This window comes from Ambystoma mexicanum, chromosome 10, assembly GCF_040938575.1.
Source record: "Ambystoma mexicanum isolate Mex_15411 chromosome 10, UKY_AmexF1_1, whole genome shotgun sequence".
Classification (NCBI taxonomy): Eukaryota; Metazoa; Chordata; class Amphibia; order Caudata; family Ambystomatidae; genus Ambystoma; species Ambystoma mexicanum.
The window spans coordinates 1,065,032,545-1,065,176,723 of NC_090932.1; positions in this window are offsets into that span (position 1 = coordinate 1,065,032,545).

Sequence of the window (144,179 nt, forward strand, 5' to 3'; positions counted from 1 at the left end):
AGCACACAGCGGTGCTAGTTCTGAAATCCCAGTGTTGTGTCCTCCAGTCATCAAAGGTAAAGGATGGCTAGGTTCTCAGAGGTCAAGGAACTCAGGGGGCCTAGCTTAGTAATTTATCTATTCATGAAAAGCCACATGAAAACACCCCTATGTCTGAGTGGCGGTATTGAGGGAATTTAAATATTCAATTACCAAATGTGAATGGACTTGTTTCCAGGTGCCCCACGTGATGCTATTTAATTATGTATTTACCACATGTGAATGGATATGTTCCCAGGTGCCCCCCCTGATGCTATTTAATTATTTATTTACCAAATGTGAATGGACATGTTCCCAGGTGCCCCACTTGATGCTATTTAATTAGTATTCATTATTTATTTTCCAAATGTGAATGGACTTGTTTCCAGGGTGCCCCAAGTGAAGCTATGATATTATTTAATTACCGCATGTGAACTTATTTAACACAGGAGTGTTAGGCAAAATCATATGCAGTACCCTTTGGGAACACCACACACAGTTAAGACTACAAGTGTAAGTACAATTTTACTTTTGGTACAAGCCTGTACTACACCGTAAAGTGGTAGCGATGGCTGAGCAGCCAGACTTATCTTAAGAGTAAAGTGAGCAGTACAAGAGGTTACACACAGGACAACAATCAATATGGTTAAAAAAAACACTGATTCAAGGTTCCTGAGTAAAAGAATATACATTTATTTACACCATCAGTTACAAAACAGTTCACTATTATAAAGCAGCAGAAAATCACAATCTTAATATACTACAACCCCCAATCAATTCTGGACAAGTTACACTCAAAAGGAAGTGTGAGCAAAATGGCACTCCAGCAATTTAAAATGGAGAAAAGACAAGGTTATTCAAATTCAAGAACACCAAGAAGTTATAGGCAGGGCAATCTAGAAAAGGCTACTACAACTAGGATTCAAGTTAATAGGCCTGGGCCAATGTTAATGGTTCAGAGTCTTTGCAGAGGATCACACAGTTCAGAGTAGTTTGCGGTTACTAAGTTGGTCGTAGGAAAAGTTATTCAAAGGAGAAGAGAAGGACAAGCCTTTGGAGAGGTGAAAGATTTCAAACACTTTCACCACAGTCGGACGGAACGAACGACCGGATTTGCACAGTAACTTAAATGGAGTAGAATGCTGCAGCTGAGGCAGTTGTTCCTGGCAGTTCCTGCAGGCTCACGGTTCCCGAAGCGTGGTGACGAGGAGGACATCTGGAGGGTCCTGCACTGCCAAGGGAAGAAACCAGCAGCGGAGAAAAACGTTGAATAAAAGGTGCGCTCCTTAAAACCCAAACAGGTTCCACTCCTCCTGGCTATCCGGTTCACTGCAGCGATGCACAGCAGATTCGACCAGGAGAGGGACGCCGGCATTTGGTGTTTGGCGAGCTGGTTGGTCCCACCAAGCTCAAGGGAAGAAGATTCCTTTACAGATCTTCTCTGTCATCGAAGTTTCAGGCGATTCGGACCTGCAGCAGGGCTTCACCGGGATTTCCAGTAGTTCCAGCAGTCTTCCTTCAGCTTCTCTTCGGTTCTCTCGAGATAGTGGCAGCTCTGCCTTCCAGTCCCAGACACTGGCTTTTAATGCACCAAATCCCCCATTCACACAGTCTGTCTGTCAATCACACAGCAGGGTGGCTGTCCTGGCAAGACAGCCACCTAGCCAATCAAACTAAAGTGTGACTTGTGTCTCCAAGGAGACCCTGTGTAGGGGGCCTCAAACCCCCCCTCACATCCTGTCCACCCAGACACTCAGGTGCCTAAGGAGGGCTTCTGTGCAGAAGCCCGTCAAAGGACGGTGAACAAAGGAACCAAACCTGGTTTGGCGCGCAGAGTAAAACACAAGAAAGTCCTTTACAAAAAGAAATGGCGAATAGACCCGACCGGAACTAAATAAAAATAAAAGGGGTCCAGCGGGTTAGAGTTTGAGGCTATCACCACAGCCTCTAAAGGTACCGAGGCTATTTTCATAGCTCACGGTAGAATAAAAATGGTAGATACCACTGCCACCAGCCAAATCTTAGAGAAAGGGGAACATACAAATGTGCCATGAGAGTTAGACAAAAAGGGATAACTATTAACCCTTCCAGTACTCTATTGGAAGATAGGTTGTACTGGATCTGTAAATTTAAAAAGACTAGTAAAGTCAATGTCAACTTTACATGTTCTGGGAGACAGTAGTCAGTCCCAGAAAATGGAGTTTAAAGTGGGAAGTCTAAAAAGACAACCCTGTGTCACTGCACTAAAGGTGCTGTGTGACACCCAGTAAAAGGATTATGCCTATGGAGTGGGTGACACTCCATAGCCCATAAGCATTAAAATGTACAACACACTGAACATGAAAAGTTCAATGCCCAAAAATATAGCAAAAGAGCTGTATGGCTCTAAAGTAGAGGGAATTTAGCACTTGTGTGAGAAATCTCCCTAACAGGGAGGTAAAGAAAGGACTACCTGGACTTATTCACTTATTGTATATACATATCGAGAGCACCTCAGGTAGGGGCGTACATGTTTTATATGACTTATATTTGTATACTGAGTGTCTGGATTTACATATTCTGTTTCACAAAGAAGGCTATCAAGCTTGCCAAATAAAATGTGGCTGTGACTGTTGTTTCACTATGTGCACTCTTATTGCTGTTAGCCACCAGTGCTGACCAGCTTATAGGAGGCGGCCAAATCTCACCCCTGGCAGCCCTCCCATTTTTGAGGTCTGCCATAAGCCCTCTGTGAGGGACCGTCCATCATCCCCTGGGTTTCCTCATTCGCACATGTGTGCAGTTAGGTGTAAGTATCCCATGCTCAGGACTCCTACAGGTTGCTACTCACCCCTTCTTTCAGAATCATAGGGAGAAACAGCTTAGGCAAATATTCTTCCGTTCCTATTCTGCTTGATCTTTCTGCTCCGTTTGATACTGTTGATCATTCCCTTCTACTAGTTTTTTTGTCTTCTCTTTTTTTACCTGGCTCAGTTCTCTCCTGGTTCAGGTCATATCTCTTTCAAAGAACTTCCTCAGTTTCCTGGGAAGGGCCTTCCTCTGCCACACTTCCACGTACCTATGGTGTCCCTCAAGGTTCTGTTCTCGGTCCTTTTCTATTTTCTTTTTACACCTCTCCTTTAGCTGGTATTATCTCTTCCTCAGGTCTTTCCCATCACTTGTGTGCTGAGGATACCCAGTTGTTTCTGTCCTTCTCATCTTTTTCTTATGATATTCACAGCAAACGTTCTACTTATCTCTTGGCTATTCAATCTTGGATGTCGGCTCACATTTTGGTTCTCAACACTACTAACACTGAAGTAATGATCTTTCCTGCTAGCTCAATACCTCTTCCACTCCCTCCCTCCTTTATCTCCTTTCCTCCTTCTCAACAGTCTATTTCCTCTACTGCTCGTTATCTTGGACTTTACTTTGACTCTGATCTCTATCTTCATGAGCTTGCTGTTTTTACCTATACAATATCCAGAAGGCTCGCTCATTCTTGACATTTCAATCCACCAAACTCCTGATTTCTTCATAATTTGTTTCTCATCGCTTCTACTGCTCCTCAGTGCTTTTTGCTCTCCCTCTTACTCGGCTAGCTCATCTTTTATCTATCATTGACGCTTATATTGGCCTACTCTATCTTATACCCCCTGTGACTCTATTTCTTCTTCTCTTTCGTCTCTCGGCTGGCTTTCATTCCAGTATTTCATCAAATTGAATTTTTTGTGTCTGGTCTTTAAATCTCTCTATTGCCAGGTTTCTGATTACCTTTCTTTGCTGTTTTGATTCTTTACCCCTTCTTGCTCGCTTTGTTCTTGTTCCAACATTTTTCTTGCTGTCCTTCATCCTCCTTGTGCTCAATCGCATTTTCGTTCATTCTCTCTGCTGGCTCCCTTGCACTGAAATGTTCTTCCTCTTTCTTAAATTCCATATTTGTATTGTAAAATCAGCAAGTGAGAGCACATGCACATATACAAACATTATAATCAAAACAAATTGACAATAGAATCATATAAGCTTGATTGACAAACTATTAATCTCAGAAGACATTTTGTGACCTTGCATGCAATTCTTCATCTATCTCTTCATTCTATTGTTGTTTTCTATGACTCTTTGAGATCTTATTTTCTTCAATCCGGTTAATTTGACATTATGTTTTGATAATTTTTATTTATTGTACTGTTTTTGAGCACATGCACAGTGCGTTGGATAAAAGTGCTAAATAAAACCAAAATACAAATACAAATACAAAAATACAATACAAAAATATTGAAGGCCGAGTGAGAGAGGAAAGGGTGTGTTCCCCTGCCACCAGGTCCTATAGAACGCTCCACTACCTGTACGTTCCAGGACTATAGAAGACTTGGGTATCAAGCAACGGTTCAGTCAGTACACAGACAAATAATGAATCTCTGGTTACTTGGCCATGTCCCACAACTATCCTTCAAGGACAATTCTTTCATCATTAGTTTGTCTCGATATAGGCATGATCCTAGGGGAGATTACAAGGGGATAGGCAGGAAAGGGGATAGGCAGGGATTAATTATGACGCGTGGATGCATGCCTTTGAGGTTTTCCCTTGTCTCTGAGTAATAATAGCAAACAGCACTGGTATATTATCTTTTGATACCTCTAATGTGTGTAACATTTAGTATACAGTATATGCATACAGTATATAATGGGTATACAGAGTTACTCAGGTAGTTAGCAGTATAACCACAGATACCTTGATGCCTGACTTACCCTGACTTACCATTGCATCACGTAGGTGACAAACTAATAATGCGTCCTTATGAATGACACTATACATGAAAATTGACTGCATGTAGGCCTGAAGATCGTGTCATACTAGGCCCTTTTATGTATTGACATCTTCTAAATACGACATATTTTATCATTTTGTGTGTACCATTTATGCACAAGCTGAGAGCAGAGGGCAGATGACTTGACCTACACTAGAAGACATCTTATGATTCTTATCTGCCTGGAGGAAACTGCAGGCCTTTGAGACATTTTTCTCTGAGCTAAATGTACTGAGCATGTCAAATAGCACACAGAGAGATGAGAAACAGTTTCTTTCTGTTAAAACTTCTGCTGTGTGTTGTGTCTGTTTATGCTCATGTCGAAGAGATACGCATGTTAATTTATTTTCCTAGGATGTTAGGATCATAGCAGTAATAAGATGGAAAACTTAGTTACAATTGGGAAGTATCCGTATAACAAACACATTGGGCCTCATTACGAGGAGGGCGGTAAGCGGTTAACGGTGCCGGTAAAGGTGCCAGAGCTGTTAACCCCGTACCGCCCTATTACGAGGTCGCTCGCGGGACCCGCTCTAGACGTCTGGTTTTACCAGACGTCCTTTGTGGGTCCCGTGAGGGGACAAGCATGCTAACAACAGGCCCGTCATTAATGGGCCAGTTGTTAGCATGCTCCCCCATTCCCATTGAGTCCTATGCGGGCTTGAATGGGAAGGTGGATGGTCCGGGTTCCCTGAATGGGGAAATACTGGGCCCTCCAAAGTCGGAATGGCCCGGTATTTCCCCATTCAGGGACCACAGACCCGGACCCGAGTTTTGAGGCAGCCATGCCCTTTTTAATGGTATGGCTGCCTCCAAACTCGTAATGAGGCCCATTATGTTTTTTCAGAGAATCGCTTGCTTTGCAAACAAGTATTTTTCAGGTTCCCTGTGTTGTGTGCATGTATAATAAAGGTGCATCTATGTGGAGTGTCCATATACAATGGGCCTCATTACGAGGAAGGTGGTAGGGGGTTAACAGGGCCGGTAGAGCTACCTGCCTCATTAACCCTCTACCGCCTCCTTATGAGGTCCGCTCGCGGGACCCGCTAAGGATGCCTGGTATTACCAGACGTCCTTAGTGGGTCCCGCGAGCGGTCCAGCATGCTAACAATGGGCCTGTCATTAACGGGCCCGTTGTTAGCATGCTCCCCATTCCCATTGAGCCCTATGGGGGCACAAATGGGAATGGGGATGGACCAGGTCTGGGTTCCCTGAATGAAGAAATACCAGGCCCTCCAAGGTCGAAATGGCCCGGTATTTCCCCATTCAAGGAACCCGGACCCGGTACCCAGAATGGGGGTAGCCATGCTGCAAAAAGCAGCATGGCTACCTCCTTCCTCGTAATGAGGCCCAATGTGTAGAATAATGGTTTTCATAAATAAAATAAACTTTTCAAAGGCAAACATCTTTGCTACACAAATGTTTGGTTACACTCTTGCTGTGGTAAATTATCTTTACTCTTACAATTTACGGGGTAATTCATAGATTTCAGCGCAGAGGCAGCGCACGCGAGCAGCGCAGAGAGGGAGCGTGCGCCAGCCGTGTGCGCTAAACAGCATTCTGGCGCACCGCGTATTCATGGAATTGCCAAGCCATTTTGAGAACTGGCGCAGAGAACATCCCGCAGCACCAGTTACGCCCCCAACAACGCCCCTTACGCAAGGAAAAACCATTGAAATCCCCAATGCAGCGCCAAGGGCCTCGCTAACCCTGGACCAGCTAACAGGGCCGCTACACTGCAATCGTGCGAGCGGGGAACGAGTATTCCTAGGGGGCGCTGGAAGTTTCACACGCGATAGGCCTTGTGCGAGCGGGGTTTGTGTATTTCTGGGGTGCACGGGAAGTTTCACGCGGGATTTCACTGTCTGAGCGGGGTACGTGTATTCTGAGGGGTGCACGGGTACTTACACATGCGATTTCGCTGTCTGTGCGGGGTACGTGTATTCTGAGGGGTGCGCGGGTACTTTCACATGCAATTTCGCTTGCAGAGCGGGGTACATGTATCCAGTGGGGTGCGTGGGGAGTCTCACACGCGATAGGCCTTGGGCGAGCGGAGTACGTGTATTTCTGGGGTGCGCGGGGAGTATCACACGTGATTTCGCTTGCAGAGCGGGGTACGTGTATCCAGTGGGGTGCGTGGGGAGTTTCACACGCGATAGGCCTTGGGCGAGCGGGGTACGTGTATTCCTGGGGTGCCTGGGGAGTTTCACACGCGATTTCGTTTGAAGAGCGGGGTACGTGTATCCAGTGGGGTGCGCGGGGAGTCTCACACGCAATAGGCCTTGGGCGAGTGGGGTATGTGCATTTCTGGGGAGCACGGGGAGTTTCTCACGTGAATCGCTTGCAGAGCGGTGTATGTGTATTCTGAGGGGTGCGCAGGTACTTTCACAAGTGATTTCGCTTGCAGAGCGGGGTACGTGTATCCAGTGGGGTGTGCAGGGAGTCTCATATGCGATAGGCCTTGTGCTAGAGGGATTCATGTATTTCTGGGGTGCGCGGGAAGTTTCACACGCAATTTCGCTTGCAGAGCGGGGTACGTGAATTGAGTGGGGTGCGCGGGGTGTTTCACACGTGAATTGGCAGTGTGGATCCTCCCAGGTGTGCCCTCTACCCCCTCCCCAGCCCCTGCAGGCAGCCCACACAACAGGGGACTACCCTGCACCCCTGGTCATGTCCCGCAGGCAGCCCATCCACCATGGGCATGCCCCCCAGCCAGCCCGCATGTCACCTTGCACTAGTGATCACCAACTCATGTCCCCCTGTACCCGCACCCACCCACATTGACGGGCGCCTGCCAGCAGGCCCCCACTCATGTCCTCCTGCACCCACCCAGCATTGATGGGCACCTGCCAGCAGGCCCCGACTCATGTCCCCCCCAACAGGTCATAAAGATGCACAATCATGGGCCTCATGTCCACCAAAATCCCACAGCACGCCACCCCAGTCTTTAGAGGCAATCAAGTCCTCAATCCACCCCACACTGAAATGCCTATTTCATGACACAAACCGAAAGTCAACTATGCACATCAATACATGTCCCTCACACACACACACTGGGTGCCAGTGATTGTGTACATCCACTTTTTCACATGCAGTAACCCAATGAGCGAATACCACACATGGAAGTAAGAAATCAAAATGTATTATGAACAAAATGAATGAAATGAAATGAAAGCATGAAAAATATTTCAAACATGAAATGAAATGTATGTCCGAAACAGAATAAAAAAACATATGAAGAACCAATCCAAAGTGATTCAAAAGAAAATGTGTTCAAACTCTCGGTTCACCAAATCAAATCCAAAGGAAATGTAAATTGTAAAATCCATTGATCCATGGTGAGTAAAAAAATGAAATTCTCTCATAAATCCACTGTTCAACTATGTACACCAATTTCATCCAGGGTCCATGAGCCCAACGAAAGAAATGAAACCTATCAAAAAAACTACCTAAGAAAATAACTATATACAAAAGTGTGGGGCATAGTCCAATCACCCCAAAATAAAGGAAAATGAAAATGAAACCTAACACTACAAACTATATACAATGGGGGCAGGCTAGTCCAACGGCTCACTTTCCGATTTCCCGGGCCAGGGCATCATCGAACTCCTGATCTATGTCCTGGAGGCGGGCCTCTTCCATGTCCCTGAGGTTTTCTCAGGGACGATGCCATATTCAACTCCAACTCCCTGCGAATTACCTCGAGGCACTCGGCCCGCCTCAGCGCCCTGCGCATGGAGTTCTCCACCCTGACCATTGTGAGCCGTGCCTCTTCCACCTGCCCCCGCTCCGCATCTATGGCCTGGCCCAACCGCTGCCACATGGAAGACACTTGCAATCCAGGATCCTCCTGCCCTCCAGCCTGTGCCTGCCCCTCTGATGTTGTTGGCCCCGAGACATCATCGCTCCCACCTTGAGCCTGCTGCTGCCGTGTATGTGTCCTGCCCGTTGTTGCCTGCATGTCATCCACCGGCTGGGGTCCAGTTGTTGGTGTGGCCACCCCTGCTGGACCTCCGACTCCCGACTGTGGAAGGGATGTGTCCTCCACCAGCCTGGCGGCTGGGTCAGGGTCAGCTCCACAGGGTGCCCGGGTGACACTTGGGCAGGAAGATGGCACGGAGGATGACCGGCGCATAAGGAGTTCAGTTGCGAAGGGGGTCGGCAGAAGCTCCAGCACACGGAGGAACCCAGCACTAGTGACCCCGCCCAGTAGGTTGATGCGATCTTCGAGACATGCGAAATGACGTGCGCTGTCCTCGCGAGAAGCCCGCACGTCATTCCGAATGTCACGAACACGCAACACCATCCCACCCAGGGCAGGCTCAAGCCAGTCCCGGATTGCCACGTCTGCAGGGAGAGGAAGGTCAGTTGTTGTGCGGCTATCCCCACCCTGAAAACGGGTCTGGACGAAGGCATCCCTGCTGGTGCCGGATGATGCAGTCACAGGATCAGGAACAGGATTACACACAGGCACCTCAGCAGTGGCCAGTGGGGTGCGTGGGGAGTCTCACACGCGATAGGCCTTGGGCGAGCGGAGTACGTGTATTTCTGGGGTGCGCGGGGAGTATGACACGTGATTTCGCTTGCAGAGCGGGGTACGTGTATCCAGTGGGGTGCGTGGGGAGTTTCACACGCGATAGGCCTTGGGCGAGCGGGGTATGTGTATTCCTGGGGTGCCCGGGGAGTTTCACACGCGATTTCGCTTGAAGAGCGGGGTACGTGTATCCAGTGGGGTGCGTGGGGAGTCTCACACGCAATAGGCCTTGGGCGAGTGGGGTACATGCATTTCTGGGGAGCGCGGGGAGTTTCTCACGTGAATCCGCTTGCAGAGCGGTGTATGTGTATTCTGAAGGGTGCGCAGGTACTTTCACAAGTGATTTCGCTTGCAGAGCGGGGTACGTGTATCCAGTGGGGTGTGCAGGGAGTCTCATATGCGATAGGCCTTGTGCGAGCGGGATTCATGTATTTCTGGGGTGCGCAGGAAGTTTCACACGCGATTTCGCTTGCAGAGCGGGATATGTGAATTGAGTGGGGTGCGCGGGGTGTTTCACATGTGAATTGGCAGTGTGGATCCTCCCAGGTGTGCCCTCTACCCCCTCCCCAGCCCCTGCAGGCAGCCCACACAACAGGGGACTACCCTGCACCCATGGTCATGTCCCGCAGGCAGCCCATCCACCATGGGCATGCCCCCCAGCCAGCCCGCATGTCACCTTGCACTAGTGATCACCAACTCATGTCCCCCTGTACCCGCACCCACCCACATTGACGGGCGCCTGCCAGCAGGCCCCCACTCATGTCCTCTTGCGCCCACACCCACCCAGCATTGATGGGCACCTGCCAGCAGGCCCCGACTCATGTCCCCCCCCAACACGTCATAAAGATGCACAATCATGGGCCTCATGTCCACTAAAATCCCACAGCACGCCACCCCAGTCTTGAGAGGCAATCAAGTCCTTAATCCACCCCACACTGAAATGCCTATTTCATGACACAAACCGAAAGTCAACTATGCACATCAATACATGTCCCTCACACACACACACTGGGTGCCAGTGATTGTGTACATCCACTTTTTCACATGCAGTAACCCAATGAGCGAATACCACACATGGAAGTAAGAAATCAAAATGTATTATGAACAAAATGAATGAAATGAAATGAAAGCATGAAAAATATTTCAAACATGAAATGAAATGTATGTCCGAAACAGAATAAAAAAACATATGAAGAACCAATCCAAAGTGATCCAAAAGAAAATGTGTTCAAACTCTCGGTTTACCAAATCAAATCCAAAGGAAACGTAAATTGTAAAATCCATTGATCCATGGTGAGTAAAAAAATCAAATTCTCTCATAAATCCACTGTTCAACTATGTACACCAATTTCATCCAGGGTCCATGAGCCCAACGAAAGAAATGAAACCTATCAAAAAAACTACCTAAGAAAATAACTATATACAAAAGTGTGGGGCATAGTCCAATCACCCCAAAATAAAGGAAAATGAAAATGAAACCTAACACTACAAACTATATACAATGGGGGCAGGCTAGTCCAACGGCTCACTTTCCGATTTCCCGGGCCAGGGCATCATCGAACTCCTGATCTATGTCCTGGAGGCGGGCCTCTTCCATGTCCCTGAGGTTTTCTCAGGGACGATGCCATGTTCAACTCCAACTCCCTGCGAATTACCTCGAGGCACTCGGCCCGCCTCAGTGCCCTGCGCATGGAGTTCTCCGCCCTGACCATTGTGAGCCGTGCCTCTTCCACCTGCCCCCGCTCCGCATCTATGGCCTGGCCCAACCGCTGCCACACGGAAGACACTTGCAATCCAGGGTCCTCCTGCCCTCCAGCCATTGCCTGCCCCTCTGATGTTGTTGGCCCCGAGACATCATTGCTTCCACCTTGAGCCTGCTGCTGCCGTGTATGTGTCCTGCCCGTTGTTGCCTGCATGTCATCCACCGGCTGGGGTCCAGTTGTTGGTGTGGCCACCCCTGCTGGACCTCCGACTCCCGACTGTGGAAGGGATGTGTCCTTCACCAGCCTGGCGGCTGGGTCAGGGTCAGCTCCACAGGGTGCCCGGGTGACACTTGGGCAGGAAGATGGCACGGAGGATGACCGGCGCATAAGGAGTTCAGTTGCGAAGGGGGTCGGCAGAAGCTCCAGCACACGGAGGAACCCAGCACTAGTGACCCCGCCCAGTAGGTTGATGCGATCTTCGAGACATGCGAAATGACGTGCGCTGTCCTCGCGAGAAGCCCGCACGTCATTCCGAATGTCACGAACACGCAACACCATCCCACCCAGGGCAGGCTCAAGCCAGTCCCGGATTGCCACGTCTGCAGGGAGAGGAAGGTCAGTTGTTGTGTGGCTATCCCCACCCTGAAAACGGGTCTGGACGAAGGCATCCCTGCTGGTGCCGGATGATGCAGTCACAGGATCAGGAACAGGATTACACACAGGCACCTCAGCAGTGGCCTAGGCTGCCTCCTGTCTCTGCCCCTGGACTGCACCACTGGCACCAGTGGAATCCCCCCTCCAGGCTCCGTGTGTGTGACTTCCACAGCCTCCTCCTCAACCAAATCCCCCACCAACCTGGATGACTTTGTGCCAACTTCCTCCGTAGGCCCCTGTGGGGTCTCAGCTGCCCCTTCTGCTGCCAAAGAGTCCACCTCCGACCTCCGCCTCTTGGACCTACCCCCAGCAGCTGCGGCCGCGGAGGTGGCACCGGACTCCTCACTCCCAGACGAGATGGCAACCTGGGAGGGGAGCCTTGGCTCTCTGGCTGGCGGTGGGATCCCTGCCTGTGTGCTCCACAGCACCATCTCCGCCCTCTTCATCAGTTGACACTGCAGACAGGGAGAGACATAACACAGGCATCAGGGCACTGTACAATGGTCTGATACACACGTGACAGTTGCATATGAGTGGCAGTCTCAAACTTCACACATGGCATCACACTCCCCAACACACATATCATTTCTAGCGACACACACGTGCAAATGAACAGGAATGTTGCAGCAGCCAACGCCATCCATACACACACAACACCATGACCATCCGAAGGTTAGCCTGACGTCACATGCAACACGGGGATTGGCAAACACATGCACACACGCCACCAGACGTACATGCATCTGTACATCTACACCACCTGTTGCAGTGAAATCCTCGGCATCCATGTCACTTCTGCCAATCAGCCTCCTACATGTCAGTGTCACATGCATCCATGGTGTATCACAGTGGCACGCATGTCAAATACCCTCACACACACATGTACACCATGCACGTACATGAAGGTGTAACCCGCATCCATGTGTCACACCCCAACCATGCCATGGTACATACACAGATAAGTAAACATATGTGCACCCCAACATGCATTTGGCCATAATGCTTTTGTACACATACACCGTTGATGTGCCTCACACATGACTGGACTCTCATGCGGCAGGCTCATGTCCCTGTACATACACATCCATACATGGGCCTTCCAAGACATATATGCAACCTGCACACACCTGCCACACCTCAACATGCACAGCATCCAATCAGTAGGCATGCACACTGACCGCTCGACTCCGGACGGGTCTGCCTCCCAAGGACCTGGAGGTGGAGCGCTGGGTGTATGCATTCCAGGACCCTCATCTGCATGTTGTTAAGGCGGACCTGGCGCCCCTTTGCATGCTTTGCCTTCAGGAGATGCCAGGCCTTGCTGAGGGTCCTGGACCTGAAGTCCTCCCAGCGCTTCCGGACATGTTGCAAGTCGCGGTCTGACACCTCCTCCACATTGATGGCAGCCACAATGTTCGTCCAGATCCTCTTCCGTCCTTCATTGTCGGCGCGTGAACTTCCAAACAGGGCATCATCATGCCCCAGGACTTGCTCCACCGGGATACCAACTTCTGCAGCACTGAAGCTGGTAGCCCTCTGACTCTCTGGCTGGGGGTTGCCAGTGGTGCCAGATGGTGTTGTGTCTGACATGGCAACCCCCGAGGCAGGTGTGGGTGGGCAACTGGGTCCTGGGGCTGGGCTGTGGAGCAAGATGGTACTCCAGTCGGAAGTCTTCTGTTCCAGCAGAGGTGGTCACAGAAACTGGACCCCTGGAGATGGCTGACGTGCAGGCACCAAATAGCAGGGCACATTGGCTAGCAGGCAGGCAGCAGCAGATGGTAGGTGGGAGTGTGCTCAGGGCTCTGGGGGCAGTAATTCAGCCTACTGGGCAGGAGCGTGGTCTTCTGTGTGTTGTTGCGTGGCCAGCTTGATACGGAGTGATTTGGCACGTGAAGAAACAGCACGTTAGCGTGTAATTCGAGGAAAGGCTCTTAGCATGTAGGTGCCTAAGTGATGTTGCACGTGTGGGCTGGCTTAAAAGGTACGCGTAGGACGCTATTTTCTTGTACGTGCTTTTTGTGGAGAGCGAGCGGGTGATTCTTGTACTTCTTGTCGGTTCACACGCGATTACTTCACAACGGTTCCAGTTTGTACTCCCTGTTTCCTCAGTCTTTTTCATGTTCTTTTTCCAGGCAGACGGTAAGTCGCGCACGTATTTACCAACTGTGCTTGCCCCCGTGTGTCGCGTACCCCTTCAGAGGTCATTGTAGGCTGTGTGTAACACGCATACACTTATTTTTGTGTTTCTGGGTGCCACAGCGTAGTGCGAGTTCATTTTTCCACGCACGTGGTCTACTAGGGGTTGCGTGCACATTTACTTTTATTTTTGGGGTGCCTGTGTGTTGCGTGACCTGTCATCTTCCCCCAAGGGTCACAGACAGCCTTGCTAGAGCACTAGGGTATGAATTCCATCTAGTACCCTACCCCTTTCACCCCAATTGCCCAGGACAATTGTTTACTGCAACTCCCCTACTCACAACAACATCAGTGCCATGGTTGGGAGGCGACCAAGCAGTAAGCGAGGGAAAGGTGGCTGACCTCCAAAAGGTGGGCGCGGTAGGGGACGTGGCCAGGATGTGCAGGGTGCCCCAAGAGGCCAGTGTGTGGAGGGCCAATCAGGGCCACCTATGCCCCCCCAATGGTTGTGGGAAATTTAGCTGACACCATCCCAGCTCAGCCCTTCTTAAACCCGCCCATATTGTCAACTGAACCGGCACAGAATGACTCCCAGGCTGACTTCCAGGTCACCGAGTCTAAGCCAGGTGTGGTGGTGAAAGTTGCTGTCACCAGGCCACGTGGATCTGGGGCAGCAATGTCATCTGCTGCCCCAAGTAGCCAGGGTGAGGAGGCTGCAAGGGCAGCTGCAGCTCAATCCACCCCAGCTCCGAGTCTCATAGCCGGGACAGTGTCGGTCCAAGTCCATCAAACCGACGTTGGTCCTGCCAACATCACCCTGCAGCCAATGCCTGCACCGAGACCTTTGGTCATTGTGCCTTCGCAAACTTACAGTACCCAGTCCACCTGCGCTTCTGCCCCTACCAACCAGAGCGGTGTAAGCCACTCAGGATCCGCACCACCTTCCAAGAAGAAGAAGGGTGCCCTTGCATTACAGGCTGGGACCCCAGACACGGCTACACACTCGGGCACGTCAAGGAAGCCTAGCTTCAATGACGCCAAACTATATGCACGTGTGGCCTATGTGTTGGCACATAGCCGTGAAATGGTGGTGACTGCAGGGTGCAAGACTACACCTGCTCAATATAGGGCCCACTGGCAGACCATTGCGGACCACATTGGATTTGTGAGGCGCACAGCTGATGATTGCTACAAGCGGTGGAATGACCTAAAACACAGAGCAAAGAACAAGCTGGCTTCCAATCATGCCGCTACTCTGGTGACTGGCGGTGGGTCTCCACCAGAGGACGAACAACTCACTGAACATGAGTCTGTCACTGGAACCTTCGTCACAGAGGAACAGATCCGAGGCGTGGGAGACCTACCAGATTTTGAAGCATTGTCCGGTGAGTGCCCATGCATGTGTGTGTAATCCATGTATATGTTGCTTGGGTGATGTGTTCTGATTGAGTGCCAGGTGAGGGTGTGTAGTCATGACTGGTATGGGTCACCCATGTTGTTCCTCCAAACCATTCTCCAGCCTTGGTTTTGGGTATGACAGTATCCCTTCTGACCACAGTAGCCAATTTGCACCAGATTACTGCAGTTGCCCATCAACTGTCATCTTGCAACAACATTGTTAAAAATGTTTTCCTGTTCATTCAGCCTGATTGTTTGAATCCTTGCAATTTGTACGACACATTTTTCTACCCTACTGCCACATATGTGGCATGCTTCTGTCATAGATTACACCCCACAATGGCCCACATTTATTACCTTGTTATGGGAATGATTTAACCATTCAGGCTGATTGAGTAATGGCCTGCACACAATCATTTTTGGGCCCTGTTTGAATGTAGAACATGACTGTTGTCTTCTGTCATGTTGAAGTGACCAATCATTGATGTATCCATCTGCCTACCATCACTGTGTAATTGAACACTAGATGTGTTGCAGCGTGTGGCACATGCGTATTTTGTCACACTATTTTGAATGTTGCATCGCACCATCTCCATCTCACATGGATGGGTGACAGTACTCATTCACTACCATATGGCTGTAGTTGTCAAATGTACCATGGCAATGCTACGTGACATCTGTGTGATGGCATTTGTCATGTATGTGTATTGGACATGCCACTCACAGGCTAATGTGTGCTGCCAGTGCGATCCAGCATGCTGCACATGTGTTGCTTTTCCATCTTGGAGTCCTCAGTGTGTGCTTTTTTGCCTCCCATTCCAACTCATTGACAGTGCATGTATTCCAGAGTTATACTCATGTGGGACATGTGCAATTTATGTACTGGATCTCTGTCTCGTCAGGCCTATGTGTGTCCTATGGTGCTCATGCCTGTTTCCATTTGTTGTCCTTCATGTTTTTGCAGGTGATAAGGCACTTGATGCTGTTGAGGAGGAGGGGATGGTGCACACCCAGGAGGGATCTCAGCCACAACCGGGCACCAGGGGAGGACGTGGGGTGGTGGTGAGTGAAACCCCAATCCTCCTGCAGACCATACTGTCCACGGGTGTCTCTGGGTACACCTCCGGAGACCTCTATGAATCAGGTGCTGAATCGGACAGTGAGACATATGTGCCATTGCAGGTGAGTGTTTCTGGTAGGGATGCTGTTCTGTCCAACCCACCTGCACCGGGGGTAGACCCCTCTATGGGGATGTCAGTGTTGGAAAGTCCGCCTGTGGCGGTTACAGATGCAGGGTCACACTCCACAATATTTGTTGGTGTTCATGGGCCAGCAGATCAAAGGAGGAATGCAGCCCTGCAGCCACAGGCAGTGCCAGCACAGCAAGGTGCAGATCGCCTTGCCCCAAAAAGGTGTGGTGCCTGTCAACGCGGTGTCTGTGCGCCACCAGGCAATACTGTGTGGGAGAACTCCATCTACAGTATTGCAGCACAACAGGGAGCATCGTGTGAAATGATGGCTCAGGCAAATGGAAAGGGTGGCCACTTCCATTCTCCCCCCTGAAAGGCAGGTGGAGCTCCAGCAGCAGGCAACAGACTCCATTTGCCACTCACACAGGGAGGACATGTTGGCATCCAACAGGGATCGACGGGCTGGACTGGAGGCTCTGCGTGAAGCCATATCTGTAGAGTCACAGGCCCACAGGGAATCCCTGAGGTTAGAACACGGGTTCCTCAGAGATACTCTGGGTGAACTTGAGGCTTCCCGGAATTTTAGGTCAGAACAGCAGCTGGAGCAGCTCACACATTCACTCTCAGCTGAGCTCCAGGCAACCCGTGCGGAGATCCGGGCATCACGCAAGGCCATGCAGGCAGAAATGCAGGCAACCCATGAGGTGCTGCATGGGGATCTCCGTACCATCATCCTGCAGAACCAAACCTTCCAGACCTGCATGCTTGCTGCCATGGAGGACCATACCAGGGCTTTGCGTGGGCTGCATCCCATATCACGGCCACCTCCTAATGTAGCAGCAGAGGGTGAAGAGGGCGACGGCAGTTCTTCCACTGTAGCGTAGCCGTGCAGGCCATGAGCCCATGGAGGTATTTTTTTGTTCCAACATCCACGCATGTGGGTGTTGGGATGCACCCTGTACCTCGAGCCTCCTGTGTGCCCCCACCCCCGGTCCACACATGGCCATTTTTTTATTTTTTTTATTTTTTTTACAGTTTGTTGCTTTGTGTGGCTCCCGTGGACATCCACTGTGTATTCCAGCTGGGCACATGCAGGCTTGTCCTGTCTTTGGGTTAGATGCTTGGTTTCCTGACACTCACACCCCTCCTGCTTCCCCTTTCCATGGGCTTGCAAAGCGTGTGATCAAGTGACAGTAACTTACACAGTGACATTGGGCTCCCATGAGTTGTGTGGGCAGTATGTAGTCAAAACTGTGTGTACATCCCTAGTGGGGATTGTTGTTGAATTCTACAATGCATGGTGTATTGATATGTGCTTGTGCATCCATGTCTTTCTCCTTATATACATGTAGGTTCTTCATGTCTTCAGAAGGCCGTCTCCTTTGCAGATGCAGTTCATGTTGTATGCAGTACACTGACACATTTGCCTGACAGCGACACTCTGCAGTTGGAAAGGGTCCATGTGCTGCCTTGGTCAGGTTGTGAGACTTGCACTACTTTAATTTTTTCCTGTCTTATATTGCCACGATTTCTTCCTGTACTGATGTTTTGTGTTGCTGGTAAGTATTTGTTCATGTGTGGTGTTTCTTATTGATTGCTCAGAGCATATTGTCTGTGGACTGTTTACATTAGGAACATTGCACTTTGTGACACTTGTGTCATGTGTTGTGCATTCATTTGGTTGCTTTCACATTGCATGCCATGCCATGGTGTGTTGGGTAGCTGAGATGGGGAGGGGTTGCGTGACATGGCACTATTTTGATGTGGTATTTTGCAAGGGGGTAATCTTTCCTGCTGCATGAATGTGTGTCTTTTTGTGACACAGCATTGGGTGTCTTTGAGTAGGTAGGGATGCACACAATGTAACACTTCTAGGTGAACAATCTCAGGCTGGTATGGTTGTTACAGTTGACTGTCCCTTTTGCCATCATCATTGATTGTCAGCTGGTATGTGCCAGGGCTGTGTGCACTCTGCAGGGGTGTGATTTTAGGTGAAGTAATTTGCCACAAGCTGGGTACGGGCTGCCTCACCACATGCCCTTTCACCTCCCATGAACAGCGGCCGTTCATGTGGTTGGGGATGTGGGGGCACCACCATGTCCAACGGCACATGCTGGCGTGTTGCAACGTTGTGCAGGACACATGCTGCCACAATGATCCTGCACACTACTGGGGGTGCGTATAGCAGCTGCCCATCAGAGCGGTCAAGGGAGCAAAAGCGTGACTTGAGCACTCCGAATGAGCGCTCCAATATGCCCCGGGTTGCAATATGGGCTGTGTTGTATCTTACCTCGGGTGGTGTATTGGGGTTCCGAATTGGCGTCATCATGTAGGTCCTCAGAGGGTAGGCATTGTCCCTTGGGGAGGTGATAATGGTTCTCATTAGTGGGGTTTTCCCATTTCTCAGTTTCTGATATGCATGCATGTGCAGATGCATTTATACTCACCAATTAGCCATGTGTCTCCGTGCCGCCCAGCTTCCAGGTCCCGGTTTAGGGGTGACATTCTGAAAATGAAACTATCATGACTTGACCCTGGATAGTTGGCATATACTGAAGTGATTATTCCCTTGGCATTACATACAACCTGCACGTTGATTGAATGCCAGTGCTTGCGGTTTCGATATATGTGTGCTCAGTGGCCCTGGGAGGATGTAGAGCCACATGGGTGCAATCAATGGCACCTAGCACTTTGGGGAAGTGGCCTGCCTTTCTGCAGGTGTTCTGGGCATGTATATGTGCCTGCGCACTGAGGGGCGTGTAGTCATGATGGCCAACACCTGGAGTAGGCAGCGTGACTGCGTGGCCTGTGACACACCCCCCACTATGGCACTTGTCCGCTGAAATGACCCAGTAGCCAAGAAGTGCAGTACATTGAGCTCCTTTTCCAAGGGGCTCAGTGCTTGGGAGCACAGGGTGGGTGATGTGAGGTCATCCTCCCACTCCCTAACCAGTTCTAGGATTATGTGTGGTGGAAACCTGTACCTCCCATACACCTGGTCATCAGGCATCCCAAAAAGGCTGGTCCTGGGTAAAAAAATGCGGGGCCTGGCTATCCTCCTCCTCCTGCGGTGTCCCACGTCCACTGCTGTGAGGAACGGTATATTCATCGTAGCGTCTGAGCTTGTTTGTTGTTTGCGTGCACTTTTATGCTGCGCGGGGCCACTTACGCCTGCTTCCTGCTGGCGTACGTGTTTCCGGATTAGCGCGTCTTTTTTGGCGCACGCCTTTCCCCCTTTCGATTACATGAATACATGTTGTTGGCACGCGTGTGGCCGTTGCAAGCATTTACCTCCTGTACTTCCCCGTAACGCTCATATTTTCGCATGTTGTTCCCCATTCCGCGTGTTACACTCCGTGTTCTGCCCACTTTTGTTGTGTGCGCTGCACTATGTGCACTTTCGCTTTTTAATGACGTGTGCGTCAACCACGATTTTAGCGCACATCCCGGGATTTACACGTGCACTGAATTCCATGAATCGTCTTTGGCACGCGTGCGCTGCGATTTTCACGTTTGCGGTGCGATTTTCCCACTTGCGCTCCCCTTTTCGGCACACATTTATTCCATGAATCAGCCCGTTAATGTACAGCCTAATTATTAAAACTCCCACCTCACAACCTTATCTGGTGCACGGATGGGTATGCAATATCTAGTTTAAACATCCATTAAACCTCAAGGTGAGTCAACATGGTAAATGGTACTATAAATGGTCAAAGACAGCAGGGCTCTTGATCAATGGTGGGTGACTGTCATTACGCCATTATTGCTTTCAAATTTTCAATGCTACACTTAAAACATTCACAACCTGACTCTCCTGCCAGTGCAAGCACTGTGACAAAACAATCAAATGGTTGCATTTGTAAATGAAATAAAAACTCAGCAAAGCATTTCCCAGCAGTGGTAATCTAGATATTTTTTTTTTTTAATTTGATTTAATTGTGTTACAATTCTTACAAAGTAAATCCAACCAGAAAGATAGTTTGTTTGTTCTTTCTAAGTTGAGAGAGGATGACTCTCATCGAAAAGACCAGTTTTACAAGTTCAGCATCCTCAAAAACAAGGACAGTCTGATGACACATCTCTTGTTGCCGCTGGCCAGCAGAGCCCACAAGTTTTTTAGGTTTAGAGTGCGGTAGTTGTTCAGTGACTCGGCCAGAAAGTGGTGTCTAGTCACGATTAGGACAGTACATTCAAGGACCAAATGTTTGGTGGTTTCTACATTGTCGGGTATTCCACATTAGCGACAATTATTTGAGGTGGATTGGTTACGGATTGCCAAAATTTAGTTTGTTTTTAGTTGGTTCAATCTGAACCTTAAAAAGGTTCTGCTTAGCCGCTTGTCTGGGAATTTGAGAAGGTAGCCACGCACCTCGTCAAGTTTCATCGGGGTGCTAGGTAAGTTTGCTGTCAGTGAGTAGCAGTTTGTGACTTCCAGAGTATTTATCCAATCGGCTTCGAAAAGTTTCTTTGATACCTGATTGGGATTTTGTATCAATGTTTCCGTGGTAGTTTCAAGTTCTTGAAGGATGGAAAGATTGTATTGTTCCCATCTGGTAAGCATTGTGTTGTTATCGCACTCAATTTCCCTCCGAATAAGGTCCAGAACTTTATTTTTCGGAGTGTTGATGACTTTGCGGTACAACATGAGAGTAGATGTCATTTTTAAAGCCAGAAGGGTAGACAGAGTTATCTTCTTATCAAGGCTATCGGTGTGGAAGTAGCCAGGTTCAAAACGCCTTGCCAAAAGAACCTTTCATATTTTGCCCAGATTGAATTCGGGATCAAAGGCATTGCATCAGTGCCATAATTCAAGACAGGAACAACCTTTGATTTATAGAATCTTATAATGGGGATGATGGAAAATCTTCTGTGTTTCCTGTCCACTGCTTTAGCTTGTGCCGTGAGGTTTTTCAGTTTTGACCAAAGGGACTCTTGCATGACCTGTTCCTCCTTGACGTTGCTGATCATGATGCCCAGGTACTTAAAGGCACTGACTATTTCAAGATTCCTCCCTTCACAGTGGCAGAAAAATGTTTGCTTTCTTGTGGCCGCTGTTCCCAGTATTAAGATGTTGGTTTTATCATTATTCAATCTTAAATTGTTTTCTGCCAAGTAGCATATAAGATTATCTAGTTGGCGTTGGAGGCCTATGGGGGTTAAGTCCATCAGCATAATATTATCTGCGTACAGATCTTGGAGCCCCCTAACGAAGGTGGAAAGCATCTGACCAGTTCCGATGATTTCCCGCAATCTGCGATGTAAGCGTTATACAGGGCGGGTGCAAGAGGGCATCCCTGCTTTACTCCTCTTGAAGTCTGTATTTCCTTGGACAGTCTACCTTCGGCACTAAGGCGCACCCGTATTGAGGTGCCCTGGTGTAAGGCTTTTATGGGTTCCAAAATTAGTTGCGGACAGTCTGAGCTTTCCAATTTTCCCCATTAGCGTTGCCTATTGACCTGGTCAAAAGCTTGAACCAGGTCAATGAAAGCCATGTAGATTGATAGGCCACCCTGCACCACTTTGGCTTTTAGGGTACTTAGGAGGAGGATGTTAGTTGTTATTCCTGAGTTTTTGATGAAAACATTCTGGAAAGGGTCTGCGAGATCGAAGTCTTGGATCCATTTTTGAAAGGCGTCCAGGACCAGGGATGCAAACACCTTGCCCATAACGTCCAAGAGGGCGATCGGTCGGTAATGACTGGGATCATCTGTTGAACCCCTCTTGAATATAGGTACCATGATGCCTTTTTCCTGGAGGGAGGTATATCCTGGAGATGATTACAGTTGGCGAATATCTTACTCATTATAGTTGCCCACAGTTCTGGATGTTTCTTGAGCTCTGCGTTACAAATGCCGTCTGGCCCATGAGCCCTCGATTTGTTCAATTTCTTTATTTTGAGTAAGATCTTTCGTCATCGGCAGGGATGTTCCAACATTCGGGATCGTATTCTGATGTTCTAACAGCAAGGGCTGACAAAAAGTTGTCTGATGTCGGCGCGAACAAGTTCGAAAAGTGGGAAATCCACTTAGCCTCTCCTACGTTCTTCTGTATGTCCCCGGTCATTGTATTTAAGGTATCCTTGATCAGGTTCCAAAATTCTTTTGGTTTTTTTCCACAAATGCCTGACAGCATATGCTCTGCGTCACTCTGGTACAGCTTGTGTCGGTAGTGTCTAAGCCAGCTCTTATAGGCGTGGAAGGCCGATACCCATAGAGCAAACCTTTGTGAAGTAGGTGATTGATGGTAAGTTTTCTTTAAGCGTTGATGGAGCTTTCTTTTTTCCACGAGGTCGCTGTTGTATGAGTGGATATGACCGAATGGAGGTTTGGGAAACTTTGAGGCTGGAATCAGGAACCTGGTCAGCAATGGAGTGTAATCCAGATCACCTCTGATTTTTTTTCCGAGGATCGCAGCGTTATGTTGAGAACGGGAGTACTGAAGATTGATTTCGCACAGGCCTTTGTCTGATAACTTAACCCCATTCCCGGTTGTCGACATCTCCAAAGGGATCGGATGCATGAGAGATTGCTTTCTGAACTTCAGGCCTTCTGTAATGAGAAGGTTGTGGTCGCTGAACGTCGTCCGCTCAACGCTGAAAGTGTGAATCACAGAAAGGAAGTCCTTGGAGTTAAATACGTGGTTGATCGTACCTTGTTGGTCTCTTCTTTCCCACGTAGGGATTGCTAGGTTTGGTTTGAGTCAAAGCCAGTGGAAGTTATGCAGATCCCTGGTTCTCATAAAATGTTCAAGGAGTTTCCCTCTTCTCCTCGACTGGATATTTTGGTCTTGCTGTTTGTATTCACGATCAATGCCTTTGCATGGTCTGTTGTAATCACCATTTATGATTGTGTTGTAGCACTGGATTTTTCCTTCGACTTTGTCCAACAAATCAGTTTCGAATTCCTTGTTAGATGTTATGTCTGGATTCCAATATATGTTGAGTAGAAAAAAGTTTCCCTCTTTAGGGGATGGAAGGTCGTCCAGCATGATCGTGCAATTTAGAATCATCGCCTGGGCCCAACTGGGTGAGACCAGGACTTTGATCATGTCAATTCCTGATCCTGATCTAAGCGTGGTTATGAGCCCGGCTGATGGTCGTTCTGTGGCCCCTATTTTTGCTGTGGAAAAAATTATTTCATATCCGTCCAGTTAGGGTTTACTGGTCAACCATGTCTCCTGCAAACACAGGATGTCGAAATGGCCCAAATTAACATCCGTTGCTTTGGTTAGATGGTCAAAGCCTCGCATGTTCCAACATCCTAGTTTTAGCCGATTGCTTAGGCTTGTTTTAGGTCCGTTTTCCTTTTTCCACACTCCTGATAGGTTAATTCCCTCTTCAATTGGTGGTTGCTGATCTTTACGTATGGGGTGTGTATGGGTCTTATGCCATGTCCAGGGCCTTCCGTTTACCCCCTCCGGTCTTTCGAAGGTTTTCCGGGGTGCAGATTTTTGCAATTGGTGTGGATTTTGGTGGAGCCAAGCTGTGGATCGATCAGACGTGACCAATCTACGGGATCGATCAGTTAGAGCAGCGGAATCCAGTTCTGTGGGTTCTCTGGGTCTCTCGTTAGATCGATCGTTGTGGGACGGGCGCAGATGGTCAATCTTACTAGTATAATGGATGCGAGAGGTACCAGGCTTTGTCGATGCGGTTGTTGGATTTCCCGGAACCACATCTGCTTGTGCTAGTGGTTCAACTTGGTCATTTGAACGGTTGATTTCTGTTAGTTTGTAGCCCAGGAACGACAGAGTTTCTGTTTCTTTCAGCAGTTGAAATTTAATAATTTTTGAATTGAGGTGAATGTATGAATAGTCACTTCTTCCTGATGTGCTGGGTTCCACCATCCATAGATCGTTGTTCTGGATGTATCTCAGGCTTGGAATTTGAGCCAAGACTTTCAAAGTATTGGTTCTGTTCAATGTTTCTCTTCCGACCTTAGAGCCAATTGTTTTCACCCTTATGACACAATCACTTATGATTTAGGTATTTAAAATGTTTATGTAGCACTTCATGAAGGATTCCTCCAACTTCTAAGCCCTGTGATTATTATTAGCTTAGTTGAAAGTCTGTTTACTGACTTCTGAAGGATGCAAGTCTAACTCAGGCCAACCAACATTTGTCCATAGGATTAGGTATATATTTTAGCATTGAGCACTTGCCTCTCTGCACAACATTGGCATACCCTTAAGTAGTAGTATTTCCAGTAAATGGGGACTTTCATTAATCATCAACAGACAATTTTGCTATCAAACCTACTAAAAAAACATATAATACCAGTCCTGTTTGCTTTACTGTGTAATTGGAAATGTTTGTTTGTGTCTTAAACATTAATATATATACAGGAGAGAACAAATGTGCAGTCCAGTGTAGAGGAAAACTGAACAGAGTATTGAGTGACTCACCCTGAAATATTAACATCCCCTTCTGCAGCATGCTTAAGGAAGTGTCTCTGCTTTAGAGTGGCTGGGAAATGGTACACAAATTATGTATTGTTCTATGGTTCAATTCCTTCTATATACAGTTAATAAATTCCTTCTTTGCAGAGCTTTTCGGATTCTATACGCAGTTAGCCTTTATTTTTGAACTAGTTGCTGTCAGTGCTATATTAGTTCTATCTTTGATGAGCTTGCACTACAGGGGCAATTAACTGTTCCTATTCTATGTGGGTGGTTCTTGCACTGTGTTATGCTATTCCTATTCTGTGTGAGGGGAGCCCGGATCACTTAGCCCCTGACAGGCAAGTTCTTTGTGATGGGAACTCAGACAGATGAGGTCTGTGCTGTTCCCGTTCTATGCAAAAGTAGCTTGCATTTCTGAGGCCTTTCCGTTACCTGTTCAGTGTGGGGATGCATTCACTGCTCAATCTCATGCAGTTCCTGCTCTATCCAGGTGGAACATCTACTGCTGTGACCAACCTGTGTGTACCTGTGGAAATCGTGTACTATTGAGGCCTACCAAATTCCAGTTCCATGTGAGGAAACAATGATCAACTGAGGTTGATGGCATACCATTTCTATATTGAAAGTGGAGTGGCCACTGCTGAAGCCTGTGTTGCATCTGTTCTATGTGAGGCAAGCTTCTACTGCAGAGTCCCATTCCTTATTTCTTTTTTCTGTGTGGGAATCTTCAACCGTTGATTTACCTTGCATGGATCCACTCCACCTGTTCTACATGATGACAACTTGTATTTTTGCCGTGATTCACCTTTTTTATGGAAGGGAATCCTGAACGGCTCCTTGTCAAGTGTACCTGCTCTGTGGGAGGGAAGCGTTAAGCACCTTATGCTGCTGTTATACCTATTCTTTGGAATCTCAGAGTGTTAGTGTTCATCTATTTCATTTGTGAGATAGCGTTTGTTCTACTGCACACTGTGCTTTACCTGTTCATTGTGAGAGAAGCATGTTTGTCTGTCATGATATGGACTGCTGCCACATGATCATTATGTCCATACAGTTTTCACTTTTTCAATGTGTTGGCTTTATGACACATACGTTTCACTATCTTGTTGAGGAGAAACCTCTTGAAATCACATTTACTCTCGAATTTTAAAAATAGGGAGGAACATACTCCTGCCTCAAAATCGTATCTGTAGCGTTGTCTGCATGTGGAAGATTGTTTCTATGCATGTACTGTAAACAAAAGGTTTGGAAACGTTCTAATCTTTCTCGCTATGCCATAATGCCACGTGCCAAGGTGTGCACCTGAGTTTTATTTTATAGCGACAGAGTAAAAGTGGTTTCAGCAAGAAAAGTGTTCTCTACCAAATAGATACACTTTATACAAATTCTCATTGGTTACAAAGTCCTGTGAGTCAGTGTACCTTAGAGGACTTCTGTCCCAGCGAATAAATAATTGTATCAATGACATGCTGATAGTGTATAACTGTATACGTCTGATGTGCACAATGCAAAGAGAAACCAATAGGAGGGATTGTGATAGACATATTTAATATAGCAGGTTGCTTTCAGCCTCTTCGTGTAAGCTTCTTTTAAGAGTCCAGCATCCCTTGGAGGATGGCCTACTATTTGGCAGAGGTTTATTGACACCTGTGACCCTATTAGAAAATGTTATATCAATCAGGCAATTCTGCTTATGCTTACTGTCTTTTTAAGAGCAATACAGAGACTCATATTGTTTACTCCTTTATTCATAATGTACACTTTTATGAATTAAGCTATAGGATTCGTTGTGTTTCTCACATATGTATTTAATAGGGTGTATATCATCATAGACATACTTCAATAACTATATGTAATTCTTCAATATCAGATCTATATTATATCTTGATTTTTTCTATGTGACATTTCAATGGTGGGTGTGTCACAAATCTTCCTCCACTCTGAACCTTTTCTTTCATCTTAAATTTCAATTTATGTGGCTTACTGAAACTTGTTTCTCGCCTTTCAATATTTCTGGCCTTATTGCAAGTTCATTGGTGCAGGAAAATTGAGTGGTAATTTGGTTAATGCCACAGAACTACCACCATGTGTACGTCTCCAGGGAAGTATAGGTTTCACCTGAAAGTGGAGGATTTTCATCCTGCATCATGAGGGTGGAAAATACGCTACTTTAAAACCAAATATCATCAAAATGACCTCTACTGAATACTGCTGGTGGTAATTCTGCGATGATCCCCATTGTGTCCTAAGGAAATGGGGATTAACACCAGCCTTCCACCACTTATAATCCCATGGTAAACCCACGAGACCAAGTCGCAGCAATGGTAAACGAGTTTAGTTGTAATTCAGTGGATTTACGGGTGGCAACGCAATCCTTTTTCATGTTGGGAATTATGAGGTATGTTTTGTTATCTTGTTTGGTGTAAAGTTGGGGATGTTTGATTAGCACTATGCGGAAAGATGTGCTAGTCCAGGAAAAAGAGAAGATTAGACAGGGGCTAGTCCAAAGTTTTAGAACTGTGATTTAGAATATACATTAGACTGAGGCACAAGAGTGGGGTAGGTTGGGTTCACAAAGCTGGATAAAAAGGATTGAGGAAGACAAAGTGTGAGAATCTCAGAGAGCATGTATGGATAGTTGACTTCATGAAATAGTACACTTTTATATAGTAGTCCAGAAGTCAGCAACCTAGGCTCGCCAGATGATTGTATAACAACTCCCATGATCACTCACAATTGACTGTGTTGGAGGGAAGGGAAGGTTTCTTGTTTGAGGTGTGTAATTAGCAGAAGATAGATGTTCACAGATAGAGTTTGGGTCCCCTCATATTCTGTTACTAACTATGAAGTGTTTGGGAAACCCTTCGATGGAAATATCTTTGATGAATATATATATATATCTCTCCTTATCATTCTAATGTCCTATGAACACCAATTGCACCCTTTTTTAACTACAGAGGGAGGAGGGCATCTTGTTGTTAGTGATTTTAACTGTGTAATGTCAGGAGAATCAGATGATGTTGATCACCTGTATTATGGTTCCTTGATTGGGGGTCCTTTTATGTCCTGTACCCAGGACACAACAAACAGGATAGGCAGGGCAATGGAGGTAGATGTCAGGGCAATAAATGGAATATCCGCATAGGATTCACCAGCTTCAGTTACCTTTTTGTGCGCATAGGGGATCCTCAAGAATTGACAATGGTTTTTGCCCATCCAACTGTGGAGCCTTTTTAGTGATTTCTGGGTAGGGACTAAGGTGGAAAGCGATAAAGACCCCTTCCACATTATACTTTACTCAAACCCTGAAACAGACCAGCAAGAAATATATATTAACAGGATTGCTCCTTTCAGGGCAAGATTGTTGTGATGCAGTGCTAGAAGTCCTGAAGGGTGACATACCTTCCTATCCAAACCCCCATACAGATCCCAAGTACGAGAGGATGAGGGCGGAAGGGTAGGGATGGCCTGGGAGGACCTCCTCAGGCTGCAAGAGAAAACACAAAAGACTATAAGTACCGTGCAATGGTAATATACCAATTCACCCACATGTTTGTGTCGGTCATGCCTGCGAATGGTGAACATATTGCATGAAGGTGGAAATAAACAGAGTCCGTAGACCTGGTGACCCATGCCCAGTGAATGGAAAAGAAAAGAAAACACGGTGAGGAAACAGTCCCGGGGGGCATGAGGATGGCAAGCACTGAAGGAGGAGGACTGAAACCAAACGAAATTCAATGAGGTGAGGTCCAGGATGAATGCAGTGCCAAATTCATATACAATCCAAGGGAGTGTCCAGGTGTAGTTATTATAAAAGATGCAAGAAAAGGAGTTAAACAAGCATACAATCCAAAAGTCAAATCCAAGGAAAATCTGTATTCAAACCAAATGGAGAGACACATTCAATGCAAAGGGAGGGTCCAAACATGCCAAAAGAGTTCAGGGAAAAAGAATAGAGGATATTAAGAACAATGCCAAAGTCCTAACAGAGCCGGGTAATCCAGCAAAGTAAGCAGCTGCTCACGGAATAGGAAAAACACTGCTTTGAGTAGCATTGCAAGGCCAAGAGACGCAATATTTGATGCAGCATCAGGAGAGCGTGGCATATGGCATGATGTCACGCCGCCAAGCACGATGGGAATTGTGCACAATAGTGTCTTGCAGGCGCTGAGGAAGACGCCAACCTTTTCATCTTGCATATCTCATTTTTATAGCTGTGTACTCTAGTAGATTGCAATATCTACAGGAAATCTTGGGTCAAGATGTAAATCCTGTAAGAATGCGAAATGCTGCCTCTGAGATGTTAAACATTATCAACAAATCGATTATCTTGTCCCATTAGTTATAGTGACGATATCGGACCTGGAGCCATAAATGGTTTGATAAGGATTTCTGGAAAAAGAAACTTTCCAGCATACTTAGTTTAAGTAGGGAAGCCAACATATTACCTGTTTGTATGTATGGGAAAGGAAGCAATACAGGGACCTTATACAAAAGAAGAGGACCCAGCATGTGATAAAAGCTTGGTGAGATCTGAACCAAGCGATTTTGAATAAGGACACTAGGTCCTTTTGGTCTTTGATAACATGGGTTATAAAGGACCGTATTCAGAGACTAAACAGTAACATTCATAGCCAGTCCTGGAAGTCACATTATTCCATGCCTTTCAGCAGCTCGGAAAGAGAGGTGAATCAGATCCCATAACAGGAAAGTAAAACAAGGGAGGCGGTTATTATGAATCCTGTTTCATTTTTATGCCCCCGATCGTTCTCTTGTCGAGGTTTGGCAGTCCCCCGATTCTCAGGCCTTGGGGAATGCCCAGTACCACACAAATTTCCAACTGACCCTTTTAAAGTTGACAAAATGGTTTGTGTACCCAACCTGTGTGCTTGGTTTAATTTGATACTAAAAACAGGGGTCTTCCCTGAGTCTTGGAAAATAGCAGACCTCTTCCCAATATTAAAACAAGGGAATAGGGATGACCCTGCAAAGTATAGCAAATTAACAAGGGGGGTCCTGGGAGTCCCTCTGCCAGACATTAGTCCTGGTTACGAGAGACTTAGCCCCCTTGTTAATTTGCATATTTAAGTAACTTTGGGTCTCACCCTAAGTTACTAGGGGAATCCGGACGTGGACCCCTTGCTCACTATTCTTAGAGAGGCACAGATCCACCCTACTGATGAGGTCCAACCAGACCGAAACACGTGTCTGGGGTTTCTGTTGGTACTCTTGTTCAGAGGAGAATTGCCTAGCATTTCGGTGCTGGACTGCCCCATGGCAGGACAAAGACTGATATGTTTGGGATATTTCTTCTCTGTGAAAGATAGTGAGCTAAAGACTCTGGGTAAGTCTCTCGTAACCAGGACTAATGTCTGGCAGAGGGACTCCCAGGACCCCCCTTGTTAATCCTGCAAATTATAGACCAGTCTATTGTCTAGAATTCTGAAAGGGAGAATGATGCTAAGAGCGGGTTTCGTAGGGAAGAGGGGACCACTGAACACGGTTTTCATCTAATGTTCCTTATTATGAAATATGTATCACTATGAAAGGGGTCCCCACATGCAGGTTTTGTTGATCTTAAAGCCGATTGTGATACAGTTGGTATATTGATATTGTGTCTGGGTCACCTCGTAAAACTCACCAAAATATTACAAAATGATTCAAAAGGGAGGGCACGCCGGTGCAAGAAGTACCATAGTTTTATTAAGGGCCCTAGATGCATCTGGGACAGCAAATTCAAACATATCATGGAACAGAACTGCCTGAAAAGTCTCTGTCAAAGAAACGCCCCTAAATCTAGAAATTTAATACAATGCAAAGTGATAAGTATTCATGATCATGCAACATGAAAAAAACTTCCCATGCAAAGCCGATTGGACTTTGCACTTTGAATACTTATAGAAAAACATACATTGAAACCAATAATTGAGTCCACAAACCTTACCAAACTGCACTCAATTACACTTGTGACATCACAATCCAACCCCAAATTCCCATAGCACAAAGGTAAGTAATTGAAACATTTGAGACGACCAGCAGAACTTTAATAAACTGGCCTGGTCGCCTCATCCGGATTCTCATGAGAATTGCTTTCCACCATGACACCACTAGAGCCTTGAACCACAGACATACTGCTATACAATTGTTGCATATCACGGAACTGTAAACCTTTTCCCAGGGAAAACGTTCTTCAGGGCAATTCAAAAACACTGTGGTTCTTTTTGGCTCGATTAGAAAATCGTATTTCATAAATGATTTTTAATTATAAAATTATAATGTGTTCATTATTTGTTGGCGGAATCTGTGGGCTCTAATCTATCACCTCCAAAAATAACAACTACTTTGTACTTCTCTCAGCACTGTCCTGGGGTTACAAACTCTAAACTAAATCACCAGCCACAGTGTCCTTTGCCGCAGACAAAGGTTAACACACGTTTTCTGCAAAATCAAGCTTTTAAGGCCTATTTACTGCTTTTCGTTCTACCACTACATCGATTATACTTACCTTTGCCCCAGTATTTATGGGTTCATTCTGTTAAGCATGTAATTTTACAGATATCAGAAATAGCCCCCTCGTGATCAACAGTGCTACACTTGCAGCTGATGAGTGCATTGCTTCATACCGCGCTGAACTTGCATTTTTATTACAATATTATGGGACACTGTGAGGATTAAAAGTATGGACCCTGTGTTGATTTAGCTACTTAAGCCCTTGCACCATGATACAAGAGGCAGAGTCTGCTTTGGTCCCCAGTGTTGGGTAACTGATGACTTTGTGATTGCTAAAGGTGTGAGGCAAGGTTGTGTTCATGCCCCAACATTATTCAATCTTTTCATTAATTATGTTATTTCCTGTCTCCAGTGTAAGGGTGGGGACCAACCAAAGTGGGCACTGAATTAATACTTTTGCTTTTTGCAGATGATGCAGTAATTCTCTCTCAAACAGAGAATGTTCTGAGGCTACTAATGAAGGGTTTCAAAGCATTCTGACAACAAAAACAAAAAAACTATTGATAGGGCAAAAACTAAGAGAATGATCACAGGCAAGCAACAAATAATCCATTCTAAAATAGTCTTAGGTGGTGCCACCCTTGCAAACAAGTTCAATTGCTTCATTACTTAGGGATTATATTTGCTTGTAATCGATCATGGAAGCCTCAGGTGGAGAAAAGTACACTGCTTCTAAAACAGGTAGCGGGAGTGATACTCCATTTTTTTACTTTTCTTCTGTAGTCACTTTGTTGGTGCCCCGCTAGAAGCCTATATAGCCGAAGCCATAGCCAGAGCACTGATGGTGGTGATCCTTGCGACCATTCAAATTCGTTCACATTACAAAGAAAATAGAACATATTTTTGAAATCGTTAAGGATTCCATCTGAAACATCATCAATCCTCACCAAGAAAGAACTAGGTATAAGATCCATCTCTGAGGAGTTGGTGGTAAAACCTCTGATGTTTGCTAAGGATTTGAGTGAATCCTGCCCTGTCTATATATCAATTCCACCTTACAGAACTTCATGCATATCCAGGTTCAGAAAATTGTATGCGGTTTAGATCAATTAGGACACAATTAGCAGCTCTGAGCTTGACACATCTTTGGGACTAACCAACTAACAGTACAAAGTGAGCCCTGAGCTACCTGAAAGTAAAATACTGGGAGAGTGTGGACATTAACCTGTTAGAAAGAGCCATAACAATCCCTAGGATTGCTTGTTATGTACAAGTTAGTAATTGTAGAGGAAGGGAAAAGTATCTGGATAAAATTAAAAATCCCAATATGAGGACTTTTTATATAAGATTTTGCCTTGGTCGAGAAGGTGTGGAAGTGGAAGGAATCTAATTTGAGTGAATTATGATGTGTATGTGAAGCATTAAGGGAGACAACAGTATGTCGTTGTATTTTCCCTTGTTCCCATCCTTGCCTTGAAGCGCTTTGAAACACATTGTGTATAGGCGCTTTATAAATAAACTATCATATCATATGTTTCCTGTTGTTATGCCCACGTTTCTCAGCCCCTAGGAATAAATGGATGAAACCTATGCTAAAAAAGACTGTGACCAGGTGCGCTCGTGAAGCAATGGAGTGGTCCTCTAGCTCAGTTAATATGGGAGGTGTGTTCGCAGTGGCTCATTTCATTTGGCAAGCATGTATGATCAGGATATGAATCGGGTGCGAAGGCATCAACCCGCTCCATGTTGGTTGGCTATTCCTCAGATGGTCCTGGGGTCTTAAAATGTGTCCCTTTTTAATATGTGAATGTTTTTTTCGGATTTGAAACATTCTTTTATTCAGTTTTGAAATGTGTATTATTCTGTGTAAAACTATTATTGCTTGAAGAAATACATTTTTCGACTGATTGACTATGTTGGCTAGAGATGATGGGAGCCAGAGTTTGTAAACCCCTGTATTAAGCGATTCTGAGCTCTGATCTGTCACATCTAAGTGACCTTTTACACATAATGAAAGCTTTGTTTGTGGATGATTGCACGGTCTCGCCAAAGAACTCAAGACTGTATGGACAAGCCATGAATACACAATGCTGACTTTTAGATGAGTCTTCTTGGCCTCTTCCCACTTACGCAGACAGTGCTGCAATAACAGCACACCGCATATCTGCTCCACGCAGGCAATCACCATCATCGTTATCGGCATCACTGAAGTTTAGCGACAAGTGCTATTTAGTGCACTCAGATATTTTCCAGCCACAGCATTTGCTGTATAGCAATGTTCGCATGCTGATTTAATGAAGTACCGTAGTGACTTGTATTTTGTAATATTTTCAAAGCTGCAGACAATTTTATCTGCACATCTCGTAGATCACAGAGATCACACTTGTCCTCGGAGGCCACTGTAGCTGCTTCAGTGTCTCTTGCAGCTGGACTGAGATAAAAATATACAGTAGTAAAACCTGCGACATTTCGGCTGCATACACACAGGTGCAGTACAAGCATTATCCAGCCGAACTAACTCGCTAAGTAGCTGATCGTTTTATATTAAAGTTGCATTCACAGTCGTCTTTCGGTCCACACTTAACAAGGACACGAGCACCGGCGCCAAATTCTTTTCAGCTAGAATTAATTTATCCCGCTATTAAGTCGAAAGATTGAAAAAACATCTTGGCACTAAGTTGCCAACTTTGATCTTTCCAAATTGGCTTGAAACGCGTCTTTTCAAAGAGAAATTAAGTATGTTTTCAAAAACGTCTTTGATCATGCTTTAAAGAGAGCTTTTTTTTCTCTTCGTCTGTATCCAGCCGGAAGAACTATTTTGCCATCGCAATTTTGCTGAGTGTCTCAAACCGAAAAAGAAACAAGCATTGGCAAAGCCACCAGTTTGGGCTTTTGAGTAGGAATGGCATAAGCATTTTTAAGGCACTGCAACAATGGTACTCCATGGCTTCAAGATGGCAACAGCTGGTAAATTGTGTTCATACCTATGCCTATTATGACAGGACCTTTGAACTGGCTATGTGATGGCTAAGCAAGTGCCAAAACTGCTGCCTTGGCCAACACTTGTTTTTAATAATAATTTAATAATTTATTTAATGTGTTACAGTTTAGTTAATAAACTTTACACATACAAAGTAATAATTAGACAAAGATTAAATCTAAAATCAAACTAATATGAGATAAGATAATAACAATACCATAGAATAACAGTAATAACAGAGCGTGTCCAATCTTAATAGAAGTACAAAACATCGCAGTCTTTTGGAGGGGCATAGGTTGAGGTAGTTTTGCGGTTTCATGAATGAATAAAGCCTGAATTGCACACATTTGTGGCTTTTCAATGAACTAAGGTGGGCAAAGTTCTCCAGCCAGTCCCACATTTCAATACGCTTGTCAAGAGCCTTCTGGACCTGCGTGGAGTACCCCCTTTCTCGCCAAGACCATCCTATGTCTGCAAAATATTTTAACATTTTGACACCAGATTAGAGGGAATTTTGCTTCTTGCCTATTTCCTTGTTAACTGTACTCAGTAAAGGATTTGTTGTACCACTACGCATTTTCATGAATAACCCAGATCTCTTTTTCATGACAGTAGCTTTCAATGATGGTATTCCCAATTCCAAACGTATAATGTCCATTGGAATTCCTGGTGCTAGGCCTAGAACCCGCCACCAAAATGCCCCCTCTATGACCTGAAGCCAGCTGAGATCTAGATCAAAAAGAGCCTCTAGCCCATAGGTCATCATTGGTATGAACACTTGCAGATAGAGTTGGCGTGTGCCCCATAGCGTAAAGCCTCCTTGCTTGTTTGTAAAACTAGCAATTAACGATGTGACCTGCACTGCGCGCATGCTCCGGTAGTGTTTGCATGCCACATATTCCCCGCTAGGCTCAAAATCAATACCCAAATAGCGATATTGCGGCACATAGGGGATTATGATATTGCCCACCATAAGGTTAACGTGTGATGCTCTTTTATTGGTGAATCGCAAGACCTTAGTTTTGTCAAGATTTATAGTAAGGCCATTGCATTTAGCATAATCCCACAGTGCTGTAGCCGATCCATGCAGACCACTGATCGTATGATCAAAAATGACCAAGTCGTCTGCGTATGCCAGGTCAGAGCAAACCACTTCTCCGATTTTAGGAGGGCAATTAGAAGCGGCAGTTATAGCCACAGGTATATCATGGACATAGAGATTGTATATCAAAGGGACGGTCACACATCCCTGTTTCACCCCCCTGTTCTGCTGCACTTTATCAGTCAGGTGTCCCTCTTGATCTAATTTTAACCTGACCGAGGTGTTATGGTGCAGTAGTCTAAGGTAATACAGAATGCCAGCGGGGCAGCCTAGGACAGTAAGTTTAGACCAAAGACGTTCTCTAGGGATCGTATCGAAAGCTGCTTTAAAATCAATGTATAAAGCATATAGCGGTGGTTCACCTTTACTGCAGGCCCTAGATCTCAGCAAATTCATGACCATAAGATTGTCACTCGTCGAATAGCCGTTCCTGAATGCGCATTGGAAATTGGACAGAATATCGGCCCCATCAAGCCATGATTGAAGCTCCTTAAGTAATAGTGAGGCAAACAATTTACCTGTTGTATCCAACATGGAGAGGAGCCGATAGTTATTGGGATCTAACCAGTTACCCTTTTTGAACACAGGTATCAATACTGCTGTCTGCCATGAGCTCGGTATTGACCCCTGCGCCATTATCTTATCAAACAGTATAGCCAACACACTCGCCCAAAACTCGGGCTGATTTTTAATGACTATGTTGGCTAGACCGTTAGGTCCCGGTGCTCTGGAGGATTTAAGAGTCTTTATTTTATTGATTATGGCCAAGTATTATATATCAAAGGGCTTATTGGGTGCCAAGGTTATCTGAGGGCAAGACTCTTCTCTCTGTAATATAGTATTACGGCTTTGTAGGAAATTTACCCATTCCTCCGCTTTAATAGGGTTAACCAATTGGCCCTTTGCTGGCTCCCTGGCTTCCCCAAGGAGTGACCAGATGCTACGCGCATTTTTAGAGTGGATGGTCTGGACTAATTTCTGGTGAGCCAAAGTATTTTCGGCAAATCTTATATTTTGATGATAGCTCTATATTTGTTTTTAATTTTCCTTGCAGATACACTAATTCTTCAGAAAGGCATAGCTTTTTCTTACTAATACGCAGTTCCCTTCTCAGGTCCCTCTTGGCATCTCGAATCTTCTTGTTAAATGGGGGGAGCCCACCCTCAGGTCTAATCATACTCATAGTTGGAACCGTGGCATGTGTACGAGAAAATTCCTTTATCCAATTTTCTATTCATTCAATGGACATGAAGGTGAAGTCGGGTAAGTTGGCCCATTTGTCTACCTCAAGTGCTAATGAGGCCTGGTTTATGTTCTGGGCCGTCCACCTAATATTTGTACCTGCTTTATTTACATATGCTGTGCCCATATTGCTCTTATCAGGTACTCTCTGTTGGATGTTTAATACGCATCGAAGTGCAGAATGATCACTCCATTTGTTTGATGAAGCAATGATATCATCAATGTAAAGGAGCATTTTAGGGCACATGAATATGTAATCTAGCGTACTGCTATACGACCCATTGGACCAAGTGTGTTTCCCGGGGTAGTCACTGATAGTATGACCATTCCACATTTCCAGGTCCCATTCATCAAACAATTGGTGCCAACGTGGCCCCTAGGTGTCCGTTTTAGTGTGGATCAATAGACGTTTCTCTCTTAGCTTAGGATTTTGTGGGTGTTTCCCTCCCTCAGCAGGCATGCAACAATTAAAGTCGCCCAAAACAATTACCGATTGATTTCCAGGTAGGACTAGCCAAGAGGCTAATAATTCATGAAGGGCTTATTGGATTGGTTCACTAATCAAGGCATGAGGAGGATTGTATACATTTATTCATAAGAATTTCCCCCTATTATCCTTAGGTCCATATTCAACCTCAACTGCCATCATATTGTCGTCTATATTACATGGTATCCACCTCGAGGACCAAGAGCTACCCACTCCTATCAGAAGCCCTCCAAATGGTCTACCTTTTTCACCCCTTTTGGCAAAGGATTGATAGTTTGTATAGCCATCAAGTAGTAAGATGTCTATTGGCCATGTCTCTTCTAGGCATATTAAACTATGTTTCACAACAAAGTTTATGGATCCATCCGGAGCTAGCAGATGTGCAAATCCTCTACAGTTCCAAGACAGCAATGTCAAATTTCAATGTTTAGGTAGCACCTCAGGGAGAGTTTCCGCTAACCATTCTAAGACCAGCTGGACATCTGTGACTTCTACTTTCTTTCCCTTAGGGATCAGGGGGCACTCCACCGAAGTGACCAACCCACCTATTTCCTCATATTCAGCACAGGGGTCAACTTCATCCAAGTCTGCATCAACCTCAACATCCCCAGGCCACAGCTCTTCACGATATTTCCTAATCATCTGTGCGGTGGATAGAAATTTACAGTGTAGGGCTGAAACACAGGGATTAAGGCCTTTAAGTGGTTCCACAAATTGAAAATCATCAGATTTTAGGACACCTAGTTCCGGGACTGAGTGCAGATGGATTAAGAACTCTGATCGTGGTAGCCATCTGCGTTCGCCATTTTTATACAGATTCTTGATCAAGCAGATCCTATTTGCTGTAAGATCGCCCCCAGCCTTGGCTAATGTAGTAGGAGGGTTGCCAGCAGCGGCCAGGGCTAACTGAGGTTGAGGTAATAAGTCAGGACCCCGGATCTGTATTTCCTCCACCTCTCGGGCATCGTTCTCATGTCGTTCCCATTCGTCTGCCTGTTCCTCTAATTCATCCATGGTCGGTATTCTTCCTTCCTCTGCGCTCAGGTCCACCCTCAGTGGTTGTTCTAGCTCGGCCGGCACATCTTGGTTCTTATCTTGATCAGTGATAAGCCAATTGGAGAGGCAGCCTATTCCCGAGCAAATCTTTTTCTTAGCTCTGGCTGCCCTTTTTTTTAGCTTTTTTTGAGCGGCCACCAATATTCGGCGTCTCTCCCCCTGTAGTACCTTGTGTCATGTTTTTCTTGCTCTTTAACGCTTTCTTGGCCAATTTGCATTGCTTACGGGAATAGAAGACCACCTCGCTCTGATCCACAATTACAGAGGTTTCTTTATCAGATGTGTTTGTTTATCTCCTCAACCATAACAATGGCTTCAAATAGATTGATTTCCACCACTGCTTCCTTGTTTCCTTCATCTATTCGGGTAGTGGTCAATAAGTTTGTGTATGTAAGAATCCGCCCCGTCATTTGTAGCAATATTTTGAGAGCAAATTGAAAAGAAGCCATGGAAGATTGAATTTCTGCCAGTTCCTTAGCCCCAGGAACAGGGTGGAGAGATCTCCTTCCTCCAAGTCAGGCGCATCCTCTATTGAAACCATTGCCATGTTTGGAGAAGCTGACAGTCGGCTCATAGGTACCGAATGGCCCATAGCATTGGCTGATGGTGACATAGGATAATTATCTTGTGGCAAGCATTTGTCTTCTGGCAGCCTAGGGATCTGGGGGGTCATCCCTTGTTGGATACTCAGACACAGATCTAATAACGACTTGTTGTCAATATCATCAAAGTTAGTAGAACTCATTGGGTCACCACCCACATCTCCCGGTAGAACAGGATCCTCGATGATTGTAGAATTAATTTCTGGTATGGGAAGGGGGGCAGTTATTGCCCCCTGTCCCAATGGAATAGGCATTTTGGGCTTTTTCTTGATGTTTACTTTAGGACTTCCCATCTCTTCACTCCGCAAGGCTCCTGCTTCCAATTGTTTCTTTGTCTTGCGTAAGTTGTATTTATTTTGTGTCAATTTTTTCCCTGGTGCCATTTTAGATGCGTAGTTTACTCCGTATTGGAGTTAAAATTAGTTCACCAGATAACCTAGGCATTCCTATTAATGGAGAATGAATCACTCCTATACACTCCAATCTAAACCTTAGGGAGTGTTCTTGTGCTAGATGCTATAACTCTGGCCCAATAGTCAATCCTGACCCGGTCAGTCAGGGGTGCCAGTATGCCACCCACTGGGCGCAATTCGACACCGTCTGTTCAGGCTATAGTTCTTGCTTTGCTTTACTGGACCAGGCAAAGCACACCGTTGCCCATGCAAAAGCAGCAGGGGGTGATGAAAAGAAAAAAAGGGCGGATGGCGATAGTTATAGGCGAAATTCTAGGTACCCTCTCTCTTGCTGTGTCGCCAGATTCTACACACCACACAACCGCGCCTGGGTCTCCTGCAGCACCCTAGTTTTAGAAACAGAATACCCGGTGCTAGGTGTCCCAGCAAAAGAGACAATAAAAGAAACCCACTTACAGCGTGTGTCCCAGTACCACTGCTCCACTCCAATATATCATAGGCACAGCGCTCTCAGCACTGGCTCAGTGCTGGAAATCTCTGCACGCAGCCTGCTGCTCCCCTACTTGACAGCGCAGGCACAGTACCAGAAATTGCCTTGCTCTGCAGTACCCAGAGCAGGCACAAATCTAGCTGTGCCCACGCTCTGCTACTCAGAGGGCAGGAAAAAATGCTGGATATCCCCACGTTCCGCTATTCACTGCTAATGCACCCAGGAGGGTATGCCCGCCGCACTCACCGTCAAGAGGTCTTTAATCTAGCACCGAGTGAGCTGTAGTTCTGTGTTGTTCTGAAGGGGGGAGGGGGCTCAGCTGGTGGACCAACGAGGAACACTCCAGGCAGATTCCGCAGTCCCAGCACCTCGGTGGCCGGCAGCCACTCCCAGACTTGCCCCCTCGATCAAGCACCTCCACACACCAGCCTCAGCCCCCGAATTGAACTCGCAGAACCTCGTCGCTTCCGGCGTGTGGCGCTTGGCCCACACGAATAAAGGACCCAAAGAACCCAAAGGCCAACGAGACAAAGGAGAGTCAAGCCACACTGTCACCAAAAGCACCTCGTACCCGCTTCCAACTCGTAGACTTCTTGTTTTTAATAAGAAGTGCATACAAGGCACAGATTCAAGGACAGACATACTGCTTCTAAATCAAGTGACTGAAGGCACACTTGGTTAAGACATTGTTATTACTGCAGTTCATTTACCATTACAATGAATCCATTAGCTTTTTGGAAATCTACTTATAAATAACATTGGCATTCCCTTAAAAGCACACAGCAAACCAAGCAAACATGCAAACATCTCGCACAGGCTTGGGGTCTCTCCTCAATTTCCATGTCTCTTCAATCTGCGCTTCCCATGCCAATAGTTTTGGCTTATAAGCAACAAATACAGCACCAATAAAAACGGAACAAAGACTGGCGTAAAACGGTATGAGTATGTTGACTTTGAAGTGAAAGAGGTGAAAGCACCACCCATATTCAGAAAACACCTCAAACATACCTCTTGTGCACAATTGCATTTTGAACATCAATGCTGCCCCCTGACTTGAAATAATCTCCAGGCCACAGCACTTTGGGAGTTTGTTGTGTGAGAACTCTGGGTACCTGTGAATATTTACCTCATGCCCCTTCCATAACCTTTGCAGTACAACAACCCATCGACCACCAGCGACCTTATATCCTCCTCCCCTTCCTGCTGTTCTTTATGGCATCCCTTTTTCTTGCTGGGATTCAAACCTTGGCTCTGTAGATGGGCCTGAGAGCCTAACCTACCTGCTGACTGGACAGTGTTCATAAGCATAGCTTCATTGCAAATTGACAATTGACCGATCAGCCATCGTCCCTATTACAGTGAATCTACGTTCACATTTGTAATATGGTTTGTTAGACAATTAACTGATGATTCAGTTGGCATTTTCACCCATTCCAATCCTCTTTTCCATTAAATTGTCCATTTGTATTGACTGGAAGTGTGTCATAACCAATGGAACAGTGCATAGTCTGAATCATGCAAATCATTTCTTATATCAAGATAATGTACAATAGAAGCAATAACGCAAGTCTGCATCCCTGCCAGTTCCTGTTAGGGAGAATTCCCAATAATGTGCTAATTCCCCTTACCTTTTGAGACCCCCAGCAACTTTGCTGGATTTCTAGGATTTTCATTTTTACTTGGTAAGAGTGTGAGCCTTTTTTTCCCACTCTTTCATGTATTTTGATGTGTTTTACTTTTGTTTTCTTTAGATATGGAGTTTTAGACAACTCCATAGGCATGATCTTGTTCTTGTTTGTCACACAGCACCTTCAGTGCAGTGGCACAGGGATGTCTTTCAGACTTCCCAAGGATTAAATACTTTCTCTGGGATTGACTACCGTCTCCCAGTGCATGTAAAGTTAAATTGACTTTGCTAGTCTTTTTAAATTCAAGGACCCAGCACACAACATCATCCTATAGAGTGCTGGGGGTGTGGGGGGGTTGCCTAGCATCCCCTGTGTCTAAACACTCATGTAACTGTCAAATGTTACCCTTTCCTCTTGAAATGGCTGGTGACAGTGGTTTTAGAACAAACTACCATGCTTTTTCCCCACTGTGAACACCAGTAGCTAAAAATCGGGTCAGCCATATTTTTCAATATGGCGCCCAAGACCCCTCTGTAAAAACATACTCCGGTCATCTTTTTTTGCCATTTATTTTAGGAAAGGCCCTTCTGTTGTCTAACTCTGCACGCCAAACCAGGTTTGGTCCCTTTGTTCGATGCCCTTTGGTGGGCTTCAGTGCTGAAGCCCTCCTCTGGTGCCTGAGTGTCTGGGGTGGACAAAATGTAAGGGAGCTGCCCGAAACTCCCTGTGCTTAGTCTCCTAGGAGACCTGAATGCACTCTGGTGTGATTTTCTGGCTGACTGTCCGGCAAGGACAGCCACCCTGCTGTGTGAGTGACAGCTAGGCTGGAATGAATGGGAGAAAACTGTTTAAAAGCAGGTCTCTGGGACTTGGAAGGCAGAGTCGACCACTGGAATGAAAGAACCAAAGACGAGCTGAAGGAAGACGACTGCTGCAAGTCCTGGTCCGATGGTTTGCCCGTTGAAGCCCTGATGCAGGTCCGAATTGCCTGAAACTCCCTCGACAGAGAAGCCCTTCAAGGACGACTTCTCCCCTTGAGCTGGTGGGAACAACCAACTCGCAAGCCACCTGGACTCCGTCTCCATACTGGTCAAATTCTCATCAGAGTGCTGTTGAAAACTGGATAGCCAGTGAGAAGGATAACAGTTTGTGGACTTTAAGGCACTCACACCTTAAAAACAATTTTTAGCCAAGCTTGTGGCTCTGCAGGAACCTTCCTACGTCCTCCTTCTTGTCCCCATGACTGAAGCTCAGGAACAGCGAGATCTGCAGGAACTGCCAAGAACAACTTCAGCTACAGATTTTCTTCATCAAAAAGGTACTGTGCAAAAGCGGTGTGGAAATCCTTTCTGCTGCAGTGAAAGTTTGTGAAACATTCCCAACTTTGGAGTCTTGTTCGCTCCTGACCCGACATATAACTCTTTTTCTTTGAAACTACTTCTAAGAACATTGGCAAATACTTAACTGTTTACTACCAGAACTGTGCTCTCCTATCCAAGACACTGAACCATTGACTTTGGCCCAGGCCTATTGCATTGTATTGCCTCTTGTAGTGAACTGAAACTATTTTCCCTGCCTCTGAAAGTAATTGTGTTTAACCTTTGTATTTCTATCCCTTTTCAAAGTTACTGAAGTGCCATTTTGCTCCCACATCAGGGGAGCCTAACTTGTTCAGAAACGTATTGGTTGTGTACTGTAGGGTATTATAGTTTGATATTGAGCTGCTTCTTACTAGTGGAATGTTTTCTAACTAATGTGTAAATAAATGTATATTCTTTTACCAAGAAACCTTGGTTAAGTGTTTGTTTGAACTACTGTGATTGCAAGTGATTGCCCCAGGGCGGGTGTGTGCTATACAAATTCAAATAAGTAAAAAATAAAAAAAAAGTCCTTTGTGTAACATCTTGTACTGCTCATATCCCGCTTGAGATAAGTCTGGCTGCTCAGCCATTGCTACCACATAACTGTGTAGTACAGGCCTGTACCTAAGGTGAGATTGTGCGTGCACCTCGAGTCCTAATTGTGTGTTGTGTTCCCAAAGGGTACTGCATTTAATTCTGCCCAACAGTTCCTCCTTTGAAAATGGAGATGTGTGCAAAGGGTGATATATAATCTGCATCACAATAGAAATGTACTCAGCAGTGATCCTACCCAAGTATGAGATGTTCTCCATTTGTGGATGTGCAAGCCCATTGGCTGGACTTCATATACCAGAATACGTTGGGATGTGAGTGTTGTTCATCTTGCTGCGACAAACATGTTATTTGCATCTAGAAAACGTTATTGCAAGTACCTGTTGGTTTCTCCTGTTCTACAAACACCTGACAATATTAGTCCACACATTATCAGAACAAGTGGAATCATAAGGACAGACCAATGAGTTAAGGGCTGGCTGCAGAGATCTTTCTGTCATTTGCAGGTTTAACTCGTTCTTTAAAAATGATGAGGTTGATAAAATGACTACCAACTTTAACGGGATAATAATACTTATGGAATGCATGCATGGGATAAGGGGTGCAATAGAATAAGAAGGGGAATAGAGCAAGGGAGGGAGCAATTGATAGAGGGCGCCATTGATGAGCACGAGGAAATATGAGCAAGAACATTTGAGAGTGAGAGGGTAAGACATAAGCGAGAGTGTGAGAGGAAGGATGAGGGTATAGGAAGAAGTGGTAAGGTGGGGGAGTGAGGGAATAGTGGGCATATGGTGTGTGGCAAGGTGGGGGAATAAAGGGTGTATAGTGGGTGGGGTTAGAGCGATGGGGTTAGGGTCGATGGTTGGGGTAAAGAGAGAGGGGGTAGGGTTGGATAGAGAAAAAGAGGGTAGGATGGGTGATGTTAGAGAGATGGGGATAGGGTGGGCAGCACAAGAGGGTGGTAGGGTGGGAGGTTGGGTTTACAGAGAGAATGGGTGGGGTGGGAATGCTGGTTGGTGGAGGTAGATTAGGAGAGGGTAGGGTGGGCTGGTTGTGGTTCAAACAAACCAATACAGTGGTTCAAGCAAACAGTTACTCAAGGTTTCTTAGTAAATGAATGTACATTTATTTACACAGTCAGTTTGAAAACATTACACTAGCAAGAGCAGCTCAATATCACATACTAATAAACCACAAATACACAACCAGTAAATAACTGAACAAGTTCAGCTCCCCTGAAGTGGGAGCAAAATGGCACTTCAGATACTTAAAATAGGGGTAAAAAGACAAGGTTATACGAATCAACAGCAAAATGCATTCATAGGCCGGGCAAGGGGTTTCAGTAAACTACAACCAGCAATTCAGTTCATAGGCCTGGGCCAAAGTCAATGGTTCAGAGTCTTTGTATAGGATAGCACAGTTCTGGTAGTAAACGGTTAAGTCTTTTCCACGGGTTTTAGAAAAATTTGGCTATGTGAAAAGATTTCTGGACCGCGTTTGCATAGTACCTTTTTATTGAAGAAGAGCTATAGCTGAGGCAGTTGTTCCTGGCAGTTCGAGCAGACCTCGCTGTTCCTGGGCTTTAGTCATGGGGACAAGAAGAAGGACGTCAGGAGGTTCCTGCACTGCCCAGGCATGAGGCCACAAGCTTGGCAAAAACGTTGTTTTAAGGTGTGAGTGCCTTAAAGTCCATGAGCTGGTTTCCTTCCCTCTGGCTATCCAGTTTTCAACAGCAATCTGAAGAAAATTTGACCAGATGGGGACGGTAAACAGGTGGCTTGTGAGTTGGTTGTTCCCACCAAACTCAAGGGAAGAAGCTAACCTTGAAGTGCTTCTCTGTCGATGGAATTTCAGGCAATTCGGAACTGCAGCAGGGCTTCACCGGTCAACCCGGAGTTGCAGCAGTCCTCTTCCTCAGCTTGTCTTCGGTTCTTTCTTTCCAGTAGTCGACTCTGCTTTCCACGTCCCAGAGACCTGCTTTTAAACAGTTTTCCCCCATTCATTCCAGCCTGCTGTCACTCACACAGCACGGTGGCTGGCCATGCCGGACAGCCAGCCGGCCAATAACGCCAGAGTGCATTCAGTTCTCCTAAGAGACTAAGCACAGGGGGTTTTGGGCACCTCCCTCACATCCTGTCCATCCCAGACACTCAGGCGACAGAGGAGGGCTTCAGCACTGAGGCCCGCCAAAGGCCAACGAATAAAGGGACCAAACCTGGATTGGCACGCAAAGACAAACACAAGAAGGACCTTTCCTAAAATAAATGGTGAAAAAAAGATGACCGGAGTCTGTTTTTACAGATAGGTCTGGGGCACCATATTGAAAAACATGGTAGATCCGATTTTCAGCTACTGTTGTTAGCGGTCGGGAAAAATCACAGTAGTTTGATCTAAACCACTGCCACCAGCCATTTAAAGTAGGAAAGGGTAACATTTGAGTGTTACATGAGTGTTTAGACTCAGGGGAAGCTAGGCAACCCCTCCAGCACTCGATAGTAAGATAGTGTGTGCTGGGTCTGTACATTTAAAAAGACTAGTAAAGGCAGTTTAACTTTACATGCTCTGGGAGACAGTAGCTAGTCCCAGAGAAGGTATTTCAACCTTATGGAGTCCGAAAGACAACCTTGTGCCACTGCACTGAAGGTGCTGTGTGACACACAGAAAAAGATGATGCCTATGGAGTTGTTTTAAAACTCCATAACCAAAGAACACAAAAGTAAAACACACACAAAATACATGGAAGAGTGGGAAAAAAAGGCTCACTCTTCCCAGGTAAAAAAATCAAATCCTAGAAATCCAGCAAAGTTGCTGGGGGTCTCAAAAGGTAAGGGAAATTAGCACATTTTGAGAATTCTTCCTAACAGCCTAACAGAGTGGGTTAGTAGGGGTAGAGAAAGTGGCAGTAGGGTGGGTGTGGGTAGATAGAGAGCCGGTTGGGAGGGTGGTTAGCAGACTAGAGATTGGGGTAGGGTGGGTGATGAGGGATAAATAGTAGGGGTAGGGTGGGTGGAGGTTGAGAGAGTGGGGGTAAGGTGGGTGGGGGTAGAGAGAGTGGGGATAGAGAAGGTTGGAAGGGGACTAGGGAGTGGGGATAGAGTGTGTAGGTAGTGATATGGTGTAAATATAGGGTAGGGTTGTTGGGTATAGAGAGAGTGGGGGAAGTGTAAGTGGTTTCAACCCAGCACTCCACCTACGTTAATGCCTAGCATGAGATGCCCAGCTGGAGCCCTTATTTATATATTTTTATGTCAAGTTATTTTATTTCTGGATGATCTGCCCTTATATAACGCCCCTCTCTTTGAATCCACCCCGGTCTCACTGAACCAAGAAGTAGGTTTGTTTTGCAAAGTTAAAAGATTTATTTGAAGAATTGCACAATATATATATCACACTTTTATGAATATGAACAATATCTAAATATCACACTATCATGAATATGAACAATGATCAGCAATGGGTGATATCACAACAATCAACAATCTCTTTAATCAATAGGAGTATGGGTGAGAAGAATAAGGTAGCAGATAATAACTTTATGTGGGTTCAATGAATGCACTGAGATGAAATTAATGCAGCACAGAAAAAACTTGATATGAATTCAATCAAAGACAATCTAATCACTCTTTCCCCCTGTCACTCAAACCCCTCTAATATGCAGTATGAAGAGATGGAATGAGGTCACACAGGTTTCAGGAATAACAATCAACAATTGCAAGTTCAATCCCACTCCCCCAGTGAACTTAGAGAACAGGAATTATTTTAAAACAGGTCAAATGCTTTTGAATGTAATATGAAGTGATGGGAAAAATGCTAAATGATTTTAATTCGCTAAATTGATTCAGAACTAGTGAGAGTTGCTTTGGATTGGTTCAGGTAGACACTAGCAATGATTGTTGAATGATTAGCAGATGGAAAACAAAATTCATAAATTGAAAGCAAGAAATAGCTATTTTTACATGGAGTGAAATTGAACCAAATGCAAATCGCCGCAAACTTTTCAGCGTGTGAGAAATGTGATTACATGCGAAATGCGATTACAAGAAAACTGTCAAAATGACAGTTAAATTTCGTTCCTAGCATGTACGGTTCAAAAGTTACAGAGGTTTTAGTAAAGGTAGATTTATCTCAGAAAAGAGTCAAGATTTTACAAATGGGAGATTGCGTTTTTGAATTACAAACAGGTTGGACTTTACAGGTTGGACCCCTCTAATATACAGTATGAAGAGATGGAATGAGGTCACACAGGTTTCAGGAATAACAATCAACAATTGCAAGTTCAATCCCACTCCCCCAGTGAATTTAGAGAACATGAATTATTTTAAAACAGGTCAAATGCTTTTGAATGTAATATGAAATGATGGGAAAAATGCTAAATGACTTTAATTCACTAAATTGATTCAGAACTAGTGAGAGTTGCTTTGGATTAGTTCAGGTAGACACTAGCAATGATTGTTGAATGATTAGCAGATGGAAAACAAAATTCATAAATTGAAAGCAAGAAATAGCTATTTTTATATGGAGTGAAATTGAGCCAAATGCAAATCGCCGCAAAGTTTTTAGCGTGCGAGAAATGTGATTACATGCGAAATGCGATTACAAGAAAACTGTCAAAATGACAGTTAAATTTCGTTCCTAGCATGTACGGTTCAAAAGTTACAGAGGTTTTAGTAAAGGTAGATTTATCTCAGAAAAGAGTCAAGATTTTACAAATGGGAGATTGCGTTTTTGAATTACAAACAGGTTGGACTTTACACTAAGAGTCTATGAAGATGCAAGATACCCGAACGGTCAGCCACCAGAACAGGGCGCCTGCGCTATGACTTTTGCCCGTCGAGACACTTGTCTTTCATCAGCAAATATATTTAGCACAAAGATGATTATCACTACAATTATCGCAGAAGTATATGGATTAGAGAAGGATTCAGGATAGACAAATGAGATTCTATAATGCAGTCTGGATTTGTTGGAATGGGATTGATTGGATTACTGAATACTAAGAGATGACTATGAACAGTCCTATGCTAAATACTCACAACTATGGGTTGGAATAGGCCTGTTAAAGATCTGGTCAAAGGTTTGTCTGGAATTCGCTCGCCACCGGACAGGTCTCAGGCGCTTGGTTCTGCTCTCAGCAAGGCACTCTGGTCTGCACGGCCTCTTGGACTGGATCTGATGGGTTGGTTCTGGGTGCAGCTCTGCTCTACTGATCTGTATCTTGGTGTTCTAGCAAGGGTTCTTAGCCAGAAGCAGCCAAAACAGCAACAGCTAGGCTATTGAATTGGTTAGGCCCCGTGGAAGTTTAGGGGTTAAAAGTTGCAAGATTTCAAAGGCCAGCTGAGAAGGGTTCAGCTTTTTGGGTTGGGCCTTTGCTTCAGGGTTCTGGAGTCTGGATAGTTCTGGAGTCTGGATAGTTCTGGATTCTGGATAGTTCTGGATTCTTCCTGCAGGGTGCTTTGCCAGTGGATCAGTTGATGAGTGAATGTGTGTGTATCTGTCTTCAGCAGTCCCTATTTATGTATTTTCCAAGGGGGTGGGTAGGCTGATTTTACTATGCCCAACCCTCTAAGAATCTGATAGGTCAGCGAATTCCCTCTCCCCTGATTGGAGAAGGAAAAAGTGTGTCATGATGTGTCAGAGTGATACTGTGTTTATGGTCCGGAGAAAAACACTCCCCTTTGTTTTTACCCAGAAAATCAATTTTTCATAAAAAACATATTTCCAATATCCCCAATACATATTTAACATTACAGATTAACTAAGGTACTTTTCTGTCAAAGTCTCATCTTCCTACGAGTTTTGGTTCACAAATGACTTTTTTTCACGCTTTTGGTTGGTTACCCATTGTCGGATCTGTTTTTTTTTTTTACATACATGCACATAACATCCGGGCATATACTTGTGAATTTTCATATTCCTAACATTATCACAATTGCTACAATCTTAACATGTTCGTGGTTCAGTCTCTGAACATTGCACAGATTCCAGATTAGTTTTAAACTGTGAGCGACCTTTTCATTTTAATGACCTCTAAATTCCATATTTTTACCAGTTCAGCACAATTTCCTATAAGTCTTTTTCTCAAACATACAGTTTCTTCAGTTTCAAATCCACATTTTCAGTCTGGCCCGCCTCCAAGGCAGAGTCAGAGAGTAACAGGAGCTTGTTCCTGCCTGGGCTGGTTTCTGCTGACGCCCTAAATTAGCATTTTCTTTCAGTTCAAGAAACCCATTGTCTCTTTACCAGAGCAGCAGGCAAGTCTCCTCCTCTTCGCATTAGCATCCAAATGAGAGATCCTCTCCTTTTGGTGGGAAGGAAAAGGGTGGTGTGTTCTCAGTGGGGGAAATCCTCTTTGAAGTTTAGCTGAATCAGGTTACCTTACAGTAAATTGTGACATTGTTCTTGTGAAATTTAAAGTTACAAATTAAAAAATAAGCAAACATATCTTCAATTCCAGTCTTTTTCAACATGAAAATTAAGTAGTGGCAACCTATATTACATTTGATGGAAGTCTCTTCTTTCCCCACACTTAGATTTTGAGACACAAGTTTAACATGACAGGTTTAGAGATCGCCAGCTTCTGGCACTGGCAAGTAGCGGTATTGCACCCTTTTCAACATATTTTCCAAGCAAGCATCTTTAAATGTGGATTTTCTTCTGAAAAATGTATTTCTTCTGACATTGTATTTATGTGGATTCTTGAAGTAGAATGATGTTTAACACCCAACAAGGAGGTTGGATCTTTTGTGTGGTTTGTGAACCATGATTTTTGTCAATTTGACAGCCAAGAAAAATGGATTTTCAAACAGCTCTGTATTTCTTTTGCAATGCTGCATTACTTTTTCCAGTAGTTTCCTTTGACTTGGTGGGTAGCCAAATGATAGGTTTTGACATTGGTCTCCTGTGTTACCACTGACATAGGCAAAAGTGGATTAGTGGCCTATTCTTCAGATTTTCCTATGCACTTCTGGGTGATTTGTAGCACGCATCATGCTTTCTGGCGGCCATTCTGATGTTCCTGATGCAAGCAGCGCACAGTAATGTTGCAGGGCTGGACTAGTGGGTTAAAACATCCCACAGAAGGGTGGGTGGGTTAGGGTATAGAGAGAGTGGGGGAAGGGTGGGTGGGTTTGGGTAGATAGAGTGGTAGTAGAGCTGGTGGGTATGGGTAGAAAGAGTAGGGGGTAGGGTGAGTAGTTAGGCATTTAGAATTGGGGTAGGGAGTGCAGGTGGGGATAGAGAGAGTGGGGTGGGCTGGGGTGGGGGGTATCTAGAGAGTGGGGGTAGGGTGGGGGGGTTAGGGATAAAAAGTAGGCGTTGTAAGTGATTTCAATCTGGCACACCCAAGTCTCACCCAGCATGTAGTGCGCAAATTAAACCCTTATTTATTTGTATCTATAGGTTCAATATTCAGAATGATATACCTCACATATCACACCCTTCTCCTGAGACCCCCCCCCCCGGTCACACGGAACCAGGAATCAGGCTAGTTTGCAAAGGTACATATTTATTTATGTATTTAGAATTTAAATCAACATATTTTAATAGGTAACAACAATCACCAATGGGGTGACAAAACATTGAATAATATCTTTAATGCACTAGGAATAAAGTAATGAGCACAAAAACAAATGCATCAAAAAAAATAATACTTTTGGATTGGTTTAGAATAGATAGCACTATGGTTAAGGGTTCCCCCTGCAACACCCCAACACCCCTCAACCCCCCAATAGGCAATTTAAATAGATGTGAGGAGATAGCAAGTACTCAGGAATAACATGGATCAAACAGAATATCACTCCCACCTTCCCCCTTTAAACACAAGAGAAAAATGGAATTGACGTTTCAACTGTCAGGATGGCTTTGAAATTGGTTGAGCAAAAACACCAAATGTGGTTATAACGCTTAAATTATTATACATTTCTATGGGAGCCACTTTTAACAGATGCAAGCAAACAGAAGCAACGATTTAATCAAAAGAAAACAATTGGATTCTCAAATTTAAAGTGGAAAATAATTTAAAGCTAATTCACACGTGTAAATCTTTTCAAAATGTCAATTCGCGGCAAAATTTTACTTATGCGATTTTTGATATAACGGGTCAATCGCACTGTTTTGTACAACTGGGTTGTAAAGATAGCCAAGGGGTACACGTGGGAGTTGAAATTTTGCTTCTATCTTGAAATTTGAAGGAGTTATCGAGGTTTTAGTAAGAAGTGTTTGTCGAAAATAAAGACATGAAAAATGGACAAGACTTCAGTTTAGAATCGGAAAATATGGCTTAGGCTTTTACTCAAGGCTAGAGCATTTGGCTAAGCAACCAAATCGGGACACAGTAAGTTCTGAGACTGATTCATGACTTCAGTAACAGATCCCCATCACTTTCCCGGCGGCACCATTCCAAAGACTCAAAGTGGGACTTATGGATCAGAGTTACACAAATAAAGATGACTCTGAAAATGTCGCTTTAGCAACTAGACAGAAGAAAATAGCACTAAATATTTTGACACTGTTACAGTTTATGAAAGTAGGGATAGTTCAGAGAATAGAGTAGAACAAGATAAGCAAGGTATACAATAGTTCTCTAGCGTCCTATTAATACTCACTTCCACTGGGATTTAAGATTTTTGGACAGTCGCGGTTCTGGTCAATCAATTGTGTCTATCAAGGAATGACAGCACATCAGACTCAATACTGGATCAGCTAGCCCAGTCACCGGATTTGCACAGGATCTGCCCTTCTTGTTTCTGGATATTTCAATCAGAGGGATAGCAAGTTCATCAGGCAAGACTTATGGTAGCAAGCCGGATAGTTTCAGGATGCTAGTTCATGATGCTTTCCCACACCACGGCGCTCCACCGGGTTGTGAGAATAAGTTTCAGGATTGAGGCCTTGCTGAAAATGGTTCATCTACTGCTTGGCAAGATTCTTAGCATCTGGAAGGATGTTAAAGGCTGGATGTTGAATGCTGCAACAAAGTGCTTCGCTGGAATCAGAAAAGAGAATCTGTGAGTGAGTCCATATGTGTCGTCAGCTGTCTCTATTTATCCTTTCAAATGACATCACAAAAATGGGTGTATGGGCCGGCTTAAATAAGCTTGACCCTGTGAACTGGGATTGGATCATAACCTCATCTCCGCCTTGCATCTGAGTGATTGGATCAAGGGCGGATGATGTCACATTTATGATTTGGCTTTTACAGTTCTTAGAAACCTCCGCTAGCCACAAGTATCAAAATACCTATTTTTACATTGGTAACCTCCATGAAAGTCGCATACAAAGATTCCATATTTTATGAAGTATCTGTTCATCAAAATCCTGCAGCTGAGAGACTTTGTTTCACCTTTCTGCAATAATGTGCCCATTTCGCCATTAACACATTTTCCAAACTGCAAATTTCCACAAATGTGTGTGTTTCCCATAGGGATGTGTGTGTAAAGTTTCATAATTGTAGCGTTAATGCAGTTTACATAAAACCACATATATTGCCATGCCTGTCCAGAATATGTTACACCGTTCCACCGCCTCTTGAAACATAAAGCCAACAATTGGACCAACAAATCTGTCCTTTTTATATTTTTCACCACTTTGGATAACAAGTTATGAGTCTCTAAAAATTGTTCATTATATATTCTTAGCAGCAAATGGCCTGCCTGTTGTCTCTCCCTGGAGCTCAAGGAGCAGCTCCCTCCTTTGGGGAATTCCTTCAAGGAGCAGTTTACAACCCCTTCACATGTCTGTTTAATGGCCTGTGGATCTGCCATTGGTCATTTCCTGGCTGTAGACAAAAGACTGGCATAACCCACAATTATCATCTATCAGTGAGTTTCTGCTGAGAGGATTTCCCTCCCCTTGGGAGAAACCTGTTTTTCTACTCCTAGCAGGCCCAGCCAGGCTAATTTATTCTTAATTTCTTAAAATCCAGCAGAAACCAAACTAGTTGCATCAAAAGACATGGATAAGTTACTTTCTTAGCTTTTAACCTGTGGGATCAAAAACAACTGAGATCTGTATTGTTTATGTTTGCTAATCCGGCAGACTTTTAGTTTAGAACACTTTAAAGTTTCATCAGGAGAGCCCATCTGAAATGCCTGTCATTCACAGGTAGCCCAGTGTGCTGCACACAGATTTTGACAGGAGCTGTCATCCACAGGCAATCCAGTTTTTCTGAGAAAATGTTTTGCTCTTCACATTTTAGGACTTTGTACATTCACAATGCTTCTTTAGATTACCTGAATTTGAATGCCAAGCAAGATTTTGAATGTTGAGATGTGTTGTGTACAGGCATTTTGGAGTTTTTAGCAACAAGCTGTTCCCTCTGCACTCTGTTTGCTTGTCATGAAGCCCATTGGCACATTTTCTGCAGTGTGTGCTCTATTCCACCACACATGCACCATGGGTGACAGGTTGTGCATCCATCTTTTTGTGTGTTGAAGAACGCAGTTTTGGAGGTTTTTGGCACGCACAAGAATTTTGCAGCCATTGTTGCTGTTTCTTGCACCATAACTAGCAGAGTGATGCCGCATAGTATAGCAGAGTGGGTCAATACAGCCCACAAATCCCCGGGAGATGGGGATGTTCTTTTCTGTCGATATGGAGGGATTCAGTTGCTTCTCCCCTCAGTGATAGAGGTGGTAAGCTCTCCTCGCCGGTTCAGGTTAGGATGGGACGATACTCCGGATTCCTTGTTTATTTTTTCTGCCGGTCCCCGAGTGGTCCTCCTTGGTGATTCTTGGGATGATTCTTAGTTCAAATGCTAGAAAACAGAACATAGCATGGTTATGGAAATGTACCACTACTGTGTCGACACATCTTCGGGGGATGTCATCAGTGGGAAAGACACATGCATTCCTTAATAATTGGCAATATTCCCCATCTATTATTCAGTGATCCGTTACTCATTTTCTTAGGTGTAATTGATGAAGATTTAATAATTTTTCTACTTGTCCAGAATTTCTCCCTCTGGGTTTCCGTTAAGCCCTTCTATCTGCTGTAAAGTATGCCTGGGATGGCAACTCTTTAGCTGGTTTATGTGGACCCACTTGTCTTCCCCTTCTGTCAAGCTGCCCTTGCGGATTCTGTAGGTGACTGGTGAGATTCTGTCCACAATTTCAAAAGGCCCCAGCCAAGTTGGGAGGAATTTGTGCTCTTTGGCTTGGTTCCTTTGGAAATTGTACAAGTAGACCCGGTCTCCTACTTGATATTCCTTTTTAGTTGTCTTAAGGTCATAGTGGGTCTTCATAATCTCTGCAGATCTTTCTAGATTCCGCTGAGCATAGGCAAAAGCATGTTGAAGTTGTTTTTTCAGATTCTCAACATACTCATGAGTTGTGGAGGCATTTATCAAGGTCTGCTCTTGGGTTCTGTAGAGCAGATGCTGGGGTAGCACCATCCTTCGTCCAGTCATCAGCTCAAATGGAGACATTTTTGTGGCAGAAGAAGGGGAAGATCTGATGGCCATCAGGACAAGGGGTAATTGAATGTCCCAACTTGGCCCAGAATCTGCCACAAACTTTTTTAATATGCTCACAATAGTTTTATTGTACCTCTCAACTCCACCACTAGATGACTTTCGGTAGGCAATGTGTAGTTTCCTTTTTACCCCAAGTATCTCCCACATCCTTGTCATCACTTTGCTAGTGAAGTGGCTATCTCGTTCTGACTCAATCCTTTGGGGTAGCCCAAAATGCGAAAAGATGTGATTGATCATCAGGGAAGCTGCTGTTTCTGCCTTGCAATTTGGGGCCGGGAGACATTCCACCCATTTAGTAAACAAGCATGTTACAGTCAACATTTACTTGTTCCCCCTAGAGGAGCGAATCACGGGCCCGATAAAATTGGCATGCAAATCTGACCAAGGAAGTGTCATACCCCTCTTTTGGAGGGGAGCACGGTGTGTGAGTGATGTTGGCTGAAATTGTGCACACACAAGACACCCCTTCAAGTATTGTTCAAGGTCCTGCCCCATGTGTGGCCAGTATGCAACCTTTCGCAAGATTTCTAATGTAGTAAGAAATCCCCGATGACCAGCTGTGGCCGCATCATGGGCGTGACTTAGCATCAGGATTCGGAATGAGGTAGGGACCACCCACTGTTCATGGCCAGATATGGATCTCCTCACCAACAAGCCATCTTGGATTCGAAACATTTTTGAACATTTCATCAACACTCGGAAGTCCTCTTTCCCAGTGCAATTGGTATCCATCAGGGGAAAGTTCTCAGGGTCCTCAATGTGTTGATAAAATTTACCAATTATTGGATCCCCTTTTTGAGCCATAATCAAATCAGCATCTGGGGTCTCCTTACTCCATTGGGCAGTTGAGAGCATTTGTCTGAGACCTAGCTATAGCAGTGACCTGGATATCCCCCAACAGGGACTCTATCTTAAGTAGATCCCCTTGGATGGCTCCGGTTTCGGCCAGCCGATCAGCTAGGTAATTTCCAGATTTGTCTGGTCCCTCTAATTTAGAATGGCCCTTAACCTTTTTCAAGTGGATGGTCATCTCATTTGAGGTGACCAGATCATCAATATTCTGTATCAATTGCCCATGTTTAGTGGTTTATTGATAGCACATAGCATGCCTCTGGTTTTCCAATTAACCAGGTGCTCCACGAATCCATTCCGTACATAATCTGAATCAGTGATTATGACCAGTTCCTGGAGTTGGTGTTGGACAGCAGTGAGGATGGCTTGGTGCACAGCCATAAGCTCAGCCACTTGACTACTCCGGGGACCGATTTTGTACCCAGCAAAGGGTTCTGTGGCATCATTCACCCATGCATTCCCCACGCCGGCCACAAGTTCCTTTTCCCTGTTGTTGTCAACATGGTAGGAGCACCCATCCACATAGACAGTGGGCATTCCCTCACACTTGTCTTCTTCATAGACTTTGTTTGGGGAATTAAGGTATGCCTCCATGTTGTCCTTGATTTTAAGACTTTCGTCCTGGAGAAAGTTTTCTATGCCACAATCATGCAAGTCAGCCAGACCTTGCACGAGGGGACTCTTCTTGTTTTGGCCATATCTTACCACCACAGGAAAGCCTTGCAGTGACAGAATCCAGGAAGTAATTTGGTAATTACTCACATTTCTGGCCAGGATTCTGTCACTTTGAAGATATTGCAGAGGCTGGTGTGGAGTCTCCACTATGATGTGTTCCCCCTGGATAAACAATGCCCACAACGTTGCCAGGAGTGCCTTCTCACAATCGTTGAAGTTTTCTTCCACAGAGGATAAAGTCTTACTCTTATAGGAGATTACTTTATTGACCTTGTCATGCTTTTTGTATAATACTGCAGTCAAGCATGTATTTGAGAACCCTGTCTCCAAGAAGAACTCCTTGTTTTTTACAGGGTAAGCTAGGCAAGGTGCTTGTGAGAGGCTTCTTTTAAGTTTTATTACTGCCTTGGCATGTTCTGGAACCCATTCCCACTTGACCCCCCCATTCAACAGATGGATCAGGGATCTTGTGATCTCTGTGTAGTCCTCAATGAACTTTCTGCTATAATTAGTCAGTCCGAGGAGGCTCCTTATCTCACGCAGAGTTGTGGGGTCTTTTAGTTTATGGAGTGGTTCTACTTTCTTTCCTGTGGACAGAGACCCTCAGGAGTTATCTCATGCCCCAAAAAATTGACACAGGTCCTGCACCACCGTGCCTTTTGGAAATAGAGTTTTGCTCCGGCAGCCCTAAACTGTGTCAGAACATAATGGATCTCTGCTATGTGTTCCTCCACAGTTGAGCGTTTGATTAGAATGTCATCTACATAGGCCAGGATACCCCTTTCCCCCCAAGTCAGGCATGGCCTTATGCAGAAAGATATTAAATTAATTGCCGGAGTTAATGTATCAAAAGGGAGTCTGAGTCCAAATGTACTGCTGCCCCCCGAAGGTAAAGCCCAGCTTGTATTAGTCCTCCCTACTGACAGGTACAGTCCAGCACCCATTGGGCAGGTCAATGGCAGTGTATACATTTGACCACTGGATCTGGGCCAGCCATTTATCAATGTAGGGAAGAGACCATCAGGAAGTGTGGACCCGTTTGTTGAGCTCCCTTAGTTCAGCACAGAGTCTCCACTGGCCGTTTGGTTTCAAAATGCCCAGCACCGGATTATTCAAGGTGCTGTGGACTGGACAAATTATCCCATGGGACTCAAGGTTCTTAATTATTTCACTAAGGGACTCCATTGATGCGAGAGGCAAGCAATATTGCTTCACAAACACTGGAGTCATGCCAGGGTCCGTGGGAATTGTTGTTGTGTGGATGTAGGTGTGACCACAGTCATATGAGTCCACAGCAAAGAGATCTTGAAAATCTAAGAAAACTTGTTTCAATTTTTGCTTTTTCTCCAGAGTCTCACAGGTATCAGCTAGGTTGACTCTCTCTTCAACCATCTGCCTGAAGCCCGGAAAGACTTCTGGTTTTGCTATCTCAGCGGCATCCTCCAGCTGGGTGGAGAAGTCCCCGGTTAGAGTACTGACTTGGACTGATGTCTTCAGGTGGGGAAGGCAGTCCTGAAGGACCTGAAAGATCACCTCATCCCTCCTGAAGTCACAGGTCACCTAGTCCTTACCATAAGGGCAGGAAGAGCACACCAGGATATTCCCCCCATGCCGGGTGAAGATCCTGTCCGGTGTTGTGTCATTGTTGCTATTACTGTCACAACAGTCATTAGGGATTGGTCCTACCAGTTCATTACCTAAATCTATGGAAAAATGTTGGTCATCAACCGCCATTCCAATAATGGTGCCTGCGCCCAGAGTGATACTCCTAAGGCCGCTGTTATCCACCTCTATTGGAATGGTGCTGTGTTCTGTATTGACTAGTGGTGTTGGGTTTAACCCCAACCCTTTCTGTTGGAAATGGGCATTGAGGTGAACATATGCGTCAGGATTTTTCAGTTTTTATGCTCTTTTAATTTTTACTTTAAGTGAGAATTGTCGGGTCCATTCTGGGATGGTGACTTCCTCTCCAATCTGAATTTAAACTGCATATGGCAGCAGTTGAGTTGACCGAAATGCTTTCTCTGGGTCATCAAAGTCCAGAGTTTGAAGTTTATTAAGTCCAAACTAATGGCAAAGCGATTGAGAATGTCACTGTCTAAATAAAATGCAGCAGGGACATCTTGCACGACCCAACAATTATGGACTATGCTCTTGTTTCCTATGGAAATTCTGAGCATACACCTGATTGGCAGGAAGATGCTTGGAATTGGGTGTTTCCAGGTCCATTTGCCGTTTGTCTATCAATTTAAATGTGGGAATGGCTGGATCTTTTCCGAGTTTCCAGAACGAGAACAGAGTCCTTCCCCTCATTTAACTGAATAGGGATGAACAATTGTTCTTCAATTTTCTGAATGTCAGCCAAGCTTTGAGCTAGTTTCTCAAATTTTGGACTACAGAAGTGGGATTTTCTGATTGTGAATTTGTATAGAATCTCAGAGTGTTTCCTTCCAGTGTGGAATGCCACTTGAGACTGGAAGGAAGATTGATTTTCAGAAATAGAGAGGACTTCGCATCACCAGTTTGTTGTCCTACTGCAATGACTGTCACTTCAGGGATTTGGTGATTTTGGAAATGGAATTCAATTTGGTCAGGCTTTTGTTCAACCATGTGGCATGTGCCATTTAAACTAACATGGTTGACACTATGTTTTAATTGTATTGGTCGGTTAGTCTGGGTCCAGAGGACCTTGTTTACACAATCTATGAGGGGGGACAATCTACGCAGGATGTCATTCCCTAGTAAACATGGTGTGCCCTCTGGAGTCACAACTATGACCGGGTGCTTCACCTTGTGTCGCCCAATTTTAATGTCTAAATCTGCAGTCCCCTCGACAGGAATTTCATTCCCATCGAAGTTCTGAAGTTGTCCAGGAAGAGGGATAAGAGGGATTTGGTATTTCTCACCCCTTCCCGAATTCAGTTGATCAAAAGCCTATTTTGACAGAAGGGTGTTTTGGGATCCACTGTCCACCAGTGCAAAAAATGTACATTGCCCATTTATTTGGACCGGGGCATAACATCTTCCCTCCTTTTCCTCAAGGGGGCAAAGATAGGGCGTATTTTGGGCCAATTGGTGGGTTCATTTCTATGTTTTTGATTCTGACAGGGGTAATTTGGGCAGGATTTTGTTTGGGATCTTGGGAACCTGTAAGAAAAAGGTGACAGTTGGATATGGGGGGAGTTTTGGGCTCCCCTGGTTCTGATTCTGGGCTTCCCCCCACCTTTTTGGAGGCAGTCAACAGAATTGGTTTGGGGAAGGTGATTTTCTGGCTGGTCATTCTGGGGTTCAATGATGGGCGGTTTTAACTCGGTCCCCACATCTACCCAGTCTGGATTAGGATCTCTCGGGACCCATTTTTCTTTAGGAGGAGTGCCCCCATCCCTGAAGGAGAAGATCCTTTTCCCAGAATCCTCTGAGGACCCCTCTCCTTCAAACTGGAAGATTCTAACCTCCTCCACAAAATGGGTCTTTTTAGGCCCTTACTTTCTCCCACCCGCCCTCTGTGCCTTAGGTTGCAGATTTTCAGGGACAGGAGATTTTGGTTCCTGTTCCTGGGTTTCCAAGGGCTTTTCACAAGTGGGGAAAGAAGGTTCCTCTAAGGCTTCACACCCTCTTTCCCCCTGTGCCTCCTCCCTGGGAACCGGTGGGTTGTCTGGGTTCTCTCCCCATCATTGCTCAGGAGTACCAGACCCTTGATTTGAGGGGTTCTGGGCCTCCATGTTCATATGAGGGTTCTGCTGAGCCCTCAACATGCAACTCTGATCCTGTGCCAAGTTCTGGACCTGGCACTCCAGTTGGGACACCCGCTCTGGCTGGTATGGGGTTCTCTGGTGTACCCTAGGTTGATCACGGGAAGGATAACTATCCCTTCTCCCATAATACCCTTGGTTGGGATAGTTTTGGGAGCCCTCCACCCTTGGCCTCCACTTTCCTGTATTGGGCTGTCTGGGCTCAGGAAAGTGGGGAAAGAAAGAAGGGTTGTTTTGGGGGTTGATGTTTGACGGGTCCCGGGGAAAGAAACTCAACCCGGCATTTGGGGAATTATTGCCCTCCTAGGGAAAGTTAGGAAGGAAGTTTCCTGGGTTGGCAGCTGCCTGGTTGGATCCCCCCCTTGGAAAGGGGGAGTCCACACATATCCCAGGATGGGTCTGCTGCTCTTGTAACAGGGGCAGACATAGTAAGGGGAGTTAGGGGTCCCATTTGTGGGGTAACCTCCCTGACTACCTGTGTGGGATTGGCCCGAGGGCCTACTGGGTCTTTGATTAGGAGGATTTTGCACAGGAATATTTTTAGGCCGCCCCCCCATCTCCAGATCTAAAATGGGGGCAACCTTCACCTCCACCACCTTAGCAGCAGCAGGGGTGTTGGTTGGTTTTGGGCTTTTATTGACACTTTTATTTTCTACTGGTTTCTGCATTTCATAAATGCGAATTGCTTGTTCAATGACCTAGTCTAGTGATCTCTTCTCATGAAAGTCCCTCACCAGCTGGGTCATAATGTATTTAGGGAGTGCATGAAAGAAGGTATTGATGAACTCCCTACTGTCTGTGCGCACCCTCCTGGTGGTCTGCGCAAAGGCACGTTTCAGCTCTTGTACAAATTCTTGTGGGGCTTGGTCTTCCCCACATTGCAGATTGTAGGCCGCCTCTATGTATTGAGAAATGCTTTAAGATGGCCACCCTATAGGTGGACCATCTTGAGTGGTTCTGATCCTCCAGCCCCGCAAAGAAGCTGGAGTATTCAGGGGAAAATGTCCACTTGACATATTGAATGCAACTTTGGCTGTCCTTCAGGTGGAAAGTATCCATCATTTGCTCATACAACTCGAGGTGCTCCCAAACTGAATATTTGGCATTTTATCATAGGGTGTTATGACGCTCCAAATGGCCTTTATTTGCTTCAGGGGCTCTTTCAGCAGGACCCTATTAATTTTGTTGGCATTTTTAGTTTTGGTCACCCTTTTCACTCATCCTCTGACTCAGAGGCACTGTTACAGGAGGTGGCTGTCTGATCCTCTAGGCTCTCCCTGATTTTGCATGCTTGGGAATGGCTTGCAGAATGTGGGGACCTAGTCTCTTGAGACCTGTGTCGCTCATAAGAGTCTTCTGACTCTCCCCTGCTCCCCAGATTGACTGGGTATCCCCCCACACTGCCCCAGCTGGGAAGAGGTTTTTAAGATGCTCTTTGTGTGCCTAGTTTTATAGAATTTCCTACCAAATTTGACTGACTGATCACTTGGTGGGTGATATTTTTGAGGATCCAGTTCTCTGATTCTCCCCTCACTGGAATCTTCCTGATCAGAGAGGCTGGCTCTGATATTTGGGAATCAGTACATAGATGCCACCCATCCATTTTTGGGAGGTGCTGATCTGTCAGTCCCATATTTCCCATTGTGCTGAAGTCTACCATCCCTGTGTACCTTGGTTCATATGAGCCAGAGGACATGAGGGTGGCAGAGTCCATGGGACTGAAGGGATTAAAATCCCTGATGACAGGGGTCCTGAGGTTATGCTCAGGGGTTTCTCTTTCCCATCTTACCTCATCTCTTTCAGCCCCTATTCCCTGATGACATGCCAAAATCTGATCCTTTTGCTCCTTTATTAAGGCCTTACTGGTCTCCATGATTTGTTCTTGCACAGCTATCTGTTTGTGGAGCCTACCATTCTCTTCACAGAGAGCCTTTTTGACTCTCTGTGCTTCCTGACTAGATTGGAAATACTGGGCCAATTTTTTCTGCAGGAGACTCACCTCCTAAGTTTGGTAATTATTGGCCTTAGTGTTCTTTGCCAGAGCATTCCCCATCAGCCTGGTGTGCTCTAGCAGCTTTTCATAATCAGTTTTGATTTCACCAAACTCTTGAAGGGTCAGCTTTCTTTCCTCCAGCTTAATTTTTAATTGGCTGACTTTCTGGCCTAAGGTGTCCCTCTCCTGAGTTAGAGTGCCCCTCTGTGCAGCCAGGTCGTCCCTCTGTTTTATAAATGCACTAGCTTTTTGGCATTCTTCATCAAACTCCTGTTGAGAGTGGATGTCTTTAATAATTAATTTATTATTTTCCTCTTTTTTTGTCTATCTGGTCCTGTATGATGACCACCAGTTCTGTGCAAACTCTATTAAATGGTAATTGTTGTGCCAGCTTTTGTTGACTCTGTTGTAAAGACTCAAACCTTTCCTGACACTCTTTTGCAGTGTCTGTACTTGAGTATTTTGTTCTGCATTCTCTTGCTGTAAGAGAGCCAGATCTTCTTGGAGTTTGGTGATATACTGCCTAGCCTCTGTTTCTGATTCTCTGCTATCCTGTAGCCTTTGCTCTGCTCTTTGCTTTGCTCTGGATTTTCTGCAGTGCTTCCCCTTGCTTCTTTGTCAAATCTATATTGTCTGCATGCTTTTCCTGTATGACACCTATGTGGAGGTGCAGGTAGGCTGCTATTTTGGCAATTTTGCACTGCTCCTCTTTTATTTTTGGGGCATTGTATAGTTCCCTAAGGGCTTGAAGTAATGGACCCTTGTCCTGCTAGGTATCAAGGTCGATTGCAGTGATTTGTTGTTTTATTCCCTGCAGCCATACCTGTTCATCCTGTTCTGGCCATTCACCCCTGACAAACAATGTGTGCAGGAGGTGTTCCCTAGCAGTATTAATTTGCACTGGGGTTGCCATTCCGGAAATATTAATTTCCTTCTCATTTATCTCAGGGTTAATTTACTTTTGCAAACAGGCCCAATTCCTTTTAATGTTTCTTTTGAGGGGTGCTTGTACAGTGTAGCAGAGTATGCCAACCCAACAAGGTGTATGTACCCCGCCGGCTAGTATGCTGTGTTAGGCTGTTAAGAGTGGTATGTCAAATTCAGGATCCCAGCACCGAGCCCTTAAGCTGTAAGTGATTTCAATCTGGCACACACCCAAGTCTCACCCAGCATGTAGTGCGCAAATGAAACCCTTCTTTATTTTTATCTATAATTTCAATATCCTGAATGATATACCTCTCATATCACACCCTTCTCCCGAGACCCCTGCCCCCGGTCACACTGAACCAGGAATCAGGCTAGTTTGCAAAGGTAAATATTTATTTATGTATTTAGAATTTAAATCACATTATATTTTAATAGGAAACAACAATCACCAATGGGGTGATGAAACACTGAATAATATATTTAATGCCCTAGGAATCAAGTAATTAGCACAAAAACAAATGCAGCAAAGAAAATAATACTTTTGGATTGGTTTAGAACAGATAGCACTTTGGTTAAGGGTTCCCTCTGCAAAACCCCTCAACCCCCCAATAGGCAATTTAAATAGATGCGAGGAGAGAGCAGGTACTCAGGAATAACACAGATCAAACAGAATATCACTCCCACCTTCCCCCTTTAAACAAAAGAGAAAAACTGAATTGACTTTTCAATTGTCAGGATGGCTTTGAAATTGGCCAAGCAAAAACACCAAATGTGGTCAAAAATGTTTAAATTATTATAAATGTCTAGGGGAGCCGCTTTGAACAAATGCAAGCAAATAAAAGCAATGATTTAATGAAAAGAAAACATTGGAATCTCAAAGTCAACATGGAAAATAATTTAAAGCTAATTCACATTTGTAAAACTTTTCAAACTGTCAATGCGCAGCAAATTTTTCCTTATGTGATTTTTGATATAACGGGTCAATCACACCGCGGTTTTGGATTGTAGAGATAGCTAAGGATGTTAGGTACAAATGAGAGTTGAAATTTCACTTCTATCTTAAAAATTGAGGTTTCAGCTTTGGTCCGACATTGCAGAAGATGATCTTAGCTAATTATCAATCTCCCAAGGCACGGCTGAGAGTCAACGGCCTCCTATCGGATCTGATCCCTCTTACATGTGGAACAAGATAAGGATGCCCCCTATCTCTGTTACTTTTTTCCTTGGCCATGAGCCTTTGGCCCAACACATCCGCCGTAACCCCCAGATCAAAGGCCCCCTGGTAGGCCCAACGCAACATAAGATTGCTCTTTATGCCGATGATGTGTTGCTGACCATCACGGATGTTGAGGCCGCCATGAAGGCAGCCCTAGTCGAAATCCGAGGATTTGGGAGAGTATCGGGCTTCACCATCAACTTCGGGAAGTCGGTGGCTCTGGGAGTGGGACTAAACCCGGGCGAGAGGGAAGTCTTTGAGAGTAAATGCCCAGTACCGTAGAGTGTTAAATCTATTCCCTACCTGGGGGTCCAGATCCCGGCCCACCCAACAAAAGTATATCAGACAAACTTTCCCCTGCTCTTTGAAGAGATGGAAAAGGACCTCGTCCGCTGGCTATCACAAGAGATCTCCCTCCTATACACCTGCTCCTCCTTACCCACCTCAATCCCGCTCCCTCTCTTACAACGCTTGCAAAGGAAAATCATCAAATTTATTTGGAGGGGCATGAAACCGCGCTTTCCTCAGAGGACTATGATGGGCATCATGAAACTGGGGGGATTGGGGATTCCTGACCTTAGGAAATACCAAATTGTGGCACAGTTGGCGCATTTCCAGGCTCAGGGAATTGCCTCAGAATGCCCGAAAGGGGTGGAGATTGAACAGTTCCGTCTGGCTCTCCCCCTCCGCTTCCTCCCATGCATCCCCACTGCACTGTGCCGAACTTGGCCAAATATGTTGTCCTCCACCAAACACTCGCTGAGGGCCTGGGACTGGGCCCGCAGACACAAAGGCATCCAGGGGGACCGGAGCGCCTTTTCTCCAGTCTTTCTTAACCCAGCCTTCTCCCGGGCCTTTGCCCAACAAACTTTCGGAACTGGGTGGCGTGAGGCCTGGAATCGCTGGGGCAGCTCTCTGAGGGGGGTGCCCCACAAACTTTTGAACAATGCAAAAGAACCTTCCAGTTGGCGGAAATAGACAGGTACACGTATGTCCAGCTGCAACACTGTGCTCCCACCCCCAAACGCGAACTGCAGCGACTCGAGCCCCCTCCCCACTGAAGCTCACTGTGAATGACCTGCCATCCCGAGGGAAGATCTCAGCCCTCTATAAACTTCTGAAAGAATATCCCCTCCTCACCAAGCCCTCCTATATGTCCCAATGTGAAGCAGACCTGGCACATGCAATAGAGGACCACACTTGGATGGACATCTGGTTGAGAACACGCACAACCTCCCCCTGCATTTCCAACTGGGAATGTGCCCACAAAATGCTCCTACGTTGCTACTACCCCCGCTCCGCCTCCACCACTTCCAGCAGACCTTGGACCCCCGCTGTTGGCACCTTTGTGGCCTCACAGGATCTTACTTCTGCTTATGCAGGAACTGCCCTAAGGTAAGAGAATTTTGGTCCCAGTGCCTCACCACAATAAAATACATCACTCAAGTGACAATCCCTCTAACCCCCGAATATGTCCTCTTGGGGTCCCCGGTCCCAGGCGCCTACCCAAGAATAGGAAGGAAGGCTGCCCTGATTACCCAGTTTTTGCTGGCGGCCAAAATCACAGTGGCACGCACCTGGGAATCCGTGGAAGGTCCCATGATGACCCTGTGGTGGGTTAAACTTTGACACATCTTGATAGCCGAAAAGGTCATGCTGCCAAAGCGGGCTCCCTTCATCGATTCTGGAACATCTGTCCAGAATATGTTATAAAGTTCCACCTCTTAAAATGTAAAGCCAAAGATTGGACCAACAAATCTGTCCTTTTTATATTTTTCACCACTTTGGATAACAAGTTATGAGTCTCTAAAAATTGTTAATTATTTATTCTTACCAGCAAATGGCCTGACTGTTGTCTCTCCCTGGAGCTCAAGGAGCAACCCCCTCATTGGGGAATTCCTTCAAGGAGTAGTTTACGACCCATTCACGTGTCCAATTCCTGGCCTGGGGATCTGCCATTGTTCATTCCCTAGCTGTAGACGAAAGTCTGGCCTAACCCAAAATTATCATCTATCAGTGAGTTTCTGCTGAGAGGATTTCCCTCCCCTTGGGAGAAACATGTTTTTCCACTCCTCGCAGGCCCAGCAAGGCTGATATATTCTTAATTTCTTAAAATCTAGCAGAAACCAAACTAGTTGCATCAAATGACATGGATAAGTTACTTTCTTAGCTTTAAACCTGTGGGATAAAAAACAACTGAGATCTGTATTCTTGTGGGTGGGTGGGGTTAGAGAGAGTGAGAGTAGGGTAGGTGGTTTAGAAAGAGTGGGGTTAGACAGGTGGTGTTGGTTAAAAAGAGTGATGGTAGGGCTGGTGGTTATGGATAGAAATAGTAGGGGTAGTGTGGGTGGATATAGATGTAGAATTGGGGTAGGGAGTGCAGGTGGGGTGGAGAGAGTTGGGGTAGGATGGGTCGGGCGAGGTAGAGCGAGTGGGGTTAGGTTAGGTGTGTGTGGGTACAGAGCTGGAATAGAGAGTGGGAGTCGGGTGAGTGAGTTGGGTTAGGAAGGGTGGTTTGGAGTAGAGAGAGGGGAGTAGGGTGGGTGGGGTTAGAGAGAGTGGGTGCATGGTGGGTGAGGGAGAGAGTGGTCGAAGTGTGGGTGGGAGAAAGAGTTTGATTTGGCTGGGTTAGTGGGAGTAGAGAGAATGGGGGTAGTTAGGGGGGTGAGTTCATGTAGAGAGAGTGGGGATAGGGCGGTGTCAGGAGACAGAGTGAGGTTAAGGTGTGAGGTGGGCATAGAGAGTGTGGGGTTGGATGGGTGGATGAGCATAGAGAGACTGGAGTTTGGGTGGGTGGGCATACAGAGTTTAGGGGTTGGGTGGGTGGTTGTAAAGGGAGTAGGGGTAGAGAGGGTAGGGTTAGAAAGAATATGGATATGGTTGGTGGGTGGAAGTAGACAGAGTTGAGGTAGGGAGGGAGGGTGGTGTTAGAGAGAGTGGGCATAGAGTGGGTGGGTAGGGATAGAGATAGTGGGGATAGGGTTAGAAAAAGTAGGGGTAAGGTGGGTGGGTGGCAGTAGACAGAGTGGCGGTAGGGAGGTGGATGGTGGTAGAAAGTGTGGAGGTAGGGATGGGGTAAGAGTTGAGCTAGTGGATGTACGGTAGGTTGTGGGGTGAAAAGACATTCACAGAGTGCCAGAGATGGAGAGGCCATGCTAGGCTTTATTGTGAGAGGGAAGCTGGCTAATGTGGAGTTTCACTGAAATATAAAAGCCAGTACAAAACAGTGATTTTCAACATACAGCCTAGTAAAATGGAAAGAAGTGGGCCTAGACAACTCCATTAAAATGTCAGGTGTGCAAGTGAAGGGGAATGTACTGGGAGCTTAAAACTGATGGATATGCCCAATGAACGCGTAATAACCTGTGGTACTGCAGATGCTCACTTTGTGTAAACTGGGAAAAGGCACATTTTGACAAATTCAAAACTGCAGCAGTACATATGTGAAAATATACGTTGAAAGGATAGGCATGTGAAATATACCAAGGAGGATTGATGCCTGACATTTAAGAAATAAAGTCAAGTGACAGATTAATCAGGAAAATGGAAACTTTGGGCCTCATTACGAGTCTGGCCGCAACCATGCCGGAAATTCCGGCAGGTTACCGCCTGACTCGTATTACCGTTCCACCTCCATGATTGCCAGAATCACCGGGGCATTACAACCACAGTGACCCAGTAATTCCGAAGGCGGAATTCGGTTAATCCCCATTCCCATGGTGTCCCATAGGACTCCATGGGAATGGGGAAGCGGAAACACTGGCACCATGCTGTAATTATGCCGGTGTTTCCATGTCCGCCTGCAGAAAGGTGGTGTTAAATCCTCCAGATAAGACCTGGCGGGAGTGACACCTCCCGCCTGCAAGACTCTTAATCAGCCGGTCCGGAAAGAACGGTGGTGGCAGATTTACCACCACTGTTCTTTACGGACCGGCAGGGTCGTAATGAGGCCCTTTGTTTTCATCATATAAAATGACAGCCTGTACAGAAAAAGGCCTATTTCGTTATTGTAGCAGTGAACACTGGTTTTCTATGTTAACTATGGCCTACCTGCCTGCTAAGATTAATAATGAATCTACTTCTGTTCTAATATGGTAGAAAAGAAGGATTGCATTTTAAACCACATGCCCAGATATAATGCTAACATATTACATGTAAGCACATCTTGTCGGTGTAAATCTGCATTTTCTGAAATATGGATGCAGATGGTGTTTTGCCCACTGAATTGAATGGTCTGTGCCTTTGAAAATTTGAACTCAAAACCTTTGGCTGGCCCTCCCAGGAGAAGCAGGCCTCGTTTTCATTTAGAAATACAAAGAATATACAGAGTATTAGATCAGAATTGTAGGATTTTCAGATAATACAGCCAGCAGAAATTACCTTTAAGGTCAGGTCCCCCATTAACTGTGCATTAATGACCAACAGAAATTACCTTTACAAGGCTATCTCACCCTCAGGAAATGGCTTCAAAGCCACTAATGGATAATCAAACATTGTGTATGAAACAGATTGCTGATAAGCAGATGTTCGGGTCAGGTGACGATGGAGAAATGCAAACTAAGAATTGGTGGGGGCTGATGTGAAACTAAGGACACATGGGATGCCTTTCCATTGACTAACATTAAATACATTTTCTTGAATAAAATGTGCATCGTGTGTTCCACTTAGCTCATCCTGAGTTCATAAAAAAGGGGATCAGTAGCCCGTCGGGACCATGTAAAAACAGATGTTGTGTGATGGATTCAACTTCAGTTATGAAGAGAATTAGGATTCAGCCTTCCATAATTCTGATGGAATAGAAAGTTGGTGGGATGATAGGTTATGGAAGTAAGATTTGAATCATGAAGGGGCAGATTTGTGACCATTTCGGCTCAGGGGTAAATTGATAAAATTGGTAGCTCCTCCCAGGTAGATATGATTAGTATTTTCAAACTCGCCATAAAATATAGAACTCAGAAATATATATGTGCCAGCAATTATCAGAACAATTAGGGTAGCTGCCATGTTAGATTTTGAGGACAATGAAGAAGTAAAACCCACTTGTAATTTTGGGATGAATCTTCCTCCCTCGGCCTCCATCATTCACACCTCCATAACTCCTTGTCCTATTAGCAAACAGTGGGTGTATTGGAGGGAGGGAGAGAGCTGGTCAATCCAAAGCATGGGAATGTTTATAACAATGGAGTGTCCCAGCCCTATGAGATATCAGTTTTCTATCTGAGAGGGACTTACTGGCTGATCTTTCTTTGACTATTCGACTCTTAGGACTTTTCTTTGGACTTTGATTTTTCCCTTGACTTTCCCAATGTATTGCTGGGCCTTAAACATTGCATGGGAGATCGAGACTGCGAAATCTAGAAGCTAGCTGGGCCTGCCATTTGAGGAGCCAAAGGAAGTCTGGTTGCTGGGGATGACCCTTGACTAAAGCCTTTGACCAGATCTGTGCTGTCCTCAGAGGATCCCTGCCATTTCCCTGGATGCCCCATAATCAAGACCTCCCATGTAAGTAGATTAATCTGAATGCCAACAAAAGTGTGGGGGTCGGTCTTCCGGACTTTATCTCCATCTCGCATTTTGGGTAGGGGGGGTGGATTGGGGAGACCAATGGCACATTTTACTAAATCCAACTCAAATTAATTCCACTATAGAAAATCACCCTACCCATTTAAAGTGAATTATTTTGGGAACTGCCTGCCGTAATCCTTTCCTTTAAATTGTGGTGAGGGGGAAGCTGTATAGATCCCTAGTGCAGTGTATTGAAGTTAAATCCATTAATTCCCATATATAAAATCACAGGATGAGTGTTGTTAGAGTTTGAAGCTAAAAAAAGTTCATGCTCAGTGTGTTAGAGCCAATATGGACAATAACTTACTTGGGTGACTCTACCGTTCTTTACCCCGGTCTTCTGTACAGAAAGGGGGTGTCCATAATCCCAAAATCGGTAAACGTAAAACACTGCCATTGCAGTGAATGTAGAGTCCACAAAACACAATTTCCTTTTTATGTAATTGCATCCCAAAACGATTTTCCCAAAGCCCTTCATCTTATGCAAATAAAAAGCCCAAAATGATTTCTCCATTGAGTTCCTTTCCTATACTTCGCCTTTCAAATAAAAACATGTTTTTGTCTTCATTGTGTCTCTTTGTCAAGCCTTTCAATAAAATGCCAAAACAATGTTGCTACTGTATTACCACTCCCTGTACCATACCTTCAACTTGGGGTCATATATAACTGATACATGGGGGTGGGGTTTGCTGGGAGAAAAGTGCTTGATAACAGACAAAGCAATCACTGGGTGAATGATATCATTTGTGGGGGAAATTGCAAGCAGTCTGATGTAAAGTGCTAACTGTCCATCTATACATTTTAGCTGTGTGCTGTAATTTCTGTAAGACCATTAGAAATATAAGTCATTCAATTAGTGCAAGGGTGGGTAGCGATAGCGAGAGTGAATGTAGGGAGGGTTTGGATACAGAGGATGTGGGTAGAGTAGGTGGGTGTGGAGAGAGTGGGGTAGGATGGGTAGGGGAGATAATTGGCATTGTTGGTGGGGATAGATAGAGGTGGATGGGTAAGAGTATAGAGAGTGATGATAGGGTCGGTGGTGATAGAGAGAGTGGAGGTAGGGCAGGTGGGTGGAGGTATAGAGAGTGGTGGTATTATAGAAACATTGGGGGTAGAGTGGGAGTAGGGTGGGTGTGTGGGCTTGAGGTAATGGGGGTAAGATGGGTGGGTTTAGGGAGAGATAATTGGGGTAGTGTCAGTGGGTGGGGGTACAGAGAGTGGGGGTATAGGGTAGAGAGAATAGGGTAAGGGTGATTGTGGGGGTAGAGTGGGTAGTGTTGGAAGTGGTGTGATGGTATGCAGGGAGATAGAATTGGTATGGTGGGGTAGAGGGAATGGGGGTAGGGTGATAGAGTAGGAGTATAGAGAGTGGGGGTAGGGTGGGTGGGGAGGGAAAGAGAGTGGCAGAAAGAATGGTGCTGATAGAGAGAGTGGAGGTAGGTTGGGTATGGATCCAGAGAGTATGGGTAGGCTGGGTGTAGAGAGAGGGTGGTAGGGTTGGTGGTAGGTTATAGAGAGTGGGGTTTGTAGAGAGAGTTGGGGTTGGGTTGGTGGGAGTAGAGAGTGGAGTTTGGGTGAGTGTGGGCAGAGAGTGGGGGTGGGGTCAGTGGGGGTAGAGAGACTGGGGGTATGGTGGGCGGGTTTAGCGAAAATAGAATATTGTGGGTGTTTAGGAGTATAGAGAGTGGGGGTAGGGTAGGTAGGGATAGAGAGTGCTAGTAGGGTGGGTGGTGATAGATAGAGTGGAGGTAGGGTGGGTTTAGATACAGAGAGTGTGGGTAGGTTGGCTGTAGAGAGATTGAGGGTATGTTAGGTGGCTGAGGGTATAGCGAGCATGGTTTGTAGAGAGAGTTGGGATTGGTTGCTGGGCGTGAACAGAGTGGGAATTGGATGGGTGGGTGCAGAAAGTGGGGATTGGGTTGTTAGCGGTAGAGCGAGTGGGAGTAGTGTGAGTGGGGTTAGAGGGTGTGTGGGTAGGGTTGGTGGGAGGCAGTAGACAGAGTGGGGGTAGGGAGGTTTGGTGGGGCTAGAGAGAGTGGGGGTAGAGTGGGTGTATAGGGATATAGAGTAGGGGTTCGGTAAGTGGATGGTGATAGGGAGTGAGGTAGGGTTGGTGGATGGAGATAGAGAATGGGGGTAGGTTGGGTGCAGGTAGAAAGAGTCAGGATAGTCTGGGTGGGTGGCAGTGTTAGGCAGAATCATATGCAATACCCTTTGGGAACACCACATACAATTAAGACTACAAGTGACAGTACAAATTCACCTTTGGTACAAGCCTGCATGACACAGTTTAGTGGTAGCGATGGCTGAGCAGCCAGACTTATCTCAAGAGTAAAGAGAGCAGTATCAGAAGTAACACAAAGGACGCCAATTGCTATGGTTCAAACAAACACTGACTCAAGGTTTCTGAGTAAAAGAATATACATTTATTTAAACAATCATTTGTAAAACAGTTGACTAAGTACAGCAGCAGATAATCACAATCTTAATACAGTACACAACAACCAATGAAGTCTGGACAAGTAAAGCTCAAAATGAAGTGTGAGCAAAATAGCACTCTAGCAATTTAAAAAGGGAGGGAAAGACAAATCAAGCGGCACCATCAAGTAAGTAGGCAGGGCAATCCAGAAAAGGCTTACTACAATGAGGATACAAATCAATAGGTCTGGGCCACTGTTAATGGTTCAGAGTCTTTACAGAGAATCACACAGTTCAGAGTAGTTTGCGGTTAAGTCTTTGCCAAGAGTCCGAAACGAAGTTGGTTGGAAAGAAAGTTACTTAGAAGAGTAGAGAAGGACAAGCCCTCGGATTGGCGAAATATTTAAAACACTTTCACCGTAGTCAGATGGAACTAACAACCGGATTTGAACAGTACCTTAGAAAAAGAAGAATGCTGTAGCTGAGGCAGAAGTTCCTGGCAGATCCTGCATGCTCACGGCTCCTGAAGCGACTGTCGGACTGACACAAAGAAGGAAGACTGGAGGATCCTGCACTGCCCAGGGAAAAACCAGCAGAAGAGCAAAACAATGACTAAAAGGTGCACTCCTTAAAACCCAAACAGGGTCCTGTCCTCCTGGCTATCTGGTTCACTGCAGTGATGCAAAGCATGGGAGGGAGGCCTTGCTTGGTGGTTGGCGAACTGGTTGGTCCCACCAGCTCAAGCAAAGTAGATTTGTTGCAGATCTTCTCTGTTGTCGAAGTTTACGAGATTCAGACCCACAGCACGGCTTCACAGGGAGGTTCGGTAGTTGCAGCAGTCCTCTTCCTTCAGCTTCTTTTCGGTTCTCTCGATCCAGTGGCGACTCTGCCTTCCAAGTCCCAGAGACCTGATTTTTATGCAGTTTTCCCCCATTCACACAGCCTGGCTGTCAATCACACAGCAGGGTGGCTGTCCTGGCAGGACAGTTACCTGGCCAATCAAACAAGAGTGTGACTTGGGTCTCCAAGGAGACCCTGTGCAGGGGGCCTAAAACTCCTCCCTTACGTCCTGTCTACCTGGGCTCTGAGGCACGTAAGAGAAGCCCACCAAATGACAGCGAACAAAGGAACCAAACCCGGTTTGGCGCGCAGAGTAAAACACGAGAAAGATCTTTACAAAAAGAAATGGTGAATAAACCCAGCAGGAACCAAATAAAAGTAAATGGGGTCCAGCGGATTAAAGTTTGAGGCTACTAACATAGCGGAAAACAGTACCAAGGTTATTTTCATAGACCGCGGTAGGAAAAATATGGTAGATACCATTGCCACCAGCCAAATATTAAAGGCAGGCGAACAAAATAATGTTCCATGAGAAACAGACAAAAAGGGATAACTATTAACCCTTTCCAGTACTCTATGGAAGATAGTTTGTACTGGGTATGTGAATTTAAAAAGACTATTAAAGTCAATGGCAACTTTACATGTTCTGGGAGACAGTAGTCAGTCCCAGAAAATGGAGTTTAAAGTAGGAAGTCAAAAAAAGACAACCCTGTGTCACTGCACTAAAGGTGCTGTGTGACGCACAGTAAACAGATGATGCCTATGAAGTAGGTGAGGCTCCACCGTCTATGAACACAAAAATGTAAAACACACAGCAAAACACATGTAAGAGTGGGAGAAAAAAGGCTCACACTCTTACCATGTGAAAAAAAATTATCCTAGAAATCCAACAAAGCTGCTGAGGGACTCAGTAGGTAAGGGGAATTGCCATTCTAGAGAGAGTGGGGGTAAGGTAGGTGGGTAGACCGAGTGGGAGTAGAGAGGGTGGATGGGAAAGAGAGCATGGGGTGGGGTAGGTGGGTGGCGGTAGAGAAAGTGGGAGTAGGGTGGGTGGGTAGAGCTATAGAGCAGGGATAGGGTAGGTGAGTTTTGGGGGATAGAGAGATTCAGGGTACGGTGAGTTGGTTGCGATAGAGAGAGTTGGGGTAGGTTGGATGGGTGTAGAGAGAGTTGGGTAGGGTGGGATTAGAGAGAAGGGGGTAAAGTGGGTGTGTTATAGAGAGTGGTGGTAGTGTTAGTGGGTAAGGTAGAGAGAGTGGGGGTATGGAGGTCGAGAGTGTGGGGACAGGTTGGGTGGGTGGGGATAGAGAGAGTATGGGTAGGATGGATAGAGGTGTGGGAGTATGGGGAGAGAGAACTGGTATGGCAGGTGGGGGTGGGTAGATTTGGTAGGATGGGTGGGGTAGAAAGAATGGGGGTAGGGTGGCATTGTATGGGTATAGAGAGTGTGGGTATGGTGGGTGGATAGGGATATAGAGTGGGGGTAAGATGTGTGGTGATAGAGAGAGTGGAGGTAGTGTGCATGTGGATACAGAGAGTGTGGGCAGAGTGGGTGCGAGTACAGAGAGTGGGGTAGGGATGGGTAGAGGTAGTAAGAGTGGGGGTTTGAAGGGTGGGGTAGAGAGTTTGGGGTAGGGTAGGTTGGTGTGGGTAGAAAGTATGAACCTAGTGAGGGTGGGAATTGTAGAGAGATTGGGGCTAGTGGGTGTGGGTAGGGCTAGAGAGTGGGGTTAGGTTGGTTATGTGGGGGTGGTGAGGGAAGGGATAGAGAGAGGGGAATAGAGTGGGTGAGTTGGGTAGTGTGGGTGACTGGGGGTACAGTGGGTGATTTTGGGTAGAGAGAGTGGGGTAGGGTGGTTGTAGAAAGAGTGTGGGTAGAGAGTGGGGGTACAGAGGGAGGGTATAGGGTGGATGGGTTCAGGGAGAGAGAGTGGGACTAGGGTAGGTGGGGTAGAGCTAGATAAAGTGGTGGTAGATTGGTAGGGGGAAATAGAGAGAGATGGTGGAGGGTGGGTTTGTAGGGGTAGACCGAGTGTGGGTAGGGTGGGTGACGTAGAGAAAGTGGGGGTAGTGTTGGTGGGGTAGACATAGTTGGGGTAGGGTGCATAGGTGCAGGTGGATCATGTGGGGTTTGGTGGAGCAAGTGTTCATAGGGGTGTGGGGGTAGAGAGAGTGGGAGTATGGTGGCTAGGATGGTGGTGTTAAGAGGTTTGGGCTCTGGTGGGTGTAGGGGTGCGGGTTGAGAGAATGTAGCTAGGGTGGGAAGGTGAAGATAGAGAGAGTGGGTGTAGGGAGGGTGAGGGTAGAGAAGTGGGGGTATGGTGCTGTGTAGGTGGGGTGAAGAGAGTGGGGGCTGGAGTGGGTGAGAGGTGGTAGTTGGTTACGGGCAGAAAATATGAACAACAAAGCATAATCTGGAGGACTTGTCACATGTAGCCCAAAATAGCTCAACACAACTCAACCTTTATAACAAAAGGGACAGCCTAAGGTTGGGCAGGACGAAGAGGCTGGGCTAGTACTTTGTACGAGGGGGTGGCCTGTCCTCAAACGTTTTCACACTACAATAATTTGTTGCAGTAATTATTAAAAAAAAACCTCCACATTAGTGGTAATACATCCTGGCAATAATGCATTACTAGAGAAAAGTTCTGATCCAACTACTGGAGGAAAACAAGGGTTCCTTTATTTTAATTAGGTCACACATGTAGGTATTGAAAACAGAAACTAGAACATAGCACCAAATACACATTTTGTCTTAAATTAATAAGATATTATTCAGATGTTCTGTACACAACGATTTCCAAAGGTGTATGTACATTGTCGACAAGCGGACACTGAATCTAACATTTTCAAATCAAAATAGAAAACCAAATTCTGGAGTGTCCTGTGAAAATACACTTAAATTTTCAAAGGCACATCTGCAAAATGTATGAGCTGCGTTGACAACACACCTATGCAATAGTGTGGTATTGTTTTTCCTGTACAAGGTTTTGCTAGATATTACTTCATATTAGACAAAAGACATTGGGCCTCATTACAACCTGTCCGGTTTGGCCCGCGGTGATTCCGTGACAGCGGTAACAAAGTTTCCGGGTCCGCAAGGTTGCGGAAAGACCGTCCGATTACGTGCTGTCGGTCGCGCGCACCACACGGACGCAGAAACGTTGTTACCACCATCACGGAAAAAGCCACGGAAATGGACATAGCGCTGCCACAAGTAGCGTAAAACCCGTGACCGCCTCTGTCGCCACGGAACCGGAAATACCATGATCGCCAAAACAGGAAACAGAGAGGCGGCCATCATATAAAGCACAATTCATTGCCATCCAGAGTCAGCACAAGCAGAATCCACACTGTGAGAAGGCAAAAGGGACCACCAGCATGTCTGCCAGTATTCCAGCTCAGAGGCGGCGCAAACAGCACTTTAGTGAGACGGAGCTAACTGTTCTGGTGGAGCATATAGTGGAGCATGCAGAGATGCTGTTCAGTGGCGATCAACGGCGTGCCACACAGTAGCGGAGGAAGGAAGTGTGGGTGGAAGCAGCACGCAAGTGCACTGCTGTGGGCGTGACTGTGAGGAGCGTCAAGGACAGCCACAAGCGGTGGGACGACCTCAGGCTGAGGGTTTGGAACCTGATCTCCACACACCGCCAACTCAGCAGTGGGACAGGTGGAGGACCCCCTTCCCCACTGAGGCTGCAAGCATGGGAGGAGCGTTGCAGCAGTGTCCTCCACCTTGAGGGCATCCATGGGATCGGGGAGGCTGAGGCAGGAGTGAGCCCACCTACAGATGCTGTTAAGTGGTGAAACATGAATGCCACATGAGAATATGTTGAAGGCATGACTGGGCCGAAGGACCCATTAACAACCCCCCCCCCCAAGCAGTGCATGACTGGGCCAAAGGACCCATTAACAATCCCCCCTCCCCCAAGCAGTGCAGGACTGGGCCAAAGGACCATTAACAACCCCCTCCTCCAAGCAGTGGAGGACTGGGCCAAAGGACCCATTAACAACCCCCCCCCAGCAGTGCATGGCTGGGCCAAAGGACCCATTAACACCCCTCCCCCAAGCAGTGCATGACTGGGCCAAAGGACCCATCATGATCCGTATGGCAACCAATATCACAACAATGCATACCCCCAACAATCAGATGCATGTAACTAACACTATTGAATGATCAACCTGTATGATGCATATGATGCACCCATCAGCCACCACCACAACACTAATTGCATGTCCTCTGTGTCCCCACAGCCGTATCAAGTGACAGTGATACTGCACAACAGGCCAGGCAATCTGCACCGGCACGTGTCCAAGGCACCGCCCCTGCACAAGAGGATCCTGCCAGCAGTTCGGCATCTCTGCCCCCAGTACCAACAGCAACAAATGTGCCGGCCACCACCACCAACATCCCCAGCGTCTCCACGCTGCCTGAGGCAACACAGGTGCCACGGGAACCCTTCATGCCCACCCAAACCAACACAGAAGGCAGCTGCACTGCAGAGGAGGTGGCCTGTAGTGACAACAGTGCCCCGGCAGAGCAGACTGATACTGGGCCACAGGGGGAGATGCCCACATTTGATGACCTCGGATCCTTCCATCAGCTGGAGTTTAGCCCCACATCACTCCGAAGTCCCATGAGGTCACCCACCTCATCTATGGCAGAGCTTAATTCCCGCATGCAGCGGATGGAGGAGCAGCAGGCTACCCTCACCCAGCTGGTGGAGAGGCAGCTCGAAGAATCTAGGCTGCAGAAGGAGGGCTACAGCACGTCAGTGCGTCACCTATCAAGGTCCATTGGATGCTTTGCCAGCACTATTGTCACCCTGGCACGCCATTTGCGGGAGGGTAATGACAACACCTCCAGGCTCATTGAGTCCATGTTGATTGGGCAACAGGCAAATATTGCACATATGCCATCTATACCTTATTGTGTGCCATCCAATACCACCACCCCATCCAGCTCCACTACTGCCAGTCCAAGGAGGCACTCGAGTCAGCTAACGGGGCTCTCGTGCAAGGACCCATTAACAACCCCCCCCAGCAGTGCATGGCTGGGCCAAAGGACCCATTAACACCCCTCCCCCAAGCAGTGCATGACTGGGCCAAAGGACCCATCATGATCCGTATGCCAACCAATATCACAACAATGCATACCCCCAACAATCAGATGCATGTAACTAACACTATTGAATGATCAACCTGTATGATGCATATGATGCACCCATCAGCCACCACCACAACACTAATTGCATGTCCTCTGTGTCCCCACAGCCGTATCAAGTGACAGTGATACTGCACAACAGGCCAGGCAATCTGCACCGGCACGTGTCCAAGGCACCGCCCCTGCACAAGAGGATCCTGCCAGCAGTTCGGCATCTCTGCCCCCAGTACCAACTGCAACAAATGTGCCGGCCACCACCACCAACATCCCCAGCGTCTCCACGCTGCCTGAGGCAACACAGGTGCCACGGGAACCCATCATGCCCACCCAAACCAACACAGAAGGCAGCTGCACTGCATAGGAGGACGCCTGTAGTGACAACAGTGCCCCGGCAGAGCACTCTGATACTGGCCACAGGGGGAGATGCCCACATTTGATGACCTCGGATCCTTCCATCAGCTGGAGTTTAGCCCCACATCACTCCAAAGTCCCATGAGGTCACCCACCCCATCTATGGCAGAGCTTAATTCCCACATGCAGCGGATGGAAGAGCAGCAGGCTACCCTCACCCAGCTCGTGGAGAGGCAGCTCAAAGAATCTAGGCTGCAGAAGGAGGGCTACAGCAAGTCAGTGCGTTACCTATCAAGGTCCATTGGATGCTTTGCCAGCACTATTGTCACCCTGGCATGCCATGTGCGGGAGGGTAATGACAACACCTCCAGGCTCATAGAGTCCATGTTGATTGGGCAACAGGCAAATATTGCACGTATGCCATCTATACCTTATTCTGTGCCATCCAATACCACCACCCCATCCAGCTCCACTACTGCCAGTCCAAGGAGGCGCTCGAGTCGGCTAACGGGGCTCTCGGGCAAGGATGCACAGGCACAGAAGCGCACACGGAAGTGTTGGCATGTGTGTGGGGCACTGCAGGACACACGTGGACTTGAAGGGTGTGAGGGGTGGGTACATTTGGGTGGTGGGGGAGGTTGTTTTGGGAGTTTGAACATTGGGGCCTGGGTGGGGGTGGGTACGTTTGGGTGGTGGTTAGGCACGGGTGTACAGCTTCCCTAACCATTGCACCTCCTTCCCTGTTGTTAATTCATCAATATATCATCATTTGAAATCAAAACATACATGTGTGGACATCTATCATTTCATTTGCAGTACAACAAATCATTTATTGTCATCACCATGTCCATGCATTGCTGTGAATGTGCTGTGTCTGAAAAGTAAATGCGAATCAGTTCATCCGTGCTCTTTGGCCATTAAGTGGATCCCCAGGGGGAGGTGGTGCCATCGCATCCCCATCCCCACCTCCATCTCCATCCCCATCCCCATCTCCATCCCCATCTTCTTCATCTGCGTCTGGGGGCATTGGGATGTTCCTGCGCAGGCAGAGATTGTGCATCATGGCATATACGAGCATGAATTTACCCGTCTTCACTGGGCTGTACAGCAGTGATCCGCCAGATCTGCTCAAACAGTGGAACCGGGCCTTCAGCAGTCTGAATGTCCTCTCCATCATTCCACGTGTGCGGACATGTGCCCTGAGTGAGTGCATATCCAGCATCACCTACATGGGATGTAGATGGGGGGACATGTCAGTGTTTGTGGTATCATGTCTTTATCTGATGCTGTGCTATCTTGTATCATTGTTCATTCATGCATGTGTGCCATGCAGTGGTTGGAAATGTTTATTGGCCATCACAGTGGATGTAGCCAAATGGATATTGACCTACACATTTACGTGCATGTGTACTCTGCCCTGCGTTTGACATTTGATTGTGAGTATGGCATAGTGCAGTGATGTGCACACATGGCAGAGTCACTCCACTGTAATGAAGTAGTTAATGCAGGACGTCTCATTTACAGACATCATGTGCATTGGGAGGGCAGTGTTCCATTTGTGGGTGGGTGTTTGCAGTGGCACAAGGTGTATGGGACAGTGACAGTATCGGCTGTGTGTGTTATGTGGCAGGGTGTGTACGGGCACACTGTGTTGACCTGTCATGTCTTCCTTTGTGATGTTTGGGATCCGCTGTGTATTTGGTTGATGGCAGGGGGGGTGATGCATGTGTGGTCACAGCGGCACACTCACATTGCTCATTGGCCTGGAGACACACACACCACTTCAACAGGGTCAGAGCACTGTCAGGTGTACTCACCTAATAGCCATGTGGTTTGTCCAGCATAGCGTTCAATGTACCGTGGCAACGTGGAATTCCGCAGTACCATTGAGTCATGGGTTGAGCCTGGGAAACGTGCGCAGCAGTGTGTAATCAGTAGCGTGGCATCACATACCATCCGTACATTCAACGAGTGATACTGTTTCCTATTGCGGAACACCATCTCAATTGCACGTGGTACTGTCAGCTCAATGTGGGTGCAGTCAACTCCACCTATGCAATTTGGCATGCCTGCTATGGCATGGAAGGCCAACTTGGTGGCAATGACCTCGGGGAGGGTACGGGGTAGGGCTATGTGTTCCGACACATGGCGCAACAGGGCACCCAGTACCTGTACCAGGATTTTTGAAAAACAGGGTTGCGATATGCCGTGCAGCTCACCGACCGTGTGTTGATAGGTGCCAGTGCCAAGGAAATGCAGCACAGACACAACCTTCAGGAGGGGGGATGGCGGTAGGGGTGTCGATGTGGCTGCTGATGTTGTCCTTAATCATGGCAGTGATGTACAGGATTGTTGGACGGTCCAGCCGGTATAGTGTGTGGATCTGTCCTGGGGTAAGGTTCTAGGGTGAGGCCCTGATGTGTGGTATTGCAGGCTGCCTGCGGGGTTGTGCCGGCTGGACAATGGGGTTTGCCATAGGTGCAGGGTTGGCTGGTTGGCACCTGCGCCTCCTCCGCCTCCGCCTCCTCCTCTGCACCATTGCTGCCATCATGTGCAGTGCTGCCTGTTGGTTGAGTAGGCCCAGTCCAAGGGCTACTAGAGCTGCGGCCTGCATGGTTCTGTGTTGTGTTGGGCTGGGTGTGGCCCTTTTGTAGGCTCCCAGTGTGCTGCTGGGTCCAGCTGGGCTGATTTGGTGCACCTGTGCCCTGATTCAGTTCAGCAGGCACTGTTTAACGTCATGTTCGCGGTGGCGGCGGTACCCCCACCGTGATCACGGTTTTAACGCCATTTTTCTGGCGGTGTTTCCGTGTCCACGCTAGTTGTGATGCTCACGGTGTTTCGTATTGCTGGTAACGTAGGGGTTTCCGTGCAGGTGGACTTTACGGGAGCCTTAACTCCGTGGTGGCGGTTGGGGGAGGTGCTATTTCTGGGTCCGCAGGTCATGATTGGGCGGATGTGGAAACGGTGCCGGTATGGTTTTACCGGCAGCGTTAACTCCAGACCGGTGTACTTGTAATGAGGCCCAATGTATTTAAACAGTTAAACAATGTTATATGAGAATCAAAGCAAGTCGCTTAATGACCAAAAACCTTAAAAATAGGGTCTGCTGTAGGCTTCTTTGATATGGATAACCAAGAATACTGATCAACGTCAACATAAAGGTAGTGATGGTAGTTTGGGTCATAGTTCAAAGAAGTTTCTACAGGAACATTATCACCATGGACGTTTCGGCTGAAAGGTGTTGTAGCCTTCTTCTGGGGCCGGGTTAGAGCAGGTATCTCTTGCATGTAAATGAAGAAATTCAATTTGGGGGTGTAGTTAACAACTAGCCGGAGGCAGTCTCCAGGCTCCTGAGGTATGTGGGCAAATCACACTGTGGTGATCTTGAAGATGAGACGGTGCAGTTGAAGTTCTGCAAGGCCTCAGTGATATTAGTCCTCTAAATGAAGCTTGAATAAGTGCCAGCCGGTTGGTCTGGAAGCTGGAGCCCTATGGGGGCTCAAATGGGAATGGGGAAGGGCCTTGGTGAATGGGGAATTACCGCCCCGCCAATCTTGGAATGGGGCGGTAATTCCCCCATTCACCAAGGCGGAATTGGTAAAATACCGGCGGCAACCATGGCGCTAATAGCGCTATGGTTACCGCCGTACGTGTAATGAGGCCCATTGTTTTTTGTCTAATATGAAGTAATATTTAGCAAATCTTTGTAAAGGAAAAACAATACCGCACTATTGCATAGGTGTGTTGTCAACGCACCTCATAAATTTTGCAGATGTGCCTTTGAAAATTTTATTGTATTTTCACAGGACACTCCAGAATTTGGTTTTCTATTTTCATTTGAAAATGTTAGATTCAGTGTCCGCTTGTCACCAATGTACATACACCTTTGTAAATCGTTGTGTACAGAACATCTGAATAATATCTTATTAATTTAACACAAAATTTGTATTTGGTGATATGTTCTAGTTTCTATTTTCAATACCTACATGTGTGACCTAATTAAAATAAAGGACACCGTTGTTTTTCTCCAGTAGTTGGATCAGAACTTTTCTCTAGTAATGCATACTTGCCAGGATGTATTACCACTAATGTGGAGGTTTTTTTGAATAATTACTGCAACAAATGATTGTAGCCGGAAAACGTTTGAGGACAGGACCACCCCCTTGTATAAAGTACCAACACAACACAACCAGCACATTTATTGACTGATTTTTAATTTATTATGCACCTATACACAAGTGTTTCATGGCACAACAAGGCAAGGGAGGGAGGATAAAAGGAGGACAAGACAACCATCTTATTAGACTTTGGGCCTCATTACACGGATGGCGGTGAACCATGGCGCTATTAGCACCATGGTTCATGCCGGTAAAATACCGGCACCGCCTTGGTGGAAAGGGGAATTACCGCCCTATTCCAAGGTTGGCGGGGCGGTAATTCCTCCTTCCACCATTGCCCTTCCCCATTCCCATTTTTGCCCCATAGGGCTCTATGGGAATGGGGAAGGCGCTAATTACGGTACCGCAAATTGCGGTACCGTAATTAGCTCCCTGGTCCCTTTGCGGGTTGGTTTTTTAACGCGTGCAAAAAGCAGGCGTTAAATTCCCCAACCCGCAAAGGGGCCTCGTAGAAAGCGGTAAAGATTTACCGGTACCGGTAAAATACCGGTACCGGTAAATCCTTACCACCTACCGTGTAATGAGGCCCTTTGTGTCATTGAGTTCGTGCACGTGCACAACAGGATGTGCATGGGAGAGGGTACAGGGAGAATTGCACCCAGAGCAGCAGGGTCCTGAGTTAAGTGCAAGGAAGGCTGGGACTACAGGGTGCCATCCCGGCCTGGTAGTGCAAGGTTAGCCAGGGCACAGTGCAAATTTGGCCAAGCGACAAGTGCAGGAGGACTGGTCACAGGGGGGAGGGGCGCAGGTGTCCTGTAAGACTCAGAAGACACCAAGCAGCCAGTCAGTAGATGGAGCAGGAGCAAGGGAAGGTTAGCAGGGCAGAGGGAGCAAGAAAGAAGAGGAGACAAGGGAGGTCTTGCAGAGTTTTCTGAACTTAATACGGTCCAGCTCAAGGCAGAGAGAGGCAGGGAGGCCATTCAAGAGGGAGGCACCTGCAGAGGAGAGAGATCTACCCCCATTAAATAAACAAATAAATACATAAATAAAACATAAATACATAAATACATAAATAAATACATTCTCTGCTTGGAGAAGAGACTCACCCGCAGAGAATTAGAAGTAGATGAGCAAATGGCTCTAGGAGGAAGGTACTTAGGAAGAAAGAGTTAAAGGTAGTGAGGGTCATGGCCCCAGAAAGCCTTGTGGACGATGCAGTTGGTCTTAAACTTGATCCTTGCAGCCACAGGGATCCAGTGGAGGGATTTCAGAGCCAGAGAGATGCAGTCCCTGGGTTTGAGGCAGAGGATAAGTCTTTCAGTCCTGTTCTGGATGAGTTGAAGAGGGCGAAGAGTAGAGATAGGAAGTTTGAGAAAGAGGCTGTTGTAGTGGTCCAGGGCTCTGGATACAGTGAGCTGTTTGGGGCAGGTGAGAAAAGAGAGAAAACTTCTGAGGAGGAACAGCTGGAAATTGGCCTTCTTGGCAAGGTCTGTGACGTGTGGAGAGAAGGAGTGAGTGGAATCGAAGATGACCCCAAGGTTTTTTTGCCTCATTATAGGGTGAGGGCAGAGGGCCCAAGGAGGGCAGCCGAGTGAGAGAGGAAAAGCCCGAGCAGGGGTCCCAATGAGAAGGATTTCAGTCTTATTGGTGTTAAGGCAGAGATCATTAGAGGTGCACCGTGCCTGAATAGAGGATGGGCAGTCAGGGATGAGCTAGGAAGAGGCCGAGGGTTGCCTGAAAGAGAGCTTTGTTTCATCCACATAACCCTGAAAGTTGGAGGAAAAGGTAGAGGAGGGCCAAAGGGCCAGATAAACATTGAAGAGCCAGGGTGAGAGGATAGAGCCCTGGGGAACACTACATCTGGAGAGAGGGGTGTTGAAGAGAAAGGGCCTAAGATAAACCTGGGAAGGTCAGTCTAGGAGGAAAGAGGTCACCCATGCCAGAGCCTGATCCGTGATGCCAAGGGTCTCGTGGAGATGAGTAATCCGAATGTGGTGGTTGACCATGTCAAATGCAATGGAAAGACTGGGAGAATGATGACAGAGGGACAGCTAGAGTCAATATTAGAGAGCAGATCTTCATGGGTGTTCAGGAGTGCCGTTTCTGTGCCACTGACTGGTCTGAAGCCCCAGATTGGTGGTCATGGAGACAACCAACAGATTGATTGTGGAGGGTTAACTGGGCGATAGCCAACTTCTCCAGGAGTTTGCCTAGGAATAGTGATAGAGTGATAGATCTTGGATGAAAGTTTTCTGGAATTAAAGGGTTGGCTGAAGGCTTTTTTAGAAGGGGATGCAAAAGGGAGTGCTTTGAAGAGAGCAGAAAGATCCAGTGGTGAAGGAATGATTACAGAAATCGACCAAACCAATGTTGACCTTAATGGTTCTGGAGGAGCAAGGGGTATCCTGTTTTGATGCGACTTTCATGATCCAGGCTTGTCTGGAAACATCTTCAGGTATTACAGGAGAGAGGGAGGAAAGAAGGAAAGGAGGGAGGCATCACGGAGGGCCTGTGAGAGGTGGAGGGAGAGAGAAGAGAAGAGGAGGAGAGTGCAGACAGGATGTCCTGGGTTTTAGTGGTGAAATGAGAAGCCAAAGCTGTGCAGAGGGCCTTTGTAGGCGTAGAAGAGGTAGCTACTGCAGTAGGATTGGTCAGCTCCATGCAGATTTTGAAAAGTTCAGCCATGTTGTTAGAGGATGCAGAGATGCAGGCTTGAATATGAACCCTCTTCTTAGAGAAGATGGAGAGTCAGTATTGCCTTTGGAGCAGGTGGTAGACCAGTTTGTCAGAGGGTGCACCCGAAGCTCCTTGCTTCCGTTCAGCTACTCTGCCAGATCGGAGTCATACCAAGTATTGCACTTGGTGGTATACTTAAGGCGGATCCTTATAACAGGGGAAAGGATATCCAGAGTGTTATATATGGAAAGGTGAAGGTTGGAAAGGGCTTTGCCAGGATGCGAGTCAGCCCCTCCAGTAGGTGGGCTAAAGAAAGTGGAGGCAAAGACAGCCCCTGACACTCGCTTCATAGGTTGAATAACCACAAAGGAAGGTGGCAGTGCTGGGTGGGCCTTTGTCAAGGGAACAGAAGCTTCAACTGAGAAGACGGAAGAAAGTGGTCAGTCCAGGAGAGAGGAGTTGTGAGAGGATAAGAGAGGGGGATGTCTGAAGAGATGAGAATATCCAAGGTGTGGCCGGCAGAGTGAGTCAGACCAGAGGGTAGAATGAAGAGAGAAAGAGAGTTGCAAAGATTGACAAAAAGCCCAGAGGAGTCTGCGGAGTCCAGATAGATGCTGAGATCCCCAAGGGGGAGAAGCTGGGAGGTAGAGGAAAAGAGAGAGGAAGCGAGGTCAGTCCATTCAGAGAGGAAGAGGGTGACCTGTCCAGGTGGCCTGTAGATGGTGGTCAATGTGAAAGAGAGGCCAGGAGAGATAGAGAGCCTGTGGACCTGTCATTTAAAGGAGAAATAGGTCTGAGTTGGGATGATGTAAGCAAAGATCCACTCAGGAAAGATCAGGGCCACTCTGCCTCCCGACCTATTGGGCTTGGGCTCAGAGAAGATCTTGTAGCACTCAGGGAGGAGTGTGTCAAAAATCATGACAAAGCTGGCCTTGAACCATGTCTCAGGAGACAGAGAACGTCCAGGTCCAGGAGTTCAATGAGGTGGCAGGGGGGGGGGTTGCAGGGGAGAGTAGTACCCATTGGAATTGGCAGAGGAACCTGATAGGTGGAATGAGGTGGAATTAGGAGACAGAGGAGCCAGAGAGGCAGTGGATGTCAAGGGAGCCAGAGCAGTAGAAGAGGGCAGTGGTAAAGGAGCCACAAAAGTGGTACAAGGAATAGCAGGAGGAGGAAGGAAGTTGATGAGGCGAGGGAGGCACCTATACAATAGTAGGGCATTGGGCTGAGGGCCCCGAGCAACAACGAAGTTAATGATGACTCTGGAGGAGTGGAAGGGGGGCAAGAGGACCTCCTACTGGGTGCTACAATTAATAGGGGGAAGAGGAGGAAGGAGAGAGAAGTGCAACCATATGAAGCGTCTATAGGTTGGGCAAAGGAACGACAAAGAGGATGTCGGTGAGAGTCTGTCTGTCTGTCTAGAGGAAGCACTGACATAGGTGTCAGCGATGGGAAGTCCTGGATTGGAGACATGGGTGTCCTTCTTGGGCTTCTTCCTACCAGTCTCAGTGAGAAAAGTAGGGTAGGAGATAGAAAAGCAGTTAGAGAAGATGGGAAAAATTGAGAGTACCATAGAGGGTGTGATAGAGGGAAGAGAAATGTCAGGCGAGAGGAGGAGAAGAAAAGGTAACACTGCACAGAACTACACCCCACAGGGTGCACAAGAAGGGGATTTGTGATCAAATGGGTGGTGGGTAACAGAAGGAACAACGGGCAACAGAAGAGTGCATACATTTTAGTAAATTGGCCATTTCATACCGTGGCATTGCTGGTTTCTTTGATTCCAGATATTCTCAGTTCGGAACCCCATTTCACCCTCTCTCTCTTTTGTAACAATGCTTTCGACAATTTTATCAAAACTTAAAATGCTTTGTAAATGTTGTATTAGTCCTACAAACTACCAAACGGTTGCACCTTTCTACTGAAATAGCTGTGCACTCTAGCATCAACTACTTCATGCTATTGGGGTATACCATTTTGTTGTCAATGATGGTGTTCTAGAATTCACTGGCACATGGAGAAATATGACATTGGGTCACTGGACTATATGTTGCTGTCTGGTCCTGATTCATTGTCGTTATGCTCTCCAAAGTTGCTGTACATCAGCACCTTTTCAGTTTAATAAACACCATAAAATAATTGTGTCTAAGGCACAAACTGTGGGTTCTAGGAACGTTGGTTTCAGTCTAATATAATTATGCAAAGACCAAATCACTCCTGTGAGTTGCAGGATCCTTACCTAAAAACAAATATAAAATGTTTGGCTTGTGTATGCATGGCATAGGCAGTCTCCAGGCACTGCCATACTTACACTACCTGGCCCGAGGATGGCAACATCTAGTAAAGTGAGTGATTATATGGGCATATGACAGCAATGCCTGGCACATGCCTATCTAATGACTATAGACATGCCAACATTGTTGGCTTTGTCAGTGCTTCTTTTCAACAGGATTTCAGTGCAAGGAGGCAATATAAATCAAGTGGCTGAAGGCACAATTTACTAAGGCATTTCTAATACACATGTTGTGCATTTTACAGATACAATTAAGCCATTACCTTTCAGCAGACAGCATAACAATAATACTTGCAGGCCAAAGTGTGATGTGACTGCTCGACAAAGAGAGTTCAAAGAGATCCCAGGAAGATGCGTTTAGGAAGGAGAGAGGCATGTACTAGGTAGAAATGGACATATAAATGAGCATGGCCATAGGCTGCCAATGGGTGGGTAAATAACCAAACTGGCAACACCTTCCTAACTTATTCTATTGCAAACGTTTTAGGCTTATCGGTGGCACTGAAGCCAAAGCTAAATACTGCTATCCTTGGTACATGCTCTACTTTTGACGCACATCCTACGTGTGCTTGCCTCCACGCTTGCGGTGAATATTATCTATGAGTGCCTTTAGCATGTTCAGTGTGGGGTGCACCGTCCTACAAAATGTCTTTAGTCTAATCCAATGAATGAACAAGAAATGTGTATAGAGTGCTCCTGCAACCGGAATCACGCCTAGGCACTTCCTGACTTAAGGACTGCATTGCATTTGCAAAGACCTTGTCCTCTGTAAAACACTTTGGCAAAGGTGCTATATTATTAAAATAGTAATGCTTATAAATCCAATGACCGAAGGGATGTCTGGGGGTTTGAATAGGTGGGTTGTGTTTTTGTCTGAAGGTCAGATAGTGTGAGTCAGTGTGCAGTGTCCTCCAGAGTCAACAATCCCAGAAAAACAGGAACTATATTGTGTTTTAATATATCATGCAAAACATGTACTTGTCTGTAACAATTGGTGCTATTATTATCCAACTCAACGTTCATCTTCTTGTAGACCAGAAACAGATGGAGTACTGAGTCGCTTCAGCCCTGGGCTGCACTCTATGGACAGAATACGTGTTTCAGTCCAATACAATTGAAGAAAGAACAAATCACTCAGAAAGAGGCACTTGAACCAGCTAAACTATCTTATATAAGTATCTATGTATTGGGTTTCATATAGCGTAAACCCAGAAGGAAGCAGCAGAGTATTGTACAACAAGGGGTTGCATAAATAGGCTGCAATGGTACAGATATAATTGGGAGGATAGAGTACCTCTAGGGGATTGTGTGGACAGAGGATGCAGAAGGTTACAGTCAGAAGATACAGTTAGGGAGAGAGTTGTGGGCTCAGGCAGCACCAGGGAGGATTATTGGTCAATGATTGTTCAATGAAATGCGTCTTCAGCCATCTCATTTTTCTGGAGCAAGGGCGTCAATCTGATGTCAGGCGCTGTTCCACGTTCTCAGCACCAAGTTGAAAGGTTGCTTCCTTGTCCGTTTCCATGTAGCAACTCTTGTTTTGCAACCTGGCTATGTCCAGGCGTCTTGTTTTGTAGTAGTCACCCGAGATGGTATGTTGGGCGGTGTGTCATTGGGGCCACACCACCCTCCTAGTCCATGGCTTTCCTTTTCCAAATCATTATACACTTGAGCCCAGTTTGTTCAATGGTACCTAACGTGAACTACATCTCATTGAATGTGTGTATTTTTTAAATTGTTAAATGAAAGTCCAAAAGGGAAAATAAAAATAAAAACACTTTCCTGGGTATATGGGATGTCTGGTATCATCGTCCTGCCAATTCACATCAGTTGTAATACCAACATATCCCTTTATGCTGACAATTTTCTTTCTGTCCGTCAAGTGCAACCCAGGTCTTTACCATGACGCACTTGCAGTGTGGCAAATAGCTACGTCACAGGGTGAGGTGTACCTGTTTATGTTGGGAGGTGGGTGGGGAGTGTGCAGGTAGGGTTTGCTTGGGGGCAGGGAGTCGAATGGACGGTTCCGAAGCATAAGTGGGGGAGGCTGACCCGTAGCGTGGGACACATGTAAGTGTACTGTGATGGTTGGGGGTTAAGGGTGGGTTGAGGGTGACGTGTTCCAGGAGGGGTGGTACCGTGGTGCTAGCGGCAAGTCTTGGGGGTGAATGGAAGAACCCCTTCAAAGAGGCGAATTGGGGAGGGAAGTGGCGGCGAGAGAAGGCGCTATGATGTATTTACTGCACAGGAAAGTCCAACACAGAAAATACATCTGAATTTAAGACATGAAACGCCTCTGCTGTGGTGTCAACAATGCAAAGCACAACTTAGATTGCGCTTTGTCAGCGCGCTTCATGCCAGAGTCCAGCCTCTAAGTGTAGCACCGGTATCCAACCCATTCGGCGCAGGGCTGCCTTGCTTCGAAGACAAACTCTTTGCCCACAAGCTGTCCCCCCTGAACCAGAACGAGCAACTCAGGGGCACATCAAGTTGCAAATAACTCACCTCTGTGAGCATGGTTGAAATTAGGAAGTGGACTTGAAATTTGCTGGGTTCAGATCACCTTAGAGTGAACTAATATGCAGCACTATACACACCACAGACTGCTTCGTGTGTGTTGAATTACATGAGCACCAGATAACTATAAACTTGGCAGAGATCAGCAACTGATTTCACAGACTTCCGAATTTTCTTCAGAGGTAATCCCTTTTAATCGGTTTTGAAGCCAGTTTTGCTTCTGTTCGAGATGTGATTAGCCTACAAATGTCAACAAAGCTTTTCCAGAGAGAATCACAAGAAAACATTGTATGGTCAGCAGGCAACGTGGCAATGCACCCACTAGGTGACTGACTGATAATGGTTTATCTAGACGTGACTCCTGTCCTCACCGACTGACGTAAATGGACTGCATTTCATAATACTTAATAACAAATCTGCATAGCCCCACAAACTGCGTGTTGCCTGGTTTCTGGCTGAAACGCCTAGATTATTGACTTCATGGAGTTGATGGAGGTACAATCTGTCATGGGGACTGTTCCTGCTCTGACTCGCAAGAGAAAGGTCGCGCACAGTGTGACAGCACTCACAGAGGCAGCAGAACCGCACAGAATAATATAGGTACCGATTCTTAGAAGGCCCTGCCGGACGTCCAGTGCCTGAATCAATAGACCTTTGGCAGAGCGTCCTTATATCTGCATTCAGAGTGCAGCCTCGCTATAAATGCACTTTTGAAAGGATGCCCTCCCCACTCCCTTTCCTAGCCAGCCTGATGCCACTTGACGATGAGTCACCGAGGAGACGAAATGCCTGTCCTTTAATTTGTGACCTTTAAATTGCTTGGGCACCGAAGTAACTGAGCTGGCCTTGCGTATTGGCATGCACACCGTGCTCAGTACCTGGCAACCTCGCTGTGCTCGTTGGGACGCTGCCACCGGCTAGTTTCGCTGGCTCTGCTTTTGCTGGACGACTGCAAAGTAGCTGTTTAGAAAATGTGAATCTCCAGTGTAAATATGCTGTAGAGACGTGCACCTTTTTCTGTGCAACCTTTTTTTTGTTTTTCATCTCTACGTGGTTCAACAACTGTTCTGTCTGCGGGTAACTTTTTGTTTAAAAAATAAAACTTTATTAACGCACTTGGCTTGACGCAATACAAATCACTTATCACATGACATAGATTAAGTGAAAAAGGGAAAACAAAAGTTCCCGGCGTTATGATGGCAAAAAGATTCAACCGTCGATAATGGTAGACTACAGTACAGGCAAACAGAGAGCCGCCAGGCTGACAAGAGCTTTACTCGTGTCACCCTCATACAACAAGATGCGTCCTAAGTGCAGCCCACTTACTGATGAAGGAGGGTGTGTTCAAAAGGTATGCTTTGAATGTGCCCCATATGTCGTTTGGGCGAGATGTGTCAGGCTACGTAACGGCGGCCATTGTTATTCCATATTGTTAGCCCAGGCCTTCATCGGGGCCCTCGCGATTGCAGGAAGAGGCGTCCTTTGGCGGGTAAAAGTGCTGGCAAATGTTCATATACGACCCAGACTTGGTTCAAATGCATGAAATTAACTTTGCAGGATGGAGGCAACCATTCCCCAGTCATTAACGATAACACTATGCACACTTCCTTCCAGAAAGCCAGAACTACTGGGCACTCCCATATCATGTGAAACTACTCCGCCTATAGGCGCCTCCATATCTAAGGCAGTTGCGGGTCCCCGTTTGTGAAGCCATTGTGTAATGGTACCGATGCAGCGCCTTCAGTTGTATGACGTGTTGCGTGCTTGTGTGCACTTCTACCCAGTGTTCATTGCGGATAACATTGTTAAGAATAAGGCTGCTTTATCATTCACGGGCAGGCCATGAGTTATTTTATTTAAACATTTGTTGAGTGGTTTATTTTGAAACCTTTCTTTTGATTGGACGGATACATTTTTTTAACATGGTCCACTTTTAATAATATATTTGAATAATTCACTACTTTGAACGGTTGTTGTGTACCTCATAATGATGGAAGGTGACTGTATCCCTAATGATTTTAGGTCGAACAAAGGTATTGTTGCTTGGTTGAGTTCTGCACTACAATGCCATGTGCTGTCTTATGGCACGGCCTATTACAGTAATGCTACTGCCACCCCTACCAGGCACCAAGAGGGCATGCTAGCATGCATGCTATGGCATGGTCGCTCTGCTGTGTTTTCCTGAGCACCTGCTCCCCAATAAGAAATGCACATCTGTGTTGCAAACGTATGTCCTATGCTCTCTGCGTGCTGCACATGTGATAGCTTCAGGTCGACATACATGTGCCAGATAAGTGAAATAAATGAAATAAATGTTCCATATTGAATACATGGGAGAGTGCCTTAAAACAGGAACCACATACTGATAATCCCCATTCATTCACTGTTGTGTATGTATTGTCTGGGTTTCATATAATGCAAACAAACTGTGCTGCAAAGGAGTGCTATACAATAAGGGCATACAGGGGTAGGGTACAATAATATGGCTACAGTTAGAAGGGGTGGGTGCGCGGCGATCGCCATGGAGAGCCGGCATACAATGAGTTGCATACTGGTGCATACTGGCGATGCAAGCTAAGGATGGAAAGTTGGTAAATGTGTTGATGGATCCACAGCTGAGCGAGTATGCCTGCCAGTTTCCCGCGCAATCTGATCCTCGACTTGCACTGTTGAGTCCCTGGATCTGCTTCTGTGATTCTCCCCAATGTCTTTTTCTGCTACGAGCGAGGACGCCAAGGGTGCCCTCCCACCCTCAAGGACATCACAGAGAAAAGTCATTAAGCAGTCCTTGCCACCGTTTTAAATGCTTACCCCTAGAAATCCGCTGTCACTACACTACCTGCTTTCTCTTCCGGCAAAAGAAACTATGCAGACAGAAAGAGGCCGGCATTCATGCATCACTGCCACGCGTGGTGTGTTTATGGGATTTACGAGGCACAAGATCCACGAGTGGTTTGTTGGCAACCTTTGTATCGTCATATGTTTTGTGCTACAACACCCATCAGACCTCGCCAGGGCAGTCAAAGTCGAAAACATCTGCAGAACCGCAGGTTGCAAGACCCCTACCATAGGATTAAAATCGAGGCAAGTGGTGAGGACTATTTCAAATGTGTGTTATTGAATTCAGACACTGGCGTGGAAAGCATTCACTGTGCCTAGTTGACTTTTCAAAGTGAATGTTCTGCTTTAGAAATTAGTTAAATAAAAACAAGTAGAATTATAAAATATTAGAACACTCTAGAGGATGTTTGTGATTGGTCAATCTGCGGGCTATGCGAACTGGTAAAGCCATAGATTGATTACAGACCAGAAAAATATAAGCAAAGCTTACCTACGAGGCGACAGCAGCGTTGTAGCGCGTAATTTAAATAAGTACATTGCGGCCGCAGCAGAACAGATGTATTTGCAGTAGTTGATTTCAACACAGCACACAGAACTGAAACAGTTAAAGTTCCATGTGCCGTGTTGCCTTTGCACCGTGCGTAGCCCCCACCCCATCAAGGAAGCACACTTCCTTTGGTTTTGAGTTGCCGGTAGAATATCCTCCAGTACCGCGTGAGCACCTGCACAACTTCATCCCCCATTGGTATGAAATGTGGGGATTTTAAAGATTCACTTTGCTCCTCAGAAAGCTTCATCCCAGCGTTCCCGACCAGCAATATACGGCTGCACTGAAACAGCCACGTTATAAGAAAAGACACATAGGGCTGCAGAAGAATACTAGGAAGGCACTGGAGAAATGTAAATACCTCGCAGTTAGTAAAAAAAACTACAGCTGCATAGTCAATATTGGTAAAAGAGCTGTATAACACAGTTTTGATTTTTAAATGACACGTGAGTAATTTGTAAGTAGATCAACCCTATACTTGCATACGTTAAAAGATATGTATCATTTCACATTTTTTTTACTACTTTAACTAAACATTTCTCATTTGTTGTGCTTTATTCAAACACTGAGGGTGTTCTATTGCTTTATAGACCTGCAGCTCGCACCGTATCGGGCGTTATGGTCCCTCAAACCTCATTAAAGGCTCGAGCTTTGCTCGGGCCATTAACTTGGTCTTCAGGACCCATAATGCCCGGTACTCCCCTCGCTGCAGGTCTATAAGGCTAAATTACAAAAAGAGTGAATGAACATGTTAGGACTTTCCTCTGCATGCCACAAACACAGGTTATCTCGTCGGACCTCTGGTCGCCCATATATGTCTTCAACTGGTGCATTAACCCAGGCAGTTTATGTGTGGCAAAACAGTGCTGCAAATTCACCTATGGGATCATAATGTGCACATGCGCACATCATTCAGCGGCCGCCCTCACCCAGTGTGCAATGGTTATGTTTTTGTTTGTGGACAATTATAAACCAGACCTTTCAAAATGAGCATGACTGGTTGGCACTCACAGGTGACTGGGTGGGCTTATTTATGTTATTTATTGTGTATTTATAAGGTGCTTATGCAGCAAGTAAATTGTATTTAAAAGCGCCTAAGTGGGTTTCCCATAGATACCTTTCCCTGATGGAATTTGAAGTCTTGCAGCTTCCTCAGAATTCTAGTGTGATTAGCTTGAGTAACTTGTATTTTGTATCTGTATGTATTGGTTTGAGGTAACATAGGGCTCCCAAAAGAAACACAGTACAAGAGAAATTCCAGGGTGCAATTTGATCATCACAGGTCAGCAGCGCTGCAAGAGCAAGGCTCAGGTGCTCTGTCAGGAGATAAGAGATGGTTTTTAGGGCGATGATGAAGCCGGGAACAGTGTTTTTACTTCTAAGTGGAGTTTATTCCAATTGTAAAGGCACTGACGTGAGAAGGATCAGAGTGGGATGAAGCACAGGGTGGGTGGGGAGCAGAAAGGATGAGGAAGGAGTGTGATAGCGCAATGTGGACAGCGATGCAGTAGCGTACCTAGCCAGCTATGAGGGAGGAAGGCGTCATTCATGGATAGATTTGTATGGTAGAAGAAGAGGCTTTGAGAGAGTCTGCTGTTCCACGGAAGGCAAGCCCATGCTTAAATAATGGGTGTAGGTGGGTGAGGAATGAGGAATGGAGTAGAGAGAGACAACCATTTTTATTTGGCTTCCGCCATTAACAGAATCATACATAATATGATTACCTTAAAACACAATACATGTGCCATTATAAAAAATATCTAGATATAGACTATATAAAAAAAGCATTCTAAAGGAGATTAAAATTATCTAGCAAGTCTTCTAAGAGCAGTTTTAACAAATCCACATATTTCAGTTCTAATACTAATATCTTTACAGCATTTATTTATTTTATTGTACATTTGTAGGGCGCCTATACATCAAGAACGGCACTGCATCCACTGTGGTGTTTACAGTGAAGTTAATAAAATGAGCCCTGAGGCACTGTTTCCTAAAACGAATCAGGGGACTGTAGATCTGCACAAAATGGAATAAGTCTTCAGTGGCCCCTGACCCACAAGGACAAAGCCTAGTATTGGCTAGCTAACGTTCCCCTATCCCCCCCTCCTGGGTAGAACGTTCAATCTCACCATTAGGATCATTCTTCTGTGTTCTGTGGACCTCAATTTGCTAATAATACTATCAGCCGGAGGCACGTGTTGGGAAGCCACAAAATGCTTTAAAGAACACAAGTCCATAATGTTTAGTCTTGAACAAGCTTCCCAGCGCTCTTCTTTAGGTCCAGCATATTTAATTCCCCATTGCTAAACTTCGTAAACTGCAGTCCCCAGCTCTTACACATGGCAGTACACTTTTTAAGCCACAGAGACTTACCTTGCATATACGGGGCCATCATTTCCACCATTGCATTTGTGATATTTGGATCTTCAGAAGTTAAGGTAAACAGCTTCACAGAAAATTCTAGGAATGTTTGCTCTGGTAAGGTCCTAATACTGGGTACTCCCTGCTCCAGCCGCATATCTTCCCCTGGTGAACTCCCTCTTAGAGCAAGTATTTTCTTTAGGAAGCCATTTTGTATACGATCCGATAGCGCACAGTCCGCATGGCCACATATTTTGCATTCATAAAGGACCCCAGCATATACTTTGGCTTCCATCACCTTAAGGCAACTGTCTAGTCAATGAACCGCAAACTCTTAGTAGAATCTGCACCACACATAGCTTATTTTCCAAAATTAAAAGATGGGGCACGCACCTACAATTTTACATGAAAAACATTCCCAAATAGTTACACGAGTCCAAGACCTCAATGTTCACCTTGTTAATCGGCAATACCTGTTTAGTAGAATTTTTACCAAAGACAACAATTTGGTATTTTGACAGGTTTAACTTCAGGCCATGAGTCTCGAAATAGCAAGCCGCATAGTACAAGCTGCAGAACAGGCCCTTAGGGGTCAAATCCAACAAAATGGCATTATCTGCAAATAGAATGGTGGCATAGCTGCAGCCATTTAGAACAGGTGAAAATAGTATTCCCTGCTGGCAAACGGGGTTGAAACCTGACAGAATGATAAGATGTAGTATAGATTCTGGGGGGTGAAGTTGAGTACTTTGTTGAGGGGAGTACTATAAAAAGGATAATTTCCACAAGGAGATTGGAGCCTGCTGTGGACCAGAGTGTAAATCAAATTGTGTTGCATGAGCATTGAGCTCAGGGTATATTCTGACAATGTTTAGTATGTTTAACCTGGTTGCATCAGTTGTGGATGTGATAAAGTGTTGGATGTAAAATCGCTGTCAAAGATAACCCACAATTTACAGGCCTTGGGAACTGTGATGAAGACATCAGGTGGGAACGAACTAGGAGAATGGAGAAGTCCTGGGATGCTCAGAAACGAGAGGATACACATTTCACTTTGTGTAAGCATCAGGAAGCTAGGTGACATGCAGTGGCAGATAGCAGAAAGAGAGTAGAAGAGCTCCAAGATGGAGGAGAAGGACACATATGTGTGCATTGTCAGGGAATAGCTGGTAGGATAAGTCAAAGGAGGAGAACAGTTTGAAGGTAGACATGGCAAACCAGATGAATAGTCAGGATATACAGACTGATCTTTGGAGCTACATCCACTGGATGGAGTGTGGCAGAAGCAATGTAATGCATTCTAATGTAATTTATCATTTGCATAGAACCTTTATCCCATTGGTATGGCCCCAAAGTTCTGTAGGTGAATGCCCTTGGGGACCAAAGTCCAAGGTATGGGAACATTTGTCAATGAAAATTACACTGCATGTGTGCATTGTGGCCAGAAACAAATTTGAGTGGGGATGGCCAAGCCCCTGATAGCTACCCATGTCGAGCAGGCATTTAGATGAGTGCTGAGAAGTATACTGAGTGTCAGTGAGTGCAGGAGACTCATTATGTGTCCAGCTAGACCAAATTCTTGTCATGGGACTTAGCTGTATTCTAATGGCAGAGGTGATGTGCATGTTAGCGGATGCGTGCCGATGGGTGGCAGTTCCTGTGGCTAGAATCCATCAACATGGAGTGTGATACGTACTCTTGAGCCCCAGTTGGTTCCTTGTTCTGTTCAATGTGGTGCAGAATCATGTCCTATGGTCTGCTGGGGTTTATTCTGTACCTTGCTCTGTGGAGATCCTGAGTAGAAACATTACTGCCCCACTGCCTAATTGCCATACGGGTAAACCTGAAGTGAGGCAAGGGTTCATCAGGTTGCATGATAGAAGAGACAGGTCTTGAGGGATTTTCAGAAGGCAAGGTGATTGTCTAAGCAGTGGACGCTAAGTGGCATTGAGTTCCTTAGTGTGGGAGTTTGGTCAGAGAAGGAGGACCATCCTATTCTTGTGGATTCGAAAGGCAGTATCACAAGGAGGAGTGCAGAGCCTGATCTCAAATTTCTATTGGGTTGTTAGTGGGTCTGTTTGTGTTGGAGGAATTCAGGGCCTGTTTTGTGGAGCGCATGGTGGGTGATGGCCATGGTGGTCCGTTGTTCAATAGGTTACCAGTGTAGCATCTGGAGGGCAGGTGTTATTTGCTCTCTAGGGGCGAAGGCAAGGAGGAGCCTAGCTGTGGAGTTTTGGACCTGCTGGACCTTTCTGACTTGATAAGCAGGGACACCCAGGTAAAGGGAATTGGCACAGTTTAGGTGGAAGAGGATGATGGTCACAATTTCTGTGACTCTGTGAGGGTAGGAGAGGTAGGGGAAGATGCATTTTAGAGTGTCAAAGATATGGTGAAGGAGTGGCCAGACAAGTATGAGGAGATTCAGTCAAGTACTCTTCACACTTTGACAGTGGGGACCCGGGAATCTTGCATGCCAGCACAAATTAGTATTTTTATGGCACATAGAGTGGGAGCAGTGGAATCAGAAGGTGTGTTCCACCACTCTTCTCCACCATACAAATTGATGAAAATGGTGCACACCCTAAATTGAAGCTTAAAACTCCTATGCAGAGCTTTCATGCTTCTCAAGCATCAATTTAGCATGCTTGTGAGTCTAGCAATAACTAAGGTTCTTAAATCCCCTGTTCCCTTCATAAACCTGTACTCAGATTTAGGTAAAGGAAACATCACAAGTTGTGATCCATAGCATGTACATTTTTTCAATTATCCTTGTTTTATTTCTTTCAGACCTTTTTTGTGTATATAGATAGCATTAGTCCAAGTTTCACTTTTTACTTGGAGTACTATATTCTTTGAACACAAAAACATTAAGTGAATAGAAATTAGTGCAAAGAAATAGGGCCTAATTCACAGAGCGTTTTCCAGTGGAGTTTTGCCATTATAAAATGCTTCTGTGAATTAGGCCTTTAGTATTAAACCAACTAGGTACATTTAGTTGCGTGACGCTGTGGACAAATATAGAACCAAAATGAAACTGCGCATTTTTAATGGCAACATTTCATTAATAATTTTTCATTTCATCAAGAACAAGTCGTGACAAATCCTGGTTCGACGTCACTATTATTAGTGTTTAGCGTGGTGGGATTCTAAGGGGTTTATAGTTCTTCTACCCTTGACGTTTCAGCTAGTGGCGTCTGCGCCTTCATCTGGGGCTTGGATTGGTTGGCTCTGTGGTGAGACAAAAGGTGAATTGGTGTGTCTGACCAGCGATCATCATATTTGTTCGACTTGTTTGGGCTATAGGACAAGACCCATAGATTAAAGTACCAGGATCTGGTTGTAGAAGTGTTAAAAGCAAGATAGCTTATTTGGTTCTTTGTGTGCCCTCTTGTGTGAACCACTGACTTGAGTGGACGCCCTGTGCATGTAGCAATGTCAAGTGCAGAGCACTGGGCTTTCTTATCTGCAGTGTCTTCAGTCTGCCGGCATTTCACCTGGGTTTCAGGCTGGGGATAGGGTGAAGAGAAAGAGTATTACATAAGCGAACTATATATAAATGAGGGCATCTAGCATTTGTAGCTCTATGGTGGCTGTGTTACCTTATTCAGGGAGCTTGTGAACAGCGCTGGTAAAGTGTGGTCCTAGTTCCTGTGTTTTTCTTTTTTCTTTTGTCAAGTGAACTGGGTAGTGTCACTCCAATCTTGCTGTGAAAACATGGTTAGAGATGTGTGGTCCCTGGCTAGGTTTGGGCTTGGAGCTCCGGTCGTTTAAACTGTTCTTACTTGCGATTCTGTGCTGTCTCTGCGCGCCGTACATAATGCAATCGTGCAGGTTGGAAGTCACGTCAGAAGTGCTTTGCTACTGGGATCCCCACTGTCATAGAGATGGGATTCATTAACCAAGTTAAAGGTAAGCTCAGCTCCAAATGAGCCCCAGCATATCTTTGATAGATGGGTACCCAACAGTATGTAAGTTAGCAGAGACATCAAGGAGGATAAGGACGGAGGCAAGGCTTTCATAGGCCACTGAAGTCATGTTTTTCTGTGAACTGCGTAACAACGGAACATATCATAGTGTGGTGTGTTGATTATTAGAACTGGTCTAGTAGCTTTTCCTCAAACAAATGGATGCACTGAGTTGCCTAAGAGTTTCATAGTCAATATTGTTTCTTTTTTTAATGTTTATATACCTTTTTGAGGCTTATTGAGGATGGAGAGACAATTTGCAGTGTTGAGCATCAGTTAGTGAGTTTGAGACATGTGAGTATCATGAACATTGAGTGCTAAATGTAGAAGTGAGCACAGGAGTTGCTATCTTACAGGTAGGTTGTATGCCGGTTGATTTCCACACATTTTAGAACTTCAAATTTAGTGGGAGCATAGGAAAACAGACTAAATATGTGTTGGGTTATTGAGGTCAGCAGAACGGTTTTACAGTATTTGTAGAAATCATCTTGAGGTTCCGGATGTCACGAACATGTTGCAGAGGGGAACAAGAAAGAGTAGGTGAGGAGTGGGAGAGAACTTATGTTCGGCGATATGAATGTTATTGTATTGGAGCATGGCATGGGTTTTTAGTCAGGATAAATGTTGCCATTTAAACTGTGGTTGTTGGAGGGAAGGAGCGTAGAGTTGAAAGGGGGCGGTGTTAGGTGGTGAAGAGAAGAAGATGGGATGGGAAAGAAAGTGTTGCATGTAGCTTATTTGTTCAATTTTGTAAGAAATGTTGAGCGTAAGATTGACAGCATTGACAGAAGAGGATGTGGATGTGGAGGATGTGGATCTGGCGTAAACCTGGTAGGTTTGAGAATAGCTTGTGATAATGGGAGTAGAGAGATAAGATAAGATTGTGGTCATTAGATTTAACAGAGTCCAGAGCAATGTGGAGAGGACAGGGAGGGGGTGATCACAGAACATTCACGAGCAACAGAGGTGGAGGTCCACTGTTGCCCTTTGATGTCGAAAGAGTGTGATGATCCAACATTAGAGGCAGAGGATAGAGGCAGTGAAAGAGCGTTAGGAGTCAATATCTTAACCAGCACTTTGTTAGAGTTTAGAGACGCCAACCTAGGTAATCAGGAAGGACTTTTCACACTTTGTATTGCCAAAGTCTCTCAAAGTGGTGTAAGCTGAGCAGTAGGGCAAACCTAGATTTAACACAATATAGAGACAGTCTAGTAGTAGAGTAATACAAATAAGTATAACAATATACTATGCATAAGTGCCAAACACACATGCAAGTAAAGCATGAGGATACTATACAGTACATCACAGCCATATATACATATATATCTAGACAGGTGGTCATTTTTAAGGAACCAAAAACACTTGCATGTATGTGTTGCTGTTCCCCTGCATGCATATTCTAACACTCTAAAAGTGAAGTATAAGAGTAAAGAGTAAAACACGCCACAGTCAAAATTGTCTTTCCTCTTTACTTTTACTTTTCACGTTGAGAGAAGTAAAATACTGTCTGCAAATCCCCTTTGCAGGTCACATTTTATAATGGATTCTATTGGTATCCATCTGCTGTGCACCAGGTGCAAAAGCAAAGTTGTTTCCTTTGGAATCTTTGGTTTGATGTCTGCATGAAAATCTCATGCAGGCGTAAAACCACATTCTCTCCTGAGAGGGAGCAGGAAAGCACAATCAGAGATGTTAGCTTTGCGTTGCTGCCCTCCCTTGCATCAGGGAGGTTGCAAATGAGCTTGAAGAGTAAAACACTTTCAAATTACACTTCACTAAACTAGGAGCTGCCCCTCATGAGTAATCTCAAAGGGAGACTAATGAACACTTAACACATATTACAGTAACAAGCAATTCAACAATGGCAAAGCAAACTGCAAAAAGTAAAGTGCCAGATACAAGTGGTTAAAATAGATATAATACAGTAGGAATATTTGTGTTTTTATACTTTGCTCATCTTAGTTTGACACGTCTCACATCTCCATTTATACAATCCAACCCCACAATTCTGGGCTAAGAGTAGACAGTGTGGTTGTATTTAAAATATAAAATAACTTCAACTAATGTGGTCTCCAGTTTTTCTCTGTTAACCACTACAATGATATTGATACCAAAGCCATATAGTCAACAAAATCAAGGTACCTCCCCATATTAATGTCACATTTATCAGTCCACACAAGCATTCATTTTCATTATGTAGGCATTGTGTACACAAAAAATACAAAACATTATAAATATGCCTTCCATGAATTATTTGATCTCAGAAATACAATTTTATGTCACTGCTAAAAATGTCGCTTCCCGGTATGTGTATTCATAAACCACTTTTCAGAATACTTGTTTCTCCAATATCAAGACCAGTAAGGTATCAGATAAAGTTACTTGAACAAATAACATTTAAAGTACGTTCACATTCAATTTGACTCCCCTATGCAGGCGTGGGGCAGTCAATGTATAAGCTATGTGCACATTATTTAAAAGTAGACAATGGTCAACTTGGATTAGTCTCCTGTAGGTTCAAATTCAAAGTAATTCTCTCAGGGATATGCTCCAACTGTATTGAATACATGCATGTGCAATCTTCTCAGAATATAAGTGTGTTACTTTGAGTAAATCTATATATGCATGTTTAAATTAATGTGATTAATGACTAATTCTCCGTATGGCGGCATTCATGTGCAATACCACCCTAGGCAATATTATTTTGTAACATCACCATGACCCAAAATTGCTCTAGGCAGATTCCAGCCCCACATTACATTTTAAATAGTGATTCATCATTTTTCAAAGCCAACACTGTTTTAAAGTGGCACCAACATTTTAAATGTTGTTTCTGAGTTAAAAAATACTTTGGGTTTTAAAGAAATAAACACTTTGTGTACCATATAAATGGGAGGACATAGGGCATTACAGATATCAGGACCTGTGGTCATGTTCTCATATTTCCTTCCCCAGAGTTTCTTGTCCATTATCTACACAGATGTACCCTGGCCAATAGATATGGACAGTTTTGGGTTGATTGGGATTTCATTTATCTTCTGAAAAATGACTTTTGATTTTAGAGAATCAGCTGGGGATTTGATCGGCCTAGAATAATTAATTCAGCAATCCCTCTTTTCAGGTAGCTATCGGGAAACCAATTTCCAAACATAGACTGTGCACCCTTCTCTCCATGGACTGGTCTCTAATCTGCATGGCGTCAGTCCTTTGCTCTCCTATCTCCAGTTCATTTCCAAAAATCCTCAAAGTTCATCTCCCCATATGCCACATCCTTATGTTTTGTGTTTATGCAATCATTTACCTTTCTGACTCCTCCCTTGCCTTGTGACTAGGTGTGGATTTCTTAGTCTCATGACACACAGAAAGTTAGGGGTTAATAAATGACAATATTACAATGGCAATTTCCTTTTTGGACCCTACCTTTTTATTAAAATATACTACCTATATCAATGTGATTTAGATGTCAGTGCGCACAATTAAACAATTGAATTATCATGCTGTGATCAAATGTGGCGAAATTCATATTCATAAATGGTGACATTTTGGTTGCAGATGAAGGGGTAGATCTGATGGCCATTAGGACCAGAGGTAATCGGATATCCCAACTTGGCCCAGAATCTGCCACAAACTTCTTTAATATGCTCACAATGGTTCGGTTATATCTCTCTACTGCCCCAGAAGAAGCTGTTCTATAAGCAATATGCAGATTTCTCTTGAACCCCAGTATCTCCGACATCTTTGTCATTACTTCACTGGTGAAATGGCTACCTCTGTCTGACTCAATCCTTTGAGGTAGACCAAAACGGGAAAAGATGTGGTTAATCATCAAGGCAGCTGCCGTTTCTGCCTTGCAGTTTGGGGCTGGGAGACATTCCACCCACTTGGTGAACAAGCATGTGACAGTCAACATGTACTTATTCCCCCTAGCAGAGCGAATCACGGGGCCTACAAAGTCGATTTGTAAATCTGACCATGGCAGTGTCATCCCCCGCTTTTGGAGAGGCGCGCGGTGTGTGAGGGATGATGGCTGAAATTGTGCACACACGAGACACCCCTTCAAGTATTGGTCGAGGTCCTGCCCCATGTGTGGCCAGTATGCAACCTCTCTTAAGATTTCCAGTGTTGTGTGAAACCCCCTATGACCGGCGGTGGCCGCATCATGGGCGTGACTTAACATCAGGCTTCGGAATGAGGTAGGAACCACCCACTGATCGTGGCCAGCTTTGGATTTCCTTACCAGCAAACCGTCTTGGATTCGGAACATTTTTGGACATTTCATCAACACTCTTAGGTCCTCTTTCCCAATGTAATCGGTATCCGTCAGGGGAAAGTTCTCAGGGTCCTCAAGGTGCTGGTAAAATTTACCAATTATTGGATCCCCCTTCTGAGCTGTAATCAAATCAGCATCAGGGGTCTCCTTACTCCATTGTGCAATTGGAAGGTCGTTGTGAGCATTTGTCTGGGATCTAGTGATAGCAGTGACCTGGATTTCCCCCAACAGGGACTCAATCTCAATTAGATCCCCTTGGATGGCCCCGGTTTTGGCCAGCTGATCAGCTAAGTCATTTCCAGTTTTGTCTGGTCCCTCTACTTTGGAATGACCCTTGATCTTTTTCCAATAGATGGTCATCTCATTCGAGGTGACCAGATCATCAATGTTTTGGATCAACTTCCCATGTTTCAAGGGTTTGTTGTTAGCACATAACATGCCTCTGGTTTTCCAATTAACCAGGTGCTCCACGAACCCGTTCCGTACATAATCCGAATCTGTGATTATGACCAGTTCGTGGAGTTGATGCTGGACAGCAGTGAGGATGGCCTGATGCACAGCCATCAATTCTGCCACCTGACTACTTCGGGGACCAATTTTGTATCCAGCGGAGGGTTCTGGGAACTCATTCACCCATGCATTCCCTACGCCGGCCACCAGTTCTTTCTCCCCGTCGTTGTCAACATGGTAAGAGCATCCATCCACATAGACAGTGGGCATTCCCTCACACTTGTCCTCTTCAAAGACTTTGTGTGGGGAATTAAGGTATGCCTCCGTGTTGTCCTTTATTTTTAGACTTTCGTCCTCGAGACAGTTTTCTCTGGCACAATCATGCAAGTCAGCCAGACCTTGCGCGAGAGGACTCTTCTTGTTTTGGCCATATCTGACCTCGACAGGAAAGCCTTGCATTGACAGAATCCAGGAAGTAATTCGGGAATTACTCACATTTCCGGCCCGGATTCTGTCACTTTGGAGATATTGCAGAGGCTGATGTGGAGTCTCCACTATGATGTGTTCCCCCTGGATAAACGGGCGGTAATTCTTCAATGCCCACACCGTTGCCAGGAGTGCCTTCTCACAATCGTTGAATTTTTCCTCCACAGAGGATAAAGTTTTGCTCGCATAGGAGATTACTTTATTGACCTTGTCATGCTTTTGGTATAATACTGCCATCAAGCACGTATTAGAGAACCCCGTCTCCAGGAAGAACTCCTTGTTTCTGACAGGGTAAGCTAGGCAAGGCGCTTGTGAGAGGCTTCTTTTGAGTTGTCTTACTGCCTCGGATTGTTCTGGACCCCATTCCCACTTGACCCCCCCCTTCAGGAGATGAATCAGGGGTCTGGTGATCTCTGCGTAGCCCTCAATGAACTTTCTGCTGTAATTAGTCAGTCCAAGGAGGCTCCTTAGTTCCCGCAGAGTTTTGGGGTCTTTCAGTTTCTGAAGTGCTTCCACTTTCTTTTCCTGGGGACAGAGGCCCTGAGGAGTAATCTCATGCCCCAAGAAATTAACACGGGTTCTACACCACTGTGCTTTCTGAAAGGAAAGTTTTACTCCGGCGGCCCTCAACTGCGTCAGAACATAACGGATCTCCGCTATGTGTTCCTCCACAGATGAACTTTTGATGAGGACATCATCTACGTAAGCCAGGTTACCCCTCGCACCCAGGTCGGGCATGGCCTTATGTAGGAAAATATTGAACTCATTACCGGAGTTGAGGTATCCGAAGGGAGTCCGGGTCCATGTGTATTGCTGGCCCCCAAAGGTAAAAGCCAGCTTGTATTGGTCCTCCCTACTGACCGGCACAGTCCAGTATCCATTGGTCAGGTCTATTGCAGTGAATACCTGTGACCCCTGGATCTGGGCCAGCCCTTGGTCAATGTAGGGAAGAGGCCATCGGGAAGTATGGACCCGTTTGTTGAGCTCCCTGAGGTCAGCACAGAGTCTCCACTGGCCGTTTGGCTTCAATATTCCCAGCACCGGATTATTGAAGGTGCTGTGGACTGGACGGATTATTCCCCTGGACTCAAGGTTCTTAATTATTTCAGTAAGGGACTCCATTGATGCGAGAGGCAAGCGATATTGCTTCACAAACACAGGAGTCATGCCAGGGTCCGTGGGGATTGTGGTTGTGTGGATGTCAGTGCCACCACAGTCATATGAGTCTACCGCAAAGAGATCTTGGAAATCCAAGAAAACTTGTTTCAACTTTTGCTTCTGTTCCAGAGTCGCACAGGCATCAGCTAGGTTGGCTCTCTCTTCCACCATCTGCCTGAAGCCTGGAAAGACTTCTGGTTTGGCTATCTCAGCGGCCTCCTCCAGCTGGGTGGAGAAGTCCCTGGTCAGAGTGCTGATTTGGACTGGAGGCTTCAGGTGGGAAAGGCAGCCCTCATGGACCTGGAAAATCACCTCATCCCTCCTGAAGTCACAAGTCACATCTTCCTTACCATAGGGGCAGGAAGTGTACACCAGGAAGTTCCCCCCATGCCGGGTAAAAATCCTGTCTGGTGTTGTATTGTCATCACTGTCACTGTCAAAACAGTCCTTGGGGATTGGTCCTAACAGTTCATTTACTAAGTCGATGGAAAAATGTCGGTCATCAACCGCCATTCCAATAATGGTGCCTGCGGCTAGAGTAATACTCTTTAAGTCGCTGTTATCCACCTCTATTAGAATGGTGTCATGTTCTATGTTGACTAATGGAGTTGGGTTTACCCCCAACCCTTGCTGTTGGAGAGAAGCATTTAGATGTATGTAAGCATCAGGGTTTTTCAACTCTTGTCCCCTTTTAACTTTCACTTCCAGGGAGAATTGTCGGGTCCTTTCTGGGATGGTGACTTCCTCTTTGATCTGAATTTCAACTGCATAAGGTAGCAATTGAGCTGACCTAAATGCTTTTTCTGGATCATCAAAGCCCATGGGATTATCCGCTAATCAGGACCAAGCTTTGAAGTTTATTAGGTCCAAACTAATGGCAAAACGATTGAGAATGTCACTGCCTAAGTAAAAGGCGGCAGGGACGTCTCGCACGACCCAACAATTGTGGACTATGCTCTTGTTGCCAATGGAGATTTTGAGCATACACCTGCTTGGCAAGAGCTGTTTGGAATTAGGTGCTTCCAGGTCCATTTACCATTTGTCTATCAGTTTGAATGTGGGAATGGCTGGATCTTTTGGGAGTTGGCGGAACATGGCTTCGCTGATGAAGCTCTTACCGTTGTTCACACACACTCGAGCGAGAACAGAGACCTTCCCATCATTTAACTGGACAGGGATGAACAACTGCTCTCCAATTTGCTGAATATCAGCCAGGCTCTGAGCTGATTTCACATCTTTCTGGACTATAGGAGTGGGAGTTTCTGATTGTGGATTAGTAAAGAATTTCAGAGTGTTTCCTTCCAGCGTGGAATACCACCTTAAACTGGAAGGAAGGTTGATTTTCAGGAACAGAGAGGACCCTGCATCACCAGTCTGTTGTCCTACTGCTATTACTGTCACGTCTGGAATTTGGCTATTCTGGAAGTGAAATTCTACTTGGTCAGATTTTTGTTCAACCATGTGGCAGGTGCCGTTTAAACTAACATGGTTGACACTCTGTTTTAATTTTATTGGTCGGCTAGTCTGGGTCCAGAGGACCTTGTTTACACAATCTATTAGGGGTGACAACCTTCTCAGGAGGTCATTCCCCAGTAAACAAGGGGTGCCCTCTGGAGTCACAACTATGACCGGGTGTTTCAACTTGTGTCGCCCAATTTTAATGTCCAAGCCTGCCGTCCCCTCGACGGGAATTTCCTTCCCGTCAAAGTTCTGCAGTTGTCCAGGAAGGGAGGTGAGAGGAATTTGGTAATTCTCTCCCCTTCCTGCATTCAGTTCGTCAAAGGCCCTTCTGGACAGAAGGGTAGCTTGAGATCCCGTGTCCACCAGCGCTGAAATTGTACCTTGCCCCTGTACTTGTACCGGGGTATAGTATCTTCCCTCCTTCTCCTCAATTTGGACAACTGGTGGGCTAACTTTCTGGTTTTGGACATCGCTAGCGAAGAGATTTGGGCAGAATTCTGTGGAGAGCCTTGGGAATCTGAAAGAAAAAGTTGGCAACTGGAGATCAGAGCCATTGTGGGTTCCCCTGGCTCCGGTTCCGGGCCGCCCCCCCCTTTTTGGAGGCAGTCACCAGGATGGGTTTGAACCAGGGGATTTTCTTGCTGTTGGTTCTGGGATGAGATGGTGGGCGGCGGTAGCTCAGTCTCCACATCTCCCCAGTCTGGATTTGCATCCCTAGAGACCCATTTTTCTTTGGGAGGAGTTCCCCCCTCTCTGAAGGAGAAGATCCTTTTCCCAGGATCCTCTGAGGATCCCTCTCCCTCAAATTGTAAGATCTGTACCTCCTCCTCAAACTGAGTCTGTTTGGGTCTTTTGTTTCTCCTACCCCCCCTCTGCTCCTTAGGAGGCAGACTTTCAGGGGCAGGAGATTTTGTTTCCGGTTCCTGGGTTTCCAGGGGCTGTTTACAAGTGAGGAAGGAAGCTTCCTCCAAGGCTTTACACCCCCCTTCCCCTTGTGCCTCCTCCCTGGGAACCGGTGTGTTATCGGGGTGCTCCCCCCGTCATTGTTCTGGAGCACCAGGTCCAGATTTGGGTGCGTTCTGCGCCGGCACGCCGATCTGAGGGTTCTGCTGAGCCCTCAGTATGTGACCCAGATCCCGCGCCATGTTTTGAACCTGGCGCTCTAACTGGGAAACCCGCTCAGGCTGATACGGGGCCCTGTTTTCTCCCCTGGGCTGATCCCGGGAAGGGTAGCTATCCCTTCTCTGGTAGTACCCCGGGTTGGGAAGATTTGGGTACCCCTCCACCCTTGGCCTCCCCTCTCCCGGATTAGGTTGTCTGGGCTCAGGGAATTGGGGAAAGAAGGATGGAGGATTTTGGGGCTGGAAGTTGGGTGGATACCTGGGGAAGAAGTTCTGCCCAGGCTTTGGTGAGTTTCTGCCCTCCTGTGAGAAGTTGGGAGGGAAGTTCCCTGGGTTAGGTGCTTGGCTGGATCCCCCCCCTTGGGCTGGAGGAGTCCACACATAACCCAGGATGGGTCGATTTCCCTTGTAACGGGGACTTACATAATCAGGAGAGCGAGGGACCCCATTTGTGGGGCTGCCTCCCTGGCTCCCTGTCTGTGACTGGCCCGAGGACCTTCTGGGCCTAGCATTATTAGGTGCAGGTAGGTTTTTAGGCCCCCCCATCTCCAACTCTAAAACGGGGGTGACCTTTACCTCTGCCACCTTGGCAGCAGCAGGGGTGCTGTTGGCTTTGGGGTTTTTCTGGGCATTACTTTTGCTATCTACCGGTTTCTGCACCTCATAGATCCGGGTCGCCTGTTCAATGACCCAGTCTAAAGATCTTTTCTCGTGAAAATCCCTCACGAGCTGGGTCATTATGTATTTGGGCAAGGCATGAAAAAATGTATTGATGAATTCTCTACTGTCTGTGCGCACCCTTCTGGTGGTCTGCGCAAAAGCACGTTTCAGTTCTTGCACAAATTCTTGTGGGGCCTGATCCTCCCCACATTGCAAATTGTAGGCTGCCTTGCGAGCCTCTTGAGGATTTCTATGAATGGAAAAATGTTTCAAGATGGCCGCCTTATGGGTGGACCATCTTAAATGATTTTGGTCCTCCAGCCCCGCAAAGAAACTGGAGTATTCCGGGGAGAAGGTCCACTTTACATATTGAATACAGCTTTGGCTGTCCTTCAAATGGAAAGTCTCCATCATTTGCTCAAACAACTCTAAGTGCTCCCAAACAGAATACTTAGCGTTCTTATGGTAAGGTGTGATGACGCTCCTGATCGCCTTAATCTGCTTTAAGGGGTCCTTAAGCAAGGCCTTTTTGCCTTATTGGCCTTTTTGGTTCGGGTAACTCTTGTCCATTCATCCTCTGACTCAGAGGCACTGCTCCCAGAGGTTCCCGTCAGATCTTCCAGGTTTTCCCGGATTCTGCGAGCCTGGGAATGGCTGGCAGAATGTGGGGACCTGGTCTCCTGTTTCCTGTACCACTCAGAGGAGTCTTCAGATCCCTCCTTGCTGCCAGGATTTGCTGGGTACCCCCCCCCACTGACCTAACTGGGCAGAGGTTTTCAGGATGCCCTTAATGGGCCTACTCTCCTGGGGTTCCCCACTGAACTGTACTGTACTTGGGTGCCCATACCCGGATGCCCACCCCTCCATTCCTGAGTGGTACTGGCCTATGAGCCCCATACTTTTAGCTGGATAGTAATCTGCCATCCCTGTGGCCCTGTGCTCTTGTGCGCCAGGGGACATGGGGGTGGTAGAGTCCAGGGACTGGGAGAGATGAAGGACCCTGGTGTTAGGGCTCCTGAGGTTATGGTCAGGAGTCTCTCTTTCCCAGCGGACCTCATCTCTATCCGCCCCTGCTCCCTGTTGCAATGCAAGAGCCTGCATTTGTGCTTTCAGTTCCTCAGTCAAGGCCTTACTAGACTCTATCAGTCTCTCCTGCATCGCTACCTGTTGTTGGAGCCTATCATTGTGTTGACAGAGGGCCTCATTTTCCCTCTGTGCTTCCTGGTTGGTCCTGGAGAACTGGGCCAGTCTTTGCTGCAGGAGGTTTACCTCCTGAGTCCCATCCCTACCGGCCTGCTCCTTTCTTGCCAGAGCATCTTCCACCCTTCTGGTGTGCTCTACCAAGTTCTGGTTTTCTTTTTGGAGGTCACCCAGCCCCTGGAGGGCCAGGTGATTTTCTTCAATTTCCTTTTTTAAGTGGCAGACTTCCTGGCCTAAAGTGTCTCTTTCCTGACTGAGAGCCTGCATCTGTGCTGCCAGGTCGTCCCTCTGCCTTTGAAGGGCACCAGCTTTCCGGCGCTCTTCATCAAACTCTGCCTGGGTATCCAGGTCTTTCAGAATCAGTTTATTGCTTTCTGCCTTTTCCCTATCTAGGTGGCCTTGCAGGGTGACTACCTGCTCAGCACATACCCTGTTGAAGTCCAGTTGTTGCTCCAGCTTTTTCTGGCTTTGCAGTAGGGAGTCCAAACCTTCTTGGTGTTCCTTCTACAAGGCCCGAAATCTGGTATCCTGTTCTGGCTTTTCCTTTTGCAGCACATCCATATCCTCCTTTATTTTAGTGATGTACTGTCTGGTCTCATTTTCTGACTCCTGGCTTCTGTGCAGCCTTTGCTCAGAAGAGTCCAGATCAGATTGGGCCTTCTCTAACGCCATCTGTTGTCTTTTTGCCAGATCATGGCCTTCAACACATTTATTCTGTATGGCTCCCATATATAAATATAAATATGCCGCTATCCTAACAATCTTGTCGTGTTCATCTTTGGCCTTAGGAGCCATATATAGTTCACTCAGGGCCACATGTAATGGACCCTGATCTCTCCATAAGCCTGACCCTGTTTCAGTGGCCTGTCGCGTGATGGCCTGCAACCAGGCCTCCTGGCCCTGCTCAGCCCATTCACCTCTCACAAATAACTTATGTAAGAAGTGCTCTCTGGCTATTTTCATGTCTACTAAGGTCGTCATTCTAGAGATTGGTCTCTGTCCTGACTTACAGAAGTTTGTATTTTATTTTTGCAGAACAGAACTTTTCTTGGAGTGTCCCTTTTGAGGAATGCTTTACAGCGTAACACAGCGTGGTGATCCGACCGGATATGTGTATCTGGTCAGCTGGCACGCTGTATTAATCTGCACAAATGGTAGATCTAACCCAAACGTCCGGCACGAGCCCCCAATTTGTAAGAGGATTCAATTCAGCACTACAGCCAAGTCAACGCCTAGTCTAGAATACTGAATGAAAACCCTTATTGATATATATTTATGTCCAGTTCATGCGTTCTGGATGACTACCCCTATATAACACCCCTCTCTTGGAATCCTCCAGACCCCACTGAGCCAAGAAGTAGTTCTGTTTTGCAAATTAAAAGGTTTATTTGAGAAGTAAAGCAATATATATCTATCACACTTTATAATAAATTAATAATTGAATATCACACTTAATCTGATATGATAAAGATTAACAACGGAGAATCTGGCACTAGCACACTTCTTTATAATCACTAAGGAGTTGACATGAAATGGATAAGATAGCACACTGGTAAATAGGGACAGAAGAATAATGTGGAAGAGAATGTTTTATAGGGTTCAAGGAAATGCAAGGTTGAATGAATGAAATGCAGTATAGAAAATACTCAATATGATTTCAACAAAACAATGTAATCACTTTTCTCTGGCAATTCACCCCCCCTTTTTATGCAATGCAAGGAAATGGAAGGAAGCACACAGTTCTCAGAAATGCAATTCAAATGTAATTCAGTTCACCCAGCAACTTAGACTACAGAAGTTGAAAACACAGGCAAAATGCTTTTAAATGTGCTGGAAATGAAGAAAAAAAATATGCTAAAATGCTTTTAATTCCCTTTAGAGGTTCAGGGTGAGTGAAATCAAGTTAATATTAGCTCAGGCTCACTCTAGCAGTGATGCAGGGATAGTTTTTATGAGGCAAACGATTTTTTTTCAGAGGAAAGCAAAAGCAGCTATCTTTTTGCAAGTGGAGAAATTTTCAAATCGCGGCAAAATTCGCGGATGCGTCTGGCGCGATTACAGAGGAACTACAAGGATCATCACTATCGTTTTGGGGTCCTAGGAAAGCCTACGATCTCAGCTTCCAGATGAAAGTTACTGCAAGTCTCTAGGACAAACGGTCGTGGAGATATGAGCGATTAAATAAAGGTCGTTTTTCAGATTTGAAATTTTAAAGTTCAAAAAGACAAGTGCAGCTTGCAACTAGAAAATGACAAGTGACAGCTTTACAAATGACAGGTGACAGTTAGGAGACAGTTCTACTTAGATTAAAATAGGATTGAATTATATTATTTTAACTAAGAGATTGGTTCTGCACAGTTTTCTAGGTACTCACACTATATTCTTGAGTGAAATGGGCCTCGCCATGGATCTGGTCAGGTTTTAGACGGGACTCTGGTCTCTGCACTTCACAGTGATCTGGGTCAGCTCTCTCTGGTTCTGCTAACAGGTCAGCTCTACTCTGCTGGTCTGGTCTGGTCTGGGTCTGCTCTCTCTCTGGATTCTGGAGATTTGATAGATTTGAAGTCTCTATGTCTGCTCTCTGAAGGTTGATGGAGGTAAATTATGGATTTTCCCGGCAGAGCTTCCAGCTGCAAATGGATTTGAAGGTCCCTATCTGTCCTGTCTCTCTGCTTTTATGTGTTTTTAAAATGGGTGTGTGTGAGCAGCATCACTAGACCCTACCCCTCTCCACTTGCCATTGGTCAAATTTCCATTTCTCACTTGATTGGGGGAGCTAAATTGTGTCAGAGTGATGTCATTTTACAGCCTGCAGAAAGGACACTCCCCAGTCAAATTGCACACATTCTATATTTGATAACAAAAGACATATTTGCACAGGTAAACATTGGTTTAAAATTACATGCACACATCACATATCACAGGAGATATACCCTGTCCAAACTTTGCTCTTCCTGGGGGCTTGCATTCAGAAATTGCACATATTTCACTTTTTAACTGATTTTGCAATTCCGGACATTGACCCAAATTTACACACATGTGCCCAAGGAGTATGGACATTAGTTGATGAAGTGTCAGATTTTTCACATGCACACATTTTGAGTAATATCCTCTTTTCCGCTAAAACCCCCCTGAACATGCCACCGGTTCTAAAAACCTCTTAAAATGTGGGCAGAAAAATCACAAGAATTATGGTGTCATTTATACAATTTTCACATGTCCGCTCTATGAGTTATTCATCTTTTTCTAAAACCATATTCTGGCTATAGAGGTGTGTCTTTTCATGTCACATGGTACAGAAACCAGTCTTTCCAGTTTCTGGCAAGCTCAGAGACCCTGCCCCTCCCAGCTTCTGCCAAGAGGAAGCTCCATTTACGACTCCCGTCAATAAAACATTTGCCTGAGTCAGGACAGGGCTTTGTTCAATTTCCTGCAGAGCCCAGGTAATTCAATCAGGGAAGTGTCATATCCCTTTTGGTGTGAGCAGCAAAAGGGCAGCTAGGCCTGGGAACACAGCTGTGACTCAAGTTTCACTCCTGATGGGGGTAGTTGCCAGGCAGAATTCAGTTCCTTAAGCCAGGTTACAGATAAAATGTCACTTTTTGTTTCCCAGTTTAAGTCAAGACATTTTTTTTACATATGCAGCTAGAATGCTGATTCTAAGTTCAAAACTATGACATTTAAACAATTGCAACCTATGTGACACTCAAAGTAGGTCACTCATTTCTCTTAAACCTTGAGATTTTTAATGTCTTTCAGTCCAAATTTACTTAAACTGCTGAAATCCCCAGCTCAGCCATTCTTGTTCTAAACCTTCAAGTCACTTCAGAATATAACTTTACATTGGATCCACCTCTCAGTAAGTCTTTCTTTGGCCTGTTTTGGGTTCATTTATTCAGTTTTCTACAAAAAAATAAAATCTGGTGGTTTTAAAACGCCGGCTTTTGGATAGTGGTGAGTACTGGTACTGCACCCCTTTTTGGGATTTAAGAAAATGAATTCTCCACAGTTATAGGTTTGCTTTTGGCAATCAGCATTGCCATTCCCAATGGTTTCAGACTACTGTGTGGGTAGTCCAATGGTGGTTTTAGGCAGTGTCCTTCTGTGCCCATAACATCGGCAAAAATGAGTGGCAGCCTATTCTTCATGCATTTCCCTGTGCATTTTCTGGGAAGCTCTGGCCATCATGATGTTTTCCATGTCAGTACTGCACAGTTTTGAGGTATGGCTCGGATGCATGGGTAAATACATCCCACACAGTGGGGTTAGATTTACTATCTCCGGGAACTGGCTTGAACCAACCACCAAGGCCTTTGTATGTGCTCATTGTTGTTTGTTATTATTAATTCCAGAAATCTGAGTTTGGCATTAGAAGTTAAATATCCAAAGCATTTCCAGTTCCCATTAAGCAGTTTCAAACTCCCCCTTCAATCACAAGACTCATGCAGGTAACTTTGAATTTCAAATGCAAGGATTCAGAGTTTAATATATGTATGGTAGAACAAAACTGAACATTTATGTTAATTCTTGAATTACTCTACATCACATTATTTTGTGTAAAATGAAACATCTGCAAATAAACTTAAATGATCCACAGGTTTATTTCCTGCAGAAGAATAATGTTTATTTTCTGTTCTTAGTATGTGGGGCTCAGGATCTTGTATATGGCTGCAATAGGCTTTACAATTTACACCATGTTGTACTCCAATGCATATTGTAAATATGGTAAATAAATACAGAACTTTGACTTCAAATACATTTTCTCTACACATGAGATCCACTTTATAAAAACATGTTAATACAGGCAGTCCGTTTTAAGCTTCCGAGTTGCTAGAATTCGTGTTTTGGGGACTGTGGTAAGGTCCTTACACAAATAACATATTCCAGTTGCTTGGGCCTTAAAATATTCCACTCATATGATTTCACTATACATTATGAAGCCTACAGTATTCATTTGAAAACAATGCACTGAAAGGTTTTGGGTCTATCTTTCAGTTGAAACATAATTTGTGTTTGTTCTTATCCTTGTCCTTCTGAACTGCCAACCAGTGGCTGAAAGAAAATATGTAATCTACCCGTTGCCTTTGAAGGGGAAATCAGGCCTCTGAAAATATTGCAATCCAAAAGTCACTTTCACAATATTTACAATGTTTTTGGGCGCGGGCATGTTTATTAACATCGTGCAAGGGAATCCTCATAAACATGGCAGCAAGCAAAATGTCCAATCAAACAACATTCTTCTTTTAGCAAAGCCTCTTTCTTCCTTCTATGGAGAGACTTCCTGTCATCAGTTTATTTTAGGGTCTTATCTTTTGCTCCAAAGTTCTTATCCACTGCCTTATAATGAAGACTTCCAGATTTCCATTTTAACTGATTTTTACACATAAATACAGACCAAAATCAATCTGCTTTCTCTCTGTATTTATTTATACAAATGCAAACAAACGAAAAACAGGTCTTTCTGCTGGTTCTCTATGATGTCACTCATACATCGCAGTCCAATCAAATTGCAAATTGTCGGCATGGAGAGTGTAAAGATTTTATTAAAAAAACATTAAAATTCTTCAAATTGCTGACAGCACATTTCTTAAGGCAGCGGCAGTCACAGGAACAACTGTGTGTTGTTATGGAAAAAATGAAGCTATAATTGTAATTGTTCTTTTATAATGCACTTAATACCAGTGATTGGTTTCTAAGCACGGGATCAAGATTGAAACCTGTGTTGCGCTGCTTTCTTTTGCTTCCAAGACAAACGCTTTGCCCCTTAGTTATGACCCCTCACTAGCATGTCTTTCCTATATGGCTGTATGTGTGCTTTAATAAATGCATTTTTTTATTAGAATAAATGCAGAAAAATATTGAATGCAAATTATCTTTTATATGACAAAAAATGTATGTGGATAAATACAGAAAAAAACGGCCAAAAAATAAATATCGATAACTGCAGATGGCAATAGCAGAAAAATAAATACCATAAAACCTGAAGCCGTACTTAAAAGAGAGACGCCTTAGCTTTAATGGTACTTGCCTAAACAAATAAGAATAAACGATGTCCCAGGAGTTCAGTACACATGGCAATACCTGGGGATGGGGCTAGGAAGTAGAAATGTTGTTTAAATGCACAGTTACATTTAAAAAAAGGTTTCAAGTACAATTAATTGTACATTAATTATTACACCACTCTATGAGCTACCCAAGGAGGAATCGTAAGCCAGAGCTACACCACCCATGTTCAGGAAAGGTTAGTGTTAGGGAGTGGACAATACGCCCAAGGAATCCCTATGGTGCCAAAAGGGCCACAAAGAGAGGTATAAACACTCATGTCCATAATCAGATTCTGGAAATACAACACCAATGCATTTTAAGGGTAACTTAAATCTGCCATTGATCACATTGCAGGACATCCAGGAATTGTAGGTGCTGTGGCAGAAGCAGGTGCCCAGTGTTGGTCTGCCTAAGAGGATGTTCTGATTTTTCATGTGAATGCAGTTCCAGATGGGCTTTAGCAGGAGGATTCAGACAACCTGGGACACTGACCACTGTAACTCCCACAATGACCCCAGGAAACAGCAGGTTAAGTGAATCAGTGAAGAAACCTCAGTCTGGTGTTAGAAGGCTGAGCTCAAGGTGGCTGTAGAAAACAGGCTCCATGCAGGCCTGTCTTCATTAGAGAGAGCAGCCTGGTCGATATACCTGGGGCACACGCTTAAGATCCCCCAAACCCCAAGTTCCAACATGTCAATTTTAACAGAGAGGCATGGTGTCAGCTCACAATGTTACCTTAGTCACAGGTGGACAGAGTGCCATCTTGGCTATCAGGTGCCAAGGCCTGGAGTTCGGCCCGGCATCTCATATTCTCCCAGCGTCCTCATACAGCGCACTACCATGCTGGTTCAAGTGGGCATCAGCACTAGTCTCTCGCGCATGTGCAGATGAAGCGACATCTTGCAGCACCATGTCAATGCCTCCTGTGGCAGAGTATCTAAACTTTGCATTTGCACGCATTGGATGCATCTGAATGCACGCTCTATGTGCGAGTGTTCCTTGCCTTGTCTCACCTTCGCGAGTGTTCCTTGCCTTGTCTCACCTTCTTTTGCCTGTAATCATCTGCAGGTCGGTCTGGTTACCTGTGGCCATTATACCTTGTGTTTCTCCTTTGGCCTCTGGCTCAGTAAGATCCTCACCTCCTTCTCTGACAAGCTTCTGACTTGGCTCTCTCTCTTCAGCTGGCTACCTTATTCCTGGTCTTTCTGGTCTTGCCTGCAGTGATTGACAGATCTTCTCTGCCCCTCCTTACCCGAGTCTCCTTCCTGTACCAGTCGTCAGTGCTTGATTTGGACCCAGTGCTGAAATTCTCTGTCTCCAGCAACTCAGCGATCCTGTGGCTTGCCCGGCCACCAACTTGGTGCTGTGCCTGTGCCACGTAAATCCAGAGAAGCTGTTCAGTGGTGTGGGGAGTTGCTCTCCTGGCTCTTCCCTTGAGTTTTATTCAGTGGTGGGCTAGAAAACTGCTTTTCACGTCACTAATTCTTCTTGCAACACTCTGGACAAGTCAATAAAGGCCAAGGCTGGGGAGACGTCTTCATGACCTCATGAGAAACAAAAGAACAGATACTTGACACATAGTGGGTGTATGGTGAATGGGTCCTGTTAACCTTTGAATGTCCACTAATGTCACGAAAATGTGTCTAGACTTAGGACTGGTTGATCCCACCATTCCAGGGGTGGTGACAGGAAATTAAGCAGAGTTATCCTAGTAATTGGCTTTGGAAAAGATCAATGCTTCTACTGCTATCTTCTGGTGATCATATTCTTGTCTTCAGATGTGTGAGGCGGGACCTCTAAAATGGCTCCAGAACCTATCCTCTTATATAGAATCCAGTCAGGTGATGGCCCCTACCCTCCAATAGATAGTCAAAGAATCTGAACCATTCAAACTATCAGTGGCTGACCTATTATGGACAACCAGCTAAGCTATCACACATCTGTTTAGAAAAAGATCTCTGCTGAGGGAAATGTGGGTTGGGACAAGGCAGTCACAGTGCTAGTTTCAAAGATTTCCAGTCACACAAAGATCTGAGAAGGAGTCCTGAAGAGGACTTGGCAAAAGTGCATGGCCTCAGTAGGTTTCTAGCCTGAGGGTAGAACGATGGTCAGAAAGCAACATGGCCAATGCCAAAGTCTTAAAATAAGTGAGACTTCTATTTTGACCATATCATATTCAAAATTGCATTATCAAAGTAAAACAGATGGTGCCCATTAGTGGAATGGAAAGCATGGAGTAGGGTAGTGCTAAGATGAGGTCTGCAAAGTCGATTTTCCTTATGGATGGCATAGGTGGTGCAATACCTTGAAATTAAGACCTGGCTTCAGCAAGCTAGGGAGCAAAAAAGTTGTCTTTGACGTGTTGGGTGATTGGATGCAGGGGATTAGACGGTGGAAAGAAAAATGTACATAGAAGTAGGATTAGATGGTTGGAACGGTTACAAAAGCTAATAGATGAAGATAAAGGTCATAAGTAGGGATGGGCAACATTTCTTCCTGTGAAGAGAAATCGTCTTTTTCCCATTCTGCGAAATCAGCATTACAGTTCCGCTGTCACTGAAATTGTGCACAGTTTTGTGTGGTTTCATGCAGTGTGTGGTGTTTCATTTCCATGTTGGTTTGGTGTAGTGTGATAAGAACCTTTGCACAGGTCTTCTTTTGACAGATGCTAGTTTTGCACAGCAACAAACGAGACTTTGTGCCGTTTGGTTTCGATCCATGCTATTTTTACGCAAGAACACGAGAAACGTTGTGCGGTTCTTTTCCAAACTGTGTTATTTTTGCACAGTAGCATGAGAAACATTGTGTGGTTTTCCACGATCTGTGCAAGTTTTGTGCAGTGACATGAGAAACTTCGACTGGGTCACTTTTTGATTTGGACTAGTTTCACTCAGCAGCATGAGAATCTTTGTACAACTCTTTTCGATTTGTGCTAGGTTCCCACAACGGCACAAGACACTTCATGCAGCTCTTTTAGAACTGTGCTGGGATTGCGCAGCAGCACAAGACATTTCCCACCACTCTTTTCGATAGACGGGGGTTGGCATAACAGCGATTGGGGCTAAGCAGTTCGAAATCAGACAGATTTCACTTTCACAGTTGGCAAACAGAATCTAACAATTTCACTCAGCCCCAGTCATAAGAGCTGCCATCAGAGCGGATACGTAGATTGTGTCGAGAAAACTGGAAGTGGTCCGTCAGGTTAAGGTTAAATTGGGTGTGATGGGTATTAGATATGTTAGGAAGGTTGAAATCATGTCAGTGCAGAGTTGATCTTAGAGGATACTAAGCTCAATAGACGTTTTTGTGCTCAGAAAAGAAGGAATTGAGGATGTCTGGTGATGATTGCTGAGAGTAAAAGCAAATGGGTAGGTAGGAGGAGTTGAATGGCAATATGGTTAAAGGTGCTTTGGAGAAAGAGAAGGCAGTGAGGGTGGGTGGGTTGGCCTTGTTAATTATAATTCTGACCTATTAGGCAATCAAAGATAGTGGAGAAATGTGGCAGGATTGGAGGTATTGTGATCAGCAGCCCACGTTTCAGAGATAGCCATTATGGATAAATTGGGATTAAGGGAATCGAAATCATCAGATATGAAGGGGTTTTTATTACAGGCTGAATGGCAATTCCATAGCTTAAGGCCAACATCAGAGGCAGGGCAGGAGAAGGTGGGCGCAGGGTTTAACAGGATGGAGGCACTAAAGGTAGATATCATAAGAATAGATTTGGTGTTAATGGTCAACACACCTTTTTTAAGAGATGGAGAAGAAAGGCAAAGAATAAAGTAGGGCATGAGGAAACATGAGAGAATGGACAGAGGTAGGGAGAGGATGAGGATGTGAATTGTATGAACTACGGGTTGGTAGCAGAGAGTTTAGGATGGATATGATCAGAGAACATAGAACAGTGGTAATTAGGCGTGCAGGTTCCTAGCAACAGAGAAAAACAAGCATTGAACCAATAGGCCGATAGAAAACAAAATATATATATATTTTAAGATGTTAGCAACCAATTTTTAAATTACCGATATGGTCGCAACCAACTTTTAATTTGAAAGACCAAAAATGAAGTCAGCACACCAAACATGACAAAATAATTCAAATAACAAGCTGATAGTGACTAAAAATTAAATCAGCAAGCAGATAGCAACCTGAAAAGCAATTAAAAGGCCAGCAGTGAACAAAAATAGCTGCACAGGCTGACATCATCGAAAAGGAAATTAGGAAGCTGGAAATCATTGCTAATTATATTTACAGGCTGCTAGCAACAAATGAATAAATCAACAGGTTGATAGCAGCCAACAATTAAAGTAGCAGGCCGGCAGGGACCAACAATTAACTTAGCAAGACGGTAGTGACTGAGGCATTCTAAGCAGCACCCGTGCGTATAATAGTAGTCTGTTTATTAAAGGCTGGCATGAACAAGTATTTTAGATCCTTGCACTGGTTTCCAGTGCATTACCGCTTCAGTAATAAAGTTCTTTCACTGACATACACATGTATTCATGGCATTGCACTCATTTATTTACAGCAGCACCTGAAATAACTTTAAATACACGTCTTCATCGATCCATTGCACTTGGAAATGTGAATGTGCCCAGGTTCAACCTAAAAATGTTTTGGGTCGCCTGTTTTGATACCTGTGCGCCAAATCTTTGGAACTCCATTCACCTAGTCCTAAAAGTTCTTAAAAATCTTACGACCTATGAAACTATTAACACGTTTCTGTTTAACTGTAAGCACTAGGAATATTTCTCTATATTGACCAACACCTCTGACTTCAATCACTTCTTCGTTACATTTTGTTTATCACTTGTCTCCTATTATGTGGGCGTACTGGGACCTACAAGCATCGTACGCATTATTAAACATTTAAAAAATATATATATCATTTATCAAAGGTAACAATATGCAGCTTACTACATATCAATTGCATTGGAGAAATGTACAAGCCTTAGTAGTTTACAGTCAACAAGAATAGTTCTCTTCAGGAAGGATTCCAGTTCAAAACGTGAAGTATAGCAACAAGTGTGGTGCCAGCCACTTTGTTGAGCGGTTGTGCAGGAGGTGGAGAGTAAGGAAAGCAAACAGGAAAAAAGGTAAATGTGAGATCCTTTCTCTAAAAGAGAAGTGGGTGCACACTATATTTGCCACACACCTTTAGGGCATGGTGCTGCACACCTAATTTTTGCAGGGCTCCTGGAGGGAAGAGGGGATGAACCCCAATGTTTTGCTATGCTCTTGCAAGGAAGGGGGTGCACACACATGTATTGACACACACTCCCACATGGAAAGGATCACACAAATACACAATTGTTATGTCTCTCATGAGACACGAGGATCAACGGAGAGACAGGTTTCCTGAAGAGTCCCCTTTCAAGTGTTTTAAGTCTGAGCTGAGTACCTTCACGTGGTGAAATCAGTACAAAACATCATTACCACATTTAAGCAAGGCATATTAGAGGTTCAAGTCAGAGACACAGCAAACATGTTTCAATACTTGAACAGCTTCTCTTTCTTCACACCATCACTGGTCAATGCTGGTCATGTGTTTTCTCTCTGTGACAGTGGAATGGGAGAGGAGAAGTAAACTGCTGCACTGTTGCCTCAGGTAGTGCACCAGTTGGAACAGCAACCTCATCCTCCCGGTCACTGGTGGTTGGCTGTAAGGGTCAGGGCTGTGGAGGTAGGAAGTGTCATGGTTCTGAACTGAAGTACAGGACCATGAAGCTAGCAACTAGAGTTCTCACTCCTAAATTGCTTGGCATGTAGTGCAAAACACCCTCTGCTGCAACACCCCTTGTGGTAGCTGCACATATTTCTAGCCCATCAAGAAAATGCAATTGGAAAAGACCCCTAAAGTGTTGTATTTTTGTCCACCAGCAAGGCAGCTGTATGAAATAGGGCATAATGGTATTACCCAGTGGATGAGTGACAGATAGTTTTCACCTCTTCAGTGACTTCTGCAAATCTATGCATTCTACCTTCAGAACAGGAATCGTGTTTATTACTTAGTAGTCTCGTTTGTATTTATAGAGTCTCTCCATCAACCTACCATTGGTGAACTGTCTACACAAAAGAGAACAGAAAGACTAACGAAAGCGTACATGAGCGATTCCTTATTATAAAAAATGCTTAATGATTCGTGAACTAGGTCAAATATTTGCCCTCAATTGAAAATGTATTCCAAAAGCATCACACAAAACTAAACTGCAATAAGCAGTTTAACACGTCCTTCTTGACTGCTTTTGTTTTGAGATGTGTTTCTAAGTTTTTATTATGTTACAAACGAAAGGAAGAAGAAAGCAAAAGCAACATACCAGTCCCTTCCGTTCAAAATAAATATATATGGGCAGTTCCCCTTACCGCAAATTGTGCCATCACAACCATAACAACACATAATGCAGGCTCCCACAATCGAATCTCACATCATTTGTCAATTCTCCCCAGCAAAAATTCAGCCACTGCTGGGAATGTTGTTCAAGTGAGGGGAGAAACGTAACTTCTAACAGTGCATGGCAGTAGCGCTAGTTATGGCTGAATAGTTCACCATGACTCGCACATTTCTTTGGTTTTTCAATTTGAACTTGCAACCATAACGTCTCTTTACCTAAGGTTTTTTCACAGAATGTCACAATTGTTATGGTGTAACTTAACCATAATGAGACTTTAACAACATTTTCTCATTGAATTTAAAAGTTTGTTTACCAGTGCAATCTAACTTACCAGCAACTTCATCATTTCTTTTCACAAACTTTGCACCTAAAAAGCATTCTCCCCTGCCACATAATTACTATTAAATCTGTGTAATCCGTGGATGTACCTGAGGACAGGAGGCATCAATATTACCCAAAATCCCTGGAGGACACAATATTCTTTTTTTTTCTTTCAGTAGAAACATTTTAAGTAGAGCTACAACACAAACATGGAATACAACTATGATTTACATCCCTTCTAACTTTGCAAAATTAAATACTGTTTTTAAAATGATAACACAATAGTATAGATTGTACTAAATATTAAAGGAGATTTATAGCATGTATAAATAATTAACTTCAACACCTGATAGGCCCTGAAAACAGTTGCAGTGAGGAAGATAATTTCAAATATTTTGTCAGTAAAAAGTACCTTTGCATTTCATTTATAAACCTGCAGTATGTAATTGTAATATGTGTGTGAAAATGTCATATACTTAAATATAAACATTGTATTTTGTAGTAGAAATGGCAACCCATGTGGAATGGCCAGAGCTTTTGTTTTCCCAAAATAAGATATAACTGAAGAAGGTCATATTAATGCTAAACTATTTTATATGTTTTTCAAAATAAAAAAAAAATCGAAAACGGCTTAAATAATATTACAATTTAGATGAACAAAGTATGTCCACATATGAATCAAGATACAAGTCAAATTACAGACTATGTACAAATGTAAGAAAACATGTCATTCAAAATATTGATTTTCATTGCCCAACCGGTACCTGTAACACTTTCCTCCATCAATTACCCCAATCATTGCAAGGAGATATTACTGTTCCACAGTTTGATGAGATTTCTATCCCTAGTTCACCCAATCATTAACATATACCCCCATATCCTCCTATTTCAGTTTCCCAAAGTGATTCTCCACCCCTCTCATAATGTATCTGACTTCTTCTGGCGGAGAAGTGGGAGGACAAGTGGTCCTTTGTGGTGCATTCGTGGTGCATTCTAAGTATTTTTGCAGTTACCATCATTTGGAGGCGGAGCTTTGCACCCGTGAGCAGCAGCAGACTCTACAAAACACCATTTCCAGCGCGGAGCGCGTGCGGAGAAGTGGGAGGACAAGTGGTCCTTTGTGGTGCATTCGTGGTGCATTCTAAGTATTTTTGCAGTTACCATCATTTGGAGGCGGAGCTTTGCACCCGTGAGCAGCAGCAGACTCTACAAAACACCATTTCCAGCGCAGAGCGCGCGCGGAGAAGTGGGAGGACAAGTGGTCCTTTGTGGTGCATTCGGGGTGCATTCTAAGTATTTTTGCAGTTACCATCATTTGGAGGCGGAGCTTTGCACCCGTGAGCAGCAGCAGACTCTACAAAACACCATTTCCAGCGCGGAGCGCGCACGGAGAAGTGGGAGGACAAGTGGTCCTTTGTGGTCACTTGTGGACTGCGGTGGACTGCGGCGGACAATAACCTAGAACCTGGGCGTGGACTCGTCAAAGGGATATTTGAAGAGTGGTAAGGTAAACACTGTTTGTTGACACAGAGGCAGCGTCCCGGCTGGGAGAGGGGAGAGGGTATCCCACCCCTCTGATTCCGCCTGAGGCTTCACTACGCACTGTGGGTGGTTACTCTCTCTGACTATTCAGGGACACCTCATAAAGTATTTGTCTACGAGGTATCACTTACGGTATTCTTACTGTACACCAAGGTGAGCCCGGTAACAATGGTTAAACCTAAAACAGGGAACGCAAGATACAATCTACGTAAAGGCTATGGGGGAAAAGGGGAGAAACAACCTTTAAAGTCAACAAAAAAGGCTTCCATAAACGGAGACTGTGTCCCATCAGGGAAAGGAACCATCCCGGCCATGTTTGGGAATGGAGTACCCAAACCCATTATAGGGGGGGATATGGTGGATCCTGAAAAAGAGAATCTCTCCCCCCCACACAATGGCAGTGGGGTGCTAGACTCCACTAACTACCAAGACATCGACAACAACTCACTGTTGGATCTCTGTATATCGATTCAAAAATCAATGGCAACTTTAAATGAACAGCCTGCTCATGTTGGGAAAAGCCCAATTATGGTGGAAGCGCAGGTTATGAGACCCGCCCAAGAGGAACATCAAAAAGTCAGTGTGACTTCTAATTCTAAGCACACGGACAATTCGATCTCTGACTTATCTGGCATCCTCCCTATTCAGCCCATTCCTACATTTCCGGTAGAGCCAACATTGGGCCGATTATCGGCATCCCCTGGCCTCTTCATCGACCCAGAAGAGCTGAAGCATACGGATGAGGAGCGTAAGGGGTTGACGGAAGACCCCAATGGCATGGCAATAAGTGAGCTGCAGGCTTCTATGGCGTCAGTACAATTTGCGCTGAAAATTTTATTAAAGCTGTGTGGGAGGATCCACACAAACACAATTATTCAGCTTAGACTACCAAACCCCTCGGGGTGTTCAGATCTAGCCCCATCAACTCCGTCTGTAATAGAAGAAGTCTCAATCCCTACGGGCCCAAGGGACAAAGCAAATTCTGTAGAGCCTGAGGAAGTCGCTACGGTCGTCCCTTTGACCAAAAAGCAACGCAGACATCAGAAGCGGGAGGCGACTAAAAACGTCGTAGTAGAAATTGCCTCTCCCTTACCAGCCACTATCCCGCCGGTGGCTCGTACTAAAAAAAGCAAAAAAAGGGGGGCGGAAAACGATGAAACGTGCCAGAAGAGGGGCGGGATCCCTATCTGGCTGGATTATCCCAGATCCAGTACAAGAAGCTGAGAATGCAGCCCAGGAAGATACGGACTCCGCAATGTCGATTAGCATTATTGGAGAATCCACTAAATGCTCGTCACCTGGGCGAAACGAGGAGAGAAAGGGGGAAGTGTTCTTTACATCCCCCCCCCATAGATGAATCTGAAGATCAAGAGGATATTCAAGCAAGTAAAATCTGCATAGTTAAAAACCTGAACCAGAAAAAAAGAGATTTATGGTTGACAAGAACTGAAGTTCTAGCCAAACTCCACTTAATTCCTCAGTTGCGTGTAATACGCTCGGAAGATTTCCTCTTTGTTGAACCATTGGAGGTGCGTAACCCTAATGTCTCTGCCCTTCATTGCTGTGTTCTAGCCTCGGCTCAGCTGATCCGGTCGCACAAGAAATCCCTAAAACAGATTGGTGTGGAGGTGGATGCGAACCAAGATAAGGAAGATCCATCCCTCCCCAGCAAGGATTATGCGGTACCTAAAAACAAGGCTGGTATACCCCCTCAACCATCCACCGAGAAGGTCCAATTAGCTGATATCCAGAAGACTCTGAAATGGCTAGCGGACTCATTGCCCATGGTGTTGCAGCAGCCATGAGATTTTACTATGCTGAGCTGGAACACTCATGGCTACCAACACCTCCTTTCTGATAAGGGCTCGTTGGCTCTTATAATCGAACACCCAATCATTCTACTGCAAGAAACTTGGCTGACATCTGTCATAGATATGGATGGATACAGGACATATCACACTCTGGCGAAGAAGGGAGAAAGGGGGCGTCCGTTTGGGGGCCTATCCATTGCAGTGAGGAACAAGATCTCGAGCAGACAGATTCCAGTTTTTAACTGCGACTATATTTGTGCTGTGGAAGTGACGCTCAATATAAGATCCCAAACCGACAGAATGCTATTTGTTAACATTTATAACCCACCAGGAGCAAGGATAAGAAAACTTATTCAAGACACTCTCCATGATCTCCTTGCTGAATGGAGAACGACCAACGAAAAGTTTCTTGTTATTATTGCCGGGGACCTAAATTGCCATATAAATTGTGGTGGAGGCACCGGCAATAATCCCTATCTGTCCAGGAATAGTCTCTGGGACCTCCCGTCCACTGACAAGGAGGGGGAGGGCTGGTTGGGATTCTTTGGCTGCTGGGACCTAGAGATAATTAATGGTCGGACTCAAAGTGATAGGCCTGGCAAGAATACTTGGAATAACGGAAGATCGGGGAGTACTCTTGATTACATCTTCACTAGTGGGGAGGTTGCCTCAATTGTGTACGATATGTTGGTAAAAGAAAGTGAATGGAGTGACCACGACCCTCTGATCCTGATTATGGGAGTGTCTATCCCTAGGGGGGCAGAGGTAAACTTGGGACAACTGTCTTGTAATCACTCCTTAAATCGCATCTCTTGGTCGGATAAGAACATAGCAAATGCCTCTAGGGCCACTGCAAGACTGGGCCCTGAAATGATTGACCAACTTAATCGTATGTCACCAATGCAAATTGAAAAATGGATTAGTGATTTTTCGGGTGAGCATGGCGCCCGTAAATTGCAAACGGTGGCGGGGAAGATCCCGAAAGAGGCTAATTATGACAGGGCCATTAGAGATAGAAAGCGAAAATTGAGAAGAGATATACGTTGGACCAGAGACGGCCCGCTATCTAAAATGGCCGCTGCCATAATGACAAGGAAGTTGAAAAAGGAATACCGGTGGTGGCTGATAATACATAAGAGAGCGAGAAAGTTGGCTAATTGGCAACATACTGTTAGCACTATATGCAGTAGAAATACCCGAAATATCTGGTCAGTTTTGGGGGAGGCTAAGGGTCCGAAATCATCCAATATGGTCAATCCCATATCCCATAATGACTGGATTTCTTTTCTGGAAAAACGCAATGGTGAGGCTGATAATAACACTAGTAACACCATGAGGAGGAAACCTAGGGCTCCCCCTTTTGTGTCCTCCACTAAAGAAATCCAAAGTAGAATTGAAGAACTTAATCCCTCCCGAGCGCCGGGTCCGAACGGTCTCTCAAATGTGGTACTGAAGGAAAATCCCCCTTTCTGGGCATGCTTGCTTAATATACTGTTTAGGAAAATTTTCCAAGAGGGTCGAATACCAACATCTTGGCAGGCAGCAATCCTTATTCCGGTGTTCAAAAAAGGTAATAGAACGGAACCGGAAAACTACCGACTATTATCCATGCTGGACTGCACTGGAAAGATGTTTGCTGCCCTTATACTCAGCGAACTCGTAAAATGGGTGGCAAGTGTTGGCATTCTGGACAAGTTCCAAAGCGGCTTTAGAGCAGGCTACTCTACCACCCACAATTTGTTCATAATGAATGCAATTAGAACTAAAGCCTTGAAACACCATAATCCGCCAATATATGCACTTTTCATAGATTTCAGGGCCGCTTTTGACTCAGTGAACCGATCTCTTCTGTGGGAGAAGCTAAGGAGACTTGGCTGCCCTGAAACTCTATTGTACTACCTAGAACTTCTTCATTCGGATAACACGGTGCAGGTGCGTCTGGATAACTGCGGGACAATGACCAATCCCATACCCCAGACCAGAGGGGTAAAGCAGGGGTGTGTCACAGCCCCTACTTTGTATAACTTATTTGTGTCCGATGCACCAGATTGCCTACAGGGAGTCAACAACTGCCCCCCCAAAATCGGCTCTAGCCATTGCCCCATGCTTGCATATGCCGACGATCTGGTGATATTAGACCACACCTTTAGTGGACTGGTAAGATCGGCAAAGCAATTATGGATCTACGCTGAGACTAACGAACTTGTAATTAACATCAATAAAACAAATCTGATTCTGTTCTCGGCAGGGAGAGTCGCTAGACCTCGCATGATGATTCGGGTGACCGAAATCAACTATACCCTTAGTTATAAATATTTAGGTGTTGAGTTTGATCATAAGGGCAATTACCCCACCTGTATTCAACTGCGGAAAACTAAAGCGACACAATTGACAGCACTTATCTATAAATTCACGCGAGAACGTAGTGGGTTCTCGATATGGGTGGCTCGCCAATTATATATCCAATGTCTAGTTCCGATGGTTACCTATGGTTTAGATCCTCTCTATAATATGAATTTGGGATGGCTACAGCTTATAGAGGGTATCTTTTGGAAGAAAATGTTGGGTCTCCCCCAATGTATACCCATAGCCGTGATCAGACTTGAACTGGGAATCAGCTCTCTCAGGGCCATAGTGCTAAAAAAGCGGATGGAATTCTATATTCGCCTTAAGAACGAACCGACAAACGATCTTCTGAGATGCATTAGTAAGGATATGGAAATAGGCAAATTGGAAAGCTATGAACATCAGCTGACTAAATTATGCGAGGAAGTGTGATGGCAACCGGAGTGGGGTTGTGATAATGAATGTCTGTTCAATAAGTTTGGGCAGCGACTCAGGCTCTGGGACTGGCAATGTAACTATGTCCATCTTGAAGGCCTGAAAACCTACAACTTTATCACATATGTTCTATACACCTTTATGAAGCCACAGCCATATTTAAATCTATGCCCGTCGGATGAACTGAGGCGTTTTATCCTACTTCTTCGCATTAATCATCTACCATTATTGGCTGCCAGGAGTCAGGAGAAGGGTCTAGTTAAAAATGATAGGTTCTGTAGAGTATGTGATCTCCCTGAGGAACCTGAAACTGCACGACATATTTTTACATTGTGTACGATGACGGGAGACAGCCGCATTAGACACCTGGGCAGATTTGTTCATAATAAAGAATACATTGAACAAACAGAATTCTGGACACAGTGTGTCAATACCAGCAACCCTAAATTACACATGGCACTATTTCAGGTCTGGCGGGATGTTAAGGTCTGTATAAAACGTAGTCCCAGTGGGTCCCTTGGATTAATGTAGTAGAGACCGTGTGGGTGCTTGTGCTGTCTAGATTAATGGCTACAGTCACGATAAGAGTTGTTGTCCGAACACGACGACAATTATGCATAGGGGGCTGTATGGTTTCTATTTATTTATTCATTATCCTATGTCATTCATTATTCATTTTCCTATGTCATTTTATTTATTTACTTGTTTTAGATTTGCACATAGAACATGGTATGTTTAGTGGATTTTAAGATTTCAAGATGATCTTCTTCCTTGTATATCTATTTCTCCTTCCATTTGTATGGTTATTATGTGTAAAGTTTGTACTTGTGTACTAAACTATATCACATTAATAATAATAAAATAAATAATGTATCTGAATTTAAATTTGATGTCAATATGGGTTAATTATTTTTTTAAACCGCAATTTGAAGTCCACGGTCTACATACATTTTCCCTTCTCCACCTGTCCCTCCTTTATTGTGGTTGGTGCCACTTCCCTCCCCTATGCTCCCTACCTCATTTCCTCCCTCTTCATACCAAAAAAAGAAAAAAGAAAAAGAAAACTAAAGAAATACGTTTCATGGAGAACCACATTTCAAAGTAAAAAAATTGAATTAGAAAAAACATGTACAACAGATCCCTACAGACTCCATTATTCTTTAAAAAAGAACAAAAGAAGAAGGTCAGGCGTGCATTCTAGTTCCCAGTTAAATATTCTTGATGCAAATAGTAACTGGGTTCCATCCTAAAAATATGCAATAGTAACAGGGTTGAATCCCTATTGTTGGGATTTAACCCAGTTACTATTTGCATTAAGAATTTTTGACTGTGAACTAGGGTGCGCACCTGACCTACTTTTTTCCCTTATTCTTTATGTTGATGGATAAAGCATACAGATTCCATAACAATATTCAGCCCTTCAATTGGCACTTCAAAACTGCTCCCCCCTGCAGATTGGTGTGTCACAGTACATGCATAACACTGTGACCCTCGAAAGGTAAGGATCTACAGCATCCCGTATGGCCTGCGAGGTGGCTTGTAGTATCATCTGCCCCAAACTAGTACCCTGTGTGCTGGCAGGAGTGATTGAGGAAGATGGCACAGTGGAAGATAGGCTGCTCCTCCCTGAGAAAGGAACTGCCTTTTTCCCTGGGTGGTTAAAATGGACATGGCAGTGCATTGATGTGGTCCTGAAGGAGTAGTGCCCCCATTGTTCACAACTGAGTTTCACCCCACACTCAATGCATTCAACATGGGTAGCCTTTGCCTTCGGGACCCCACCCATGGTCTTAAAGAACTGCCACACCCACGACTCACTACAGGTGCCAGAGGTAGGCACTAGCACTACCTCATCTTTGTCTTCCGCTTGATCCTCTTCTACATCATTGTGACTGCTCCCCTGTCCAGGCCCTCCAGATGGTGATGTTATTGGTGGTGGGGGTGTTTGGGGATCAGAAGTGGCCATAGCAGATGCCATGAAGCTGTCCACAAACAAAGTTCTGCAAAGCAGGTGCTTTAAGATGCTCTCCCCTGGAAAGCCAGATTGGGAATGAGGAAAGTTAATGGGTGGGTCCCTTCAGAGGAACAGTCCACGGATAGTCAGGCTGTCTGCAGAGAGCTGAGTCATAAAAATCCTTGAAAGGTTGTAAGAAGTTGCCAGATCAACCAGGAATTGGTCTGGAAGCTGTGGAGGGGTAGGATTTCTTCTTGAAACACCCTAGAATGGCTGGAAAAGCACTTTTAAACTGCAGTCAGGGACACCATTTGTGGACACCCCCGTCATGTCACATGACGACTGTCCGGGAACACCCATCAAGCAGGAATCGCAAAGCACATGAGCGGCTGTCCATAGAACAGTCACGGTGTCTGCAGACTATTTAAAAGTACATCATGCGAAACTGGACATGTCCGGACATTGCTCCTGTCCAGGGGGACCTCCATTTTGACTGCAGACACCCCCGGGCGGTCATAGTGTCAGTGGACTCATAATTGGAGTTTAAAAAAAAAAAGAATGTCATATAACAGTATACAAAACATTTATAGTAGCAAAATATATTTATCGCAGAAAGGGATCGGGTATCGGAATGGGAAACATAAATTAACTAGGAACTTTTGTACAATAATCATGAGAGGCGGAAGGGAGTGAGGTTTCATCAAAGTGTCTTTGATTAAAATGTTCAGAATTAGGGATGATGGCTGTGGACAAGGGGGACAGGTGCAAGAAGGACAGTGAAAGGGAACATTTTTAATGACATGATTTTTCACACACATATGTTCTTTTAAATCATTCCTTAGTTCATCATATTTTTTAGACAAGTTTATGATTTGATAATTTAGAGTTAGAGATAGGGCTTTGCTTTGTGATTCTGGGTATTGTGGATAATTAAACTGGGACATGGTTTCTTCATGTAAACTATGCACTGTAAGAAAAACAGAAATTATTATTTTTGAAAAGTGTGTAGAAAAGACATTGTTTGATTACATTAAAATGTGTATTCTTTACCGTTGGAGATGATATCATCGCTCAATTCTTCTTTTGGGATGTTCTCCTCTAACCACTCAAGTGTGCTTGCCATTTCTCTGAGAAACAAAAGTCCTTCTGTCTTATAACATATGTTTACATAATTAAAGCTAATAATAGAGAAATAAATACAATGCACTTACTATTTAGTGATAATTTATTGTCCAATAAGCACCTGCTGTTTCTCTATCTGTATGCAGAGTTGTAGTGAGGAGATTATATGAAGTGTACAGTTATGGTTTGTGATTGGTGCATTCCATTGTAATGTGTGCTAAATAAAAACTTAATTAGTATTTTTTGAAGTAAGTGTTTGTACAAAAAGGCATATTTGCGTGTCGTAAACATTAGTTACTGTTTTATGTACATCTGTTTGTTGGTTGTTGGATGCAATTTTTCTTGGTCTCCTCTATGATTCTGAGCCTTGTGAATACTGTCCGATGTCTGCGACTACCGCACTGTATGTAGACTCCATATCTGCCACGGGGGGGGTAGGGGTATAATATAAAGAACTTGTAGCAGATTAAAGGCGCACTAGTACGAACCCATGAAGTTCTCTGAAAAATCATTATTAAAGGGATGTTATGGTTAAGTTGCACTAACAAAAACCCATGAAATTCAGTGAAAACACATTGTTAAATGAACTGTATGGTGACAAGTAAAACCAAAACCCCCCTGAAATTCACCAGTTATGGTACACTAAGCAACCATAACTCGCACCACCTCCGTGCACTGCCAAGACTAACACCCAGGACATCAAAGATGACATCTCAAATGTCATTGATGACAGCACCAATGACATCACATATCTAGGATATTTCTTTTTGTTCACTGACATATCTAAGAGACAATTTTACAAATTAAAAATTATTACATATGTACATATTACCCTTGTTGCATGTTGTTAAGGCATTTTCCTTAGGATTTGGCCTCAGTTCATAGTACACATACATGGGGAAATAAGCAAGTCTCAAACACACAATTCATTTGTGTACATGTGTAGTCTAATGTTACTGCCATTTTTTGGTGGCATTGTTTCTTTCCTCCTTACTGAAGTTTCCCTGTATGTGCTGTATAGGTCAGGGTATGTATTGTTTCTACTAATACAAGTATGTAGTAAATCTTCAATTATTAGCTATTAGCTATTTATTCCATGTTTATCATTACTGGAAACTATGATAAGGTACCAGTCATTATTTTACTATCCAAAATTACAAAATTAAAAATGTTGTACTTCTGTAGTGCATGCTGCAGCCATTGCCTATGTGTATGTTTGATTAGGTTTCTGTATGAACAGCAACATTCTAATATTGCGTTTTGTTCAGATGAGTAAATTCTTTAATACATTATGTATTTCATGATAGACCTAATGATCACCCTTGTCATCTAGTTAGTAACATTATAAACACAACCACTTTTAGATACTTTTAATCAAAATTTTTTTCATATGTGATGGCATTTGTGATGCCATCAATGGCATTTGTGATGTCATATTTGATGTCCAAGGTGTTAGTCTAAGCAGGGCCCAAAGGCGGCATGAGTTATGGTTGCTTAGTGTACCATAACTGGCGAATTTCAAGGGTTTTTCGGTTTTACTTGTAACATTAATGTCCCTTTAACAACGTTCTTTCACTGAATTTCATGTGTATTTGTTAGTGCAACTATCCGCTCATTGTTTTCTCCAGTGAAAGTGTACTTACAGCTATGCATTCTCCCGAGTTCCTCCGAGATACGGACACAGAGTTCCTCATGCTCCAAGATGTCACAGGTTATATTGCAGATAACCGCATATCAGCATACATAGGTTACGATGATATCCCAATACCCTTATTGGCTACCATCTACAGAACATGCTAATATCCCCCTATATTCTCTGGACCGATTGGCCACACCTTATCTAAACCCATGTCCCTATTCACGTGGCCCACTACGTCACCACCATTTAATCTAGGTACGCAATTGGCTAATAAGTAAATTGTTATAATAATAAATTGTGACCATCACATGATGTGCACGCCCGACCCAGAAACATTCAAAAGAACACTGGCAAGGCCAACTCTGCTTTATAGGCCATTAGGCATTCTCATTAACCCAGATGCCACAGCACACACAAGCTGCACCCCTGACCTTATATGAATTTTGTTTGGCATCACCTCTGCTTCTCCTATCCAAAATCATGGAATGTTCCAGAAATGGCTCCCCCATATCTCCTTCAGATCCCAGGTGTCCAGTATTGACATGACCAGGGCACCACTCTTAAGTCTGAATTTTAGAGATATATCTGTTTCAGTTTGTGTCTATTTTTCATTCAATTGGGATGACCGCTCCTTGGGTGAGCGCAGTAGTGCTCCAAATCTTTGCTGTTCTATTAACATCACAAAACCTCATGCCCCATTCGCTTTTGTTTGTCCTTTTCAAAGGGAACATCTCTACCTGCTCTTCCCACAGCTAACATTCCATTCCCACCGCGTCTGGGCCCTGCAGCTGGATACAATAGCATTTATCTGTGCACCACAGGTGCCTCTGACATTGACTTCTCTCCTGGAGGATAGTAAAAATTATTAGTATTGAGAGTAAGCTAAACAGAGCAGCAGCTCCACATCAAGGCATGCGTTCTTTTCTGTTCATTGTTTGCTAGATTTCTTCTTGAAACACCCTAGAATGGCTGGAGAAGCAATTTTAAACTGTTTGCAGTCAGGGACACCATTTGTGGACACCCCCGTCATGTCGTATGACGACTGTCCGCGAACACCCATCAAGCAAGAATCGCAAAGCACATGAGCGGCTGTCCATAGAACAGTCACGGTGTCCGCAGACTATTTAAAAGTACATCATGCGAAACTGGACATGTCCGGACATTGCTCCTGTCCGGGGGGGACCTCCATTTTGACTGCAGACACCCCCGGGCGGTCATAGTGTCACCGGACTCATAATTGGAGTTTAAAAAAAAAAAGAATGTCATATAACAGTATACAAAATATTTATAGTAGCAAAATATATTTATTGCAGAAAGGGATCGGGTATCGGAATGGGAAACATAAATTAACTAGGAATTTTTGTACAATAATCATGAGAGGTGGAAGGGAGTGAGGTTTCATCAAAGTGTCTTTGATTAAAATGTTCAGGATTGGGGATGATGGCTGTGGACAAGGGGGACAGGTGCAAGAAGGACAGTGAAAGGGAACATTTTTAATGACATGATTTTTCACACACAAATGTTCTTTTAAATCATTCCTTAGTTCATCATATTTTTAGACAAGTTTATGATTTGATAATTTAAAGTTAGAGATAGGGCTTTGCTTTGTGATTCTGGGTATTGTGGATAATTAAACTGGGGCATGGTTTCTTCATGTAAACTATGCACTGTAAGAAAAACAGAAATTATTATTTTTGAAAGGTGTGTAGAAAAGACATTGTTTGTTTACATTAAAATGTGTATTCTTTACCGTTGGAGATGATATCATCGCTCAATTCTTCTTTTGGGATGTTCTCCTCTAACCACTCAAGTGTGCTTGCCATTTGTGTGAGAAACAAAAGTCCTTCTGTCTTATAACATATGTTTATATAATTAAAGCTAATAATAGAGAAATAAATACAATGCACTTACTATTTAGTGATAATTTATTGTCCAATAAGCACCTGCTGTTTCTCTATCTGTATGCAGAGTTGTAGTGAGGAGATTATATGAAGTGTACAGTTATGGTTTGTGATTGGTGCATTCCATTGTAATGTGTGCTAAATAAAAACTTAATTAGTATTTTTTGAAGTAAGTGTTTGTACAAAAAGGCATATTTGCGTGTCGTAAACATTAGTTACTGTTTTATGTACATCTGTTTGTTGGTTGATGGATGCAATTTTTCTTGGTCTCCTCTATGATTCTGAGCCTTGTGAATACTGTCCGATGTCTGCGGACTACCGCACTATATGTAGACTCCATATCTGCCACGGGGGGGCTAGGTGTATAATATAAAGAACTTGTAGCAGATTAAAGGCGCACTAGTAAGAACCCATGAAGTTCTCTGAAAAATCATTATTAAAGGGATGTTATGGTTAAGTTGCACCAACAAAAATCCATGAAATTCAGTGAAAACACATTGTTAAATGAACTGTATGGTGACAAGTAAAACCAAAACCCCCCTGAAATTCACCAGTTATGGTACACTAAGCAACCATAACTCGCACCACCTCCGTGCACTGCCAAGACTAACACCCAGGACATCAAAGATGACATCTCAAATGTCATTGATGACAGCACCAATGACATCACATATCTAGGATATTTCTTTTTGTTCACTGACATATCTAAGAGACAATTTTACAAATTAAAAATTATTACATATGTACATATTACCCTTGTTGCGTGTTGTTAAGGCATTTTCCTTAGGATTTGGCCTCAGTTCATAGTACACATACATGGGGAAATAAGCAAGTCTCAAACACACAATTCATTGTGTACATGTGTAGTCTAATGTTACTGCCATTTTTGGGTGGCATTGTTTCTTTCCTCCTTACTGAAGTTTCCCTGTATGTGCTGTATAGGTCAGGGTATGTATTGTTTCTACTAATACAAGTATGTAGTAAATCTTCAATTATTAGTTATTAGCTATTTATTCCATGTTTATCATTACTGCAAACTATGATATGGTACCAGTCATTATTGTACTATCCAAAATTACAAAATTAAAAATATTGTACTTCTGTAGTGCATGCTGCAGCCATTGCCTATGTGTATGTTTGATTAGGTTTCTGTATGAACAACAACATTCTAATATTGCGTTTTGTTCAGATGAGTAAATTCTTTAATACATTATGTATTTCATGATAGACCTACCGATCACCCTTGTCATCTAGTTAGTAACATTATAAACACAACCACTTTTAGATACTTTTAATCAAAATTAATTTCATATGTGATGGCATTTGTGATGCCATCAATGGCATTTGTGATGTCATATTTGATGTCCAAGGTGTTAGTCTAAGCATAGCACAAAGGCGGCATGAGTTATGGTTGCTTAGTGTACCATAACTGGCAAATTTCAAGGGTTTTTCGGTTTTACTTGTAAGATTAATGTCCCTTTAACAACGTTCTTTCACTGAATTTCATGTGTATTTGTTAGTGCAACTATCCGCTCATTGTTTTCTCCAGTGAAAGTGTACTTACAGCTATGCATTCTCCCGAGTTCCTCCAAGATACGGACAAAGAGTTTCTCATGCTCCAAGATGTTACAGGTTATATTGCAGATAACCGCATATCAGCATACATAGGTTACGATGATATCCCAATACCCTTATTGGCTACCATCTACAGAACATGATAATATCCCCCTATATTCTCTGGACCGATTGGCCACACCTTATCTAAACCCATGTCCCTATTCACGTGGCCCACTACGTCACCACCATTTAATCTAGGTATGCAATTGGCTAATAAGTAAATTGCTACAATAATAAATTGTGACCATCACATGATGTGCACCCCCGACCCAGAAACATTCAAAAGAACACTGGCAATGCCAACTCTGCTTTGATAGGCCATTAGGCATTCTCATTAACCCAGATGCCACAGCACACACAAGCTGCACCCCTGACCTTATTGTGGGATGTTTTTATCCATGCATCCAAGCCCTACCTCAAAATCTGTACAGTACTGACATGGAAAACATCATGATGGCCAGAGCTTCCCAGAAAATGCACAGGGAAAGGCATGAAGAATAGGCTGCCACCCATTTTTGCCGATGTTATGGGCACAGAAGGACACTGCCTAAAACCACCATTGGACTACCCACACCGTAGTCTGAAACCATTGGGAATGGCAATGCTGATTGCCAAAAGCAACCTAGAATTGTGGGGAATTCATTTTCTTAAATCCCAAAAATGGGTGCATTACCAGTACTCACCACTATCAGAAAGCCGGCGTTTTAAAACCACCAGACTTTGTGTAAAACTGAATAGATGAACCAAAAGCATGCCAAAGAAAGACTTACTGAGAGGTGGATACAATGTAAAGTTAGATTCTGAAGTGACTTGAAGGTTTATAACAAGACTGGCTGAGCTGTGGATTTCAGCAGTTTGAGTAAATTTGGACTGAAAGACACTAAAAATCTAAATGTTTAAAAGAAATGAGTGACCTACTTTTGAGTGTCACATAGGTTGCAATTGTTTAAATGCCATAGTTTTGAACTTAGAATCAGCATTCTAGCTGCATATGTAAACATTGTCTTGACTTAAACTGGGTAACAAAAAGTGACATTAGCTGGGGCCTGGCTTAAGGAACTGAATTCTGCCCACCAGCTACCCCCGACAGGAGTTGAGACTTGCACAACAGCTGTGTTCCCAGGCCTAGCTGCCCTTTTGCTGCTCCCACCAAAAGGGATATGACACTTCTCTGATTGAATTATCAAGGGACTGCTAGAGACTAAACATAGGACCCAGGCAGAGGGTTTATTAAAGTGGCCATAAATGGCTTCCTCTTGAACAATGGGCCTTCCAGGGCCCAGGCAGATGGTTTATTGCAGGGGTAATAAAAATGGCTTCCTCTTGGCAGAAACTGGGAGGGGGAGAAACTGGAGACAGAGGCTGAGCTTGAAGAAAGTGGAAAGACTGGTTTCTGTACCATGTGACCTGAAAAGACACACCCCTGTAGCCAGAATATGGTTTTAGAAAAAGATGAATAACTCATAGTACGGACTTATCATAATTATTTAAATGATACCATAATTCTTGTGATTTTTCTGCCCACATTTTGAGAGGTTTTTAGAACCGGTGGCATGATCTGGGGGCAAGCTAGCAGTTAAGAGGGTATTACTTAAAATGTATGCATGTTAAAATCTGACACTTCATCAACTAATGTCCATACTCCTTGCGCACATGTGTGTAAATATGGGGTAATGTCCGATATTGCGAAACCAGTTAAAAAGTGTAAGTGTTGCCATTTCTGAATACAAGCTCCCAGGAAGAGCAGATTTGGACAGGGTATACCTCCTGTCATATGTGATGGGTGCATGTAATTTTAAACAAATGTGTACGTGTGCGAATATGTCTTTTTGATCAAATATAGATTGTGTGTAAAGTTGACAGGGGTGGGTCCTCTGTATCATAAACAGACCTCATCATGATGACACTTCATTTCATTCCCCCAATCAAGGGGAAGAGGATGAAGTGGCCAATGACAAGTGGAGAGGGGTAGAGCCTAGTGATGCTGCACACACACCCATTTTCAAAACACATAAAAGCAGACAGTCAGGACAGATAGGGACAGTCAATTCCATTTGCTGCAACGCGCTCTGCCGGACCATACCACATCCAGAGATCCAGACTTCAAATCTATCAATATCCAGAACCAGAGGCAGAGCAGAGCTGAGCCAGACTGCTGCTAGCAGAACCAGAGAGCTGACCCATATCACTGTGAAGTGCCGAGACCAGACCAGAGTCCAGTCTAAAACCTGACCAGATCCGTGGCGAGGCCCATTTATTTCAAAAATATATTGTGAGTACCTAGCAGAACTGTGTAGAACCAATCTCTTAGTTAAAATAATATAATTCAATCTATTTTAATCTAAGTAGAACTGCCTCCTAACTGTCACCTGTCATTTTCTAGTTGCTAGCTGTCACTTGTCTTTTTGAACTTTAAAATTTCAAATCTGAAAAACGACCTTTACCATATCGCTCATATCTCCGTGACCATTTGTCCTAGAGACTTGCAGTAACTTTCACCCGGAAGCTGAGATCTTAGGCCGTCCTAGGACCCCAAAACGATAGTGCTAGTCCTTGTAGTTCCTCTGTAATCGCGAAAAAGGCATGCGCGAATTTTACCGCGATTTGCAAATTTCTCCACGTGTGAAAACAGCAGTTTCCCTGCTAAAAATTTGTTTGCCTCGTAAGAACCATCCCTGAATCATTGCTAGAGTGAGCCTGGACTAATATTAACTAGATACCACTCACCCTGAACCTCTAGAGGGAATTAAAAGCATTTTAGCGTATTTTTCACTTCATTGCCAGCACATATAAGAGCATTTTGGGCCTGTGTTGTAAACTTCTGTAGTCTAAGCTGCTGGGGTGAACTGAATTACATTTGATTGCATTTCTGAGAACTGTGTGCTTTCCTTCCATTTCCTTGCATTGCATCAAGGGGGGGAGTGCCTTGCCAGAGAAAAGTGATTACATTGTTTTGTTGAAATCATATTGAGTATTTTCTGTATTGCATTTTTCATTCAACATTACATCCATCTGAACTTATATAAAGTATTCTCTACCACCCTATTCTTCTGTTCCTATTCACACGTGTGCTAGTGCCAGACTATCCATTATTGATTACTGATCAGATTAAGTGTGATATCCAATTATTAATTTATTATAAAGTGTGATATATATCTATATTGTTTAAATTCTCAAATAAACCTTTTAACTTGCAAAACCGAACTACTTCTTGGCTCAGTGGGGTCAGGGGGATTCCAAGGGAGGGGTGTTATATAGGGGTAGTCATCCAGAACGCATGAAGTGGACATGAAGATATATCAATAAGGGTTTCCATTCAGTATCCCAGACTAGGCATTGACTTAGCTGTAGTGTTGAATTGAATCCTCCTACAAATTGGGGGCCCGTGCCGGACGTTTGGATTAGATCTATCACTTGTGCAGATTAATACAGCGTGCCAGCTGACCAGATACACATATCCGGTCAGATCACCACGCTGTGTTACGCTGTAAAGCACTCCTCAAAGGAACGCTCTAAGGAAAAGGTCTGTTTTGCAAAAATAAAATATAAACTTCTGTAAGTCAGGACAGAGACCAATCTCTAGAATGACGACCTTAGTAGACATGAAAATAGCCAGAGAGCACTTCTTACATAAGTTATTTGTGAGAGGTGAGTGGACTCACCAGGACCGCATGGTCTGGTTGCAGGCCATCACGCAACAGGTCACGGAAACAGGGTCAGATATATGGAGAGATCAGGGTCCCTTACATGTGGCCCTGAGTGAACTATACATGGCTCCTAAAGCTAAGGATGAACAAGACAAGATGGTTAGGATAGCGGCATACCTGTACCTATAGATGGGAGACATGCAGGATAAATGTACTGAAAGCCAAGATCTGGCGAATAAGCGACAGATGGCGTTAGAGAAGGTCCAATCTGACCTGGTCTCTTCTGAGCAGAGGCTGCAGGGGAGCCAGGAGTCAGAAAATGAGAGTAGACAGCACATCATTAAAATAAAGAGGGATATGGACATCCTGAAACAGGAAAAGGCTGAACAGGATACCAGATTTCTGGCCTTGCAGAAGGAGTACCAAGAAGGTTTGGACTCCCTAATGCAGAGCCAGAAAAAGCTGGAGCAACAGTTAGACTTCAATAGGGTATGTGCTGAGCAGGTAGTCACCCTGCAAAGCCACCTAGATAGGGAGAAGGCAGAGAGCAATAAACTGATTCTGAAAGACCTGGATACCCAGGCAGAGTTTGATTAGGAGCGCCAGAAAGCTGGTGCCTTCCAAAGGCAAAGGGACGACCTGACGGTACAGATGCAGACTCTTAGTCAGGAAAGGGACACCTTAGGCCAGGAAGTCTGCCACTTAAAAAGAAAAATGGAAGAAAATCACCTGGCCCACCAGGGACTGGGTGACCTCCAAAAAGAACACCAGGACTTGCTAGAGCACACCAGGAGGGTGGAGGAGGCTCTGGCAAGACAGGAGCAGGCCAGTAGGGATGGGACTCAGGAGGTAACCCTCCTGCAGCGAAGACTGGCCCAGTGCTCCAGGACCAATCAGGAAACGCAGAGAGAGAATGAGGCTCTCTGCCAGCACAATGATAGGCTCAAACAACAGGTAGCGATGCAGGAGAGACTGATAGAGTCTAGTAAGGCCTTAACTGAGGAACTGAAGGCGCAGGCTCTTGCATTGCAACAGGGAGCAGGGGCGGATAGAGATGAGGTTCGCGGGGAAAGAGAAACTCCTGAGCATAACCCCAGGAGCCCTAGTACCAGAGGCCTTTATTTCTCTCAGTCCCTGGACTCTGCCACCCCTATGTCCCCTGGTGCACATGAGCACAGGGCCACAGGGATGGCAGATTACTATCCAGCCAGAAGCATGGGGCTCATAGGCCAGTACCACCCAGGAATGGAGGGGCGGGCATCCGGGTATGGGCACCCAAGCACAGTGCAATTTGATGGGGAACCCCAGGTGAGTAGGCCCATTAAGGGCATCCTGAAAACCTCTGCCCAGTTAGGTCAGGAGGGGGGTACCCATCAAATCCTGGCAGCAAGGAGGGATCTGAAGACTCCTCTGAGCGGTACAGGACACAGGAGACCAGGTCCCCACATTCTGCCAGCAATTCCCAGGCTCGCAGAATCCGGGAAAACCTGGAAGAACAGACGGGAACCTCTGGGAGAAGTGCCTCTGAGTCAGAAGATGAATGGACCAGGGTTACCCGGACCAAAAGGGCCAATAAGACAAAAAGGGCCTTGCTTAAGGACCCCTTAAAGCAGATTAAGGCAATCAGGAGCGTCATCACGCCTTATCATAAGAACGCCAAGTATTCTGTTTGGGAGCACTTAGAGTTGTTTGAGCAAATGATGGAGACTTTCCATTTGAAGGACAGCCAAAGCTGTATTCAATATGTAAAGTGGACCTCTCCCCGGAATACTCCAGTTTCTTTGCGGGGCTGGAGGCCCAAAATCATTTAAGATGGTCCACCTATAAGGCGGCCATCTTGAAACATTTTTCTACTTATAGAAATCCTCAATAGGCTCGCAAGGCAGCCTACAATTTACAATGTGGGGAGGATCAGGCCCCACAAGAATTTGTGCAGGAGTTAAAGCGTGCTTTTGCACAGACCACAAGAAGGGTGCGCACGGATAGCAGAGAATTTATCAATACGTTTTTCCATGCCTTGCCCAAATACATAATGACCCAGCTCGTGAGGGATTTTCACGAGAAAAGATCTTTAGACTGGGTCATTGAACAGGCGACCCGGATCTATGAGGTGGAGAAGCCAATAGAAAATAAAAATAATGCGAAAAAAACCCCAAAGCCAACAACATCCCTGCTGCTGCCAAGGTGGCAGAGGTAAAGGTCACCCCCGTTTTAGAGTTGGAGATGGGGGGGCTTAAAAACCTACCTGCACCTAGTAATGCTAGGCCCAGAAGGTCCTCGGGCCAGTCACAGACAGGGAGCCAGGGAGGCAGCCCCACAAATGGGGTCCCTCGCTCTCAAGATTATGTAAGTCCCCGTTACAAGGGAAATCGACCCATCCTGGGTTATGTGTGGACTCCTCCAGCCCAAGGGGGGGGGGATCCAGCCAAGCACCTAACCCAGGGAACTTCCCTCCTAACTTCCCACCGGAGGGCAGAAATTCTCCAAATCCTGGGCAGAACTTTTTCCCCAGGTATCCACCCAACTTCCAACCCCAAAATCCTCCACCCTTCTTTCCCCAATTCCCTGAGCCCAGACAACCGAATCCGGGAGAAGGGAGGCCAAGGGTGGAGGGGTATCCAAATCTTCCCAACCAGGGGTACTACCAAAGAAGGGATAGCTACCCTTCCCGGGATCAGCCAAGGGGAGAAAACAGGACCCCGTATCAGCCTGAGCGGGTTTCCCAGTTAGAGCGCCAGGTTCAAAACATGGCACGGGATCTGGGTCACATACTGAGGGCTCAGCAGAACCCTCAGATCGGCATGCCGGCGCCGAACGCACCCAACTCTGGACCTGGTGCTCCAGAACAATGACGGGGGCAGCACCCCGATAACT